This window comes from Podarcis vaucheri (genome assembly GCF_965113315.1).
Source record: "Podarcis vaucheri genome assembly, chromosome: 2".
NCBI classification, from domain to species: domain Eukaryota; kingdom Metazoa; phylum Chordata; class Lepidosauria; order Squamata; family Lacertidae; genus Podarcis; species Podarcis vaucheri.
This window is the reverse complement of record NC_138760.1, coordinates 67,891,127-68,033,733: the sequence shown is the minus strand read 5'-3', so window position 1 is coordinate 68,033,733 and position 142,607 is coordinate 67,891,127. Positions and strand designations below refer to the sequence as shown.

Genomic DNA, 142,607 nt, shown 5'->3' with positions numbered 1-142,607 from the left:
TTGAAAGTGGTGTATATTTATTTCTAATTGAAATTCTAAAAAAAGAGAGATGAGCTTTCCTGTGTCCCAGGACGAAAAATGAGGAATTGCAGAGCGTGGGGTAGGCAGCAATAGCCAAGGTGGTGCCCTCCAGATTTTGTGGACTCTTGGCTCCCATCGTCCCAGACCATTAGCCATGCTTCTGAGGGGCTACCCCAGAGGCAGGGAATAGGAAGAACATGAAAATGAGCAACACCAATTTTCTATTTGAGACAGCCCATAATAACCATACATAAGATGCAAGGATGCTCAGCCAGATTGCACTATGAGATTGGTGTCACTCACGAGTGCTCATATAGGAATGATCAGGAGTCATTGCAGAAATGAGACTAGTGTAGAAAGACCAAGAATAAAAGCAGGCAGTTAATTCAACAATGCCTGATATTGAGATGATAGTTGTGCACAAAACAACCTAAAAGACAGTCTAACCCCTTACTGTATATACTTGATCGAACACTGTGCTCTGCAGGAGAGGGTCTCTCCTGCATAATAGCAGGGGATTCATTCAACCAAAATAGGAACCAGACCTTCAGTGTGGGGGCAACTGAGTCAGATGGGCAGGGTACAAATAAAACTACTACAATTATTAATTTTATATTATTATTGTTATTGTTATTTCCTTCCCATTACACATCAGAGAGGTGCTATTTCCATTGTCTGTTGGGTCATACGAAAGACCTTATTTTAAAAAATATGGAATTGTTTTTAACTGTTGATGCTTCTACTGCGAAATCATTTTGAGATGTTTCATGATAAGCTGTTCACAAATGTGATAAAATAAAATAACAAACGTTTATTACATGGATTTGCCACAATATCACAGTTTCAGGAGGAGTTTACTGCTGATACAATGAATGGAAATGAATCCACTTTTATGTACAATACACAAACAAATTCTACTTAAACCTCTGAAACCATTTTTCACAGGGTGGAGTGTTTCTTTCCATAAAAACAGATTTATAAGTAGACTATCGCCAGCTCTGAACTACGAACGGACAACATCTCCTAACACCTGGCCTGGCAGGATGTTGCAGTGCCACTTGTGGCTAAGCGGAAGGGAGAGGTCTGGCCAATCTTGAGTCTTCCTTCAACACCACATAGCAGCAAGAATAGCTGCTGAACCTTTCCCCGGTGTGCAGACAGTGAAGGCCCAACAGCCCTCTTTGGACTAGGAGTTGCCAGTTCTGCCGTATGAGGGAACAGATGACTGTCAAGAAAAGACACAGAAGTAGAGGCCAGCAGTAGCAGAGAAGGGAAATGAATCATGCAGGAACTACAATAAATTGTTGCATGCTCATGCCAATTATATGTTCACTATTGTCAGGCAGAAATAAACATCTAGTAACCTCATTAGTAGATTAATGGACAGTTGCCTGAGGGTGCGTGTGAAACAGGGGGATGGATGGAACAGCCAAACTACTTGTATCGCATCACAACTGCAAAGATCCCCAGTCTTTACAAGTTTATTCCCTAGTTGCCATTCCTTCAGTACAACTAGGAAAGGCCCTCCCATCCCATTCACAGAACTGCAAGATGCACAGTTTCACAAACCCAGCAGCAAAAGAAAGCCTCTTTCGCTCCATTTTTTCATTGCCACATTCTAAACTAAGGTTACCAGAGGTCCCCGTTTCCCGGGGACAGTCCCCGGATATACAAATCAGTCCCCTGACAAAATCCTATCATTCCTATTGAAGTTGAAAAGTGTCCTCGGATTCATTGAAAAAAAATCTGGTAACCTTATTCTAAACTGTTCCCTGACAGCAAATTACTTTGTTCAAATCTCATTCTCCCCTCCTCTGTTTTTTTTTTTTTTTGTATTAGATTTTATTAGGTTCCTTAAAAATTGATGTTTAATGATGAATCATTTTGTAACTGTATACCACAAATACAATTACTTCACTTATCTAGCTACATCTCATTTCTCCCCTTTCCCCCCGCCGCCCCAATTCCTTTTCGGCTGCTGCTGTTTGGATTAGAGGGATCTTGGAGGAAAGAAAGAATGACCAACATTCCAGCTGCGAGCAATCAAAGCTTTCCCCCACATGGTTTTTACCGAATATGTCTATGCCTATGTCTCAATTTGAAGGAGATAGATAAAACAGGTTGTGTTTCCACATCTGGAATCTACATGGAAGGGGTTTTTTGGATTACATTTCATTATTCCTTTCTGACATCTGTTTTTGCCAATTCCTTAGTCCTTTGGAACAGCTTGCCCAGTAAACATGAAGAACCATTTTTCAAATAAAAGGACACACCAAAAATCCAAAACAAGAACCATCTGGAATCCTGAAGCAGCCAACTTGATTCCATAACTGGAGATAAAGTCCTGGATGTGGAGCATTAGGGACACAGTTTGTATTGTGCAGCCAGGCTTCTGGGGCACTTCTGGTGACATGTGACGTCCTCGTCACATGATCATAGTCTCTGTGCTGCTGTCATATTCTTGTTGGCATGCCTCCATTGTCTCCTCAGATCTTGGCCTGGTGTCAGAGAAAGCCTGATAAACTGACAGTTTCCCTATAATTCCCCCCCCCATGTTTCTCAAAAGCAAAGCCAAACACGGAAGCAAGTTTCACACGGCTCCATTATGTATCGGGTGTGTCCGGACTCTGTAAATGATCACTGCTGTCGCTGGGCACAAGAGCAGGGATGTCATGACAACGATGGTGACCAGGATGATCAGGACGATGACCCACACTTCCAAGATGTGCTTTGGAAGGGGAAACTGTGTGGGCTCTATGCTTCCCAAAACATCCATGCTCTTCCTGTTCCTCCCTAAAGCAAAGAAGAAGAAAAGTATCAATAAAACAGGACACAGAGCAAATGCAAGCCTCACTGGTGATAAGCACATAACCTTTCCCTAACTCCAGCCTTGAAATAACAGAGCTTGGATAGGCTGCTTGAAATTTATGTAAGTTAGAAGACTTATCTGCACTTCGGTCCAGAAGAAGACACGCAGGGCACTCCTATCTATACACATATTGTTATGAGTTTGTGGGTGCCAGACAACCCTAATCCCTAGATCTAGTAAGTGTTAGAATTTAATCAATGCTTGGGGTGTTAGGATGGGTGCCAGACCTCTCTAATCCCCAGGTCCAGCAAGGATTAAAATCTAATCAGAGCTAATTAAGCCTGGCTAGCTTCCTGTGTTGAAGTGATCACCTGGGTGATGGACCATTAAGACGACAAAGAATCAAAGGATTCCTCAACAAATAAAACCAAAGTTTACAGCATAGAGAGGTTAGGAAGAATAATGTGGCAGAGTAGCAGAGCAGCAAGCTGGAAAGCCAGAGAGGCACACCAATGGTTGATCTCTGCCATAGCTGCAGCTATGGGAGAAACAAGGCCCTTTTGAGGTGTTAATGCTGTGAACCCCTCCATCATAGGCTCAGGTTGTATATATGTGTAAATAAACCATATACTGTATCATAAAGGCACCGCAGTCTCTGCTGTGCCCCATTTCCAAAAGGAAACACAAACCCTGGGTAAGTACCTGGAACCCCTGGAATCTCATACTGCTCAGAGATTGGAGTAGCATGCAACAATATTTACTCAAGCCCCACTTCATGTAATGGGGCTTTCTGGCACAGAAATAGGCATATGATTGCAGCCTTAAGGATGTAAGGATTTGGTCTGTGCCAACACTGCTGCGTGGGATCAGATAGAATGGATCACTTCTATGGCTGCCTGCCTGCCATCCAGATACTACCTAGAAATAGATGTCATTTAATGTTATTTCATGTGTTGTGGCTTTCTCAGATAATTTGCTGTAGTGACTAGTATATTGTACATAGAGGAAGGAATTCAATGTTGTACAGTGGTACCTCAGGTTAAGATCTTAATTTGTTCCGGAGGTCTGTTCTTAACCTGAAACTGTTCTTAACCTGAAGCACTACTTTAGCTAATGGGCAGTGGCGTAGCGTGGGTTGTCAGCACCCGGGGCAAGGCAAGTAATTTGCGCCCCCTAACCCGTGGATTTGCGCCCCCTAACCCTAACCCCCAGATGTTGCGCCCGGTGCGGCCGGCCCCCCCTGCACCCCCCACGCTACGCCACTGCTAATGGGGCCTCCCGCTGCCGCCGCCCCGCCGCCGTGTGATTTCTGTTCTCATCCTGAAGCAAAGTTCTTAACCTGAGGTACTATTTCTGGGTTAGCGGAGTCTGTAACCTGAAGCATGTGTAACCTGAGGTACCACTGTACTATGCTGAATGTTCCGTCAGTGCAAGCATTTCAGCTTGCTAGATGGAACAGTTCCACCCACCCACCCACCTTCTTCCATGTGCTGTTCTGGGGATTCTCCTGACCGCTACCAGGAGAACTAGAGGAAACCCCATTGTGCAAATGAAAGCCCTTGCACAGGCTTCTGTCAAAGGGATTCATTAGCTGAATCCCACCCAAATATAGGACTTCTAAGTCCAAATTCCTACTCAATGGAAAGAGGGTCTGGAGCAGGTCACGAAGCCAGAGCATAATTTGGCGCATGTGCTAAATTAACAATTGATCCAGTTGCGCATCAAAGAATACAATGAATGTTATTTATTTCAGAGGACTGCATTTCCACAAAATGTCACAGAAACAAAAAGAGGGCTTTGTTGCAAAACACTGCTGCGCAACCCTGCCACATGGTCATAACATCAAAATGTGAAACTGTGCATGGTGGCACAGAAGGGAGGCAGTTACAGGGTGAGTGTGGGCTGCTGTTCATACTTCTTAAGCCACATGGTGAGGAAATGTTCTGTTTAATAAGGTATCTTGAGGAGGGAAGGGAGCTGTAAAAAGAAAACCATGTACTCTGATACCCTCCAATAAAAAGGCATCGTAAAATGCTGGCTCTTCATTAGTATTCATTACATGTCATTATTTTAACTGCGCCACTATTGTATAATCTGATGGAAAAAATGAACAACTCTGCTATTCTGCCCCTCAGTGAGATAGAAACATGTTGACTTAATGCAGGAGAGCCAAAGTTTAATTAGCCTGGAAGGCTTTTTCGTCCTACAGGGCGCACCGTATTTTTCGTCCTGTATTTTTCGTCCTATAGGGCGCATCGGCCCATAGGACGCACCTCGTTTTTTGGGGGGGAAATGAATAAAAAAATTTTATCCCCCCCCCCAGCCGCGGCTGCAGCCCCAAGCCTTGCATACACCTGCCCGAAGCACGGGGCACTCTCCAGAGGGCTCCCGTGCTTCGGGCTGCAGGCTGCCGCCCCAAGCCTCACACACCCGGCAGGACCTCCCGCCGGGCGTGCAAGGCTTGCAGACACCCGCCTGAAGCAGGGAGCGCCCTCCGGAGGGCGCCCCGTGCTTCAGGCTGCAGGCTGCTGCCCGCAAGCCTTGTGAGCCCGCGGGAACTCCTGCCGGGCTTGCAAGGCTTGCGGATAGCTTCCTGAAGCTTGGAGAGCTAGAGGCATCGGTGCGCACCGACCCCCTCACTCTCCAGGCTTCAGCGAAAGCCTGCATTCACCCCACAGGACGCACACACATTTCCCCTTCATTTTTGGAGGGGGAAAAAGTGCATCCTATGGGGCGAAAAATACGGTATTTCAAAACAAGGATGAGGAACATCAGATCCACACGCCAGATGTGGCCCTCTAGAGCTCTCTACCTGGCCTAAGAATTGTACCCATTAAAAACCCCGGAAGTGCTGCAGGATATCAGTGTATAAATCTTCTCAAGCAACATCACAGATTCTCTGCAAACTGGGAGGCCTTTTGTATGCTAAAAAAAATGAGATACAGTACATCATTTATGCCATCTGAATGTGAAAATGTGCCTTAAAAATGGAACAGTGGGGGCAGGGCAGGGAGAGGAATTGTTCAGTTGTGTGTGAGCTACCTAATTGCTATGTTGTCCTCCACTATGTGGGAGTGTCCCCTGATTCTTTGCCTCCTTTTACAAGTTCCTATCAACACCAATGGATGACTTAAAGATTAGATAGATTAGATAGATACGCACAGTGTGTGTGTGTGTGTGTGTGTGTGTGTGTGTGTGTAATAAGTTCCGTAATGAGTCAGCTCAAAAGCAAGCAATTTGGCTCCCATCCAATCAATTGTAAGTAGCCAGAGTCTCTTCTCTCTCAGCAGCATATTGCCACAGCAGAATATGCTTTGCTGGATTAGTCTGCAGTCATAGAGGCACTGAGTATCTGCAATGAACCATTCTGATCAGTTTGCTGTCCAGGCAAGCTGACACTTGTTTGCTTTTTTAATCTAGCAGGGATGATTCAAGAAGAAGCAATTGCCCTCCAAAAATATTCCCCACTACCTTTTTTGGTAACTGCACAGATGTGTATATGCACCTGCAAGAAAAGGAAGGTGGGAAAACATACCATAGGGCAAAGGTTGCCAGTGTGGCACCCATGGGGTGCATATGTGCCTGCAGAGGGTTTCCCTGATGCCCACAGGGTTCCCCATTTCTGGGTTCAAAGGATCAGAACAGGGCCTGTGCAAGGCCCTTTTCCTCTCCAAACGCAAGCATCTAAAGTTCTCAGCCCCTCAACCAAAAAGAGTTATAGCCCTGAATTTCATCACCTTAACCTCAACATACAGACCAGTATTTGCACAATACTATCTACCTTAATGAGAAACATTGGACATCCCAGGCTAATAAATTGCTGCAGTTCTCTCCCTCGCCCTCTCTTCTCCTGGACGAATCCAACTGGTGTCCCATGAACTGCCGGAGTGTGTCTATGTATGAAGCAAGGCTGGCCCAAGACATTTGGCTGCCTGAGGCAAAGGATAAAATGATGCACACCCATTCATAGTGCCTCCTACTTCGGTACTAGCAAAGGGGCACTGCCCTGCCCCTGAGGGAGGTCAGCAGGATAGATATAAATGTGGATGGCAAAGTGTGTGACGCACAGCTCTCTTCTCCAACAGAACAGTTTGGTCAGGGAGCTCGGGAGGATATATGCTGCCTGAGACCTTACTTTGCCCAATGGCAGAACTGGCTCTGGTAGGAAGCTTGCAGCTTCTATGCCCATGGGACCCTCCCTCTCATCTGTCCAGTCTCCAGGGAAGATTTTGCCGGGGCAAATAAAATTAGTGATGGAGTAAAAAATCCTTGCCAAATCTCCAGTCACACGGACTGCCTCTGTGTATATTTAAACTACAGTAGGCGTTGACGCAGATTTCGTGTCTGATTCAGCAGCCTCGAGGCATCTCACCTGTACATAATCATGGTTTCCTGAGTCACGAAATCCGTTTCTTTACACGAATGAAGCAACTGATGACACCAAACTGTGCGCAAACCCCTGCCAGCTGGATACGTTGCTGTTTCCCACCCTGATCTTTTGATCCTGTTAACATTTATTTACTTATTTATTTATTTATTTATTTATTTGCTTGCTTGCTTGCTCGCCTGCCTGCCTGCCTGCCTGCCTGCCTGCCTCTCCAGTCAACATCAGCCTACAAAGCAAACCAATCCATTCTTTCTCAACAAGAGGCTCAACACCTGATTCTGTCAATGGGTCGAATCCGGACTAGGGCTGTGTACACATTATCAGCTCAAAACAAAGCCACCTCATTCTGTTTCTCAATTCAGATCAAATGTGCTTTGGGCTCTTTATTCCAGTTGCTATCTGTGATGGATATGAATTGTTCTTACATGTGTGCTGTTGTTGTTTTAAAATAGTTTTTTTATTTTATTATGTGTGTGTGTGTGTACACAATTTTATTTTAGTACCCCAGGAAGACGAGGGAATGACTCTGCAAATTGTAGCTCTGTGAGGGAAACAGGGAAACTTCTAACAATGCTGACACTTTAAATCTCTACAGGATTCTGTAGAGGAAGCCATGACTGTTTTAACTATATAGTGCAGAAGGGACCTTGGTTTTAAGAAGTTACTCCTTATGTTTTAGCCAAAATCTGCTTCCCTGCAATTCCCATCCACTGGGTCTACTCTTGGTTCTGTAGATCTCTTAGTTGCAGCCTAAAAGGACACTCCATTGACTAAAGATGTCAATAAACTGAAAAATAAAATGTTAATCAAAAATCATGGTTCAAAATTTAGGAAAGATAACCACAGTGGCTCTGTCAGGAATATAATTCATGAGCAGGATTCCTGGGAGTGCAGGCTGGTTGGGAGTGCTAGTTTAATTTGGGATTCAAGTTTCACCGCAATGCTATTTTGTGGGTTTCCATGTCAGAGTCTTACGTGGAATAAGACTCTGCTATGTCATAGGCAGGCTGAGGCGTGCTTCAGTGGAGGAATTTGCTGGCAAGCTTCTGCTGAAATGGAAGGCCTTCCTTCTATGAGTGTGTGTGTGAGGCAGAGCCTACGCACAGCACAGGAAAATGTGTGCTCCATGCTCCATTTACAGAGAAGTGCATTAGTGCTGTCGTTATTTGGAATGAACTTCCTGGCAAGCAGTAATCTAAGCTGTTGATTTGCTCCGAGTGAAACTCAGTTATTTCCTACACTGGCAAACGTTTTGTGGCTCCAGGCTCTGATCCCTGGACGCTTCCTCATGCCGTGAGCAGCCTCAGTAATCTTATTAGTTTTGCTTGGATTTCATGTCCACATTCATGTCACACACAGAACTAAACTGGGATGCTGGAATACTTGAGATTTAAAGCCGGCGAGTCCCATTAATTCAATACAAAAGCAATCGACTTCAAACACAGCTTTCTGACAGCCATGATCGTACCATGAGTAGAACAGAGATGAGGAACATCTGGTCCTCCATATGTTGTTACACTAAAGCTCCCACCAACCTTTGGAGCAACGTGTTGGGCATGGATCCAGGAGACCTGGGTACCAAGCCCTGCTAAGCCATTAAGTTCACAGGAGCAGTCCCTGTTTCTCAGTTTAACTTCCTCTTATGCTTGTTGTCATGGAAATGAGACAGTACCACACATCATGTGTATGAGTATGAGAAGGTTTGAAGTGAAGGACTACACCTCTCTCTGCGTCTTCCTCTTCCTTTCCATTCCTATGAAGGGTTCCATGTGTGGCCCAGAGGCATTTCTAGGAAATGTGAGGGAAGAAGGTAGACTTGCTAGGTGCCTGCACATTGCTTTTCAGCCAGCACAGTACAAATTAAACAAAACAGAAAACTGGAAGAGACAGCTGGCGAAGGGGCTGTCTGCAGGCATCATGTAAGGGACCTTGATTTCAGTATAAGAAGCTTAAGTAATCCTTGCTTATTTACTTGCCCCTCTTGGGCAAGTCATTCCCTCTCACTTTAACCTACCTCAAAGGGTTGTTGTGAGGCCCCAGTGCTGTGCTGATCTGAGTGACAGGGTGTGATAAAAATGTCATATGAAGAAAAAGCTTACACAACTGTGCAACTTGTTATGCGATGACCATGGGATTGTGTACAATGAGCGAGCGGCCCCAGCCGAGCAGCCTGACATCATCTTGGCTATACCATTTTTGTAATTTCTCCCCAAAGTTGGGTGACGCTCGCTCGTTGCCACTTTGACATCAGCAAGAACAGGTTAAGCTGGAGTCACTGTGCCAATTCTCTTAAGTGCTCCAGATCAGAAAGATAACATGACGTCAAAACCTGTGGAAATTCAAAGGCCAGGCTACACCCATCTTAATGCCTTCAAGGGATTACTTGTTAAAACACAGGCTGTTTGTAAGAAACCCACAAACCTATTTATTACTATCACGCAGCACAGGGGGCTCTGCATTTAAACCAGCTTGCCGACAGACAAAGGGGGGGGGGGGAGAACCCAACAGGCACTGTGCTCTGAATCCTGGTGTTTAATGAAATGAGAGAGTTTGGTGGAGCTTGGAGAAGATTCAAGAGCAAGTTACTCCAATTTTAAGAGATTCTTCATTTAATGGTCATTCTTGCTGAGCTGAGGATTTATGGAAACCATTTCTCCCTCAAATTGTGAACGCATCCTGCTGGGTGTTCAAATGCAAAGACTATAAACATGGAACAGTCTTTCCTTGGGAGGTGGTGGACTCTCCTTCCTTGGAGGTTTCTAAGCAGAGGTTGGATGGCCATCTGTCATGGATGCTTTAGCTGAGATGACTGCATTGCAAGGGCTTGGACTAGATGACCCTTGGGGTCCCTTCCAACTCTATGATTCGATGGACCTGTTGCTCTTGTTACTACTTTCTGCAGGCCCTGCCCAGTTCACCTGGCCACCTTACTTCTGGGGTAAATTCATCTAAATCTATGTCTACCCTAACTTTACAGCCCTCCCAGCCAGAAGTGACCACCCCTTCTGGTTGTACAGTGGCTACTGCCTCCACATTCCTGCCCCTCCAAAGGAAATCCCTGCTAGTTCCTAAGTGACTCCAGCACATCAGGAGCTGGGGTTGTTCTTCGAGTTCACCTGAAAAGTTTTAATTCTTGTTGGGAGGGTGACCAGCAAGGTGCTCACCCACATATCAGGTGTTTACCATATTGTATCAAACAATACTTGATGCACTTAATTTAGCAGGGCACAGGGTTCAGTAACCCCAACCCAACTGTCTTAATAGGCTACAATGGAACAACCCTAAACTCATAACCAGAAATACAAAAGTCCAGGCAGCCATTAGGCAGTAGAGCCCCCCAAAGCTGGGCCTGCTAGTAATTGGTACCTGGGTAAAAGCATAAGAAGAGTCCTGCTGGATCAGGCCCATCTAGTTCAGGATCTTATGGCAAATGGATGGAACAGCACTCTCTTCTATGGTGAGTCCCAGCAGCATCCTGCCTTTGACAGGAGAGCCAGAACATAGCTATTGTTGCTAGTAGCCATTGATTGCTTTACGCTCTATGAATCTGCCTAATCCTCTTTTAAAGCCGTCCAAGTTGGTCATCTTGTGGGAGCAAATGCCACAGTGTACAACCATCACCTCATTCTGTTGCATGTGTCAGCCCTTTGCTACTTTCAAATAAACACGAAACTCATTATCCATAAGGTATGGCATTATACAGGAACGGAAACGAAAGGCAAAAGTCAACACTCGGCTCAAACTATGCGCAGTGGAACAGAGCAATGCAACCTTATTGCTCTTAAATGATAACAATGAATGGGTGTCAGTTCAGGGCCCAGGGGATAGGGCAGATAAAAGATTCAAAAGTTTGTTCCTGGGCAGATATTTAAATAAAACATTTAATAACTATAGCAATGCTATCAACACAGATTAAGCAGCTGCCCTTGGCACACAAAGACCTGTTGGATTGCTTATAAGGGTCACTCGGGGTATTTACTTGTGTGGAAACCAACACATTGGGGGTTTATTCTATGAGCTCTGCCCCAGCTTCCAATCTTTCCAGGTCTCCGTTTGCATAAACCCAAGGCACATACCCTGCAACAACATGCATAGGCTCCCATAAATGTGATCCATGTGCCGGTTATTGATGGTGCATATGGAGATCTTGGAACATATGGAAGTCAGCAATGGGATGCCCATTTCCCACTCCATGCCTTAATTTATACACAGCTGGGCACCTGGTGAGAGCTAAGGTGTAGAATGGGGAGGGGAGCCTGTGGCCCTCCAGATGTTGCAGGATCCCAATTCCCATCAGCTCCGGCCAGCATTATAAGAATCACAGAACTGTAGAGTTGGAAGGAACATCAAGGGCCATCTAGTCCAACTCCCTGCAATGCAGGAATCTTGCCCACGAACATCTCTGGGTGGGCTTGAACCACCAACTTTCTGATTAACAGCCAGTTGCAAAAGAAGATGGGTTTCATAATCTAGCAACATCGAGAGAGCCACAGGTTCACTACCAATGTTCAAAATTTGCCATGTGCATTTTGCACCTGGCTATCACCTACTTGCAACCACATGAAGATGCCCAGGCACCAAGATGGTGCCTGACATCTCCACCATCTGGAGGTGTGTGCCTGGGGATCCTGGGATCTTGACTGTTTTCACACACTAGAAACAGCTTCCTGTAGAATTCTATTCGTGATATTTTATCTGCACAATCAGGAGAAATTTCAGGAACCAAAACGTCATATTGGGAAATATGACTTTCAAGACATCTGGCCACAAAATGGCACCTAGACATTCCGTTTTGGTGACTGTCACCCTGGTTTAAAGAGTCATTTGGCTCCTAGCTTCTATATCTGAGTTTCTAACGCTGTTCCCTACCTCTAGTGTAGTACAGTGGTACCTCAGGTTACATACGCTTCAGGTTACACACGCTTCAGGTTACAGACTCCACTAACCCAGAAACAGCACCTCGGGTTAAGAACTTTGCTTCAGGATGGGAACAGAAATCGCATGGGGGCAGCGGAAGGCCCCATTACCTAAAGTGGTGCTTTAGGTTAAGAACAGTTTCAGGTTAAGAACGGACCTCCAGAACAAATTAAGTTCTTAACCCGAGGTACCACTGTATAGATGTTTCCAATTAATAACCTGACACTGCCAAAAACAATGGGGGAATGGCATCCCTGCCATGCAGTTAGAAACGCAACATAATTGACAAAAACTCTGTCCTATGTAAGCTACACAATACTTAAAGGTTAATTGTTTATTTATTTAACAAGTATCTTTCTTGGATAGAAACTGCCTGTCTGCAGAAACTACTACTATCTATTTCAAATTCAATAGGAGTGGAAGATGTATTATTAAAGCACATAGCTTGCTTGACTGGTTAAGGGTCAGTCCTAATTTGATTGAAAAATCTCTTGCTTCCAAAGAAAGTAGAAACAAATCAGAAGGGAGAAGTCTAATCAAAGCAGAGGCATGAAAATCAGGAAGCATCTTATCTGAGAGCAGAGGAAGCCAGTCTGAGATTATTTTGGTGGCCAGGTATAAAAATAAAATTAGTGCTCTTAGCACGCCACAAAATAATACTAAAAAACCAAAATGGACATACAGTAGTCTAATAATGCCACGCCAAATCTGCCGCCTGAAGCTGCCTCTTAATGGGAGGTCACTTTTCAGAAACATGATCAGTCCTTCCTTGAAGGTTCAGCTTTTATTTTTAAAAATACTCTGGCCCTTTTTAAGACTGGAGATATAAGGAGGGGGTGGAGAAGGCTTCAGGCAGCATCCTACCCAATTGCTCATTAAGAAGCAATGCAATTAAATCCCTTCCAACATAGACAGATACCTGTATTTATGATCTTGCAGTTCTGTAAGTGATTCCCCACCCCCACCCTTACCACAAGGTTTCTGGCTAGGTGCCTGAAGTAGAGAAAAGAGAGCGAGAGAGAGAAAGTAAAGGGGCCCCATCACTTTATATGATGAACAGATTGTTGTTGTTATTTACTGAATTTATAGAATAAAATCAAAATATACAACCACAACCATATACTGTAGTTTTGGCACCAGTTAGCATCCCCCACTGGGGACATGATGAACCTAGGAAAGCAGGCAGCCTTCAAATCATCAGTAAGGGAGGAGGGAGGAGGGAGGAGCAATTCCCATTTGGGAGGTAGAGACTGAAGGTTCCAGGCCAGAGAATCTGCATTTATGTCACTTTCACTTGTCTGCTTTCACCTGGAATTCCTTCAGCCCCAGAATTCCAAAGAAAGGGATGTTGCTTTGGGCTCACCTGCCTCGCCATCTCCACTGTCTCCTGCCATCCCTGCGAGCAAGACCCATCCAAATATGCATCTATTTTACATTTTGCACTTTAGCAGCGTGTGGTAGGATTGTTTTATAGTATTATTGCATGGGCACTTTAGGAAGTTTGTTTTTATTGTATTTCGCTTTCTCCTTGTTAACTGATTTTAGCTGTTGTTTGACAATTAAAAAAACAAAACAAAACCTAAATGCAATAAATAGTAATAGTATGACATGTAAAGGCTTAAAAGCGTGCAGTTGATTTCTGGGTTTTATTTGGGAACCAGACGTGTCAATTTCCCCTACGTGTGTGTAGGATTTGACATGTGCTCAATCACATCCGGACAGGCCATTTCAGTATGGATGGCTAGAGATGGAGGAGGAAGCATGCCTTGTGGTGGACAGCTTCTTCAAGTATTGTCTAAACCAGCCAAATGTCTCTCAAAAGCAGCACAAGAGAAACAGCGGAATATCCAATGCTAAGTCAGTGCCCAAACACTACTGATTAGGATACAAATGGTACAACAGTTAAGGGTGCAGACATCTAAATGATGGCAAACTGGCACACTGTATGTGATAGGCTGTGTGGCAGAAAGCTACCAAGTGATTTAGAACACAGTGGAATTTGTTAGTATTGCTGGTAATTTACAATGTCCTTTACCATCTTTATTTCATGCCTGCCCTTAATGTCACAACAATCCTGTGAGCTGAATTGCTGTTATTTCCATTTCACAGACAGGTAAGAGAAGCTGAAAAATAAAGAACTTGTCATACAGATAATCCAAGAACGAAAAAGGAGTTGAACAGTAGTTGAACATCTTGTGCTGTACCACACCCGATCTTTTCCAAACGCCTGAACTGATAGAGATTTTTTAAAAAAATTCTAAAGCATCCGTATCCAGTCTTTCCTTTAAAACTTCAAAGGGTTTCTTGGAAAGTGGAAAACATAGCAGATAGGAATCTCCCCCTAAGCTTTTGTTCATGCCAGAAGCTATAAAGGAAAGAGGGGAGGAAAAAAACAAAATAAAGACACAGCACATCTGTGGTTAGTATGGTTATGAAATTCATACAAGCAACATAAAACTTCCAACCTTATATTTGACTTTCTTTGCATTTAGGTACGTCTGTCACAATTAAACGGACAAGAGTAGGAATGTGTTTATTTCTTTGAATCAAAAGATGAACCTGGTGACACGCCTTGCAATTGTTCATTTCTGATCAGCTGCATAGAGAAGACTGCAAACGCACTAACCAGAAATGGGTTGAAAACCAAGAGAAAGTGAAAAATGAAAATAACAGAATATCATCTGAAACGATCAAACGCATACGCATATGGGAGATCATATACATTCTGTAGCCTGAGAGCCACTCCCAATTCTTTTTCAAGCACCGATAAAGGCAATTAGACATGCCAATGAATTCCAGCTCACTGCAATTCCTTTGGATAAGTACTAAATTAGCGTCATTTTGCTACTGGGAATAGAGACGGTTACACAACACTGTGTGGGCAACAAAATGTATAATGCACATAGGCCATCACAGGTGATTAATGTAAGCATCACTGTTATAGGTACTGGCTTCCCTCTGCATATGCATGTGGTGGATTAACTATGTCTAGTCATCGCATGTGCCCAACTCCATGGGTTTTCCCCATATTTTGCTATAGGGAAATGAAGGAAAACAATTGCCTTTCGGAAACAGTCTGGAGATAAGGATCCAACAACAGAGGAACTACTGCCAAAAACCAGGATACGAACAGCAAACCGCACAACATTTTTACATCTTGGTTTCATCTCATAGTTTTTGTTAGTGATAGCTTTACAATAGTTGCTATAAAAATGATAGGCAAGAATACATGCAATGCACATTTAAATATCTCATATTTATATCATAAACCACAGAAAAAAGCTAACTATAAAACAAACAGCACAGGCATATCTAAAAGAGCAGTATATACAGATATATAAATGTGTGCGCGTGTGTCAAAGGTTTAGCTTAAGTGATGCTCACCAGAATAAAATAGTCATAAGAGAAGGTTTGCTACCACCTCAAATGCCCCAGTATAGAAGGAAACTTACAAATGGGTCTTGCAGGGTAGTTACCTGATCTTGCAGGGCAAGATCACTCACTTTCCTGAAAAAAATAATCCAATGACTTTCTGAAATGAAGATCAAAGATGGTATGGATAGAGCCCTTTCTTATTGACGAGCTACTTGTGGAATTTCCCTTGAGACTTAAAACTATTACTGATCTCCAAGGCAAACAAGCAAGCAAACAAAAATCGGAGCAATGCTAAATGCAAACGGGAAAGGAAGTGAAGAGAAACTGACATGAAGAAGGTGTTGGAGGAATATGAAAGCGCACGAATAAAGCAAGCAAGCAAAAGAAATCGTGGCACTCGCCTCTCTCGAGAGTAAAAATTCACGGACAAGTCGCTGCTCATCGCTACAAAGAGGACTTACAGGAGTTTTTTATGCTGCTTTTGAGTCTCCGGGCTGCTTCCAAACCCCGCCTGGAGAGTCGCCTGCTCGGCTTGCGAGCGTCTGGTCCAAAGGAGCGCAAAATCCGCGGCCGCCGAATAACTGGACGAAGAAAAGTGGGGAGTAAGTTCACACACACCCGGCCGGTGGGATCCTCTTTCTCCGAGCCCGGCGGACAACTTCCACCCCGAAGACTCTGCTCTGGCCAACGGGATGCCGCCTCCCACGCCCGGAAAAGGGAATTCTAACAAAAGCGAAAGTTTCCCTCTCGCTTGCTCCGCGCGCTGGAACTCCGCGCTCGCCTCGTTTGCGCTGCTGGCATAGGCGCCGACTCCATGGGGCTTGAGGGGGCTTGAGCCCCCTCAAAAAATTTTTTGGGGGGGCTCAGCCCCCCCAATAATCTCGGGCGCCCTTGCCGCCGTCCCCCGCCTCCTCCCCACCTGCTCTCTCCCCAGCCAGCCAGCCAGCCAGCCGCGCGCCCTAGCTGGAGAGCCCCGGCCGTCCCCCGCAAGAACAGGGGAATCCCCGGGGGCGGGGGCTTCTGCCTCTAGCCCCAGGTTTCCCGCATATCAGCTGTTCCGGAGCTGATTAATAGGCAGCAGCACGCTCTCCCCTATTCGCTCGCGAGGGGGCGGCGCCACTTTATTTGCATATTCATGAGCTTATTTGCATATTCATGAGCTCATTTACATTTCACGAGCTTTCCCGGGCCCCCCCAATATTTTTTATAAGTCCGCGTCCCTGGCTGCTGGGAAGGTCAGGCTTCGGCTGGGTAGCCGTGCTACTTCGCCCCGCCCCCGCGACATCAAAGGCGAGCGGGCCACCTAGTGGCCACATGCGAAGTGCAAAACCTTAGTTTGATTTGATAGGTTTTGTTGATATACCAGTAGTATCCAGTTGTATACCTTCTCATCAGAAATAGCATGACGAGGAGATACTTAAGTATAAAGTAGCTTGTCAAAGAAATAAGAAAAACAAACCAACATGGCTGTATCACAATGAAGCATTTATTTATGATGGATATATGATGGGTGATTATCATGTACGATATCATGCATGAGATATTATATATGATATATGTTAATCAGTGCTTTTTTCTGGAGGGACGCAGGGGGACGCATACCCCTAAACATTTTGAGAATCTTTGTACTTTTGTCCATTTACTGTATTTATTTTTCCCGATTTGAACTATAAAATGGTGATTTTCTTGAGTCAAAATGAGAGTACCCCTAAACATTTTTTAAGGAAAAAAACCACTGATGTTAATTTTAAAAGATTTCTGGGTCTGGAGTAGCCCCTAGACCCAATGGAAACATGTGCACTCATGGCAACAGTGATATATTACCGTATTTTGCGCCCCATAGGACGCTCCGGCCCATAGGACGCACCTAGTTTTTTTGGGGGGGGGAAATAAAGGGGAAAAAAATTATTTTCCCCCCGGTGCGGGGCTGGAAGAACCAGGTCGGGGAACAGTGGGAAGGCATGCTCTGCCTCCCCGCTGTCCCCCGAGCTTGTGGGGCTGGCGATGGGGAGAAGTGCGCTGATCCCGGGACTGCAGGCAGCTCTGCACCACCATCCCGAGCGGGGCGGGACTTAGCGCCCCGCTCCCGATGGCCGTGCAGATCTGCCTGCATTCCTGGCACGGCAGGCAGCTCTGTGCCGCCATCTGGAGCGGGGCGGGACTTAGCGCCCTGCTCCCGATGGCCGCGCAGAGCTGTGCTGAGCCGGGGACTGCAGGCAGCTCTGCGCAACCCTCAGAGCCGGTCTCCCGAGGGTTGCGCAGAGCTTCTGGAAGCCTGGAGAGCGAGAGGGGTTGGTGCGCACCGACCCCTCTCGCTCTCCAGGCTTCAGCGAAAGCATTCGCCCCATAGGACGCACCCAGATTTCCCCTTCATTTTTGGAGGGGAAAAAGTGCGTCCTATAGGGCGAAAAATACGGTAGTTGCTTTACACAAAAGAAAAACTCTGACATACGCAGACAAACACATGTAGACCTGGTGAGAACCCACCATCATAGTAAAGAGTCTGGTGGCACCTTAAAGACCAGGAAACGTGCTGTAATGTGAGTTTTCTTAAGGAAGAGCTTACTTCATTGGATCCATTTCTCTCAACTTCCTGTTGCATGGAACATGCACATTTCCCACACTTTTACTTAGTATCACAGAGTACATGTGGTTTTCCTATGCGGAAGTACCGTAAAATGCATTCATGTAGATAAGCAACTGCATATAATGTGGCCCCAGAATGTGAACATATGCAAGACTTCACTTGAGGTTCAGCCCTGGAATCATTAATGTCAGGTCTTTGCCTTGCAGTGCATGAAAGAATAATAAGAAAGAGAATTGCAGCTTGCTCTTAGTTTTCTGAAATCAACAGCTGTTTTTTTATTTTTTGTTTATGTTCTCTCTTCACTGTCAGAGTTATGAAAATACACGTGCCGGATGAAGTAATGTGAGTCATGGAAGTCATATTTTCCTGGAAGCTCGCTATGGTGTCTGTTTCTGAGAGCTGAGTGGTGCACGCACAACACTATACTGAGACTCTTATATTGCCAATGATGACTAAAACTCTATTCAAAACAGACAATTGTGCAGTGGGGTTGACTAAATCAGGGGTAGTCAACCTTTTTATACCTACCGCCTACTAATGCATCTTTCTTGATGGTAAAATTTCCTTACTGCCCACCAGTGCTCAATGGGAGGAGGATTCAGCTTGTGCCCCTACCGCCCACCTAGAATCCTGAAACGCCCACTAGTGGGTGGTAGGGACCAGGCTGACAGACAACCCCTGGACTAAATAGTTAGCAAGCCCTGTACTTGGCAGCAGCATAGGAAAGGGAAATGAAATCTAATGAAATTCACAAACCTCACTCTCAGACACACACACACCTCCCATTTCAGCTAAATCACACACGCACACACTTTGCGGCCTTCTAACACATCCCTAGGGTTATCACTGTCAAAGTTGTTATGGACCCCACCCCACACAATGATCTGGGCACTGCTTGAGAGCCAATGTCTCTATCTGCCCTGCCAGAAGCTTGCCCACTCCTCCATGAGCAATTCGATTGTTAACTTGTTGCACCTCAAGGTCCCACCCTTCCTGCCTCCCTGAATGGGCAACCTGGGTGGACCTTGGTTCACCTCTGCTAACATCCTGAAGCATTTCATTTTTTTTATAAATTTTTTATTGATTTTACAACTTTTTTTAAAAAAACAATACACACAAATAAAAAGACAAAACAAACATGTATAAGTTCATCTCCTTTTTTTCATAAACTTCTTTTCTTTGACTCCCCCAAACCTCCCCTTTCTACATCCCAATTCCAAAAAATATTTCAGCAAGTCCTAAATTAAATTTTTAACAAATTTAGTTCCTTATTTGTTCTTTTCATTTAATTAGTCTTGTGTCGCTGTAATCTCCTTTTCCAGAACCTCAACATTTTAGCATTCATTAATTTTGTAATATTTCTTAAGATAAGTTTTAAATTTCTTCCAGTCTTCGTCCGCCGTCTCTTTCCCCTGTTCACGGATTCTGTCAGTCATTTCAGCCAATGTCATATAGTCTATTACCTTCATCTGCCATTCTTCCAAGGTGGGTAGATCTTGAGTCTTCCAATGTTTGGTGACGAGTATTCTTGCTGCTGTAGTGGCATACATGAAAAAGTTTCTATCTTTCTTTGACACCAATTGGTTACTAATGCCCAAGAGAAAGGCCTCTGGTTTCTTAGGGAAGGTACATCTTAGCACCTTTTTCATTTCATTATATATCATTTCCCAGAAAGCCTTAATCCTCGGGCACGTCCACCAAAGGTGGTAGAAAGTACCTTCAGTTTCTTTACACTTCCAACACTTATTATCTGGCACATGATAGATTTTTGCTAGCTTGACTGGAGTCATGTACCACCTGTAAATCATTTTCATAATATTTTCCTTTAAGGCATTACATGCCGTAAATTTTATACCGGTGTTCCATAACCATTCCCAGTCAGCAAACATAATATTATGACCAATATCCTGTGCCCACTTAATCATGGCCGATTTGACTGTTTCGTCTTGTGTATTCCACTTAAGCAACAAGTTATACATTCTTGACAAATTCTTAACATTGGGCATCCTGAAGCATTTCAGGCCACGGTGTCAATTCCACAGGCATCTATACATGCTCAGCTAAGTCCTGTGCTGGGGATCTTCAGCAAGTGAAGCTCCATGAAGTCCATGCTGTTAATCCACAAGGAAGGTAGCACATAAGAGAAGCTATTTGCCTAGAACAGCCAGGGCATGTTCAAAGGGTAAACAATCTTTTCTTCTGGATTTAAACTGACTTCAATGCTCTGTTTTTAAAATTTTGTTAATATACGTATATTTTGTTATATTTTGATACCATAGAATCCTGTTGCTCTGTATTCTGCATGTGCTGGCAGCTAACGATTCATTGGGCTACAGTGGTACCTCGGGTTACATACACTTCAGGTTACATACGCTTCAGGTTACACACTCCGCTAACCCAGAAATAGTGCTTCAGGTTAAGAACTTTGCTTCAGGATAAGAACAGAAATCGGGCTCCGGCAGCGCGGCGGCAGCAGGAGGCCCCATTAGCTAAAGTGGTGCTTCAGGTTAAGAACAGTTTCAGGTTAAGAATGGACCTCTGGAACGAATTAAGTACTTAACCCAAGGTACCACTGTATTCTGTTGTGGGTTTAATCCTAGTGGAAAAGGTGGAACATTTAGCTAAACTGGTCTTCCTGTTGACCCCAGAAGGTGCCATGGTAGGGATAAGAACTTCGTTAAATGCTCCAAGCTACATCACACCCTTTCAGAGGGAGTGTTCTTTGTCTTGATAATTGTCTTATTTCAACATGAGTACATTTAAAAAATCTTCTTCTATGCGTTCTAGTGGCCAAGGGAAGGACCTCACAATTTAGGTCTTGTCTGGTGTAGACATCATCCCTCTTTAGAACACAGCTTAAATATGATGACCATTGAAAATAGAAGAGAGCCATCACAGGTTCAAGTGCTCAAAACAATGAAGATCCACTTTGATTGGTGGTAACATTAACAACAACAACAACTTTATTTATGCCTTGCCCATCTGGGCAGCTTACAGCATATCTAAAAACATAATAAAAACATTAAACCTTAAAAACTTCCCTAAACAGGGCTACCTTCGATGTCTTCTAAAAGTCAGATAGTTGCTTATTTCCTTGAGGGCATTCCACAGGGAGGGCACTACTACCCGAACTCAGGAAAGCCATTTGGTCATTCTGCTTCCTTCTTCTTATGAAACCTGTCTTCGTCAGATGAAACCTTCTAGAAGCACATCAAGGGACCCACTAAAGCTACAAAAGCAACCAGGAAATAAACTGTTTAAATCAATTGCTTGTCCCTGAGAGGAAATGATGACTCTAATTGAGCTTGCAGGGTATGTGGAATTTCTATAGAGGTGAGCATGAGCATGTATTTGGTTGGGATTTGAAAGATGAGGAAACTCCACACCAAAGTTCCTCGAGAAGGAAAAGTAAAAGCCCTTTGTTAAGATCTCCCTTTGATATGAAATGTTTGTTTTACTGAAAATTCATATTAAGGCATTTCTCAGGATGCCAAAAGAATAGCCCAGCCGTGGGAAACTGGATTTCCTCCATGTGGAACATTACACAACAATAGAAAGTTTCTCTTGGAATATTCCACTGCTGCATGATGTTAAAAGGCCAAGGAAATATGTCTATTCTTGGCTGACTCTATTTATTTATGTTTTAAGCAAGTAATAGAAACAGTTTCAGTTTTCAGTGGCCACTTCATACTAATTAGCTAACCTTCCAATATAGGGGCATGAGAGCAGCTTGCAAGTGTATAGTTCAGAAATAATGCTAACCCACAGTCTGTTTTAGCCACTTTTTTTTTTTGGAAAAAAACAACAACTATCAGTTGTCCAACAGATGATCAAACAAACCATAACCTTTCCCCCTGAAATATACTCGGAGTAAAGAGTGGATTTCATGCTCTTTATTCAGCTCATAGAGGTGAGGAGGAATGGAAGTTCCCCCACAATATCCGCTTTATATACATTACAGTGGTACCTCGGGTTAAGTACTTAATTCGTTCTGGAGGTCCGTACTTAACCTGAAACTGTTCTTAACCTGAAGCACCACTTTAGCTAATGGGGCCTCCTGCTGCCGCCGCACCGCCAGAGCCCGATTTCTGTTCTTATCCTGAAGCAAAGTTCTTAACCTGAAGCACTATTTCTGGGTTAGCGGAGTGTGTAGCCTGAAGCGTATGTAACCTGAAGCGTATGTAACCCGAGGTACCACTGTATTTACACAATGGGCTGCACATGATTGGCTAATTCTGGGATTCTCCTGTAGGCCAATCAGGTTGTGGATTCACTTCCACCTGGAGCTGGATTGGGTGGCTCCTGCGGACCAATTATACTGCTGCATTGTTCTAGGACCAGTCAGACTGCTGCATTCTGAATCCTATTGTTCTAGGACCAATCAGACTGCTGCATTTTGGATCCTATTCAACTCAGTACATTACACCCCCCAAAATTTGGTTTTTCCTTCCCAGCTGTTCTTGGCTTAAGGTACATTTGTAGCTTTCTGAGCATCTGAGATGGGGTGGCCAAACAAGCCAGGGTTACGGACGGGTGCTGGATTAATATTATGCCAAACCACAGTTAAAACGAAGTTTTGTAAGCCAGAAACAAATGATGAAATAAACCGTAGAAGAATATAATGCTTTAGAATGGATGCTTTAGCTGAGATTCTTGCATGGCAGGGGGTTGACCGCTAAGGTCCTTTCTAATTCTATGTTTCTATGATTCCAAGGTGCTTCTTTTGACAGGAACCTATAGTTACATGGTTCTGATTACACTGTGTAAAATGTAGCATACCTCCCTGCTACACCTGGTACCTTAATCCTAAAACCAGTACCATAGTTCCATTAAGAGTTTTACTAACAAACATATGGCAAAGCTGCCTGCTACATTAGATAGACTTCACATATTGTATATGTATTTTTAGTTAATTAAAATGCTGCATTCTGATAGGTTCATGAAGGCTTACAGTGAATGTGTACACCACCGTCCCCACAGTACCCATGCCACACACAGCAAATAAAACATATCTGTGGAAAGTCAATTTTCAACTCCATTTGGAGCTTACAGCAGAAGAAAAAGGATTGGATAGGAGGAGGAGAGGCGTCACCGACAGGTGGGAAAACACTGTAAATATATCTAAGCTTCCATAAACATTGCTATAGAACTAAGGTACTGGCTAAATGACAAAGTAAACACGAGTCTTCAGTTGTGCTTTTGCATAGTATGAGGTTTTCAGGGTGGATTATGTGTCCTAAACAGTTTCCAGCTTGATCATCGGAAGGAATTCCGAAAATTTTATTTAAAGGGGGGGGGACTAATTAAGATTAGGACTGAGATGCGCTTCCTAATTTATTTCTACCTTTCACAGAAATGTCCCTAGGGTGGCTTACAACACAGCTCTTAACAATATATATATTATACACAGCTACAGACTTTATCCTGCAGTAAATTTTGTGGCTTCTGTACAGAAACGTTAAAACATGTTCTGTGGCACCCATGAAATAAAATTTAAAATCAGATAGACATAAATATAATATTTTGCAGGTTTTGGTGTCTTCGGGTGTCTTCCCGTGTAAGAGTCGGGGTGTCTGTGCGACGTTTCGACGAGGTCCCACTCGTCATCTTCAGGCTGGTGCTTTCGGCTTCTTGTTACTGGAACAGAGCAGAGTCTGGTGTTTGAGTTCCTATAAATACTGTTGAGGGGTGTGGTGTATAGCCTCCAACGTTCTGGGCAGAGAGGAAGTTCCTAGATTAGTGTGCCTTTTCTTCTTTTGTTCCTTAATTACTTGAGGGATATCTTGGGTGATTTCATGAGTGATATTCTGAATACCACTGGGTGGGTCATTAAGTGTAGATTAGTTGCTAAAGCTTTCGTGTCTTGACCTCTTGAGCTTGTGAAGAGTTTTTCTGAGAAGATGGCTGTGCTGCATTTAGTTGTGCTCTGGCTTGGCTTCGTGTATAGGGGCGAGCTGTGGTTTTGTGCCTTGTGCCAGCCAGATCTGTGTAGGGATTGCAGGGGGGTGCAGCATCCGGAGGTGCCACTATAGTTTGGCTACTGGATGGAGTCTGTAATATGTCTGTGGAGAGGGTCTGGGTTTGGGTCTGGTGTGGTTGATTGGTGACGGCGTTCTGTGTGCCTCTGGTTCTGGTGTCGGTTTTTGTGGGGAGGGCAAGAATGCCGTCAAAAAAGAAGAAAAAACTTCCTCTCTTTTCCAACACATGAAAGAAACAGGACACGAAATTAATTTTGCAGATTCCAAATTGCTCTTTAACATGGAACATCACCACAAGAGAATAATCATGGAAGCCATCGAGATAGAGAAACACCCTCACAACATGAACAAGCGTGACGACACGTCCCGCCTGCCAGACATCTGGAAATTAGCCCTCCCCACAAAAACCGACACCAGAACCAGAGGCACACAGAACGCCGTCACCAATCAACCACACCAGACCCAAACCCAGACCCTCTCCACAGACATATTACAGACTCCATCCAGTAGCCAAACTATAGTGGCACCTCCGGATGCTGCACCCCCCTGCAATCCCTACACAGATCTGGCTGGCACAAGGCACAAAACCACAGCTCGCCCCTATACACGAAGCCAAGCCAGAGCACAACTAAATGCAGCACAGCCATCTTCTCAGAAAAACTCTTCACAAGCTCAAGAGGTCAAGACACGAAAGCTTTAGCAACTAATCTACACTTAATGACCCACCCAGTGGTATTCAGAATATCACTCATGAAATCACCCAAGATATCCCTCAAGTAATTAAGGAACAAAAGAAGAAAAGGCACACTAATCTAGGAACTTCCTCTCTGCCCAGAACGTTGGAGGCTATACACCACACCCCTCAACAGTATTTATAGGAACTCAAACACCAGACTCTGCTCTGTTCCAGTAACAAGAAGCCGAAAGCACCAGCCTGAAGATGACGAGTGGGACCTCGTCGAAACGTCGCACAGACACCCTGACTCTTACACGGGAAGACACCCGAAGACACCAAAACCTGCATTCCTGTACCTGTGAAAATCTACGAAAGCAAATATAATATTTTATATATAGTTAATAAATATAAATTATCAGTCTATGTATCTTTCTGCTTTAACCATCCATTTACAGTACAGTATTTCATCTCCCCTCCCCATGACGTTACGCCAGGAGGAGATAAGAGAGCGTCACCCAGAAGTGACCAGCCCAAGCGGTTCTCTTCCGGGTCAAGTGGCGGAAGTCGGGGCGGCTGGGTGCGGCGAGCGGCTGGAGAGGTTGGGGCTGGTCCCCGTCTTTCCAAAATGGCTTCGCTGCTGCAGTCCGAGCGCGTTTCGTACCTGGTGCGGGGCGAGAAGGAGATCCGCATGCCGCTCTCGCAGCTCTATTTCTGCCGCTACTGCAGTGAGCTGCGCTCCCTCGAGTGCGTCTCTCATGAGGTAAACCGGGAGGGGGCTGGAGAACCGGGGGGGGGGGCGCCACATCCAACGTCTCGAGAGCCCGTTGATTGGCCCGTCCAGCTGCCACTCGCTGCTTCGCTTCATTCTGTTGGTTAGGGGAGATGGATGGGTTAGAGGGAGGAGGGTGCATATCATTCTTTGATTTATATATGATGTGTGGAGGTAGCGTCGCCCTCTCCCTCATCTCTGCCGCGGGATGCCAGTTCTTCATTTTATAGTCTGGCATCACTGGAGTTGTGTTGTTAATTATATTCCTTCTTAGCCTCTCAGTTGCTTCCTGGGGTGGTGTGAGCCTGCCGGTTGCTCTGTTCTGGCAGAGCTGAGTTATGCACAGGATAGTTAAGTCACAACAAGCCCTATAGCATTTTGTAAGCAGTAGGCTGGTGGGGCGCTGTTACTCTCCCTCTCTTTCTCCCTCTCTCTCTGTGTAAGGGGTGATAATTAGCTACATATTAATTCCCCTTTTGCTTCCTGTACTGTATAGTCATCACAGTAAAATAAATCTTTTCCAGTCTTCTTATTTGTTCTTTTAGCAGCCTGTGTGGTGCTTGAGTTTTGTGCCCCATCCCTCCATTTCTATAGCATATTGTGTCTTGTGCAAGTCACAAAAGTGATTACGGATAAAATGCAGCACTCTTACCAACTGATTTATTATTATTATGGTGCTCTGGTCCATGGGGTCACAAAGAGTCAGACACGACTAAACGACTTAACAACAACAAACCCTGTTCATCTGGCTGGGTTTCCCCAACCACTCTGGGCGGCTTTCAGCAGAACATCAAAAACAGAATAGAACTTCAAACATTAAAAATTTCCCTAAACAGGGCTGCCTTCAGATGTCTTCTAAAAGTCAGATAGTTGTTTATTTCCTTGACATCTGATTGGAGGGCGTTCCAAGGGTGGGTGCCACTGCCGAGAAGGCCCTCTGCCTACTTCCCTGTAACCTCACATCTTGCAGTGAGGGAACCGCCAGAAGGCCCTTGGGCCTGGACCTCAGTGTCTGGGCTGAACGATGGATGTGGAGAAACCAGTTTCTTTCTCTTCTGATTAGCCAAGTCATTTTCTGATTAGCCACTCCTATCACAACCTCTAATTGATTGTCTTAAAAATTCTGTCTTCTTTCCCCCAGTTTATTTGGATGTAGAGGGTGGTATTCAGCTAAGTTTTACTCATAGCAGACCGGTTGAAATTAATGAACATAACTGAGATGTGTCCATTAATTAACACTACCTGGTTGAGTACCACCCAGGGAGTTTGACACTGTGAATTTTCTTGTTACACAGAATGGTCATTTATATCTTAGCTGAATTCTTTTCACGCTTAAAACTTTTTCACCCTTTTAAGCTGTAGAGAATGGAGACAGCCAGTTCATAGTGTGCCTACCTTGAACATAAGATTACTAAATAGGCCTGGACACATGTTTTACTTTGTTAGAACATCAAAATAAGTAAAGTAGCTGTAAAACTTTTAAAAAGCCATGCTGCTTTGTGACTTTGGCTTAACAAATGTCTAAAGATTAGAGCCTGCTTCTGCACCTAATTTTGGCATAGTTGGGCGCTGAAGTTGCAACTCTGTTCACAAGTCACGCCTGCCTGCCCACACCTTGGTCCAGTGTTCTTTTCATGATAACTTTGACTTGTGTAAAGAACATCTGTATTATTTCACAGTCTTTCAGTATAACCCCCCCCCCACTGCAATAACATATTAGATGAGTGTTGGTAAGCCTTATCTCTTCTATTCAAGTTTATAAACTATAGATGCCAATGTGATAGGTTGGGAATTCATTTGTAAAGCCTAGGTCAGTGGTGGAGCACATGCTGTACCTATAGAAGGACCCAGGATTAAGTCCCTGGCATCTCCAGTTAAAAGGATTAGGTGGCAAGTGATGGGGAAGACTTCTGTTAGAGAAACACTGTTGGTCACAATAGAGCATACAGGCTTAGATATCCTTACCTTTCTGTGTTCCTGTGTTTATGTAAAAGATGGAGAAAGACAGTGGCAGGTAATTCGCATATCACTGTTTTTCACCATTTCTGTATAGCTAAGAAGAATTAGAACAGCATCAGCATTGTTGATATGCATCAAACGCTGTGACTAGAACAGCCAAAAACCTGCTTTGTCCTGTCATCAGACAAGGTTACAGAACAAATCTCTTCAAAGTCAGTATGTGCTCTCAGAAGAAAGTGAACACATTTCAGGCCAAATAATCCAAAGGGTTTATCTGCACGATCAATTTATGGGTTTTATTCCAGTTCTGATTCATGAAAGAATCCTTGGAATTGTTCTTTGACAATTGTTCTTTGCTGAATTTTCTCTGCTAGAAGTCCAAAGGTTCCTTTACTGAACTATAAATCTCAGAATAGTTTAGGAAGAGGTAATAACTATTAAATTAGTCTTTTAATTTGTATATGCAAATACATTGTATGCCCTGTATTGATACCCAGTTGATTCAGAGCTGAGTTGGTTTCTTTGTCCTCATTTCTTCATTTTCATCTATTCTTTAGCTAAAAAATTAATTCATTGCTAAATTACAATAAATTATTTCATTTGGGATAATGGAAGCATTCCTCTTTATTATAGGTCTGTGGATGTTGCAAGATACAGGATTCTATACTGAGAATTTTTTGTTTGAATAAAACATTGGATACATGGCTTGAATTTGATGACCTTTTAAAAATATATATAAATGGAACTGATGCTCCGAAAAACTAACATAATTTTATTAACAGTTCCTGATCTGAATATTTGCTCCTGTGTAGAAATCCTAATTAATAATAATAATAATAATAATAATAATAATAATAATAATAATTTATTATTTGTACCCCGCCCATCTGGCTGGGTTTCCCCAGCCACTCTGGGCGGCTTCCATAGAAACCAAAAATACACTAAAAACTTCCCTAAACAGGGCTGCCTTAAGATGTCTTCTGAATGTCAGGTAGTTGTTTATCGCTTTGACATCGGATGGGAGGGCGTTCCACAGGGCGGGCGCCACTACCGAGAAGGCCCTCTGCCTGGTTCCCTGTAGCTTTGCTTCTCGCAATGAGGGAACCGCCAGAAGGCCCTCGGCGCTGGACCTCAGCGTCCAGGCGGAACGATGGGGGTGGAGACGCTCCTTCAGGTATACTGGGCTGAGGCCGTTTAGGGCTTTAAAGGTTAACACCAGCACTTTGAATTGTGCTCGGAAACGTACTGGGAACCAATGTAGGTCTTTCAAGACCGGTGTTATGTGGTCTCGGCGGCCGCCCCCAGTCACCAGTCTAGCTGCCGCATTCTGGATTAGTTGTAGTTTCCGAGTCAGCTTCAAAGGTAGCCCCACGTAGAGCGCATTGCAGTAGTCCAAGTGGGAGATAACTAGAGCATGCACCATTCTGGCGAGACAGCCTGCGTATCAGGTGGAGTTGGTAGACAGCTGCCCTGGATACAGAATTGACCTGCGCCTCCATAGACAGCTGTGAGTCCAAAATGACTCCTAGGCTGCGCACCTGGTCCTTCAGGGGCACAGTTACCCTTTTCAGGACCAGGGAGTCCGCCAAACCAGCCCGCCCCCTGTTCCCCAAAAACAGTACTTCTGTCTTGTCAGGATTCAACTTTTAATTTACGCTGGATTTAACTAAAATTATTAAAACTGAAATGTTTATTTTTGAATGCCTTGCAATGCAATTCTATACATGTCTACTCATATGTAAGACCTATTTAATAAGCGGGTATTGAATTCTGATATGCCTTGTTCTGGTGTATGAACCCTGAGTAAGCAAGGGTCAAGCTGCATGCAAATGCATAAACAAAGCAGAAAGGCTGAAAAACAGACTCAGGAGGGTGAAGTGGTCTGTGTATTTGACTGTCCCCAATGCTTGTCCACTCAAAATCCGTCTAGTAAAGCTGTTTTATTCTTAAGGGTTATGGAAGAAATTAGGCACTCCCCTTCTTTGCTAGTTCTTTTAAAGGTGGGGTTTTATTACATGCATTTGTTTGTAATGTGCCCCTTTGCTTATAAATGATCTTTAAAATATACAATGTCTCAAGAAGTAGCATTATGTTATTCTGGAAGGACTGAAGGTTCAGATAAGTTGGAAATAAAGTACTTTAGTGTGAACAAGAAATTATTTGCTCAGTTATTTCCACCAGTGTTCAGAATAATATAGATGATGATATCTGTGAGAGTGGCAGTGTGGAAGGTTGTTAGCACATAGTTCAGCAACATACTGTTAAATTCCATCTGAATAGTAAGACAGTAATCATATTTGGCTTAGTTCCTGGGCATTAGAAAACTGAATAACTTTGCCAGAACTGTTTGTCTGTTGTTTGAAAATAATTTTTTGTGTTTAGGTCAAGAAATTCCCCAGACATCTCAGTTTTAAGATGATGATACTTTTCAGTGTTTTGGGGGGTTGACAACATTTCACATTCCTTATAAAGGAATCTTTGTATTCATTATAACTACTCTGTAAGTAAAGAGGTATAAGGCTGTGTACTTATGCATTACTTCCTCCAAAGAATCCTGGAAACTGTAGCTTTCCCCACTCACAGAGCTACAATGCCCAGCATCCTTAACAGACTCCACTTTAAAATTGAGGGGGAGTGGCTTGCCTAAGCCATCTGATGAATTCATGACAAAGGTAAGAACCAGACTGGGGACTTAATGTCTCATAACTTGAACTACCTACTATGCTGTGTAGCCCTAAAAAAAATCAAAGTTGAGGGGTTTTTTTTTGTATTGGAAAAGGATCTGGTGAAGGATAATGGTGCAAAATGAAAAATGCCTTTTTGTATTTTTTTAGGTGGATTCTCACTATTGTCCCAGTTGCCTGGAAAATATGCCATCAGCTGAAGCCAAGCTAAAGAAGAATAGGTAAGACTACATGCTACTTCTGTGATTCTCACCTTACTCAATACTTTTGTCATGCTATAGGATAGTCTCCCTTCTATCAGTGTATATTTGTCCACAGCACCTTAGTAAGAATCGGAAACAATTTTGAAAATCCTCTAAGTAAGGATTTTATTTACAATGTGATCTCATTGTGATGAGGAAAGTGCTTTTGTGTGTTTGACTTAGCACTCTGTTTATAGTCTGCACTTCCAACTACTGACAGTACTGGAGAAATATTGCTGCATTAATTTACACTTGAGCACGAGCCTGTTTCCTTTTCACACTCTCAATGTGGTTTTTTGTGAAATCACAAGAAAAGCACACTGTGGAATTGCTGGTGATCTCCCATGCTGTAAGAAGGCTTTCAGAATGAATTTACATCTGTCGTACATTGACACCTATGCTTTTGTGAATTTCTGTGAAATACATGCAGAGTGGATCAGAGCACTTGTGGAATCTTGAATGTTTACTGTGACCAGATTTGAAACTTTGCCTGCAGCATGTTTTGTGCCCTTTCACAAAGGGTGATGGAAGTGGAATGAAATGGCTTACTTTGTTTTTTGTTGACTGGTTCTATTAAGTCCTTTCTTTCATAGTAACACCTTTGGAAAGAATTTGGTTTTATAACTTGTCAGAGGCAATTTCTGAGTTATAAAACAGAAAACCAGGAGCCTTGAACAGCAGGTATAATCCCTGGTGTTCAAGTACAAACTTGAGTCAAACTTCCATGCTGGTCTCTCTCTGTTCAGGTGTGCTAACTGTTTTGACTGTCCTTGCTGTATGCACACTCTCTCTACCCGAGCAACAAGCATCCCTGCTCCGCTGCCTGATGACCCAGCCAAGACCACAATGAAGAAGGCTTATTACCTGGCCTGTGGCTTTTGCCGCTGGACTTCCAGAGATGTTGGCATGGCAGATAAATCAGTTGGTGAGTGGCATTGGTTTTCAGATGAATATTGCAAGTGTCGTTAGAAAACTTTTTCATGACATGTTTTTGTAATTCAATACTAAGAGCTGGGAAGATAAGTAGGGCTGTGTGAAGAGCTTATACAGGTTAGCTTTCATTGGTGAATGGTGTCATTATTATGCTACCAAAATAGTCAGAATTGAGCTCTGAGGATGCGTGCCTATGTCCTTGGAGTACTGTTTGCTCACAGGCTGCATAAACTAAGCAAAAAAAAGCGGGTTGTATCCCACAAAGTTGTCCCGTTAACACAAGAACTTCTGCCTATGCCAGTGGTGGCCAAACTTTGCCTTCCAGCTGTTTTGGGACTACAATTCCCATCATCCCTGGCCACTGGTCCTGTTAGCTAGGGATGATGGGAGTTGTAGTCCAAAAACAGCTGGAGGGCCAAGTTTGACCACCACTGGCCTATGCAATGGGACTTCTTCATGGGCTTTCAGTATAAATATAAGTGGAAATTTCATGTGTTGTAACATTTTTCATGCTGTAGTATTATTTACCATGTATATATGGTGGAAGGAAGTGTGCATTATTCTCCCCCACCCTGGAAATATATTCTGCACCCCTAGCTATGTTTCTGCTGTGTTTTGCCTAGCTGAATACTAAAACCCAGAATAGTCTGGGTAGGGGAATAATCCTCAAGGAAAGGGGGCATTTGTAGGTGAAAATATGTGGGTGTCAGATGGGTTCAACATCACTCTCGCCTGTCAGTAATTTCCTACAAATATTTCTCTGTGCCCCAGCATTCATGTTGACCTTCAGACACAAGTATAGAAAACACATCTTTGCTGCTATATTAAGCAGTTCTGCCATTTTCAGCTTGTGATGCAGAAGAACTTTAAGCTTTTGGTATCTGACACATTGATACTAATAATACCAGATTTAATGAACCGTGGTCTGGGTTAGATGAGAGGAGGAGAGAAGCAGGCAATAATTTTGGATGTTTCATTTTCTCTGTCCAGTGCATGTATGATCGCTCTCTCCCTCCCCCCACACCCACCAGCCTTTAAAAAAATGCTTTGTTGTGTTGCAGCCAGTGGAGGTTGGCAGGAGCCAGAAAATCCTCATACTCAGAAGGTACGTAAAAGGAACTGCTTTTTCTTTCATAGAGTAGCCTGAAAAAGAAGAGTCTTTGTGTTGGGTCTGCTCTTGTCTATCTCTTAACTCACAGAAGAGAATCAACATTTAATTAAACTTGAAAGAATGAGTCCTGCATGGTTGAGGCTAGACTGCATCTTTCCTCAATTGATTTAGCACTGTAGCATCAAACGGGCTGGGGATGACATTATGTTGGGCAAAACATACCAAGTAGTCCAAGCCGTTTTCCACAACATGCATTCTTTGAGAAGTGGCCCACCTACATTGACCTCATTAGCTGCTGGAATGCAGTTTAAACTAGCAGTCATCAGGAATTGGCACAGACCTTGTGTCATGCAGAGGTCAGCATCTTTCCCCAGCTCCAATATACTACACTGATTTGAGCCTTCTCATACAGATGCACTGCCACTAACATGAATTACTCTGTTCAGAGTAGTTATTTGAGAATGAGAGCTCTATTTCCTGCTGGCCTTCTTGTCTGTCTGGCCCTGGCTTTGAGATGTAGGGCATAGCTCATCTCCACCTAAGAGTAGGATATGATGTAATGCAAGCTTCTTTTTTCAGTTTCTCTGAGGAAAGAGCAGTGGGTAAAATTGTTAGGATGTGCATGACACTGCTAGCTAACTGGGTCAGTTAACTGATGTCAGGAGTTGGGCAAGAAGCTGCTGCTGCAGCTCAACTAAGGAAAAAACAAAAAGGGACACCCCCCCAAGTATATCCACCATTTTGTTTAACCTTTACTTTACCAGGAACAGCTTTTCTTCCAGCTCACATCTTAATCTGGCATTCCTTTCTAATCAGATTAACAAACTGGTCGAGTATTATCAACAGCTGGCTCAGAAGGAGAAGATGGAGAGGGATCGTAAAAAGTTGGTTCGACGCAGACCCTACATGCCCCTTGCTTTTTCGGTGAGCTAGGACAACAATACAGAATTCTGGAGCTCTTGGGCATAATCAGAAGACAGTTTTTTAAACTTCAAGGGCATAAATGTTGTTTTTAGTTGAGACTTGTAAAAAAGAAGCAAGCAAACAAAACAAACAAAAATCTTCAGAGTTTGTTGGAACCATGTCAGATCAATAATCTTCCAAGAACAAGTTCCAAGCATCTGTGTATAGAAAGATTTCAGAGTGTTTTGCAGTTTATTAAGGGATATTGTCCACTACCAAAATGTAGACACCTGAAATCCCTCAAGTAACCCAGGATTGTATTAAGAAGAGCAAGAATTAGTCAGGGCTGGAAATCAGCTAGGCCAAGATGCTCCTGCTTTCAGTTTTATTATACTGACTAAATATTTGTCACTAAGTATTTGCTTGCCTAGCTCATAGTCAGCACAAACTTGCTATGTGCTAGAAATCATAAGATGTGACAATATTTCATTTCAGTTTTCAGCCGTGCAGCCTGTGTCATTTGAAAGGCTCACTTTTTGCTTAGCTGAATATTTTTGCATATGCTTCCTACCTCTTGGATACCCGTATAACCTGCTTGCTCTGTGCATCTGCTTTTGTCTTTATTGCTGCTTTTTCCTTGTCTCCGTTGCTATCTGCTGCTAATTGGGGGGCTCTCCGCAGCAACACACTATACATGTAGTGGTAAGTCCCTTCAGTTTCTGATAGCCTTAAAACCTTTGAAACCACTTGTGTTCTACCGGTATGTCAGTATTTAGTGTGCTCAGCCTTCTGGTCTTGGATGTGCTTGTAGTACTACAGTTGAAGTCCAGTTTGCATACAGTTAATGAGTGGGCAAGGTTGGTAGACCTATTGCTATGGACTTTGAGTACATTTTCATTGTCCATATAAAGAATGATGTTTGCCGGTTCAAGTCCCTGCTAACAGAGTGAGCTGGTTCATACATGCTAAGCCTCAGTTTATCTTAAACCATGGTTTAATTGTGAACATGTCTTCCCTTATACTGCACAAGTCCCTTTGCGGCTTCACCTCCAATGCAAACCAATTTTTTTTCTCTGTGATGTCTCAACTAGGAACATGCACAAGCAGCAAGCTAGAAATCAACTAAGATTTGTTCTTGGTTTATTTCTAGCTCACTGCCTGTAAGTAACTTTGGGTTTAGGCAACATGACAAGCCATACTATAGCTTGTGGAAGGAAGAAGCCACATGGGGACTTGAGCTGCAGTCAGGTGGGATTTGTATGATTAATCCATAAACCAGCTTGATGTGATGTGCGAACCAGCTGGGTGTGTGGGCAGAGTACTTTTTTGATGGTCTGGACTCTGTTTAATGCCCCAGCAGGATTTTCTGGTGTAGGGGCGCTACTTATATTCAGGTCCTTTCTTTGGGGGTGTTTGATCCCTGCTCATGTAATCCCCCACCCCCAAAGCTATTCACTCCTAAAATATGTGCATCTGTATTGCTGTCTACAACAATGCTGGTTTACAGTTTAAAACGTCAAAGCTTTTTTTTGTATTATGTCTGTCTCTTAAGCAACAGTCATTATTAGAAGTATTCTCTGACTTAGATGTAATATCATAGGTCATACAGGTAGAAAGAAGTACAGTCGAACCTCTGTTTATGTAACCCTCTGGTTACGTAAATTTCGGGATGTGCATGTGGCAAACCTGGAAGTATTTTACCAGGTTTCGCCACGCACGCATGCACAGATTGTGCTCAGGTTGTGGAAACCTCAGGATCCGACTGGACCTCCGGAACGGATCCCGTCTGCAACCGGAGGTACCACCATACACCATTTTTTCTCCAAGCGCATGTTCCTTCTTCCTAAAATGACATGCACCACCACCATACAAAATGACACAGGATGTAACAGGACTGCTTCCTGGGAAATTTTCAGTTGAAATCCACATCCCACGACCCCTACAGCCAATGATTTCCAGAGTAGCATTGGCTAAATCTTTGTTTCTCTGTTTTCCTGAATGTTGATTGGAAATCTAGTGACCTGAATTGCAGGGTGGTTATAGGATAACACTGAATCCAGAGAACCATGAGTGGATGGAAACAGGTGTGCAAATAAATATTTGTGCAAGTCTTCTCTGTTGGGTAGGCTCTTGGTGCAGTGCTCTAGTACAAGAGTAGCCAACTTGGTGCCTCCAGATGAGGTTGGACTTACAGCCCCAGCCAGCATGACTAGGAAAGTTCAGCTGTACAGTGGTGCCCCGCAAGACGAATGCCTCGCAAGACGAAAAACTCGCTAGACGAAAGGGTTTTTCGGTTTTGTGTTGCTTCGCTAGACGAATTTCCCTATGGGCTTGCTTTGCAAGACGAAAACGTCTTGGGCTTTTTTCTTAAAGCCGCTTGAAGAGGCGCAGTTGCGACGGACCGTGCTTCGCAAGACGAAAAACATCGCAAGACGAAAAGACTCGCGGAACGAATTATTTTCGTCTTGCGAGGCACCACTGTATATCCAACCATGCTGTTTCTTTACGGTTGATACTGTTCTATATATTTGTTACTAGTTGAATTGTAGCAACTTGTCAGTGAATACCTTGGTAGTTAATCTGAGCTGTAGAGTGTCATACCATTATCACAACTATTTCTTTCTGTCCAATGGTGTCTTAACTGTAGTCAAATATATTTTTGTCACAAAATTATACCCAGTATGAGAACAGTTACGCTCTGAGTAAGCTACATTAGCTGTCAAGTGAGTATCCATTGGAGCATCACATGAAAATAGGTCAGGGTAGGAGGTTTTTAAAAATAGGGTTGTTTCAGTAGCATGCTGCGTCCCTCTTCCAGCATTTGATCAGTTATTTTATTTTATTAACCAAGCTACTAAAAATTCATTTGAACAGAGAGAGAAAACCATATGCATTGCCTTTGTGTGTGCGTGTGTGCGCATGCTAGATCCCTTATGCCCCTCAAGCTGTCAGAAACCACCTGAACTTGTTACAATCAACAGACCTAACTTTCCTTGCATACTTCTTTCCTAGGACAAGTATGGCCTTGGAACCAGGCTCCAGCGTCAGAGGCCCGGGGCCCCTATCAGTGCCCTCACAGGACTTTCGTGAGTGCTAGGCCTTTTTATATGTATGACGAGAGGTGAAATTATGTAATTTCACAAGCTTGCCAATTGCTGCTCATCTAAGGTGCAAATAAATTGCCTGCAGACTGCCAGGAGTGATCCAGAGTCTCCCCCCGCAGCTTATATTCAGGAGGAGTTTGTTTCCCCCCCTTTTTAAAAAAAGAAGAAGAGGTCCATTGCTCAGTTTGGAGTGTGCTTTGGCACTGATGTGTACTTCACAGTTGTGCCTAAACCTTCTGCTTTGTTTTGCACAACAGTGTGACTGCTACCAGTCTCTTCCCTTAAGTTTTGCACCTGAGATTGATTATCTGTGCTAGTGCAGTACACAGCTAGTGTACTGTGGGCATCATCTTTTCTTGCAAACCCAGAAGCATTTGCTCATTCTGTCTCTTTGCTGTTGACCTTGTCTTCAGAGGAAACAACCTCAGGTGCTTTTTGCATATCCACACCATGTATTTGGTGCATATTTAAAACACATGGCTTCCCCCAAAGAATCCTGGGAGCTACAGTTCATTAAGGGTGCTGGGAATTATATCTATGTCAAGATTCTTTGGGGTACAGTAATGTGCATTGGATGTGCCTTAAATGTATGGTGTGGCTCTCTTTCAAGTTCCCTGTGCATGTGTTGTTGGAAGTAAGCCCCTGTGTGCTTAGCGAGTCTGAACTCTGGACGGTTTGCCTTGGGATTTCAGCAGTGCAGTTCTGTGTAGCTTGATAAAAGCCATTTTGTGAGGGAAAGGTTGAAAGCAGGGAGTGAGGGGAACTATGTTTAATCCTTTTCTATGTCAACCATTTTCCATTCTAAATTGTTCACTGAACAGCTCACCCCACCCCTGCTGTGGGTTGGTTTTCTTTCTTTCTTTTCCTATGTATGTAGCGTTTTTTGTTTTTTTCTGACTCCACCTTCCCTCTTCAGCTCTTTGTTAAAAGAGGTGGCATGGAGGACTGTATATTTTTATAAACTGCTTAGAAGTTTTATTACAAGCAAGCACTATATAAATGTTATTAACTAAACAAAAAATAAGAGAGAGGAGGAATTTGTGGAAATTGCCTCCCTTCCCCTTCTGTCAGCAGAAGCCTTCTCTGGATCAAGGAGCCTCCATAAATGGGACAACATTAAATAGAATCTGCTTTTTTGTCCCTTTCTGTTTTTTTTCCTTGTTGTTAATCCTCTAATCCCTAGAACAGCTGTTCTTAAGAAGTTTTTTTTTAAGGGTGTGGCATTTAAGGATTGCAGAACTAGTGAAAATTAAGGCTAGTGAATGTTGACAACTTTTTCTTTATAATATTTACATGCCGATCTCATTTATGGTATTATCTTAAAGATGGGGAAATTTCAAGAAATGGTTTTGAAAAGCACATCAATTTTCACCTTCGCCTGGCTGAGCAAGTTCTCTCTCCCACTCATTCTCTGTAGCCTTGTGTCATTGTTCTAGGTGTTGTAAGGAAGTCTGAATGTCAACCAGCAACTTGCTTACAGTTGCTCTGCAAAAGTTTTAATTTAGCCAGTAATTGTAATATTATTGAGGTTTTACTGTGCTCAGTTACTTCAAAGCAACTTTCTGATTATCCTAAGCAGCTGCTTTCTTTTTTGCCTCAGGCTGAAAGATGGAGAGGACCAGAAGGAGATAAAAATTGAACCTGCTCAAGCTGTGGAGGAAGTGGAGCCTTTGCCTGAGGACTATTACACACGACCAATCAATCTGACAGAAGGTAGTAGCTCTTAGCATATCTCTTTTGCTCTCCTGCCCCAGCTTATTGTGTTCAGGTGGTGATCCCTCTTTCATATTGCTCAAAACTGATTTTGTTGTTGTTGTTAACTTTCTGTACTATGAACAGTGACAACCCTACGACAGCGCCTCCTCCAGCCAGACTTCCAGCCAATCTGTGCTTCTCAACTTTACCCACGTCATAAGCATCTGCTGATCAAACGCTCCCTTCGGTGCCGGGTATGTAGATTTTCCTGAAAAATATGTTAGTCTCTACTTCTACTGCTTTTGGTGTTTCTTTGTATAAAAAATTGGCTCAGTGGTAGCATTTGTAGTTGTAGGCTGTTGTTTGCTGTTTGGCCACACATTTTGTTAATGTTTGTTTCCCCTAGAAATGTGAACACAATTTGAGTAAACCAGAGTTCAACCCTACATCCATCAAATTCAAAATTCAGCTGGTAGCTGTGTAAGTATTTTGGATATGGGTGGGAGCAACAATCTATGACACTTATGGTTGGGTCTCTATTCTCTCCTGAGTTGTTCCACTTCAGACTGTAGGTGAGAGCTCCTAAAACAGAAATCACAGCACATAGCAAACTGGGATATCAGAGAACAGGGATCTAGTCTAGCCTTCCCTCTGACACACTAGTGACTTATCTTCTACATGCAGGTACATAATAGTCTATGTACAGAGGGCTACTTGGTTTACAAACTCCAGTTCTGAAATGTCATTTAAACCACCTGGCCCCATGTTCTCATTTAACCTCAGTTAAAACTTTGGAAGTTGTAGCTAATCTACAGTACAGTTCCCTTTTTAAAAAATTATACCATGTTGTGCTCATAGTCATCTACCTTTCCCGCTTTTTAAAACATCACCATCTTAAGAACCCATTCTGGATTGAAAGGCAAGCCAGATATCTAAAAAGTGAAACTGCAGTCAGAAGTCTAGAGACGTTGGGTTTATACTTGAATTTGCTATTTACTTTCTTTTATTTGTATTGTAGCAACTATATCCCAGAAGTGAGAATCATGTCTATTCCTAATCTGCGCTATATGAAGGTTTGTTCTCGTGTATTTTGATCAGTCTTTCTAGAGGTGGGATTTTAAACTAGGGATGGGGACCAGTGGCCCTCCAGAGTTGTTGGGCCACAACTCCCATCATTTATGACAATTGGCTATGATGTTTGGGCCTTCTGGGAGCTGGGAGTTTTAAAGGTTACATGTAAGTGAGTGTTAAACCAACTTTTTTATTTATTTTATATAGTTTTTCATATTGAGTGCATTATTTTTTTATAACCTTGGTTCAATTTAAGACACCACACCAAATCATGGTTTGAGCAAGCCGTAGTTTCAGAAGAGCCGCAATTGATGTTTATTTGATTGGATGGATGAACTGGGAAGATCTTTAATCCAGTGTTTCCCAACCTTGGGCCTCCAGCTGTTTTTGAACTACAATTCCCATCATCCCTGACCACTGGTCTTGCTAGCTAGGGATGATGGGAGTTGTAGTCCAAAAACAGCTGGAGGCCCAAGGTTGAGAAACACTGCAATCAACTAAAAGTCTCCCCCCTCCTGAATAATTGGATGACATTTTAAAAAGCACCATCTTAAAGCACAACTCCGTTTCATGTATATAGGAGGAAATGCCTTTTGCAATATAATGCTTGCTATGACAAATATAAACACTACCTAAATCACTAACTGAATGATTGGAAGACTAGCTGTTTTTTAAATGTGATAAATTTGTGAATTTTAGAGGCATCAGTGGAAGGCAGAAACGTGGTTTTTGCAACAGGATAAAAACAGGGTGAAAGATTCTTATTGAGAGTGATCTTTTCCTTTGTGTGTGTGTCATTTGCACAGGAGAGTCAAGTTCTTCTAACTCTCACCAATCCAGTGGAAAATCTCACTCATGTGACACTGAAAGAGTGTGAGGAAGGTGATCCTGATGACACCAGTAGTACTGCTAAGGTATTGCAGCTTCTTCCTAGCATAGATTCTGGGCCATACTTTGATGCTGTGCTGGAAGCTACACTGACTGTATGCTCCTATAAATAGCCATCTGTCATTGAAGACTTAGGGTGGATTTATATGTAGCTATGCAAAAAAGAGACTTCCACATGGTATTGGTACCCATGTGGATGCCATAAACACTAAGGAGTTTGCCATATTAGGTGGGGTTTGTTTGTTTTTTTATAAAAATTGTGTATGTTTGTGTCAGGACTGGTCGTTGTCCTCTTCAGATCACCACACAAACGCTTCTTGTTCTTTTATAACTTTTTATTGCGTATTAACAAAACAATCTTATAAACGGTTCTTAAATATTATTCCTCAGAGTCACTTCTTCCAGATACCTTCTGAGCTCTGCTTCTCCTTGACCAGCCACTCTCAAAATGGCGAAGGCGCCCTTCCCTTCGCTTTCCCGCTCTTTTTTCTAACCTCCTGGCTAGAGCTGGCTTGTATCTCCCCTCCTCCGAAACTGAGCTAGAACTTAACCCTTGCCTTTCCTGGGAACAGCCGGTCCCTCCCTGTTGTTCCTGTGGCTCTCTTCTCTTCAATTCACTGCTCTCCTCCCCTGCTTGGGGAATGCTTTCTTCCTCTGGGAAACTGGAATCTTCTAACTCTAACTCTTCCCTGACAGTTTGCTCCTCTGGCTCCTTTTGAGAGGAAGGACGGAATATAAATATATAATAAATGATGATAGAACATGCACTGAAGATGTATTGGGTATTTTCATTCCAGTGTTGTATCTTGCAGTTGGCCACAGGCAATCTCTCCCGCTCCATTACTTACCGTATATATACTACATGGAAAGCAGGGTGAATGTTGGTTGGCTACTTGTCGCAAAACATATTTTCTGCTTAACTCTTTTTCAGGTGGTGGTTCCTTCCAAAGAGCTACTCCTGGCTGGCAAAGATGCAGCAGCAGAATATGACGAGCTGGCAGAGCCTCAAGATTTTCAAGATGATCCTGAGTAAGCTTTTCCATTTCTTACAGACCTGTGTATCAATTTGTCATCCATGATTCATTGGCGGTTGATGGTGTTGGCTTCTGACCAGGTTGGCAACTGATAGCACAGTATTTATTTTCCTCTGCTTGTGTAGTTTGGAATTTAGAAAGTAGTTGATTGAAGAACATCCCACCCCCAATATAATACTAGAACTTGGGGTGGTCTGTGGAATTGATTGGCAGGGAATTCAGGGCAGTCAAAAGGAAGTGCTTCATGTAAAACAATTAGAGCCTTCCTTTAGATCCCTTTAAAAGGGAATCTGACAGGTTCATGGAGGGATATATCAATGCTGGCATGCCTCTGAATGCTAGTTGCTAGGAAGGCAATATGTGTCAGTTCTAGTTTCTAGGCTTGAAAGAGGGCTGTTGACTTCATATCTTGCTTGTGGGATTCTTGGAGGTATTTGGCTGGCTGTTTGAAGCAAGATACTGGATTTTGTGGACATTTGGCCTGATTCAGAGGGGTTTCTCTTACTTTTTGAAAATTCAAATTCAGGCATACCCATGAACTCATCTTTTAGCACTGGGCGAGTCCATTTATTTGGTTAGTTCTGTCTAGCTATTCTAGTTGGCTTAAGCAACTAATAAACTTTATTAGCGACATAGCTCACAGGGAAGTGTTGTGGAATTATATTAAAACCTCTCTTCTTCCTTTGCAGCATCATAGCCTTCCGAAAGGCTAACAAAGTTGGGATATTCATCAAGGTCACTCCACAGAAAGAAGAGGGAGAAGTTACTGTGAGCTTTAAGATGAAACATGAATTCAAAAACCTTGCTGCTCCTATCCGGCCCACGGAGGAAAGTGATCAGAGTTGTGAGGTCATCTGGCTCAATCACCACGTTGAGCTCAGCCTGGGCCCTGTACTTCCGTGAAACGCATCTGTAACTGGAACGTAAACGATGGCCACACACTACATTGTGTCACTGTTCTATAGAAGAATGCATCCTGACAAAATGCTGAAGGCACTGCTTCACAGAGGCTCCCATCAGATACGAGCTCGCACGACACAAATTTCAGCCAAAAGATGCAGAGGTCAGATTAGAAGAGAAGAGCCACACTCTTGGATGACTCTCCTCTCTGTAACACCTATGAATTGATGGTCCCGTCCCCCGTCCCCCCCACGCTTGGTCAGCTTTGTAGCAGAAAGCTTTGTGTGCACATTCTGTGGTCATCTTGTATTGCTCCTTGATAAAACGGCATGGGATTTCCCAGCAAACGACCTTACTTGGCGCTCTCTGCATCGGTTTTGCAAAGCTAGTATTACATAATGCCAACATCTCTCTCCCATGTGGTAGGTTCTGTTCACAGTAAAAATTATTCCAAGGCCGCAGTAGCACCATCTATAGTGAAACAGCAAGCAGCGGCAGCAGTATAACGTTCTCTCGCTTCCACCTTCAATTGGATGTGCCATCTGTTTCAAATAGCACTTGTTGGCCTTTTACTCATGTACCAGAAGTTGATATTTCATAAGATGTTATCTTGTCCTGCATACTTTGTTAAGGAAAGGCTCTTAAGAAAAAAAGGCATTTGAATGCTCCTCCCAATATTCTGCAGGTTTTTGTGGGGAGGAGGGCGGGTCTTCTGCCACTCTTACATTGGAAGATGCAGGCGTAAAAATGGAACAGGATCTAGGGTAGTTCATAAATGAAAATGCTGCTGTAGTGTACTTATTGTAGCAGGGGTGCCATTGTGGGAATCATTTGTGTGTGTTTTGTTAAACTATTTATTTAGGAATAGGTTTATGACCAAAGATAGCTGAGAATTTTGATACGTGAGATCACTTTCGGTATCCTTTGAAGTCTAAAATCTCTTGAGAAAGTAGCTACAAGCGCCCACTGTGCATCCTTGCACTCAATGTACTTAATACTTGATTTCCATACCATTATAAGAAAAAGTGAATGGCTTTCACAAGGCTTTGTTAGTAGCAAATGGAAGAAATAAATGGTTGTAAACTCTAATTCCCAGAGCTTGGCTCTAATCTTCCACCCATACTCATAAATTCAGCATTGCAGTGTTGCATACACACACAGACACAAAATGCAGAGATAAGTTCCAACACGAACTTCTTGGCTAATATTTTTTGTTAGATTACTGAGAAGAAAAATGCATATGGTGGAACTTGGCTGCTTTTTCTGCTTATAATTCTCAGACTATGTAACAGATGTAGGTGTGCTTTGAATGGGGCTCTGCTGTTGTAGCCTGGGAGTAACGGGGGCATGTGCAAATCACGTGATTGAATACTGTTGTCAACAGGTGTGCGTTACAATATGAGAGCTTATTTTGTAGCCTCAGACAGAAAGAGGAATGCTTATTTCCATCTTGCATTAAAGTAAATGGACTCAAGGCTGTGGGAAAACTGTTTTCTTGTAGACTGCAAGTTTTTCAGAGGTGTGTCTTTTAAAAGTCTTCATTTGTTTGGCAGCATTTGGATGAAGGTGGCACCTTATCCAGTTTGTGCAATGGATGTAAAGAAAAAGAGAAGCTTGATGTTCACAAGACCTGCGTAGACTATACACAATATAAAGCATGAGTTTAAGAAGTCTAACCAGTGTTTATTCTTAAATGTGTAGTGTTTAGTGTCTGCTGATCTCAGTTTTTAAAATAACTCAAACTAACCCCTGATTTAATTCTGTCAAGATAATTCTTGGCTGAGTAATATTTGGGAACTTCATTTTTGAGCGCTGTTGCTGTGCTGAAGTGATACACACCTGAAGCTTCTTTGCAAAACATATAGGAAAGTTGGGGCATACATTGGAAGCTTTTTCCTTTTAATCTTTTAGGACTCTGTTCTGTATTACACACTTCTGCAGAAACATCTCACTGAATCCTCACTAGAGGGCACTGGAGACACTCTGCCTTTATCAATAATAATAAAATGACTGTGTTGCCTTATTGTTTTACTTAATGTAGTGAACTTGAAATAAAGAAGCAGACAAAGCCATTTCTTTATTGTGTACTTTTTCTGATAGCACCAATGCTTAGGGTGTAATGTAGAGGACAGCATCTGCCACTGTCTTTTTCTCGCTATGCAAACATCGTGGTGTTGGACTGGATTTAGGAGTGCAGTGATTTTAAGTGTACCTACTATGCCCTTATATATGCGCAAAACACAAGCTGCGGAAGCTTGGCATAAGGAATGCTGTGGAGCACTTGATACAGTAGCACTGATGGACCTAAACAGGTGTCGGCCTCATCAGTGCCTGCTTGAGAGACCATTGAGAGCCACACATAAGCTGCTATTGGCTCCTAACGAAGACAGGTGTGTGTGTGAGAACAGCTGATACAGCCAACTGCCGCCATAGGGTGAGGTAGATCATATTAAGCTCCTGGAATTGCACTTGAGCTACAGCCAATTTTGGCTCAAGAGAAATGAAAGGAATATTGGAAGGAGACATGGGATTAAAATGGTTTAATGTTTTAATTGCTGACTACAGGGAATCCAGTCAGTCTGTGTCCCACTTCATACAAGGTAAAGGCTCATTTACACATTCCATACTACTGTGAATTATCACTCTGGTTCATCTGCGCAAGTTCTTCCCCATGAGAATGAGTAGGTCTTAAATGCTTTTATCACGCTTGTCTGACCAATTTTGTAGTACATTAGCATCTTGGGCATACAAGCACTCAAATGTGCTTAGACATTAATAATTAACATTTATATTGTGCATTTCCAAGTGCTCAAATTGCTTATTTCAGTTATCCTTACATGATTGCTGTAAGGCACTTGGGTTAAGGATAAGAGATTACGTAATGCTTCCTAGTGGATTTGTGACTGAAGTAATATTTGAACTAGGAATGCCACAGCTCCTAGCTGCTGGCAGTGAGTTATCACTTGCTACTGACATTACTTGTTGATGGTTAAATTGCTATAAGACTGACCCTTTTTACAGCCAATGGTTGCTGCCATGTAATGTTTAAATTGGCCCCATACTGCAAGTACCTGTGCTTAAATTGCCACCTATTATATTTTTTTTTAATTGCTATACAAAGAGCCAATTGGAATCTTTGTTATTATCAGACTAATTTATTGGGCATCACTCCTAGAAATTATAACCTATAGTTCCCATTTTAGGAAAAGCATCTTTCCTTGTAGACTCATGGAATGTCTTATGTTATGAGATGATCCCTGGTGTGAGATACAAATTCCTCCATCTGAAAACAATGCAAGAGCCACCTGGATTAGGCCAGTGGCCCTCTAGTCCAGCACCATGCTCTCAAAATGCCTGGGGAAAGCCTGCAAGCAGAATATGAGAACAACACTGCCCATCTGCAGGTATGATTTCATAGTGGCTCCAGTACAGAGCAGTTGGGATGCCTCTAGGTTCCATCTTGTTCCCCTGTGCTGCTTTAACACCTACATAAAACTGTTGGGAGGACGCATCCGGAGGTTTGAGCTAAACTCTCATCAGTGTTGTTATAGATTCCTGGGAGCTAGGGTTAAAGCACTGATTATGCAGACTAACCTTGTTTTTCAGACCAGGGCACCACCTAGGTAGGAGATAAGCTGTTAAGAGCTGGCTGATGATGGCCAATCATCAATCTATCAATAGGGTGAAGCCTAAGTGAGAAAGGAGGGGGGACTCTCATCCAACTGTGTGTGCCAGTGGGCAGAGAAAGAAAACATTGAGGGTTTCAGCCTGGATGATGTAGACCAGGCATGTCCAACAGGTAGATCATGATCTATCTGTAGATCACTGGACGTCTGTGGTAGATCACTTTATAGATCACTGGCTCCCCCCAAAGGGGGTAGAATCACTGTCAGTAAATCAGTCTCTTGGGAGTTGGCCACCCCTGATGTAGACAGAAGGAAAGGTTTGAAAAGAAGGGGAGAAGGGAGGGCAGATCTCTTGGTGGGCTGGCTGGGACAAGCTGGAAAAGAGAGAGGGCTGGTTGTTTGGCTGCCTTTGAATCCAATGCTGCAAGCTCCTCTTGAGATGTGAATGCTGGAGATCCCTCCACTGTATATATGTGTAAATGGAACACTTAATCATAAAGACACCACAGTCCCCACTGTACCTCATGCCAAAGGAAAAAAATCCCTGGGCAAGTGCCAAGACCTCTGGAATCTTGCACTGCTCTGGAGGGTAGGATTCGAACCTATGGCTACAAGAAAGGAGATTCCAACTAAATAGGAAAAGCTTTCCTACAGTAAGACAGTGGAACGGTCTCCCTTGGGTGGACTCTCCTTCCTTGGAGGTTTTGAAGCAGAGGTTGGATGGCTATGTGCCATGGATGCTTTAGCTGAGATTCCTGCATTGCAGGGGGTTGGACTAGATGAGTCTTGGGGTCCCTTCCAACTCTATGATTCTATGACACAGCTCTACCTCTCACGTCTCGCTTCTACCCACTGGTCTGTGGGGGGCTGTGAACTGAGCACTTTCCCAGTAGGCATTTCCTACTAAACACCACGGAGGGGGTTAGGACTAGATGACCCTCATGGTCCCTTCCAACTCCACGATTTTATCATTCTATGGCTTCCAGACAGGCTGCAATTCTGTGCGAACAGGAGCAGGACACCTGTGACCTCTCAGTACAGCTGAGCTCTCTGGACACCGACCATGCTGCCTTGGGTTGATGGGAGTAAGAGGTCTCCCCCCCCCAAAAAAAAACAACAAAAAACAAGCCCCCTCCCCCGGTCTGGAGGGCCGCCGGTTCCCCATTGCAGAGGTGGGGCTGGGGGCTGGCGCGCTGCCACACTACCCGTCTCTATCTCTATGGCGAGGTTATGTGATGATCGCTTCCGGCGTGGCGACAGTCTACTTCCGGGCGTCCCTGTTCGGCGTGCCAAGATGGCGACGTCTCTGGGATCCAACACGTATAATCGGCAGAACTGGGAGGATGCGGTAAATACCCCCCGGGGCCGGGTGGTTCCCTCGGGTGCCGGGGCGGGAAGGAGAGGGGTGCGGGGGGAGCTACTCGGGGCTCTTCAGTCTCCGGCGGGCGAGGGATCCGCTGCCGCCCGCCCGCCCGCCCTCCCAGTGAGGCGGCTAGGTTCCTGCTTTCTCCGGGTCAAGGGAGTCCTGGGAGCCGGCAGCGAGAAGCCTCGTGCTAACCACCGAAGTCGATCCGATTTCCCACCTTGTAAAATAGATGTTTTTGGGAAGAATCTAGCTTAGCGAAGCTAGTGAGGTGTTAACTGTTGCTGCGCAACAGTGCAGCAGTGGGCGTGTGGGCTGTTCGCCTAATATGCCGAAGTGCAGTTCGGAGGATGTATATAACTGCATGCTTTAAACGTCAGAACTCATTGCTGTGCTTTCTCTCACGGGCTGAAGAAACCAGGAGATTTGAGTTGCACTCACTTGTTCTCCTCTTGCTGTTTTTTGCTTTTGTGACACAGCACTTAAAAATAAAGCTGATACATACTGTACACATAAGTAGCATTCAGCCCCAGAAGTGCCCTTGACACTGAATGCTTTCCATCAGATCCATTTACTGATATTAGGAATGTCTGAGGTGTTTGTTCTCACGTTCAGTTTGAAACAGGATGTTTATAGACATGTTTATAGACATCCTGTTTATAGATTCAGGGTTGGTGAAATGTGCTTGCAGTGAAATTATTTTCTTTTCTTCTGTGTAGGATTTCCCCATTTTGTGCCAGACATGTCTTGGAGAAAACCCCTATATTCGAATGGTATGTGTTTATTGTGGGCTATTACTAAATATCAGCAGAATGAAACAAAGATAAGAGGATATTAACTTGCAGGGAATTTCCAATTCCGACTTCATTGTTATAAAGTATGTACTCTTTATATGATGGATTTTGCTTCTAAGAAAATATGTTTTAAATTGAGGTATTGATCTTGTGAATAGGGACGCGGGTAGCGCTGTGGTCTAAACCACTGAGCCTAGGGCTTGCCGATCGGGAGGTCAGCGGTTCGAATCACCGCAACAGGGTGAGCTCCCGTTGCTCGGTCCCAGCTCCTGCCAACCTAGCAGTTCGAAAGCACATCAAAGTGCAAGTAGATAAACAGGTACCACTCCAGCAGGAAGGTAAATGGTGTTTTCGTGCGCTGCTCTGGTTCACCAGAAGCGGCTTAATCAGCTCTTCCGGCTCCCTCGGCCAGTAAAGTGAGATGAGCACCGCAAACCCAGAGTTGTCAGCGACTGGACCTAATGGTCAGGGGTCCCTATTGTTCTTGTGTATTCACTTGCAAGAATAAGCAATGTATTGTATTATAGTTTCCTTGGTAGAAGGTTATGCTAAATATATTGAGATGAATATCTTAGTAGGTATTTAGATCACTTGTTTGTGATTGGAAATTAAGCATTTATAAATCATTTTAAAATCAGTTTGCCTGAACATAGTGATATGCCTCCATTTGTGTTTGCAGGCTCTCCATAAGAATTGTTTTTCTCTGAAGTTATTCTTCACTAATGCTCAAATTTACACTCTGGTGTACATGCACAGCTGTTATGTAACCAGCCATTCCCACAAAGATTTAATGGAAGAAACATTTCCCTTTTGGGTATAAAAAAACAACTTCTTCCATTGAATCCCTGGCAGGCAGTATCCTTTATGCTTGGAAGGGAGATCAAAGTAACATTTCTTATAGAAATATGATTTTCAGTCTCTTTAGAAAGAGATGTAAGGTTAGAGGTTTTTGCATATTCTTATCGAAGAAAGTGTGAATTCTCTTCTGTTCCCTAGGACAGTCTGAGCAGATAAAGTAATATTCAGTACAGTTAACATATATTGTGGAGATAATTTGTAGGAGTTGACAAGGTAAACTGGATTTCAAAAGGCATATTATCTTGGGATGCAGTTATTTTTTCTAACATGTATTTTCCTTTATTTTAGACCAAAGAGAAATATGGAAAAGAATGCAAGGTATGTGTGTCATTCAAAACAGAGTATGTTACGGTGACACAATTTTAAAGGGTGGTTGTATTACTGGTAGAAATATTTCCTGACAATTTAGTGTCATAGCAATAAAGGATAAGCATTAAATCTTACTCATGCAGCTTAGTTTAGTTCAATTCACTTCAGTGGTGTCAATAGAACATGTATACAACAGTGTTGCTAGAGCTACACAGCAAAACATATCATTCATTTCCACAATGGAATAATGGAGAACAGCAAAGATAGCATTGCCTAAAAAGGACTAAACACACTGCAATCAGTTCCCATCCTCATTGAGTCTTCCAGTAATTACTTCCCTTGTTTTGAGTTTATGTAGTGTTGATAACTGAAAGTACACCAGTCATGTGTTCTTCTATAGTTAGATAGGCTGGTAAACGTTAATGCAATCTTGTCTCAGATCTGTGCTAGGCCATTCACAGTATTTCGTTGGTGCCCGGGTGTACGGATGCGCTTTAAGAAGACAGAAGTGTGCCAAACATGCAGCAAGCTGAAAAATGTTTGTCAGACCTGCCTTCTTGACCTGGAATATGGTGTGTAGCTATCATTTTACTATACTGTGCAAATACAAAATTAACACTTTGTTGCCGAGTATAGAATGTTGTTGTTGTTGTTAAAATTTTATATCCCATCCTTCATCTCAAAGGATCTTAGAATGCTGAGTGAAACAAAATTTAAATGTCTAAAATCAATTTCAGTACAGAAACAGATTGTATATGGACTCCCCTTCCACATTTGGGCCTGCATGCATTAGGTGCTGAATGGCACATACTAGTGCTATTCCCTCTGCTTGGAGAGTCTGAATTTAGCATCATCTTTCCAAAGCTAGGCAGTCATTGCTGACATTTTTTCATAGTGGAGATGAAGTTGAAATTGTCTCTTGCAGTATGTGCTCAGCTTGCTTCTCTTAAGGAAAAAAACTGGACAGAGGTCCATGGTTTTAGTCCATGATCTACTTTCAAATGCTCTCAACTTATTTGCTTAAATACTTTGCTTATAACGTTTGTGGTCATTATTGTTTAGCTTTTATATTAATTTTCTGTTTCCCCATTAAATATTAGGTCTGCCTATTCAGGTTCGAGATGCTGGACTCTCGCTTAAAGATGATATGCCCAAGTCGGATGTTAACAAAGAGTATTACACCCAAAATATGGAAAGAGAGGTGAAGTAATGTTTCTTGTGTTGTTAGTAGCGTTAAAGTAAATGAACCAGATCACTAAGACATGTGTTTTTCACCTGGTTTTATTGTGCACATCCCTGTTTCTCTGCTTTTGTAGATCATGAACTCTGATGGCACCCGACCTGTTGGTGCTTTAGGAAAGGCAACATCCACCAGTGACATGTTGCTGAAACTGGCTCGGACCACACCTTACTATAAACGCAACCGTCCACATATCTGTTCATTCTGGGTGAAAGGAGAGTGTAAAAGAGGAGAAGAATGTCCCTACAGGTATAATTATGGTGAAAAAGTAAACTTTATCAAGAAAGCAGATGTCTGAGTAATTAAAAGGTTAGACGAGACAGGTGAAATTGGCACTTAAGAACAAATGTCATGAAATTTTGCTCTTGAATCCTTAGACATGAGAAACCTACAGATCCAGATGATCCGCTTGCTGATCAGAATATCAAAGATCGTTACTATGGAATTAATGATCCTGTGGCTGACAAGCTTCTCAAACGAGCTTCCACAATGCCTCGTTTGGACCCACCTGATGACAAGACAATTACAACGCTGTATGTAGGTGGCCTAGGTGACACCATCACTGAGACTGACCTTAGGTAAGTGCATTTTTGGATCTACTTCAGATGGTGTGGCTTGGCAGTGTTGGTTGCATGTCTTTTGGTATGTCTGCACAATAAGCTTTGAGGCTGTGGAGTGTATTAGGCTTGAAGCATCTTAGACTTCAGGAATGTGAAAAGGGGCATTTCTTTATTGGAATATGTTTCCTCCTCAGGAATCACTTCTATCAGTTTGGCGAGATCCGGACGATAACTGTTGTGCAGAGGCAACAGTGTGCATTTATCCAGTTTGCTACCCGACAAGCTGCAGAAGTGGCAGCAGAGAAGTCCTTCAACAAGCTCATTGTCAACGGTCGCAGGCTTAATGTGAAATGGGGCAGGTGAGTGATAAGGAAATCAAGTGATGGCAACGTGTGTTTTTCTTTCAGAGATTCTGCCTTGACAGTTTCTGCAGTTAGCTGAGAGCACCATCTTGCTTATTCGCTAAGCTGAACTCATGCAGCTTCTCATAGAGCTATGACCATTCTAAGAAAGCCACCCAGTTCTCTTCCTATCTATACAGTATTAGGGAGCATTACCAAGTATATTTTGCAAATCAGTTGAAATACACAGCTATTAAAGTATGGCACCGGCTGTGCTTTTTCTAAAAAAATATATAAAAAATAAAATTTGTTTTTGTTAATATATGCTTACAGTTTTTTAAATCTGGAAGTCCAGCATCCACCCAGCTTAATACTTGACCACAGTTCAAATGCTTTGATTTGGTTTCAGGTCTCAAGCAGCCAGAGGAAAAGAAAAGGAAAGAGAAGGAATCACAGAATCCGGTATAAAACTGGAGCCAGTGCCGGGATTACCTGGAGGTAAGGAAAGTGCTCCTTGTTCAGAAACATGGGTTTTTTGACATTCTAGACAAGGTGAATTGCAGAAAAATTGCTTTTCTTGTTCTGTTTATTTGGAAAACAGGCGCGCAATAAACATTTTTATTTTGAGAGGTTAAGGAGGTCTCCTTTTGAAGTTGGCATAGCTAGAGACTGACTGAATTAGGACTAGAGAAGGAAACAGTGCTTACGAGAGAGTCTGAATAAGTTTATCAGAAGGGAGGGAGGTAAAAACTAAAGGTGAAGGACCCCTGGACGGAAGGGAGTTAAATTATACTTTAAGGCAGAAATGAGGAACCTGTGGTCTTCCAAATGTTGTTGGGCTCTAGCACCCATCAGCCCCAGCCAGCACAGCTAATGGGACAAGGATGATGGGAGTTGTAGTCCAAGAACATCTAGTGCCTTGCAGATTTCTCCTTCCTGCTTTAAAGGTTGGGTGGTTAAACTCTTTTGAAACCTAATAATATAGGCCTTGGCAAGATGAGGCATTTGATTTAGAGTCAGGTGGCTTTGATAGGGAAGGAAATTCCTTTACTGAACCTATACGAACGATAATAGACATTGAGAAAATGGGCAGCAGTAGTGCTCCATGGACTTTGGTTGCTCTCGTCTTCTGAAAAAGGTTGACATCAAGGCTTTTGTGTCCCCACAGCTCTTCCTCCTCCTCCTGCAGCAGAAGAGGAGGCAGTCTCTGCAAACTACTTCAACCTACCTCCCAGTGGCCCTCCAGCTGTGGTGAACATTGCCCTGCCACCCCCGCCTGGCATTGCTCCACCCCCACCCCCAGGTTATTTTCCTTTGTTTTCTGGGGAAATATGTGGCAGAATGTCTTGTCTTTGCATCTATGGATCTACTTTCTATTGCTTAGTTAATCTCTAGGACAGGTAAAGGCAAACTTGGCCCTCCAGAACATCTTTTATTGGTATTCACTTAAAGAGAAGGCTAGTTGAGCGTGTTTGCTTCTTTATTCATCCCGCTCAACTTTATCATGGCATGTAGCAACAGAGAAGCGATTGCTTGTGAAGCAACATTGTGGGAAATGTAATTGTGGGGTCAGACTATTTTTCTATGGAAGATTTGCAGCCCAGTCTTGTGCTTGATTGCTAGGAAACAGCCCACAGAGTGCCATGTGGCTTACCCAAGCAAGATGGATTAAAACAACAAATAAAATAAAAAAGAAAGAAATGGTGTTAAAGACAACAAAATCAAGGTATCTGACATTAATTAAAGGAGTATGTCAGGTGCCAGTCACAAATTCAGAGAATTTTCTGGAGGGCCAAGTTACCTATAAAAGCTTTGATCAAGTGTCAAAGATTGTCTGTCCTCTTTTCCACAGGTTTTGGGCCACACATGTTTCATGCGATGGGCCCTCCACCTCCTTTCATGAGAGCTCCGGGTCCTATCCATTATCCTTCTCAAGATCCACAGAGAATGGGTGCCCATGCCGGGAAGCACAACAGCCCCTAACATCGCAAGATCATTCTCATTGTTTATTTTCTTCTTCTTCTTTGTTTTTTTATGGAACTTTACGTTGGTAGCATACCACATTCAGTTACAATGTGCAGGAAACAAAATATCTCTCCTTCATAGTCACACGGCCCTGGTTCAGTCCAGCTGTGTTACACAAACAAAAAACCAGATCACTTGTATAACCAAAGAACTTGATACAAGTATTTTGAGGCAACAGTGGCTTTTTTTAAAATGACCTAGAGGAATTTTAATTATAGTAGAACTACAAATCCCATCAGCGTTTTCAATTTGGATACTTTCAAATAAACTAGTCTTTGGCAACAAAACGAGACACCCTCCTTTAAGACAGTTTGGAAATCCCCAATGGAAACTACCCAACATTGTTCAGAATGGCCTGGAAAGCCCTTCAGTAGTAATCTGTTTGAATGTCAAATTACTGTGTTGCCATTAAAACTAGATTCAAGTTTCTCTTGGCGCTGGGCTGGAATGGAAAGATACAGGGAGGTCGTAGACTATAATGAGGGGCATATGGATGCTGTGCCACTTTCTATTCAATGCTGTTTCCCATCATTCATGATTCTGTCTGTGATGCATGCTACCAAAATGTTGAGGCGGCAGCATTGCATGCTTGTTAAACCTCTGTTAAAGGGGTTGGTGACTCTTTGAGTTGTGACTTACGTGGCCTTCATGTCCATTTGCTACTGAAACTAGTCTGGTTTATTTCCTAACGCAACACTTGATTACTGATGGCTCTTTTAGATATGTGTTTTCGGTATTTACTCTGTACCATCTGTTTTTCTGCATCAAGTCTGTCATGTGTCCTAGTAAAGAGAATCATATTTTTACCTATGTCCAAGTCTTATTACCTTGTGTGCATTTTTTTCCCCTAAAAAAAGAAAACACAGCACTTTGCAGGTTCACTCAGTGATATCTGGAATTTGCTTCCAGAGGCAGTTGTGTAAAAGAAATGGATTTGGCATTGCTTAGTGTTTGCCCCATTTACTAAAAGAATGGAATATAAAAGTGACTGATGAACATGCATTTTGATTTTTTAGACCCCCCACACTGGTGTGAAACTGCAGGTGGTATGCTATTTATCAAAAGTGCCCAAGTCCTTATTGAAGCAATTTGAAGGCTTTAACAAATTCTAAAATGACATCAGAGATGAATCTCAAATATTGAAGTGTTTTACCAAATAACCAAGCAACAAGCATTTTAAAATATAGTTCATTTTATTTTCCCACATATTTCCAAATGTAAACATCACTTCCAGTTCATAAATTTAGAACTATTCCTTCACTGACTAGGATTTTGTAACAAATAATAGTCTGATATTTCTACCTATTAAATTGCCTATATGCTGTGTTATGGGAGCTGGAATGGAAAGTCTACTGTCGATGTTCGGAATAGCTGTTGAAGTGCCCCCTTTGGTAGGAATTAGCTTTTAAGTTCCGTTTTAAAGAGTCCTTCTGACAGCTAATGTTCTTAATATTACATTTATTTTACATGTTGTAGCCCCTCAGTCACTAACAACAATCTAAGAAAAACTGCCTAGTTTAATGGCCACATAAATACCAATAATTTAAAATAGCCGTAAAAATTACACAGGAGTTCCACAAAGCTGAATAAACATCATAATAATAATAATAGCAGCAGCAGCAGCTATAAATTAATGAAAGTAGGTATTTAAATGAAAACTCCTGTTACTGCTGGTATGTTCTCATCTATTCCAAGATCTGGAATATGTAGGTCTGCTTTATAAAATGCCTGTAACAATACAGGCAGAGTAGAAAACCCAGGACAGTGTGATCAGACCAGTGGCGCCCACTCACGGTCCATTTTGGGAACTGTATTAGTAACAAACAGGTCAGTTAAGTGGCAATCCTTTTTCCTGTTTTAATTTCAGTCCCTTTTTCCTGTTTTATTTCCAGTTTGTGGGTAAGGAGATCTTAAGTTGCAATCCTAGAATGCTGTTTACATGCGATTTCCATTGAAATGGCAAGCATGAATTTACTGCCCTGCTTTCCCCCTCCTCGAGTCCATTTCCCACTAATTTCTCTAATCCTTAAGTTCAAATTTAAATATTTTATATTAATGGGCTTCTTAGACTTCACATATCCTGCTACATATTTAACGAGGCTAAATAGCGAGAATGAAACTTTGTGTTGCTTTCCGCAAGACAAAATGGGAAGAGCTCCTCTCATCAGATGGCAGAGTTGGCTCTCTCAGCACTAGTTCATTAGCACCATGGTGATGTTGTATTTAGGTTCCATAGCAAACTGCTACTGTGTCCCTGCAACCTAATTTGTCTTGAGCCTTAAAGATATGACTCATCCCTCCCTGTTCTCAAGTTAGATGTTGGGTCTATCTGCAAATAGCTTCTACGACAAGCGAAAAATGAAGTTAGAAGACAGCTTTCAAATCTTTATTGCTATTACCTAGATATTAATGTGATTTTTATTGTTACAGCATCTTACTTTGGCACCCCGTAGAAAATTTTGGGGTGGTATTTGACACAAACCTGGCATCCAGACTTGTTTTTCTCTTTAGACCAAAGGAAATATAACTCATCTGAACTTGAATGTAGCTTCATGCTTCTCAGAAGGAAATAGGTTCACTTTCCTGAACAAACTAGGTTCCTTTTGAGAGTTAAGCAGCCACCTGACATCTTGGCTTTTGCAGTTCTGGGCTTGGTAGAAGGCCTCACTTCACTGTAGGATCTTTTCAAAAACATAAGAAATCCCAATATGAAGTGGGCTGCAGGCCGTGCTTGTACAGTTAAATTGTACAGTAAAAGCCCTAGGTGGGAGCTTATGAAAGACGCATGTAATAGTAACAAACATAACTTTGCCTTGTGTGTGAGTAGGGTATCTATGCTAGAGAGATTTCCTTTTAGCAGGTATATACAGTCACGGGGAAAATGAAGTGCACCCCCTTTGAATTATGGGGTTTTACATATCAGGACAAAATAGCAATTATTTGTCCCTTAACTGGTCTTAAAATGGGGTAAATGCAACCTCAGATGCACAACAACACATGACGTATCGTGCCATGATTTATTTAACAGAAATGAAGTCAAGATGGAGAAATCGTGTGTGAAAAGCTAAGTCCACCCTTACTTCTTCCATAAGAATTAAGCAGCTAAGTAGCAGACAGGGGCTGCTAATCAAATGTCATTGCTTAATTGATCATCAGCATGTGTGCCCACCTCTATAAAAGGTGAATTTTTAGCAGTTTGCTGGTCTGGTGCATTCAGGTGTGTTTTAACACAATGTCAAGGAGGAAAGAGCGATCCTCAATGAACTGAAGCAATGTTGTAAAGAAGAATGGGCCAAAATTCCTCCACATTGATGTGAGAGAGATAAAGTCCTACAGAAAACAATTGCTTCGTGTTACTGCTGCTAAAGGTGCTTTATGACCTCCTGAATCACAAGGTGTGCTTCATTTTTTACACATGGCTTTTCCATTTTGGCTTTATTTCTGTTAAATAAATCATGACTTGGTGTAATACATCATGTGTTGTTGTTCATCTGAGATTGTATTTACCAAATTTTAAGACCTGCCAAGGAACAGATGATTGTTACATCTTCGTGTGTAAAACCACAGAATTCAAAAAGGGTGCTTTCTTTCTTTTCCCCATGATTAGGAGGCTAGTGTGTGCATTGGCATTGGAAAAAGTCAGGCAGCAGCATTGTAGCAAGTTACAGATCTTCAGATTCTGGCATCGCCTGTATCCAGCCCCGAGGTGCTCTGTTGAAACTGGGCCTGTTTAACATGAGATCCAAGCTGCTCATGTCTGTCTGGGCTTCATTCATCTCATACCCAAGGATCACATCATTCAGTAATGGTCCGCCAAATGGGGTTGGGGTCCTGCGGGTACAAAAAGAGAAGGCTGTAGTGTGTAGCACACATTCAGTCTTAAGTGGGGAAGAGATTACGGTATGTGTTGGTCCTCTGTGGTCATTTATTATTAAATTTATTCTCCACCCTTCGCCAGCAGGTCCCAGGGTGGGTTAACGGCAATTTAAACTTCAGAAATTAAAAACAAGTTAAAGCAAATTACATTCAGAAGAATAGTGTGGGTCCTGACAATCGGTAGTGGTCATTGCGATAGTCTATTATTAATAGTGGGTTGAAAATGAATGTTTCCCATTATCTGCTGCACTAGTCCTCTCTCAGCAATTTCAGCTACACTGTTGTTGTTGTTAATTGAATTTATATACTGCTCTATACCTGGAGGTCTCAGGGCGGTTCACAGAACAAAATCAAGATATAAAACTACAAAATATATCATCAAAATAAAAACAACAATTCAATAACCCCCACAAAAAAACCCTCCACAAATTAAAAGGGCATAGGATATCAATCAAATCAACCAAAGGCCTGGTTAAAAAGGGACATTTTTGCCCAGCACATAACGGGACGCGGGTGGCGCTGTGGGTAAAACCTCAGTGCCTAGGGCTTGCCGATCGCATGGTCGGCGGTTCGAATCCCCGCGGCGGGGTGAGCTCCCGTCTTTCGGTCCCAGCTCCTGCCCACCTAGCAGTTCGAAAGCACCCCTAAATGCAAGTAGATAAATAGGTACCGCTTTATAGCGGGAAGGTAAACGGCGTTTCCGTGTGCTGCGCTGGTGCTGGCTCGCCAGAGCAGCTTCGTCACGCTGGCCACATGACCTGGAAGTGTCTCCAGACAGCGCTGGCTCTTAAGTGAGATGGGCGCACAACCCTGGAGTCGGACACGACTGGCCCGTATGGGCAGGGGTACCTTTACCTAAAGGTGTATAGTGAAGGCGCCAGGCAAACTTCCCTAGGGAGAACATTCCACAGATGGGGAGCCACTGCAGGGAAGGCCTGTTCTCATGTTGCCACCTTCCAGACCTCTTGAGCAGGAAGTACACAAAAGAAGGGCCTCAGAAAATGATTTTTAATTATTTTTTATGATGTTTTTACTTGCACCTACAGAATTCACCGCTGGCACGTTTCAGTCAAGTTTTCCCTTGATGTTCTTCTAGTGCACACACAATTCCTATAAATATTTGAGTTGCCTCACATTTGTGAAATGTATGCATGTATTTATTTTACAATGTGTATTTTTTTTGGGGGGGGGGCTGCAGATGGCTTCAGTTCTCTGCTGCTTTGCACAGCTGGTCAGTGTCTGTTTCCAAAATAGTAATAGTGTTGTTACTCTGCAGAACTTTGGTCCTATGGTGAAAATCTAATTGCGCTTGAAAGTAGCTATGTGTGTTCTTGGTGTAGCAAGAAGCATGTTACATGGAATTATATCTTGAAAGCAGCACCTTGAAGGCAGATGTGCGGGGGGGGGGGGTTATCTAGAATTTTAAGATGTTAAAGACTAGCATTTATTCAAGTGTATTATGCAAACAAAAAAGCTGTGTAAAACTCGGAGCCAGTTTATTTATTTTCACTTGCAACAGGGCAGTAAAAACTGAAAATCTGGGTGTATCTGAGAAAATAAATCAGTGTTGTTGGCACTGAAATGAAAGTAATTTTCCAAAGGTTCTAAGTTGGAATGCTAAAGAGAAGAAAATATTTTCCCCAGTATACCGTATATATTTTTTCAAAGATCCATCATGGCACCTAGGCTGCCTTTGAAGACAGCCTTGACATAGTACCCCATGGTGCACTGCCCACTATGCTGATCCCAATTGCAGCCTTCACTTCATTTACCTATCAATAGGCAGCCATTTTTATTTCCCATAATACTTCCTGATGTAGCACTCCTCCAGGGCAATGTGGGAAATTAAAATGAGCGTAGGCTGCTCTTGCCAATAGAGAAGCCTGCATACCAAATGCTGATGCTATGTCTTCTTGGTCACCTAATGGCAATAGTGGGTTTTGTTTTAAACATACAATAAATAATTATTTTCTTTAAAAAAAGTTCCTTGCCTTTCAGTCAGGTTGTTATTTGCCTTGAAACATTTGTTTTCTTGAATTGTTTTGTGGCAAGTCATAATCACTGAAACATTCACATGAAGGCGTGGTAAGCACTGAATTCAATTGGTAATAAGTGCTACTAAGGGTTCATTTAAAACAACAGAGAGAGGGAAGAAACCAGGCAGCTATGTCTGTTTAGCGTATATGAATGTATTTCTGCTACAGGGCCTGAAATAAACGGAAACATGAGCAGTAACCAGAACTAAAAGCGTAAGTCTTTGGAACAGTTCCCCGGTCCAACATATGTTAAAGATATTGAGACGCAGGAAGATTCTGTTTTTAAAAAAGACGTTGCAAGACAGTAATGGGAGCAGGGCTGGCCCAAGACATTTTGGCACCTGAGGCAAAGCACAGAATGGTGCCTCCCTCCCTGCCAGGGTAGAAGGGGTAAGTGAAGATCTACATCAGCAACCAGAGTAGGAATAAATATCTACATCCGAATCTGCTGCCCCTGAGGATCCTGCCACCCAAAGCAGTCGCCTCACCTTGCCTCCGGGGTGGGCCAGCCCTCATTGGGAGGGACGAAGACTAGTTGGGCATGGTTTCAGCGAGAATTTTTTTATTTAGATGTGAAGAGGCTATGAATTTATGCTTTAGCAACATACACTGCAGATGATGAAGTTTTGAAAGTTGCCAATGAAGGCAAAAATACGAGTGGTACCTTGACTGCATCGTGTGGATCTCTAAGATTAAAGTTGGTGACTGTTTTCATTTGCTAAGCTGTGCTACTGGAGATGGGGGTGGAATTGGATGTGGCAGAGGTTTCCTGGTTTATGCCAGGGGCAAGGTCATCGGGGGAGCTGTTGGCAAGGTAACAGCAGCAGTATTTCTGGTGCTGGTAGCCAGGGAAAGGGTCCGAATGGGACAGATTGTGGTCAGGGAAGAAGTGAAGTAGGTCAGCCAAAGATCCGCTGGGTCATAACCTGGGCTAGCAGCTGAGGAGGAGCCCAGTGTCGACTACTCTGTTGTACCAGCTTGGAGCTAGCACAAGAAAAATAAAGACAAATACCCCCTCTTTTCTGTCCTGGCTTGCAGGTGGGGAGCCTACATCAATCCATTCCTGTCCAACGAATCCTTGGTTAGGAGTTAGGATTGCTTTATAGAATCAAGTTGGCTGCGCTGTTAAAAACTGGGAAGTCTAACTTGCAAATTATTGCCTTATGTAGTGTGGAAAATTTTCTGCCATGAACGTGATAGGTTTCATTTAATTTCTGTTGCCAGTGTGGCTACCATATTAAGGTGAATGGATTAAAACTGCTATCAAATCAGAGTATTTCCCCTTGACCTAACTGCATTGCCCTCTTGAATCTTTTCTTATAATATATATCCCCGTAAGTGAAAGACAGCAGTCAGCTAGTGCAGTTTAATAAGGAAAAGTGCCACTGTTCAAGTACGCGTGGAAGCTACACTTTCAGTGCCAGGAGTTAGGGGTGGTTGAAGCATTAAGTTTTAATTAATTCATACATGAAATAGCCTTTTAGATAATGATGTACGGATTGAAATTGAGCTCCACAACAGATTTCACACTTCTCCAAATGTCAGAACACAGTTCTCGGCAATTTAAGCATATCAAAATATAGATTTACATATGACTTTGAGAAAAAATATATATTTAGATACGTAATTAAAATAACCTTTTCAGTGTTGTCATTTTTTAATTTGCGGACTGGTGCAGAAAGGAAACAGAACAGAACTCTTGGTTAAAAGCATGTGAGAGTGGCATGGGGTATAAACAGAATCCTCACTTGATTCCTCTGCCTCCAGTTCCAGTGACACAATGATGTAGGAGACTTACAATTTCAAGGTTCAGTTACTAGCAGTTGGGAACAAATTCATAAGCCCAATCATCAGTAAGCCCCAAGTCCTAAAGCATTTTTTATACAGTGGACACTGGGGTTGCGAATGTGATCCGTGCAGGAGGCACGTTTGCAATCCGCAGTGTTCGCAACCCGCAGCACTGTGTCTGCGCACGCGCGGATTGCAGCTCGGCATTTCTGCGCATGTGAAAGTACGATTTAGTGCTTCTGTGCATGCGCAAGCGCCAAATCCCGGAAGTAACCTGTTCCGGTACTTCCGGGTTTTGGCGCGTCCTTAACCCGAAAACACGCAACCTGAAGTGTCTGTACCCCGAGGTATGATTGTACTTACTTTGTATCCCTGCAGAATGGGACTTCTGGAAAAACACTTGCAAGAAGAAGGATGCAAATGTGTTAATAGCTCCACCCTCATGCCCTCCAGCTAAGTCCTAGAAGTGATACCAGACTCCAGAGCAAAGCCCTACCTCAAACCAAGCACTGCCCAGGGCAGGCATGTCCAAAGTCCATTTCGGGGGGCCTAATTCGGCCCGCCACTTGCTGTAATCCAGAATCCAGCCACTGCGGCAGTTTATTTCCTGGGGTAAAATCCTAAAAAAACCTCAACAACTTCAATATCCTAAAACCTAAAAAAAGGTCAACAACTTTGGTCGGCCCTCACAGCCCTACATTTCATCAAATCTAGCCCTCTTTGAAAAAGTTTGGACACCACTGGCCTAGGGCAAGGTGAGGGAATCTAGCCTTCCAGAGGTTCCTGGACTACAACTCCTATCATTCCTGACCGTTGGCCATGTTGGCTGGGGCTGACAGGATGTGAGGTTCATCAACATCTGGAGGGCCACAGGTTCCCCATCCCTAGTTGATGGGCATGGGGGGGGGGTGTCATGCACTTTTCTGAAAAGCTGGTTTATGATTATATGCTAGATTTTCTGGGGCCATCTTCCAACATTTTCATACCATAAGCCATGATGAACTGAAAGTATTAACTTGTGAGAATTTTCCACAAGGTAATGAATGGCAAAGCAGTGGCACATGCAAGCATGTCTTCTACACAATTGCTGTTACTTTAACAGTCCTATATGAACTACTGCTAGCGAGCCATGGTGCTGGAATGGTTGCCTGCCTAACAGAAGAACATCTTGAGACGCCAGCAGCGCTGCAGCTAGGGATGCAATTTGAGGCCAAAGCCCGTGGTCCTGCAGCACTCCCAAATGACCACCCAGAGAGTGGCAGCAACAAACAGATCCTATATCAGGCCCTTGGCTGGAACAGACATGCCTCCAGTCACCACAGCACCCTTTCTTTATTTTGTTTTTAATTCTAGTCAGCGGGAGGCAGGAATGTTCATGGCTGCAGGTGCTCATTTTATTATTTTAAACTTACAAAATATATGATCCCATAAACAGTGCTTATTCCCAAATAAATGGGAGGAATTCAATCTTGTGCTAAGGGAATTGTTCCACCAGGGCGAGCATTTTGGCTTGACAGACAGAACAATCACTCCTCTATTCCCCCTGCGTACAGTTCTACAGGTTCTTCTGACACACACTCTAATTTCAGGGGTTGTTTGTTGTGGGGCAGGGGATGCCCTGTTGTATAATCAGCTGTGAATGCTGATTAAAGTATAAACTGAACATCCCAGCTCAAAATTCCACACGGAAATTGAATGAGGGCTTACCTATTGAAGCTCCTGACGTCAAAACTATTCACTTTTCTGGGAGGTTCAGGCAAACGGGTCTCATGGTCTATCTGGTAGTCCTCGCTGCTAAGGAACTCCCGCCAGGGGGACTGGTAGCCTTTGGGGATGGCTGTCCTGTTGAACTTCTCTGGTGGTACACCACTTAGAGGTCCAGAATAGCCTGTGGTTCAGAATGTCACATTCAATGAAAACATCTTAAGTATGATGGCAGAGAAACCTGAAGTATCTGATTTCAGAGGTCTTGTTCCTAGCAGAAACTAGAACAGATGTGAAAGAGCAGGGCTGTTTCCAGATTTTGGAGGTATTCAACAATATGGCCCTCCTGTACTTAGTAGAGGATCTCCATGGCAGCTAGAAGGCTCCAAGTAGAACTAGGAGAAATCTCTGCCTGAAACCTTGAAGTGGCTCAGTAGAAGGCCACTTCTCTTTGCGTTGGCAAGTCCTGTCCTGCTTTTTGTAGATGTGCAGTTCACACACACACAAGAAAGCAGCACTGGCTCCCTCCCCAATCATTTTGACAAGCAGGGTCGCTTCATCAAAGGCCAGTTGCCATCCTTAGAAGCTCCCTCTCCCTTCCCCTGCCTTTCTGTATTTAATGAAGGACACCAGCTTGTCTCTGATTCAGCTGTCCTCTGCATCAGTCTGCTTAGAGGGAACGGGTATTCAGATGTCTCGTCAGACATCTCAAGGAAGTTCCCGAAACTACAACTAACCTGGAAGTTGTGAACTAAATCTTGACTCCACCTGCGGTCAGGTACAAATGGCACCTGCTGATGCTGAGGGAGATTAAAAACAAAACAAAACTATAGCAGTGTCAAGGGCTCCAGGGAATGTTTGAGAGAGCACTGGAGTGGGGCTTAACCTGGCAGCAGCTAGGATCCTTCCAACGACTGCTGTTACCATTATTTGGACATTTATTGGCATTAATGAAATTTAGGAAGCTGCTGTGGTCCACCTAGCTCAGTATTGTCCCCACAGGCTCTCCAGGGGTTCATACAGGGATTTTTTTCCAGCCTGTTTCCAAATTCTGGGATTGAACCTGGGACCTCAAAGCAGGTGCTCTACCAGACTTTTAGAAGACATCTGAAGGCAGCCCTGTTTAGGGAATCTTTTAATGTTTGATGCACTAGTGTATTTTAATATTTTGTTGGAAGCTGCCCAGAGTGGCTGGGGAAACCCAGCCAGATGGGCGGGGCATAAATAATAAATTGTTGTTGTTGTTGTTGTTGTTGTTGTTGTTGTTGTCGTCATTAAACTGCCCACTTGCACTCTTGCTTTTGTGCTGAATAAGAGTTCTGGTCCCAGTGGTGCTGTGCCTGGATCATACCTGGAGCGATGGCATTGGGATTCAGGGCTTTGCTCATCCGCAAGACTTTGTTTGTTTTCTTTGGCACTTTGGGAGGTGTTGCCTTTCCTGAGGCTGCTTCATGAAGTCCAGCCTGGTAGTTCTCCTTCCCTTCAGCATTATGGATAGACTAGCAGACAAAGGGAAACAGGCATAGGCTGCAAGATGTTTTCTGTCATCAGAAAGGTCTCCTCAGCATGCTTTCAAGACTGAGGTAGGCATGGAAATTCAGACAGAAGCAGAATGATAAAAGGGGAATGGAAGAAGGCCAGCCAGGCCCCTGGTTGGATGAGCTTTTTTTATTCACCATTGAGGAAAATAATTTTGCTTGAAGCAAACAGAACATATCTCCCAGCTGCTTCTGTGAATGGACCACAGTCCAAAACTGCCTGAATGCTTTCCAGTGCTTCCAGCTCCTGCTACTCAAGTGCCATGTATTCTACAATGGGATTGTTAGAAACTAGCATATCCACACTAAAGCCTTATATTGGTTTCAGAGTACAGAGCTTCCCACAAAGACTCTTGGTGGGCTGAGGCTTCCTGTTAGAAAGCCCTATCCTACCCCTCACAGAACTACAATTCTCAGAATTCCTTGGGAAGAGGCAATGATAATTATACCAGTTGGTCTGTAGCGTAGGTTCCCTCAAATCCAACGAATTTCACTTTTCAAGCTGCGCAAGGCGTTGAAACCTGATCAGCAAGCACTGAGAGCTAAGCTTCCATCACATGCTACATAAATGACAGGACATGCAGATCAGGTACATATTTGGGTGCATGCATGAAGACAGTTACACTGCTCCCACTGAAATATTAACTTGGAATAGTCAGCGAGTCTGCTCCCTATCGAGGAAATGGGTGACTATGGGAAAGAAGTCCAAATGACATAGCTTCAGGGTGAATCTGCCTCAGTGTGTCACTTTTTGGCTTCTCCAGGTCTCACGATGGACCCTAAACTCTAGCCTAAGCAGGTGAGATCTTCCCCATGCAGCAGTCATGCAGACTACCTGTCCTTCTGACAAGCCAACTCCATCGTAATCAGCGTGTGAGCCTCCTCCTCTTCCTCCAGAAACATTTGAGATCTTGCAAAGAGAGCAAGGAAAAGAATATTAATACATGACCTGGGCAAGGGCCATGGATAAGCCCTAAGACTGAGAGAATGCAGACACTAGTAGATTAAAGCTAAATATGGCCTCCTGTTAGAATTGGCAGTCCTGTAGCTTATTCTGCAGTGGTTCATAATTTTGCCCTTGCATTGTATGCCCATTCCCATAGCAAAGATGGTGGCCTCAGTTGTGAACCTATTTTTAGAAGATGGGGGGTGGGGGGTGGAGGAGAGAAGTGGTTTGTCAAATGCATACTATATGAAAGAGTAATTAATAATCAAGAGCCAGGTGATTTAACTTAAAAAGACGACTAGAGAATATATGTGTAGACTCCGGTTAAATGCTGGGATGACTAGATTTGCTCCAGCTACTTACAGACAGAGGTGTTAACAGTTAAATTGCTTTAGGAATGAGTTAAAGAAAAGCCGTCAAAGACATTTACTGTCAAAGGTATTTATTTGGCCTTAATGTAGCAGCTATATAAATAAAGAAGATCACAGGCTCACCACCCAACTGACGGTGCCTGCATAATTAGAAAATGGGGGCTTTTTCCCAATGTGAATGCATTCAGCTCTCTCTGATACTGACTTTTGCTGAGCAAAAGAGACTGCAAAGCATGGCACCGACTCCTCGAGCAGGGGTAGATAAGTCCCTGTTCAGGGGCCTGATCTCTTAAACACTTACTTTGGGCAGTGGCAGCAGCAGCAAAATGAGGGGGGTGAAAGGGAGAGAGGGAAATACACAATGCTGTTGTGGGCACAGCCCTATGATCTAGCAGGGGTGTAAATTGTCCCCTCCCTGGAGATCAGATCCATCATTTGGTGAGCAGGCAGGGAGCAATAAAGCCCCTCTCCTCAGTTGACCCACAACTGAGAAAGTGAGGAGGGAACTGTGTACCTGCCTGCCTCTATTATATGTATGTGCTGTGTGCGTGCGTATGTGCCTGTGAGAGAACAACGCGCCAGGACATGTGATCCTTGGAGGATTGACCAAGGGTGACTGTGGCCCTCTGGCCCAAATAAGTCAGGCACCCTTTTTCTGGAAGATTCATGTCACAGCACAACAGCTGGTGCAAGAAGCTTACAACTGGGTTGCATACAGTGCTGGTCCTACTCAGAGTAAACCCACTGACGTCAATAGACATGACTATCTTAGGTTCATTAATTCCAATGGAACTGCTGTGAGCAGCATGAAGTTGCATACAGCCCACTAATTCATTTTATTAGGCCATCGAATAGCATCTGAACAGAGATAAGTCAGTAATTGTTTAGACCAGGAGTGGTATTGCTGGCCAAGGAGAGGGTCAGAGGTGCCTGCCTGCCTGCCTGCAAGATGATCTTGTCCATGCACTGAGTGCATGACCACCATGCCAAATCTTGCATGCCTTGTGAAGCTCAAAGGACAGAGGATGATCTGAGAGCAGAAGTGGCTTGACATCTTGTTCTGTCTGTCATCAGTAGGAGCAGACATGCCTTGGCATCTGTTCTCAAGGCACCCTCTAATAGCTCCTAGGTGTTTAGTTGTTAAAGCCTTTCCCCCTAAACGGTTTAGGATAAGGCTTTTTGGAAGATTGCCTTCTCCCACCCTGCACGTCCACTGAGACTTTGCTTCATGTCGTGTTGCCACAACCCAGTTTGCCCCCATCTTACTGACATTTTTGGCACATGTTTTGCTTCCTCTTATCTTTGGTTTGGTTTCTCTCCCCTCCTTTCATGGCTTTATGATCTGGCTGCCAATGCTTAGTCCTTGCTTGTTTTTACACTATTATTGGCTGTTGCTTTTAATCAGCAGTAGACAACCTCTGGTCCATGGGCCTCATTAAGCCTGGCAGGGGTTCCAGTTTGGCCCATGAGACCAAGCTAGGCCCAATGTCAAATATAATCTCAGGGTGAGGCAGATGAAGGCTCTGATTGGCAGCTCCTAAAAGCCCCTTGCAAGCACTGACAATCAGCTGATGAGTGGTGCCTGCAAAACGTTGTGCCTGGGCCAGAGCAAACCATCAGCTGGCTGGCAGTGCTTGCACAGGCACAGGCCCACCTGATATCGCCACAACATCACGTGAAGTGCTTTTCCTGTGTACGGGTGCTTGCAAAGCCCTGTTCCTCTGCCGATGCTGTTTGATTTCAAACTGTGTGGGCAAATGAAAATGCTTCTCACAGCTGATGGCTGGATCCAGCTCCCTGACCTTGCTTTTAATTGATGTTCCATGGACTATCTTGGGAAATGCTAGTGGGGCAGAAAAGTAGTGTGCAGATATTTCAATGAATAAAAATAAACAGGTGGAAAATAGAGGGGAGAATGGCATGGAGGCCGTGGATGAAGATGGAACATAGCTTACCCACTACACTTGATGCTAAGCAACAGGATTTAAGAGGCCTGCCATTCCCCCTACCCATCTCAGCAAGCTAACTGGGAAGGATTTGCTTTCTCATTCTTAGGCAGTCCATGGTTGAGAAACAAGAGTCCATTTGGTCAGCACTGCTGCCTCCCTTGCTGCACCTGTTGCTGTGGACCGACAGGTTGTTCTCACAGAGCTTCCTGCCTCTTCCCTCAGGATGGAAACACTACTCACAATTCTGTAGCCCGAAGGATGCTCCAGCACAAAGTTCTGCACTCTCCTCTGCCTCTTCTGGTACAGCCTGGAGCCCTTGTTGATTGGCAGGGAGAGCTCCTCCATCATCAGATCCTGAGGGATGCTCACCTTCTTTCCTAAATCGAGCTCCACCAGAGCTGAGAAAAACAGGCGTATGTCACATGGAGGCAGCGGAAATGAAAGGCTTTAATTTACAAAACACTGGTTGTAAATTAATTAAAGTGCCCTAATGTGAGGCAGGGAAGTGAGGCAGCTCATGCTGGAGGGGAGGGGGGGAAGGAGGTGTTGGAGGGCAAATCTGCATCTGCCCCATGTCCTGCCCTGCCCACTCCCCTCACCTGCCCCCAACAGCTTGCTCCCCTCAGGCGTGATGGAGAGCACTGTCCTATCGCCAGTATTGAAGTCTGGTCAGCTTCAGCCTATGGAATGGGGGCACCATTTTGTCCTTCACCTCAGAAAGGTTGTTGACTGAGCTATGAGAAGAGCCATCTAAGCCCCACTTAGGCGAGGCTATAGGGGAGCAGGAGTTGGACGGAGTGGAGGCATCTCCAGATGAGCTAGCCTCCCACTGCCAGTGGAAGGACACAAGCACTAAAATCCCCCTCCTGGCAACTGGACATGCTGACAGGAAGGAAGCCTCTTGGTGGTATCCTTACTGACAAAAAAGCACTTAAACTGTTTGTTCTTTGGGTGGGTGAGAAGTATAAACCGGCCTGGGATCTGCTGGCGCCTTAGCCAGTCTCATTGCCCTTTGCATGACATTGGGCCTAACCTGGAGACAATCACGGAGCCAGCCTGGAGCTGATGGAGGGATCCAGCCCTATTGTCCTGTTCCCTCTGCTACAGCCACCATGAGCCGCTGGCTATGAACGCAGTGGTGGATCCACCTCCCCTGGCAGGGGGCAGAGAGAAGTCTGCTTGGGACCGCAGCCTTTGCCTTTGTGAGTTAGAGGCTGTAAACGAAAAGCCCAGTGAAAACAAGCTAATGCACGAATCCTGTGAAGGTCAGCAACCTCTGAAGATGATGGCAGTGGAGGATGGCTTACCTTCTCCATCTGTGAGCTCCCCCATAATGGTCTGGACCCGTGTCCTCGGCTCTCTGCTGTGGTCTGAATGCATGAGGGGGAACATTTTCTCGACTGCAAAGGAAAGCAAGAGTTTATCAGTCTCCACACAAGCTTCATTAACATTTAGAGGGGGATCTGAAATTTTGGGGACACACATTAATGAAGCTCTTCACACATATCTCTTGTGTGTGTTGTTTCTACGTAGTATTGCCTAACAACTGGCCCTACTCGGGGTGTTTGTCTTTGCATCTTTCCTCTGAATGTGAAAATGCTGGAAAAGTTGCCACTGTCCTGGGCATGAGGCCAAATATATTTGTGCGATAATAACAAATGTGCAAATGGATGAGACTAAAACTGGCTTTCTAGGTTACAGAATTGAGCAGCGAGTCATTTGGACGACGAAACGTTTTAAGACCTTTCTGCCATTCAAAGCTGTTGTGACAGTGGAATGGGCTGCCTTGGAATGTGATGGAAGTTTTAAAATAGAGTTTGGATGGCCATCTGTCAAGGATGCTTTAGCTGTGATTGCTGCATTGGAGGGGGTTAGACTTGATGACCCTTGGGGGTCCCTTCCAATTCTACGATTTTATGATTCTATTATATTTCACCCATTTTTAGAAACAGCCCATTCATTCAGCTTGCTCTCTCCATACTTTGAATTTTAATCCAGTTATGAAGCCCTAGAAACAACTGAACTTTGCTCTTGGAGGTGGGGACCTAGTTGTCTGCAGGGGACTTGTCCCCATTCCTTTCTCTGGTATCCAATGAAGAAGGGCCATGGCTCAGTTTTAGAGCATTTGCTTTGCATGCAGAAGGTCCCAGGTTCAATCCCTGGCATTTCCAGGTAGGGCTGGCAATGTCCTCTGTCTGAAATCCTGGGGAGCCGGGGCCAGTCAGTGTGGACATACGGAGCTAGATGCATCAATGACCTGAGTCAGGAGCATAGGAACCTGCCTTCTGCTATCTCTTTTGTGACCCAAACAGATCTTAATAAAATATTATTATTTTTTTCAAAAAGGGCCAGTAGCACCTTATAGACCAAGTTTGTTCTGGGTATAAGCATGCACACAAAAGCTTATACCAGAACAAACTTAGTCGGTCTATAAGGTGCTACTGGACAATTTTTTATTTATTTTTATTCCCCCCCCCCCGACCGTGTCAGACCAACATGGCTACCTACTTAAATCTCCAAACAGATCTTGTCACTCTCACAGTTTGGGTACAGGTTGGGGTACATTTGTAACAATGTGACTGATAAAATAAGCTCGGTATACAAGGTCCTCTTCTGAAACCTCTCGGTTCCAGAACCAAGCTGCAATTAATGGTTATATTCATTTGGTCTGTATCGTTATGCAGAATTATTCTCACTTAGACAAGAAAAGGAGTCTTGTTTTTAATGCCCTTGGGTTGTAAACAAATGACCTTGGGGATATTTTTTTTAAAAAAGGAAAAGCTTGAGCTCAAGTTGTTTGAACGGAGCACATTACAGTGAGCAAAGTTCAGCTTCTCTGAACTACATAGTTCATGTAGGGCTGTGTGTTCCTCCTCCGTGCCGCTAGAGAGACTTCCCTATATCAGCAGCAACTATTTTAAGTTACTGACCTGGGAGGATTGGGAGATGTAACCCTGATCCTTGGTTCGTGAAGAATGGAAGCAGGCAGGCAGGCATGGATTTCTGACATGATGATCTCATGGGAGTTGGAGGTGGACAAAAGTACTTAGCCCTGAGATTTCAAAGGGCCTAATATTGCTAGGGGTTAAGCCGCGCATGTACACAACCATCAGGTCTCCAACATCATGAGCAACCTTGGTTTTATGGGCAATGGGGTGGCAACCCTAAGCCCATTTAGCTGGGCATAAGCCCCATAAAATTCAATACAACTTACTATTGGCAAGGTTAGGACTGTGTTGTTTAAGGCATCATCCATTATACACCCACTTCAGTTGGCATCATTTTGCAAGCATGCCACTGGCATAAACGGATATGCTCTGGAGGGTGGGGAGTGGCATTCCTGTCATTGCGGCATGGCTGAAAAAAATTGCTTGTAGATTATCTCCAAACCTGGCCTCTCGGATACTGAGTTTGTGCCATGTGTATTCACTAGGCAATGAGTCAGAATTCAGGATGGAAATGCAATTGCCATCATTGCGGGTTGCAGAATCATGCTCTCACTTCCTTATTACTGCTTCCTGAAATCCTTTCACCATTAGCTCTCTTATCCTTCAATCCATTTAGCAGGTCTGAAATGTTAACATGCCTCACACATCTACTATGTATTTTTAAAAATTTCTCCATCTGTCTATTTTCTATGCACTTGGTCACCTCTTACAATACAGTGGTACCTCAGGTTACAGGCGCTTCAGGTTACGGACTCCACTAACCCAGAAATAGTACCTCGGGTTAAGAACTTTGCTCCAGGATGAGAACAAAAATTGCGTGGTGCGGCGGCAGTGGGAGGCCCCATTAGTGGTGCTTCAGGTTAATAACAGTTTCAGGTTAGGAACGAACCTCCAGAACGAATTAAGTTCTTAACCCAGGGTACCACTGTATTATAACCATACTTCACCTGATGGAGGCTGAGATCAAGGAGCAGGTTTTTGGACATAATTGGATGCCATTTTGATCAAGATGGTGGAATTAGCCTTTCAAAACTGCACAGGTTTTTTTTGATTTCTTAGAATTCTCAAGCAGCACCAGGTATGAGGCGACTAGTTTGATATAAGCAACCTGGACTTTGGGAGGTTGGCAGGATATAAATGTAAGAAAACACACACATATTCCTTCCTTTTCCACTGTCCTTCTCCATTTATCTCCTCCTACTCTTTACCTTTCATGAGCCTTGGAGTCAACCCAAATAGAAGAGTTGCTTAATTAATCAAGCAACAATTGCAATCCTGAACATGTCTGTTCACATAACAAAGTCCTACTGAACGCTACAGGGCCAGCTCCCTGGTAAGCAACCATAGGATTGCAGCCCACAGTCCCAGCAAGGTGTTCAGACTAATTTTGCATTGACCTGCCATCCAGCTATCACTTAGACACATTGGCCAGTTCTTCAATCTTGAACGTGACTTGCATCTAAAAACGTGATGTGGAATCCATAAACAATGATAGTTGGAAATTGAACTTTGTGGTCACATCCTCCCTTATCTGAGAAATGCGTAGACAATGTTGGCTGGGTGAGAGAATTTACTTCCCCCTTGCTAGTTCCAAGCTTTGGCATATATAACATCCCTCTTTCTTGTCCTGTTTCAGGCCAAGCCTCTGGCTGCAGGCTGGAGCAAATCACATTATGCCCCGTAATTCAAGAACCAGAATTGTTTGGCAAATTTAAATGGCCTTACCTCACAATAGGAAGCCTTTTAACCATCCTATGTTACTTATTGCCACAGGACAGTCCAAAGAGAGAGACACTGTGACATCTGCAGAGCACATTAGAAACTGGAAAGCTAATTATCACTTAGCCGACGGAGCTAATGTTACAGAGCCAAGGGCTATGTATTGCATGGCCTGACGAGATTGCCAGCTTGGACTGAGAGCACATTTCCTTGCTTTTGCTCTGTGGGGGCATTCAGCATTCTTCCATTGCAATTTTGTGTTGGACAAGGTCTCCTAGAGCAAGTCCCGATCATAGTCTTATGATTTCCTGTGCCAGAAGCCATTTTCCTTTATGGACTGAGCAAACACCCATATTCTGGGGCTAAGTGCTAATATTTGCCCTATGGACATTCAGCTGGGCTGCCTAGCCATTGCAAAGAGTCTTTCCTATATGGATACACTGAACAGCCACCAAGTCTCCCTTTCCCCTTCTTCTGCCCTCCTGTCTAAGTGACCTTGCAGTAATGATGTCTCATCTAGCATGCTCCCTGGCATGGGTTATCTGCTACCCACTTTGTGTCCTTGGGGAACCAGCTTTCGCACTGATGGCGCCCCAGTTGTATCAGAGAAACATCACATGGCACTAGAAAACAGGTATAACGCCCTTTCATGCAGTAGGGATGGATTTGCCATCATGTACATGCTCTCTGCTGCTTTCCCACATCAACAGCTGCTGGAACATCTCTTGCTTATTAAAGCCCCAAATCTGTATTTTAGAAGGGGGAAGGGGAATGTCCCAAGTTTCAACTCTACAAGGATCTTTCTGTGCAAGATACACCTGCTGCATAGTCCGATCCTCAGTAATATACATATTATGCAAGCCACTAGAAGAGATTGTCCAGATTACCAACATTTTTCCTCTGACGTTTCCTCACAGCAGCCTCTCCCTTCTATCCAACTACCCCTTGAGTCCAGAGAAGAGATTCCCCCATACCTGCTTGAGCCCTTCCTCAGACCGTAAAGCCCTGTGGTGAAGTCCTGAGATGGCAGACACTTCCCAGGTGAGGATTAGAGGCCAGTTTGGGTTTCCTCGACCCCTTTTCTCGCCCAAGAGCGTTCCAGCTGTCCCAGGTCTTGCCCCCTTGTGTCTTTTTCGATCTCCTGCTGCCGAGATGCCAAGATCCTAATCCTCGTTACATCAGACATTTATTTCTGGCTGAGAAAAGGGGCGTGGTCTGAGGAGAGTCTTGGCGAGCTGAGCTGGTGGCAAGTGTTGAAAGCTAGGAGTTGTTTCTTTCTGTTTTCCAATGTATTTCTTATCAATTAAAAAAAAATTGGTGTGGCGTGAGCAAGTTTTTATTCTGAAAGTGTGGCACAGAGATAAAAGTTTGAGAACTGCTGATTAAAATATTCCCCCTGCCCTTGCTATTTAGGATGACTTGTAACATAATGAGCTGTAAGTTGAAAAATACAATAGTAGAACAACTTAGGGCCTAGCTCATAACCAGGCATCCTATATTCGTTTAGTGGTTCTCAACCTCTCTCCCCACTCTCAGGTGAACCAAATGAAAATTGCTGGTATTCTTGTAAATAAATCGAGTGCAGGGTCAGTACAGATGATCTCAACTGTAAAGGTAAAGGACCCCTGGACAGTTAAATCCAGTCAAAGGCGACTATGGGGTTGCGGTGCCTATCTCACTTCAGGCCGAGGGAGCAGGTGTTTGTCCACAGATAGCTTTCCAGGTCATGTGGCCAGCATGACTAACCTGCTTCTAGTGCAACAGAACACTGCGTCGGAAACCAGAGTGCACGGAAACGCTGTTTACCTTCCCGCCGCAGCGGTGCCTATTTATCTACTTGCACTGGTGTGCTTACGAACTGCTAGGTTGGCAGGAGCTGGGACAGAGCAATAGGAACTCATCCCATCACACGGATTTGAACCACTGACCTTCCGATTGGCAAGCCCAAGAGGCTCAGTGGTTTAGACTACAGTGCCACCTGTGACCCTCTCAAGTGTACAACACCTTGTCCACCTGAGTGGAGCTAGCAGACCACCAGTGCTCTACAGAAATTCTGCACGCATATAACAGTGCTCCAGAACACTTAAAAAGAAAAACGCAAAGGATTCCTGAAGGAGGAATTTAGACCAGATTGTATCCCCAAGCTGTTTCCATCCTGTAGGGCTCTGGGTGTGTTTTTACTTATTTAAAAAATGACTTTGGGGCACAGTTACATGCATTAGCATGTGGTATTAGGCCCATAATCATAATCAAGGTGGGATTTATTTGTAAAATTATTGATAGGCTGCCTTTTTCAGCAAAGCCCATCTGTGGGTTGCTTACCTCATGTAAAAAAACCCACAAGAATCCAAAAACTATTTCAATAGCAGTGGTGCAAGAAATTTAACACAGGCCATTTAGAATAAATAAAGCAGCAAAAGAGGAAAGGAGAGAGTGTCTCTCTCTCTGCTCTGCGTCCCAAGATAATCGGCCAGGTTTTTCAGACAACCACTTGGCACACCCTTTGTAAATGATTTGAGTTTGTTGAGTGCACAATAGACCCATTGAACATTCTACTATCAAGCACAATTTAATACGTGTTCCAGAAAGGAGTCTACTTCTCTCCTGAACATGTGTATTAAATTGTATTTAATACCAGAGCACTCAGTGGGGCTATTGTGTTATAAATGAGATGGCAAACAAATATTACATAGGGTGTGCCAAATGCTTGACCAGCTTGACACCCCACCCCATGGGGTGAGAAAAATGCAAAATACAGGGCATCTCCCTGGATATCAAGAGGGGAAAGTTGGTGTGAACTTTCAGGACAACAGCCTATATTCAAATGTGAAAGTCCTGCTGGAGTCCCTTGTTTCCAAGAGGCCCAGCAAATATGTAAAAAATAAAAATGCAGTACAATATTTCCCTTGAGCACTGTGATATTGGAGTGGGGGCTGGTGGACAGCATTTTATATCTCATGTTCAAACCCAACTTTACCCACTGAACCCATTTTGAAGAGGGAAGGATATAAGCAAAACCCGCGTTCTGCTTTACTGTGGTTGCCATCTTGTGGTCATTCTTCACCACTGCATTCTCAGAGGCAGGAAAGACGCTTCCAATTGCATCTTTTAATTGGTATACAGTACTTAAACGTTAAATGGTTTTCCCACACAGCTTAGTTTGAAATGAAAAGGCACCCGCTCCTTAAATGTCGCCCCCTGCCCCTCCATTACTGAATTACTAGGGGAGGAAGCAGAAGATGCAATATCACAGCCCCCCCCCCAGTCATTGTTTTAAATGGCTCAGATTATGGGATTGGGGTTTTCACCGTTCCATCGCCACCACACACACACAATAATTTTCACACTGTAATCATGACTCAGGACTGTGATGGGGTGTGCAAGGTGGAAATTGTTTCATTTATCTGTTCATTTTCATCTTAAAGCCGCAATTTCTTTCATTATCACTTAGTTGAAATCCATCCACTTTGGTTTTCAGTCTTTTTCCTTTTAAATCTTTCATTCATTTCATTTTTCTTTGCATTGCACTTGCCTCATTTTTCATTCATTATTGGCTCATTCATTTTCAGCTTTCATACATATACACCAAATCACATAGCTATATTCTGAAAGCTACTTTAATGTTTTCTATCCAATGATATGGAGCTTTCAGGTGTTCTGCTATTCACTCAAGGCATCATACCCTTCAAACTTGTGTCTATCTTGTATTTTATTCTGTGAGCCACCCTGAGATCTTATGATGAGGGGCAGGATATATAATTTTAATTAATAATAAGAACAACTTCATACAGATTGATAAAAAGGGTTCCCCATTGAAGAGTCCATTGATCTTTCCATTGTTTTGGGAGGTAAACCCAGCCGTATTTCTCCTGCTTTTAATGTCTGTGCTTTACAGCATATTTGCATGACATTTTCAAGTATTCTACTACAGTGGTACCTCGGGTTAAGAACTTAATTCGTTCTGGAGGTCTCTGCTTAACTTGAAACTGTTCTTAACCTGAAGCACCACTTTAGCTAATGGGGCCTCCCGCTGTCGGTGTGCTGCCGGAGCACGATTTCTGTACTCATCCTGAAGCAAAGTTCTTAACCCGAGGTAATATTTCTGGGTTAGTGGAGTCTGTAACCTGAAGCGTATGTAACCTGAGGTACCACTGTACTCCTCTAAAGCATCAGACCTCTCAAGTTCCAGATAGATAGGTCAGCGAATCCCCATTCCATAGACAGGAAGCCAGAGTGTCATTGGCTAAGGAGCCAGACCAGGTTGTTGGCTTGGAACCTGATGTTGAACCTGAGGCTGGCAGGCAGGTAGAAGTCCACCCAACCAGGTTTCACAGTATCAGGGCTGCAGAGCTGGAGCCAAGACCTTCATAGGCACCTTCCCCTGGGCCTGAAGAAGTGTGCCTCCTTTAGTACCTCACCAGTCATGAAGCACAGGGAGCATGCCAGGCAGGAGGTCATGGAATGCAGGAAAGGAGCCTGTCAGAGGGCTGACCCTTTAAGAGATTTTGCTGCAAAGGGGGCGGGGCCTATGAGAGGCAAACAGAGGGGGCTGAGGCACAAAGGGCTTCAGTTCACGTCCAGCTCTCCTCAGAACAAGTTGCTGAGCAAGCCACCCTCATTCGAAGAGGTGCCCTGAGGCATGCAGTGCATGCAGCAGCAATACCGCCTCATATTCCTACTCCACAATTTCAGCAAACCCTTTGACCATCGATCTCTCTCTCTCCTTTGCAGGATGAAATTAGGCGTTGCTTGTTAGAGGGCAAAACAACAACAACAGGCAGAGCCGTTTGTGTTCAATGCAGTGATAAGCCGAATGTTATGTCAACACACAGATTTCTCCTTGTGCAGCAGAAGGCTCTCTCCCTATGTGAGCTCACATTCTGTTCTTGGGGTTCCCCCATCACCCTGGAACGGATTTTGGGGTGAAATGTGCGTGAGGCAGGGAGGAGGGTGCAAATCATGTCCTGTTAGTGCTAATCCTCACACCAGTGCAAGAATTTAAACCGTAAGTAAGGGCACAAAGAGAAGTGGTTTTTTGGTGACTGCTTCTTTCCTCTCAGGTGACTTGCCAGTTTGAGCCTGAAGGCCTTTCGGAAAGGTTACTGCAAAGGTTACTGTGTGCACCAGGGCTTTAAATCAGAAAAGGGTGTGGCAGTTTCAATGATATTTTAACACAAGGCTTATTTTGCCTTGCTAGGGGAAGCCAGAGGGATTGCTTTTGTTACCTTTGGGATGCAAAGGACCATGAAGCTAAATAAACACATTGGATTAAGACGAAACACAAACACTCTTACTTCAACAGTGTCTCTCCCCCACCCCTGCCCCAGTGACTGACCTCAGCAAGCTATGTTCCTACAGTTTCGCAGCACTATTATTTTTATTTCCAGCAGCCATTTTTGTTGCCAGCTGATTGCCACCAGAGGCATTAAGATCATTCCCCTAGGGCAGCATACAGCTAAACGGATACAGTGTGCTTTGAGCAATGACTTTTAGCTGTGCAGTGTAACTGCTCTGCCCTCTCCTTTCCCTGCGCACCACCTAAATCTGCTCTGGAGGGTTGCAGAGAAACCTGGAGCATATTTTGGGAGGGCATGGGGGAGGAGAAGGGGACTTCAGTGGAACTTCATTTGGATACTGCCCCTTCCCAGTAAAAGATTATTTCTGAGATTCCGAGGCCCTCCTTCATGTGCCTCCTCCTCGAGAGGTCCAGAGGGTGGCAACACGAGAACAGGTCTTCTCTGCAGTGGCTTCCTGTCTGTGGAATGCTCTCCCCAGGGAAGTTCGCCTGGTGCCTTCATTATACACCTTTAGGTGTCAGGCAAAAATGTTCCTTTTTAACCAGGCCTTTGGTTGATCTGATTTACATCCTATGCCCTTTTAAAATGGGGGAGGGGTTTGGGGGGGTACAGTGGTACCTCGGGTTAAGAACTTAATTCGTTCTGGAGGTCTGTTCTTAACCTGAAACTGTTCTTAACCTGAAGCACCACTTTAGCTAATGGGGCCTCCTGCTGCTGCCGCGTCGCCAGAGCCCAATTTCTGTTCTCATCCTGAAGCAAAGTTCTTAACCTGAAGCACTATTTCTGGGTTAGCGGAGTCTGTAACCTGAAGCGTATGTAACTTGAAGTGTATTGGGTTGTTATTTTTATTATGTATTTTGTGGTTTTGTATCTTGATTTTATTCTGTGAACCACCCTGAGACCCTCAGGTATAGGGCAGTATATAAATTTTAACAACAACAACAATTATTATTTTCATTTATCACTACATTTATCACTACAACTGTATCCCACCTTTTCTTGGAGTTTGAGATGGAGCTCAAAGGGAGCACACACAATTCTCTCCCCCCCCTTTCCATTTTATCCTCACAACCCAGAAAAGTAGGTTAGGATGAGAGACAGTAACTCGCCTGAGGTCACTCCATGAGCTTCATGGCCAAGTAGATATTTGAACCCTGATCTTCTGGGTCCTAGCTGAATGACCCCTACAGCACGTTATGTGTCTATGGAAGTGAACCCATGGAGACTGCATGTAAGCAGGACAGAGAGAGAGGCCTCTTTTCTTGTGGCTAATAATTTGGTTCCCAAATAACACGAGATGACCAGGCCGTGTGGGCTAATGTATTTATTTTGGAGTTTTGTTATACAGAGGCATGGTGCAGTGCTAATGCAAAGAGCATCTGGTGAAGAGACAGCAAGCCCAGTGTGTTCTTGGTTATAGAATTTCAGAACAAAGACGTCCCACAAGCCAAAAAGTCATGAGTCGCCCAAGAGGCCCCCTAAGTGAGACACTTGCAATATTTAATTAACAACATCTTTTCTCCTCCAGCAATTCCTCTTGAATCGAGCTGCCAGCTCCAACCATGGCAGTGTGTTACAGATGGGATAGTAATACATCCTTCCTCTTGCTCTTTGTTTTCTGGGAGAGATGCCCAGGGAAACAGCAATACTAACAGAAACTACACATCTGCTTTGCATGCAAAAGCTCTTGTGAACTGGGAATCAATTTTGCTCATAAGATCTTTGGCATATATCCCTATCTGGGACCTTTCAAGAACGGGGAGGTCAAGGCTTCTGCTGTGAATCTGAGTCCAGGTGTTTGCAAGGAGACCTGACCGCTGATTTATAAGCAAGGGATTTAAATTTAGGCTCGATGCTTAACTGCCCCATTGAGTTCAATGGGGCTTACTTCTGAGTAGCTGTGCAAAGGTTAGCGCTGCTCAATGTTGTGCATATTGTCCCTGATTCATCTTGCTTTGTAACTTACACGAGGGGCAGGTTTATGTGAAACAACACATGCTTGATAACTGATTCCCTAATGGAAAATAAACATAGAGAAATTGTTTTTTTGTAACAGATTATCAAAACCGTTTCTTTGCACTGTAGGAAATGGTTAGCTGTGCACATTCTCTTGCAGAGTGGATATCATACATTGTTTCAAAGTCATTGCTACTATTTACATGCAGTATCAGTATACATTGTTTGTGGGGGGGGATTCATTGTCACTATTTTGAAGAGGAAAAAAACATACAAGGCTTTCAAAAAGCCCATTAGGAAAAATGGTATCCCTTCATCGACTAATTGTTGTGGTTTGGTTTGTAAAAGCAGAGTAAAAATTCTCATTTCTCTTCAAAGGAAATCAATCTTCAGATTGATTTAGAAGGATTATCTTAACTGTAAGAAGAAGAATTATGCTACTGAATTTGAGTCCCTGGAGCTTGATAATACAACTTAGACTTCATGGTTTATTCTCACACTCAAAGGAGGTTGGATCAATGCAGTCACACTAGATCAGACATCTCCAAATTTGCACCCATGAGGGCTAGCTGCAGACATCCAGCCCGCAAACATAACAACACAGGGCCTCCTCAGCAATGAGAAGCATCTCACACACATGGTAAAAGTGGAGAAGGCAGAGCCTGTGAAATCAGGGACAAGCAGATGCTTTTAAACCTCCTCCTCTACCCTAGCAGAGCTTTAGCTTTTCTTAAACTCACTCAGTTTTTCTTTAAATGCAACATCACTAAGCAGTTCTTCAAAAATTGCTTGGAAGAGGGCTGAGACCTGGAGAGGGAGTTTTAAAATTCTGTACCGGGAACCAAGGATATAATCAGTTTATTCTTTCAAATATAACTTTGCTTTCTTTTCCTTTCCTTTCCTTTTTAATCCCTTTCTCGGGGAAAGCAAGAGGTTTCTTGTCTCTCAGAAAGTTCAGGGATATGCTATTACTGATACGTTTTGTATCTCATGTTTTCAATTTCCTTATCTTAGCTTCCCTCGGCTGCAAGCAACAGTGTGTTCTAGAGGCTGCCCGCATGGCTCAGGGAACAACAAGGAGCCCTTTAGAGATTCATGGCATCTTTCAGCACCTTCTCCCAGATCAGTGCCTCCCTCCCACACACTCAACGACATGCAACGCTTCCAACTGCTAACTAACCGAGACCTTCTTCCTGGAAGATCCAAAGCTGAGCTTTTTCTCTGCCACAGTGTTCTCTTTGTCAAAAGCTCAATCAACCGCTGTTGCTTTTACACTCAACTTTCCCTTTTTTTCTCTTGTCTCTACCATGCTCTCGGGAGGAGTGAAAAATCTCATAGTTGATCCCACAAGCCTCTAGAGGGCATCAGCAACCTTTCCTTGTCCCCATCAGTCCCTGCCCTCACTTTGCTGCTGCTTCTGCAAAGGACAAGTTAACTGGCCAGAGAGAGAGAGAGAGCTAGCTAGCTATCTGAGAACGGTACCTGATGTACCCATGAGTTCCCTGCCTGTGGGACTGAAATTTATCGCTTAGGCCTGTCAGTCACAACAGAGGGCCTCAGCGTGGGATCCAATGTGTGATATGCTCTTCTCCCTTGCCATTCCTCCGGTGAAATTGGAGCAGCAGCAAAGTATCTGCTTGACCTCCAAGCCCGAGGGGCCAAGCAGCTGCAGGGAAGAAGCAAACATTTTGTAGCACTGGGTGTTCTTACACCTCTCCATGCTGAGTCAAGGAGGCAGAACTCAGGTCCTCATGGCAGCAGCAGCAGAATCTCTGTTTTGGCTTCCCTGAGCCCCTGCCGTTGCTGACTACAGCAAGCGGAGGCATAAGGGCTTCAAAGTTGGGTTGACAGGTTGCTTGAAATAAGTGTCGGGGGCAATGGAGAGCAATGGGTTAAGACAGATATGTGCAGGTCCTCTTCCCTGAAACAACCAGATTCCATTGGTGGATCCCCTTTATAATAAGTCTGGGAACACTATGTAAGAGCATTAGAAGAGCTCTGCTGAGTCTACTCCATCTACTCCAGCTTCCAACAGTGGAGATAGAACAAAACTATTGTGGCCAGTAGCTACTGATAGCCTTGGTGGATGGAAGCGGTCCAATTGTTATTTGTGGTCCTATATACACAGGGCTTGTGATCTCCATATGCCTCCAATGGTGCCTGCTTGAATCACCTGATGGTCTGCCCTACCCTGCTTCTCCTTGTCCCCACAAATGGGAGCCTTTGACTAGGGGGGTCTGCCGTGAGTCTGCACTACCAGAGCAGCAGAATGGCGGCAGTACGTCCATGCCACGTGACAAAGCTGGGCTGGCTTGCTTGGCCACGTTTCCAAGGAGCCCACCGCTTGAAGTGTCCCCTGCCTGCTCTCCCCCATCGCGAGCCATGCATGATCAGAAAGAAGGAAACAAAGACGGGGGCCTAGCTTACGCGTTTCTGGCTCCCCTTGAATTAACACCTAAGGCATGCTCCTGTCTTTAAAGGTTAGCAGGATAAAAATAGAGGATGCCTGCAGAATCAAGGGCAAGTGGGGCAAACATCTGATACAGCCCTGCCCATGCCAGTCAGAGTATCGCCTACATGGCAGCGCGTTACACAGCATCGCACAGGGAAATGGGCTGGACGTGGGTGGCCAGATTGGAAAGGGAGCTTCTCTGGGTAGCACAAAATAGAAAAGTCTGTTTATCAGGTCCTTGATGGTGGTGGCAAGTGGAAAGGACGCAGCAAAGAAGCAAAGTCCAGTCAGCCAATTCCAGTCCCAAGCAGCTTCCTTTTGACCTTTCCATTACACAGGAGGCATTCCTGACTTTGGTCAAACAAGGCACACTTGCCATTTATTTATGGTTATTCAGGTAATACGCCATGCCACCTTATGGCAAGTGGGTTGGGAACATGAGCCCATTGGCAAGGCCCACTTTTGCTGTCTCCAGCCTCTTTTCTAGGGGAGCCTAACTGAAGGAGTCTCTTTCTCTTGGAGTCGTCGTCCTTGCACAGTCTTATACAGTCTTTAAAACGGGCCTCAACCTGCTGATATTGCTGTCATGAGAAATATAACTGATTTGGGAGTCAGTTAGCTGTCCGTCTTTCAAGTCCTAGGTCAGCCCTGCCTCTCTTCCCAACCCCTTCAGGAGATCTGCAGTCTTAACGGAGTCATACTGCACTACTCAGAGTGTCTCAGGCCTCCCATAGGACTACCTCCAGGCACACAGATTCTCATCAGAACAGGCTTTATAGCAAATGCTTGGGTCCTTGCCCCCCAACAAAGAGGGTGTTTGCCAGGGTCCAACTTAGGGCACATTAGTCTTGATAGAGTATTGCTGAGGAAAGGTGGTCTTCATCATGCTCTCTTGTAACGCTTGGCTAATAATTATTGTTCCGTAGGAAATGTTCCAGGCATTTATCAATTTTGGGACCCAGATAACATTCTGGACATTGGCTGCAGGGATGTCATTTTTATGTTGAGTGTTTCGCCTTTGCCTTCTGGACTGAGCAGCCACTCCACCTGTGTTGTGGTAGAATATTCCACACCTCCGCCCCAGGATACAGGATTGCTTGGGTCATATCCCAGTGTGGATTTCCAGCAATTTAGAGCCCATGAGGCTAGCTTCTTTGGATACACAGGCTTGTGTAAAGCCAGGCCTTCTCTTTGGAGCTAAAGCTACATTGCACAGATCAGCCACCAGGGGTAACTGCTGAGTGGGGTTCTTGGCCATGCCTCACCTTCATGTCCAGCCCCCCTGGTGTGAGGGCAGACTAGCGGCCACCGTCAGAATAGAGGGGGAAAGCCAATAACAGCTATCATATGGAAGGCAAACAAAGCTGTTGGCAGGCCTCTCCTCCTGTTCTCTCGTGTTGACAGTCTGCCGGGGATTATGCTGCAGGCTGTGTGTGTACAATTGTCCTCATCCCACAGGATGTTACTGCATGACAACAAAAGCAGCCAAAGCCTCATTAGACTCCCTTGAGCGAGGAAGTCACTGGTGGCTCCAGTCTAGCAGAGACAGATGAACGCCAAAAAAGCAGGCAAATGCTGTGAGGATGGAGCCCATGGCGATCTGGTGTGTTGGAGGGTAGAATCTCAGCCATGTTTCTCTTGGTTTGAGAGTACCTCTGATCTGAAAGGTCTTCCCCACAAACAAATGGGCTCTGATCCATTCTTCTAAACCCCAGAAAGGAGCAGGCTTTTTGGGAAGGGATTACATCTGTGCCGGCCCAGCTCCTTCCTCCTGATGCTTAACGAGATGGGTGGGATTAAGTGGCTGTAGTAGGACTGCATAATATTTTGGCAACAGGCAACTTTGCAGGTTGTTTCTCCTTCTCTTCTGCTGTCCTAGGTTTAGGAGGTACAGGGGGCTTCTGCAGGGAGGCTTCCCCGCTTCAGCCTCAGGCTTCCATTCCAGCCCCGGGGACAAATGTTGAAGCTGCGGATGCTGGGTGACTTGATCCCTGAGTCTTCTGAGTCAAGGGATATGTCTGAGTTGGTGGGTGACAGGGAGGTGAAGCGCTTCAGCGGAGAACGGACTCCTACCATGGGAGACTGCAAAGGGCTTTTGATGGTGGGGGAGCAGGTGTCCACATTCTTAGGGCTGGGACACGATGATTTCCTGGTTGTGCTTCCTGGGGGTGTGAAGATCCTGTGACTCTCCATGATGGAGGGCTTTGGAGACTGGGCCACAGAATGGGTGCCTGCTGTTCTCAGGCCATTGTTGGATGCCGCTGCGTGGCAGAGGGATGCCCCAGTGCTGGCAGGCATGGTGAAATACTTGTTCCCATTCATCCGCACTGCTTTGGGAGACTGCAGTGGACTCTTGTAGGTCGGAGACTGGCTGCCTAGCAACCTGGGACTGTTGTTTGAAGACGCACTGGCATGTGGCGGTGCGGCGGAGAGAGGGAGAGAGACACGCCTGTACCCCTCAGCCCTCATTGGCCTGGGAGATTGCAGTGGACTTGGGGAATGGTTGCCCACACTCTTAGGACTTCCGCCTGAGGGAGTAGCAGGAGGAGTGAAGGGCCTGAAGCTCTCTATGGCCACAGCTTTGGGAGAAGAGCTCTTCCTCTTGGCAGCGTTGATGATGTTTCTGGCCAGCAGTGCCTGCATCTGCCGGCTGGACTTGGGGTCGGCCTCTTGCCGAAATGGGGACACAGATCTTTCGCTCCAGGATGGAGACATGGGCGGAGGAGGCGGGGTCATGACACTGGCTACTCGAAAGGCCTCTATAAGCCCTTCCTCGGGCTCTGGAGTTTGGGCTGGGCTCACCCAACCGTCTAAACTGCTAGGTGGTCGGCGCAGCAGTCGGGGAGTCCATGTCGGGGAAGCAGGGAGGGACATCTTCCTTTCCTGTAAGGGGAACAAGAGATGAGGTCAGTGTCCTGCCCCTTTGACATCCTTCAAGCTAAGTTTATCAGTGGAAGGCTGGTATATTTGGCAGTCTGAAATGGTCACTGAAAGAGGAAGTATGGGTCAGAGAGCAGGACCTCTGAAATTCCTTTCCCAGCTGTATCAGTTTCTCTATGGGTGACCTTGGGCAAGGCACATGATCTCACAGAATTACCATTTCTCAACGAGGTCAGGGAATAGAATATCCTGCTGACATCACTGTAAGAGGGAAAGGTTCATATGTGAGAACTAATCAGAAAAACCTTGAAAACAGAAGGTGGATAGATAGATAGAGAGATTCCAGAAAATGACATACAGCTTTCAGCCAGACACAGGTAAGTTCCTAATACAAACACTGCGCTTCTAGAACCAATGACAGTGATACACCTGTATGGCTTCCACTTGATACTATCTCCCACCCAAGAATTTTATACCTGCTAGCATAGGGTTTGGGGAAGGGAATGGCAGGGTCTGCAGGGGATACAACTAAAACCTTTCTTTGCTATCTGATGGCTTAACTAGCTGTGGAATATGTTGCTTGTTTTTAAACCATCGTTTCCCTTTAAGCTGAAGGTCTTAGGTGGCTCACACACAAAGACATAGGCACGCACAATTTTCTCCATCACATGGGCAACAATAGGAGTATTCATGCCCTATCCCTGCATATACAAACAAGTATGGTAGTTTAAATCTCCTCTGTCCTTATAAACTAACCCAAGGAATTCTGAAATACTTACTTGTATTAAGCAATGGTTTTGCCAGAACCATTTTTAAAAAAGGTTGTATATTTGTACTTTGAGCCAACCATTTCTGCTACAGGCATTTGCACAAGGGGAAAAAAAACCCTAATCAATGAATCTGGATGTTATGTTTCCCAAAACAAGCATAGGCAGGGATATCTCAGATCCCTTCTCTCCCAGCTGTGCCAGTAAAGAGGTAGGAAACTGCAAGAAGGGTTTGGTGAATGAGTAAATGTGACTGGAACCTACCTGGAACAAAAGTCCCACACTCTAGGGAAGAAGCAATGCAGAAGCATCCATGTTCTGACATGCAGGCCTGTGTTGCAGCCCTCAGTCACAAGGAGTAGCAATTACCATATTTTTCGCTCTATAGGACGCACCCGACCTTAGGACACACCTTGCTTTAGAGGGGGAGAACAAGAAAAAAAATTCTCCCCCTCTCTGCTCAGTGCCCCTTCAGTGAAGCAGCAGGAGAAACGGAGCCCCTTCCAATTCTCCTGCCGCTTGGCTGAAGGGGCGCTGCGCAGCTCTCCCCCTCTGCTGAAGCCAGGAGAATCTTGGTCTCCCAGCTTCAGCGAAAGGAACCTGAAGCCTCCGGAGCACAGCGGGAACTCGCGCTGTGCTCCGAAGGCTTTAGGTGGCTATCCCTGAAGCCTGGAGAGCAAGAGGGGTTGGTGTGCACCGACCCCTCTCGCTCTCCAGGCTTCAGCGAAAGCAATGCGAAGCCTCCGGAGCATGAAGGGAACGCTCCCTCTGCACTTCGCGTTGCTATCGCTGAAGCCAAGGAGCCTGCATTCGCTCCATAGGATGCACACACATTTCCCCTTAATTTTTGGAGGGGGAAAAGTGTGTCCTATAGAGCGAAAAATACGGTACTTTTTGATAAAGGACCCAGGTATCCTCTGTTTCTGATATCTCAGCAGAATTAAGCTGTGCATTTTTGGACACTTGAAGAATGCATCTCTCTCTCTCCCCCCATCCCAGAATGCAAGCTCTAAGAGCTGGTTATGCATGCTATTTCTGTTGGATCAGGCCCATAGATGGTTTAAATGAAGTAGTTCCTCTACACAGAGGGCATAACATGTTGCATGGCCCCTCACCACTTAGATCACTGCATGTGGCAAATCTCCATTCAATTGCTGGTGCACATCAGGCAGATAAGCCACCCAGCAAGTTTTACTACATGCTGCGTTCAAAGCATGAAGTTCAGTTCTCCAAATAAACATGAAAATCTGTCAGAATTTTGTGTGAATTTCTCCTAATAAACACGCTTGTTTGCAGATAAGACCCACCTATTTTTTGCAAGCAATCTTCCTCAATATTATGCATGCTGTTTTGACTGATATATGCATCTCTACGCACACTTTCCCCCCAATATATGCAATTTGGCAAACACTGGCTGGAGTAGTGTGAATTTTGAAGGGTAGCTGTGCTACGGTTCTCATACTGTTTTGGAAAATGAGAAGTAGGTAGGTTCATCTTTAAAGGTGAACTGAATCAAATTTCTCTCTCATCCCAACTCTCTTGTCCCATTAGAACCATGTGCGAAACCTGTGGCTTCCCACATGGTTCTAATACATCAGGCTGAGCAAGAGTGGACATATTTCACATTTATAGAATGTACTTTGCTTTTCCCTAGAATACTGAGGTCCTCAAACCAGAGCCAGGGGCAAAATAATGACTTGAGGGAGGAGATGAAAATGCCAGCTTGTGGGGTGGAACCAATGAGCAATGAGCCATACACCGAGGCAACCTTCAGACACTAGTATAGCCTGCCCAAATCTGCCGCCTTCCAGGAGTTTTTGGACTACAAGTCCCATCAAACCCCTGTCAGCATGGCTGTGCTTGCTGGGGCTGATGAGAGTTGTAGTCCCAAAGAGAGACTGTGGCAGAGACTGTGTTAGGATAAATCTACATCTGAGTTACTATGGTTTAGGAATTCTAGCAGAACAACTTTGCAGCTAGCCAACAGAGCTACATAAAGATCTGATCAAAGACAGTAAGTGAATGCTCATATTTTATAAGTGAGGAACACTGAGAGATAAGCGACTGCCAGGAGGCCAACCAAGGCAGAATTGCTGTTGTTCCTTTTGCCTAGGTTCAATGCATTGTGCTACATGTTATAAAGGAAGGCTGGGATGTTAAGCACAGGTTTTGAGGATCCTCTGTTCACTACTGTACAATTTGACCTGCTGTTCCTCTCATTTATGTAGAAGAATGGCAAGTGGTTCTTTGGTTTTTTTAAGAAAAGAAACAAACACACAAAAAAACCAAGGTGCTGGTAGTACTCGTATCTTGATAAAAGTGCTGTGGGTACCAGCACAAAATGGTTGCCATGGGCAGCAAAAGGCAGGCAGGAAGGTGAGAGTACTTTGTACCAGTGAGTACTGTCACAAAACAAGCACTACAAATAGCACTTGCTGTTTTGGGACAACCAGCTATGGAATAAGCAGTATAAGGCCAAGATGGATCAGAGGTGGAGTGGTGCTGAGTCTGACAACAGTTGTGTGATCCCTTCAATGACTGATGTCATGGTTATTGAGACATTATACTGGGTCAGATCACTGATCCAAATGGCTCATATTGTCTACAGGACTGCCAGAGGCTTTCTAGGGTTCCAGATAGAGGTCCTTCCTAGCCCTGCCTAGAGTGGCAAGGAATTCAACCTGTGACCTTCTGCATTCAAAGCATGTGTCCTAGCTACTGATCTATGACCCTGCCAGCCTACAGAAACACTCCAAACTGCAGTAGTACCTCGGGTTACAGACACTTCAGGTTACAGACTCCGCTAACCCAGAAATAGTACCTCAGGTTAAGAACTTTGCTTCAGGATGAAGCTTCAGGTGGCAGCAGGAGGCCCCATTAGCTAAAGTGGTGCGTCAGGTTAAGAACAGTTTCAGGTTAAAAACAGACCTCCAGAATAAATTACCGTAAGTTATTAACTCGAGGTACCACTGTATAAGAAAGGTGCTTCAGATGCTTTCTGTGATTTTCCAAGTCATATCAGCATTTGGGCAACAAACATTACAAAGAGAAGTAGAATCTCCCTCTCCCTCTCTCTCTTTCTTTGTTATTCCTATCCACTGCATGAACCTCTTTCATTTCCTCAGTGTGTTCCCCCTGCTACCAACCATTTCACTGTCTGCCGCTAGCGGAAATGCTGACACATGAAAATAAGTGGTTTGCTTACATTTCTGTGCCAAGGATTACAGAGGTTTAGTTCATGCTCTGTATCCCACCCATAACTACATCACAGCAGAAACTATTGGAAAGAGTGCTTAAATTTCCTTTGCTTCCAGTACCCTATTGTCTATGGAGGCTCTGTTCCCTCTCCACTGTTGCAATGATGTTTCAGTAAAGGGAAGGGGATATAGACGTGGCCAAACAGACGAAGTTTAGACATGAAGCATCTGCCAAACCAGATGCATTTTGCAGTCACCTCCCATAGGCACTGTCTAAGAAGACCCATAACAGTGGCCCAAGGGGTCACAAAGATGGCAACCATGAACACCCATGTGCTTAAAAGGTATAGTATGTATACAGCTTCATTTTCACATATTTCCAATCTTACAATTCACTTCTCCAGGTTTCCACGTCAGTTTTGCGATTTTTAAAAAAATCCTCATGTAAATTCATAAGAGTATCTCAGCCAGTATAAAAAAAATGGTTTGAACGCAATTTTGCCAGTGTACAGATTTTGGCAAAACAATTTCCCCTAATATAATACTTTTAAATGTTATTATTACTAATAATATAAAAGGCAAAAGTAAAGGACCCCTGGATGGTTAAGTCCATGCATTTTTATGTACACTTTAATCTAGCAGTCACATTTTGGGGGGGTATACATTACTTAGGGACGCAGGTGGCGCTGTGGGTAAAACCTCAGCGCCTAGGACTTGCCGATCGTCAGGTTGGCGGTTCGAATCCCCGCGGCGGGGTGCGCTCCCGTTGTTCGGTCCCAGCGCCTGCCAACCTAGCAGTTCGAAAGCACCACCGGGTGCAAGTAGATAAATAGGGACTGCTTACTAGCAGGAAGGTAAACGGCGTTTCCGTGTGCTGCGTTGGCTCACCAGATGCAGCTTGTCACGCTGGCCACATGACCCGGAAGTGTCTGCGGAAAGCGCTGGCCCCCGGCCTCTTAAGTGAGATGGGCGCACAACCCTAGAGTCAGACACGACTGGCCTGTACGGGCAGGGGTACCTTTACCTTTATACATTACTTGGCTGAAAAACACCATTACAAAATTTGGAGGAACTGCAGATTTTGAAGATTGGTTGTATTTCAGTACTGTTTTGAAAAGTTGTGCAAAGAAGGTAGTTTCTTTCAATATAAACTGAATCAAAATCCCCCCTCCCATATCCCTAATCTAGGCAACAAGAGCCCTTGTCAATACCATTCAAGGGCACACTCCAGCTGGGCAAAAACCCTGGAGGAGAGTGTGGAGCAGGACTGTGACTTGGGAGGAGGAGTGTAGGAAGTGCTTAGGAAGCTATATTTGCTCCCTGGATCTCAGGTTCCCCACCTCTGACCTAGTTAAGATAAAGGGACGCCTGACCATTAGGTCCAGTCGTGGCCGACTCTGGGGTTGCGGCACTCTTTACTGGCCAAGGGAGCCGGCATTTGTCCGCAGACAGCTTCTGGGTCATGTGGCCAGCATGACTAAGCCGCTTCTGGCGAACCAGAGCAGCACACGGAAACATTGTTTACCTTCCCGCCAGAGCGGTACCTATTTATCTACTTGCACTTTGACGTGCTTTCAAACTGCTAGGTTGGCAGGAGCAGGGACCGAGCAACGGCAGCTCACCCCGTCGCGGGGATTCGAACCGCCGACCTTCTGATCGGCAAGCCCTAGGCTCTGTGGTTTAACCCACAGTGCCACCTACGTCCCACCTTTGACCTAGTTAGTTCTCCCTAATACTACCATTGCCATCACTGCCACTGCTTTGGGGGAAAGCGGGTGAAGGAGAGGAAAAGCCTTCAGTCATTCACTTTGTGTGGTGATGGCAAAGGTGGTAGCAGTGCTGAACAGGACGCTCTGTTGTGTTTGTTTACTTTGGAGGCTGAGCACTGTACGGTTTCAGTACAGAAACTTCATCCAGCCACATTTATTTTTAATGGGAGTACTGAATCTCAGCAGGGCTACTCCCATTTCTCTGCAGCGACACCCTGTCATTTTGCAAACCCTCTGTTTTGTTTCGGTTTTTTAATCCATTCTTTTTGAGGTTGTGCATTCCCTCTTACCTGTGCTGGAACGCACAGGCAAACTTTCTTTTTTTAAAGGGGACCAACAGAGGCAAGTCTATCCCGCCCCATCTGCTCTATTATGTGCAGCTGGGATGCCAGGCCTTTGTGGCTGTGGGTGTACACCGGGCAAAGGCTAAAATGTGGTTGGAACACAATACTTAGGCTGATTCAGAAGAAAAGCCTCGGTGCAATGCAAGCTTATGGGTTTTGTTTTAATGCTATGTAAAAATGTAGAGTGGTTTTAAAATAAAAATAAAACCCACTTCCCTAAGCAGATGTGTTAGCCTAGTGAAACAGAAACCTGCTCCTAGTTTTTGCTCTAGCCTAACTCAGGCATCTTGCAATCTTATCCTAAAAGTTTCCATTACACTTTAAAAACCCAACTGCTCAGCAGCAAAGGGAAGGCAGTGAGCTGAGGAATGTTTCCTTGCTGCTTTGTTTCACAGGGTGTTGCCTTCGATGGCCTTTTGTTACAAGGCAGACTTTGGTCACTCTCCCATCCCTTCCTCAGGAAGAGACTGTGAACCCCTCCAGATTTATGTTCCTGGAATCTCACCCAGGTGCCCCAGTAGCAAAAAGCTCAGGTTCTGAGCTTCCTGCCATTGCTGTACTGGCCAGCAACTTTGGAGGTTATATAAGGTCCGTATTTCCCCAGGGCTATGTGACAGAAGAAGAAGATCCTATATGCATGACCTATTTATATGGCCACCTCTAGCACTGTCATAAAGAACTGTTAACCACTGGCATCATGAATGAAGGCAGCACTGTGGTGGGTAGGAATGAATGAATCTATTTTGATTCCGCTCAGTTTCCAATTGTAAGTTCACTTCTCCACAATCTTTAAGCTCAGTTCTGCATTAATAATTTTTTTTTTAAAGTTCTCATGAAAATCTACCAGCATCTTAAGCACCCATTTCTCCTAATATAGGAATTTATGAATGCAGGTTTGTCTAATATAATGCATTTTTGTATGTTACCCTCACTAACATGCATTTTTATTCACACTTTCCCATAATGCTTGCACATGTTGTAGTAGAACTGCATTGCAAAATTCAAGAAGTGCAAACTTGGAAGCATACTTGATTCCCGTATTGTTCTGGGATGTGCAAATTTAGGCAGGTTTGCATAAAATGGTGAACCAGACCAAAATTCCCCCTCACCTTCTCTAAAGATGGGTAACATCCCGTGGTGAATTTAGCATTGCTCCTGCAAATGTCTGACTTTCTCCAGACTTGACCAGAAAGTTTAAAAAAACAAAAACAAACTCCTGTGCTGTGTGGAACCATTTAAAATGCCTTTACAGGGAATATTGTTTGTGTCACACACAGCAGTCTTTAATTCCTTCATCACTAGACTATGAGAAATCTAAAATGTGCACACCCGAACACCTGCAAATGGACAGTGCCAAGTTTTGTTTTTCTCTTCTGAAGAGGCTGCAACATTTAAAAGATAGAAGAGCTTAGCAATGGTTTGGTCTCCTCTGATAGGGCATGTGTTTCCATTTTATTGAAATGCAATTGGGATGGAGGTGAAGAGGGCCTTACTGGCTCCTCATCAGATCAATACGACTTCCATGCAATTTGGTTTAATGGTGTTTTATGGTTTATCATTGAGCACCTCCCTGGAATTTTATGACGTGGCAGTGCAGAAATACTTTTATAAATAAACTTAATTGTCAACATTGGTGGAAACGCCTATCAAACTGGCTAGAGATTTGCATAAGTATGCATAAAGGCTTCCATCTTAACTAATTCCCCAAGGATTCTGTCAGACAGTTCTGAAGGAAATGGTAAAAAAGACTGCTATATCTCAACTACAATGCAGATATCTGTGGCCATAAACAGCAGTACCCTATGTGGACATGTAACTTCAGAGCTGATGGCAAAAGCCTTTGCTCTATAAATACCCAGCTATCCCATAGCACTTATCCTGTAATTTTCCTGCCATCCCTGTAACTATCCCATCTTCTCCAACCTATGTATACTGCTCCTCCACAGGCATTTGCCCTATAAATTCCCTAGAATTACAGAGCTTCTCCACATGTTCTCCTACTGGGGACACGGCCTACAATTGCCAGCTAGTTAGCTCTGCTGGAATGCAGCCTACAGCAATTGGCACACTCGACTCTAGGGCTGAATCCAGATTTTAGTCCTGCTTCGAGGAGACCCCTTGAAATCAATGGACTTAATAATTAGCTACTGATTTCAATGGGCCCACTCTTAGCATGACTGAGTCTGGAGCCAAACCCAGGGGTCAAGCTTGTAACGTTCTGTTGTTGGGAATTTTCACTTGTATGAAGCTTTGATGCACGGTACTAATTTTGGCCAGGGGTAAAGATGTGGAACTGAACAAACACTGTCATGTGGGATTTGCATTTAGTGCTACCAGCCAATAGAGGTTGTTGGCTCACATGTCTGATTGGTAATTCTACCTGGAAATGCTTGATTTTTTAACTCCCTTCAGTTATGTCCTCACAGAAGGATTTGTCTGGCAGCCTTGTGGGATCACAAAGAAAAGACAGAGATGTATAGAGAGACAGAGAGAGATTCAGAGACAGAGACAGAACTAGATTGTGTCCTTTCGTGGCAATGGGTTGAGTAAATACACTGCATCTACTTTTTTAATTTATTTGAGCTGGTTGATCCAAACTGTCATGGGATTGGGGAGAGACTGACTATAAAGTGCTACACGTTAGATTTAATGGAGATTTGGTTGCTCAACATGAGCACCTGGTTTTATGGAGCTTGTCTATTCCCAAAGTACAGTCTGTAGTTAGCTTCCTTCAAGAGACACTTCTTAATGCCCAAAATTAATGAACGAATGAAATCCACTTGTGCGTTTTGTATGCAGGACTTTATTGGCCTCCCAGTTTTGCAACTAATGCACGGCTCCTCGTGGTCTTAATGATACCCCAGGTTGTCAGCTGTATTATGTAATGCCTGGTGTGTCTCTTTTGAAAGAAAACGACAGGTGCTTGATTACTCTGCATAACACCAGACCATAGACCCCCATAGACGATGCTATGCTGAAAGACCTGCATAGCTGACTTCAAAGTCTGTGTGGAAGTAAAACACTGCAGGCCACTAGCCTTTGAGTGGGGAGGGTGTTCCTTACTATCCAAATCCCAGGAGAAAGAAACCACCTGGAGAACTTCAGTTATTGGGAAATACAGAAATGCAGTAAGTACCTAAACTTCTTTTTGACCAGTGTGCTGGTGGTGCTGTCAGCCCCAAATACTCAGTACTCTTAATCAAATCCATGGGAGGTAATGAAAGAGCAGTAAAATTAAAAGAGATACTTTGAGGTTTGCTTTATTTGCCTTCTGGTCTTTTCAGAGCACATTCTGTGCTTCCTCTGCCCTCGTTCAACAGCCATGAGGGCCAGAAACATATTTGTTAAAACTAAACAATTAAACAATCGCAATTTTATGCAGAAGACACTGCACCATGGGATCATATCCCGTACACCCCTGATTTCTGTTAGTATTTGCTAGGGTGGACAATCTTGCCTCTACTGTGGGGCAACTGCAGAGTCACTTTGAGAAATGCTACTGGTATTCAATCTTCACAATCATCCTATCGTCTGCTGTATAAAACTTCACTATGATATTCACCCAGGGCTAAACAGTGGCACTGAGCTATATGTATGCCTGTGCAACAGTTGTTTAGAAGCCTGCTTTTGCCAACTTTAATAAGAACATTATCTTAAATATGTCTGGGTACAGATTTTTTTTGTGTAAGATAACAACAGCACACCTGCAGAAACCTCTTTGGCCACCAAAGGAACAATTTCAAGTGTGTCTTTAGCCTAGACCCTTCATGACGGGTGGGGTGGGCTGGCTATTTGTAAGTACACCAGCATTGCTGTGCAGTAAAATGGGGTGCTTAGAGGCTATTTGCATCTTCTCTTCACCCTGAAGTAATTCTCAGTGTTGTTGTCTAAAGGATACAATGAAAGAAAAGTAGAGAGTGGGGAAATATACAAAGCAGAAACATATGGGAAGCAGAAACAGGTATCAGTGGAAGTGACATTGTCCGAAATCAGAGATGTTCGAGTGAGGAAAGGAGCGCATGCCTTTTGGCGTCAGCAGAGAGCAGAGGTCGCAAGCAGGTCATGCTAAAGTCTCCGGATGCATAGAGAACAGAGAAACAAAAGTCTTGCAGAGCAAGGAAGAAATTCAGAAGGCAAGGCGGAGAGATGAAGCCAGAGATTTGATGCTCCATAAAGTTTCTGGGCAGCAGAAGAAAGAAGGCACCAGACGCTCTTCCTGTTTCAGTCAAGCTTCTGCTAACAATCTTCTAGGACTCCTATGCTTGGACTACTTTTATGCTCCTACTGTGCACTGCATTCACACACTCTTTAGCTCCCTTTGGAACTTAAATCTGCACAAATTTATGGATCCGATTGCACAAGTTCTGCTAGGCCGAGGCATCCCAGGATTATGTTAAACTGGGCTTCCACCGCAGACCTTGGCTGCAGAAATGCCTGAGGGGAGCACCTGTCTGCTCACTTGAGCTCAGTTTCCTTAGTGTAAACGTTGTCTGGCCCATTGGAGTTTGAGATACGGCTATATTGTATGCAAATCCTATTGGATTTGTAACCTGCAAGCTGTCTTCATTTTGCTTTTTTGGCCTTTTTTTTGCACACCACCAATCAGCAGCTAACGATGACACTGGCCATTTGCCCAAACCCCTGTACAGATACCATTACTTGTAGTAAAAAGGTCTCCACACCTGAGGCTCAATTCCAGCATTCTTGGTGGAATAAGAAGGCCTTGGAGCTTGGAAGACTCCTTTTGCTCTCGGCGACAAAATTCTTGAAGGGTATTCAAAAGGCGGCTCCTGCGATGCTTCCATGCCTGTCTGGACATTCTGAGGGGCAAGCGAAGTCCCGGGTGACGGGGCAAAAGGAGCAGGATATGGTCTGCCCTGGCTGAACTGGGCAAGTGGATGAAAAACAGGAGAAGGAGGCAAGGGAGATGTTGGGCAAGAGGCCTGTCTCATATACATGGGCTCAGCAACCACAGGCTTGGGCGGCGGTGCCCCTTTTGGTAAGGACCTCACGGGGTCTTTGGCTGGGGAAAGGATGAACAAGGAGGACTGAAGCTGGTAAGGCTGCTGCTTGGAGATCTCCAGCTCCTTTTTGGAAATCTCGCTCTCCGACATGTTGCTGTTGTACAAAGGCATAGGAGCAGCTTTCGGAGATCTGGCTGGACTTTTGGGAGGGGCCTGGAATGTGACTGGGGAGAGATGAGTTTCTGAAGCGTATTTCCAGGAGGGAGGGAGGGACATGGTAGGAGAAGGTGACCTGCCTATGTCTGGGTGCGATGGAGACTCAATGACATACTTCTGCATCCTTGACTGCCTTCTGGCAAATAGTTCTGCCCCCTTTCCTCTCGCCTCTGATAGGCTTTGGTTGGATTTGATCATCGGCTTGGGTTGTATTCTTGGTGACCTTAAACACGAAGACCACTCTGGGGCATTATCTGCAGGAGCCTGGGCTGGTCCTTCTATTGATCTGTTTTCAGGCAGGAAGTTAGAGGCCTCTGCGCCCAGAGCAAATGGCTCCTCTTCCAGACTGGATGCTCCTCCTTGTCCTCTCCCCTTTTTCCTGTTATCTGCTCTCTGGACTAAATTCAAGAGATCTGGATTAGGAGCCACTTTGGGCTTCTCGACAAAGGTGAACATGGACTTCTTTGTTGCTCTGCGGGCTACGGACTCCTCCAGAAGGCCTGTTTTGGTTGCTGGTGACTCCCTGTCCTCTCCTCCAGGAAGAGGTCCTGGTCTGCTGTCCACATACGTAGCCTCATGGGGAACAGGAGCTTTCTGTTCTTCAGTAGGATACAGCACTGAGTAGGCCGGAGGTGACCTGACCCTAGTTACTGGCGGAGGGCTGGAAAACGTCTCTGCATAAGTGGGTGGAGGAGGAAACTCAGCCACAGGACTCTTCTGTACTGGCGCCTGAGCTGCAGCCAGCAGTCGAGTCCCAAATGGTCTTGCGGTTCGGTTCTTCACAGGCAACGGTTTAGACAAAGTCAGGCGTACTTCACAGTACTGCTTATTAGTGTGTGTCACAGTCTCACTGGGCTGCGTGTCGGTAGCTAGCATGGGTTTCTCTTCCTCAGCAGCAGGCAAAACGTCCTTGTCCTCAATGATTGGTACATCCGGCTCCTTGTTGAGAATCTCTCCGTTCTCCTTCCTGCCAATCACTGGTTCACTCATTGGCTTGTCGAGAAAAATATTGTTTTCCTGATCGAGAACAGGTGCATACAGCACCTTGTCAGGGATGTTGTTGTTGTTATTCTTGCTGTCAATATTTGGCAAATATGGTTCTTTATCGAGAACATTGTTTTCCCTGTCTGTATGCAGTACGCACGGCACCTGTTCAAGAATGGTGCTGTCAGCAACAGGGACAGCATCAAAAATAGGCAGTATTTTTTCCGTATTGTCAACAACTGGCACTTGCTCAGTAACTAGTGCCTTTTCAAACTCGTTGGTGATAAGTTCATGCATTCCATTGGTGGAGGCTGTCCCCGTAGTTTCCTTCAGGTACACGCTGAGAGGGATTTGCTCAAAGTCTTCAGCCGGGATTTCCTCAGAGGTCAACGTGGTGTGGATTGTGGAAAAGGCCTCCTCACTTCTTATTTTATGCCTTTGAGAGCCCTGTGTGTTATCTAGAGTCTGCTCCAGAGCCAGGCTTTTCTCGTTTTTTTCCATGCTGCCTTTTTGCCCCCGCAACTCAGAGTTCTTGGCACAGGATAATCCTTCCGATGCTCCGATGTCTATTGAGGCCTGCTTCAAACGGGGCTCTTTCCCATGTCTTGGGCTGCTTTGGTGCTTATGAGTAGCTCTGGGGATGCGTTCGGCCCCTGCTTGCTTCGCGCTTGTTGTCTTGGGGGCTTCTAAGGTAAAAGCATTCACCCGCTGCTTGCGCCGGTGAAACAGAAGGACCCCTTTGGAGTTGGAGCTGGGTGGGGTTGTCAGCTGAGCTGCAATTCTCTGGCTCCTGGCTTTTGCTTCCTTCAGCTCTTTCTCAGAAAGGCTGGCACTTCTCGAAACATCTGAGGAAGAGAAAGGATACAGAGGACAGTGTTAACTCAAGAATCAAAGAGTCCCAGAAAACACACATACATACTACACATCTACCCAACTGGAATACGATTAATTTAAACTAAAACCTGTTGGTCATAACCCAGAAAAAAGCACCTGTAAAGCATATACCGAAAGCAGTAACTCAAAGCCAACAAAATCACAAGCCACAGAAGTATATAGTTGTCAAGGCTTTTTTTAATATGCTAATGTATTTCGGCAGATAACTACCATTGATACTAAGTTGTAATCATAACATAAAATTAAAAAGTGACATACTAGACACAGCTGGCCAAAATGAATATGGTTGTCATTGTTTTAAATGCCAGTAATAGCTGCATAATTATTGCTATTAATAATAAAAAGTGGACAGCAGTGCCCTGTTGTACACTCTGAATACCAGTTGCTAGGGGACAACAGCAAGATTCGTTGCACTAGGGCAAGAGAGGGCTTTTAACTCACTTTAATTGCTCTAGCCTAAATTTCTGGTATGCAGTTGAATCCCATAAAATACTGGCAGCCTGGAGGCAGCCTTTTTCATTCCTGCAGAACGATTGCTAGTTATGCTGCAGGTGGAAAAAATAGTTGTTTAGAATACAGAAGCCCTGTCCCCTATCCTATGGTTACCAGATTTTTTTTCAATGAATCCGGGGACATTTTTAATTTTTTTAATTTTATTTTTTTGAAGCCGAGTAGCAACAGGGAGTCAGTAGTGGGGATGGTGAGGCAAAAGATCCTGGGTCCAAGCACACATGCATATTGTATAAAGGTGCAAAGCCCTTATTTCACACCCTGAGGAACAAATGCGCAGAGTTTTTTAAAAAACTGGGCAACTCCCAAGCCTCTCCCAATCAGTCAAAACAAAGGGGGAAGGGGGCAGGAGATCTGTACCGCCGGACGCCCCCGGTTCCCCTTTGGCAGTGGTGGTGGCAGCGGCAGTCAGCAGCCCAGAGCACAAGACACATCATATGGGGACTTCTGGCGAGGAAAAATGGCGGGCGCCACAGCAGTGAGCAGCTCCTGAAGCCAGCAAGAGCCAACTGCACTACCAGACTGGCTCTGGGCTGCTGAGGCTGCCGCTGCCACGTTTCCCAGGGACAGATTTGCAAATCTAGGGACATTCCAGGGACGGAATTTGTCCGGGGACAGATTTGCAAATCCAGGGACCATCCCCGGGAACTGGGGACATCTGGTAACCCTACCCTATCCATGCATGCAGAAATACTGGGCTTTGATGATGGTCTTTAGAATACTGTAGACTGCACTGTGACCCACTGTGTCAGAGGGCAGAAAATGCTGGGGTGTTTTTCAAGTGCATTTCAGATCACTCTGTATCACTGTTTAGAACTTTTGGGGACTGGGTTTCTAAATGGGTTTGAGAAGGAATAATGAAAGAAACAAATAAGAGCAGCAACAACGAGAGGAACAATAACAGTCCACATTGTTTTTCTTCCACTTTTCAGAAAATTCAACTTAAGCACTATGTGGATGGTTTATGTATTCCTACTATATATCATGTACCCAGCCTTAAAATCTGTCTTACAAATATATCAGATATAGAGCAAGGGTCCACAGGACAGCATACATATGATTTTCAGGTAAATGCCAACCAAAGTAAATTGAAGCTATTCTGGCCTTTCCTATCAATAAAGTTTAATGTAATTAAAGCAGACATATAACAGAGTGGGCAGTCATCACACTATTTGGGAGGGCTTGGAAGTTAATCATTGATTGCAAGAATTGGGAACTATTTCCTCATCCCAACCTTGCATACAATTTTTTCACTCTCCTTAGTGAATTATGTGGACCTTCCCTCACACCCCAAGTCCCTGCTCCCAGGAACATTGCATATGTGTATAACTGCCTGCCAGCAAAGACATTTAATGCTCCCCCCCTTTTTTTACAATGGAAAAATCCCAGGCATTCTACTCTCTTTATTTTCAAGATCAATTTTTGCAAGAAAACGCAAGGAAAAAAGTCACTGGGAGATTGTGTCCCTGTTTTGTACGCAGCTTTGCTTTGTGATTGTAAATGACTGCATGCAAAAGGAATTTATTGAAAGACTTCAAATGGTTTCAGGTTGCAGTTCACTTGGTTTCAAACACCCTGTACAAACATGCTCCAAGCAGGAAGTTGGCCAGCTCAAAACTGTCTCACAGATCTCCCCTTTTCTACAGAGGCTTGGCTAAGCACAATGAGCCGGGTTATCACAAAAATTAGAAAAATAAACTATTGTCTCTGAACCCTGCTGGGAGGCTCACCTCTTGCACAGCAGATGCAGAGTGCCGGCCTAATAATTTTGTTTGAACCTAAACACAAGATGGCAGCGTCCGATAATAAATTGGCATCATTTGGGGCCTTTCGTATGATTCCTAACCAATCAGGGGTTCAAGCTAATTAGCCAAAGGCTTCCTAGAACAGAGTCCACTTAGCATCTCATAAAAGCATGAAATATAGGCCACTTGGGTTCCTCCTAACTCACCTTAACTGTCTAGGGGAGGTGGGGAGCTGCCAGCTTTTAAAAACTGTCTGGGCCATGGGTCATGGCATAAGTGGCTATTAGCAACGTTCCAGAAAGGATGTGGAAGGACACAGAATGCATTTTCTCTGGGTGAGCCATTTCCTATGAGCAACTTTTCTGAAACTCCCATGATTTCATACATCTGGCAAGAGGAAACATCAGAAACAAAGGGCAGTTATAAAAAGTTTACAGGCCAACCGCTAACATTCCTACTGAGGACGGTGGCACGAGGGAGAAGGAGGATGGGTTGCCCAGGCAAAGGATTCTCCCAGTTCCCCTTTAGGCTTTTGGGCTCACAGCTGGGGTCAGAATCATGCTACTTGTTGGCGATTTTGCCGTTTCTAGTGAAGGTCCTTAATTCACAATTTTGAATTATGGTGTTGGAGGAGACTCTTGAGAGTCCCATGGACTGCAAGAAGAACAAACCTCTTAAGGAAATCAGCCCTAAGTGCTCACTGGAAGGACAGATCCTGAAGCTGAGGCTCCAATACTTTGGCCACCTCATGAGAAGAGAAGACTCCCTGGAAAAGACCCTGATGTTGGGAAAGATGGAGGGCACAAGGAGAAGGGGGCAACAGAGGACGAGATGGTTGGACAGTGCTCTCGAAGCAACTAACATGAGTTTGACCAAACTGCGGGAGGCAGTGGAAAACAGGAGTGCCTGGCGTGCTCTGGTCCATGGGGTCACGAAGAGTCGGACCTGACTAAACAACAACAAGAAGTGAGGGTCCTGTGAGGTTTCTTTGAGCAGAAGATGACATATTCAATTATTTCTGATTAGGTCAACCACTATATAAGGGAATTGATGTTAAAACCTGCCTTCCACAAATAGGCTGCATAAACACCTTTCAAGCACATTTAAAGGACACAGGTCATAGATTTGGAAGGGACCACAAGGATCATCTAGTTGGGAATCTTCTGCCCAACATGGGGCTTGAACCCACAACGCTGAGATTAAGAGTCTCATGCTCTACCGATGACTTCCCCCAAAGAATCCTGGGGACTGCAGTTGGTTAAGGGTGCTGAAAACTGTTGGTCTGTGAGGGGGAAACTACAGTTTCCAGGATTCTTTGCGGGAAGTCATATCCTTTAACTGTATGGTGTGTATGTACCCTATATTAGATTATTCTGACTGCAGCAGGTGTTGCTCATGGAGTATTAACACTTTTGTTAATAGGGGCACCAGCTCCTTCCTTCATAAGGAATATGATGAGAATGTAGGACCCTAGCACAGACAGAGGACAGAGAGTGATTTACACACATAAACATATACCCTAAAAATGAAAGGAGGGGGAAGAGGGGAAAAGGTGAATGTAGAGGATAGGAGGATAGGAAGCAGAGGATAGGAAAGAAGACTCAAAGGACCACTGAAGGAAAGAAGAAAGAAGGAAGCCAGGGCATTGTGTCTCTCTTTCAGGTGCCCCAAGGATCATATCATCTCAAAGTCTTGGGTTCTGTGACTGAAGTCTACCCTCAAAGTTCATAGCTGGAGGTGAGCAAAGTCAGTGCCTGGCAGTGGTTGCTGCCCTCTTTTACTACATCCTGAATCATTGATTGCAGGGTGATAATGATGATTAACTTCACTTATGAATTGCTTTCTATGAAGCATCTCAGAGTGATTTCACAATACAATAAAAACACATTTAAACAACTGTATCTATTTAAAAAGCTACTAAAAAGCTATACACCACCCCCCTCAAATCAAGCAGAACGTTGGCAAATAGAAATGTGGAACTGTGATAGAAGGGTGGAATTTTTGTGCTCTCATAAAAGGCTGACATTTTCTCTCATTATTTAGCATTCTCATAATACAAATAAGGCTTAAATGCCTTTTTTGGGAAACCAAGCCAGATGGGCGGGGTATAAATAATCTATTATTATTATTATTATTATTATTATTATTATTATTATTATTATTATTTGTCAGGGGTTCAGAGACAGAGGCACAGGTGAGGGGGGAGACGGAGAGCGATGGGGAAGAATCCCAGGACAGTGAGGAAGAGGATGACAATGACTTGAGGTCTTCCATGAGTCTCTCAAGTGAATCGGAGGATTCTCAGGAGGGGGCGCCCCTAGTCAGGCCAAGGGGGGTCACAGGGGGGACCTGCCAGGAGCAGGGAAGCAGCAGGGAAACCCCGAGTAGGAGTGGGAGATCGGGGCCGGCTTCCCAGCAGGAACGAAGGGAAGAGAGTGGAGTTCCCAGTGTGGCACACGGAGCGGAGCAGGATGGAGACAGGGGAAGGAGATCGGGGCAGGACGTCCTGCCGGAAGAGGCGGAGAGTAGTACAGGGAGTAGTGTAAGTGTCAAGAGGAAGGTCAGGGGTAGCGAACGCGCGCCAAGTTCAAATGTGGAGGCGCGCGGAAATGGAGAGAGCCCGGAGGAGGAGCCTGGCCCCAAAGCACGAAGGAGGGGGGAACAGGCATCTGAGGAATCCGCTTCAGGAGAGAGCAGGAGGGAAGGAACCCAGGGGGGCAGAAAGACCCTGCGGAAAAGGAAAGACAGGAAGAGGTGGACTAGCACAAGCCTCTTAAGCTGGTGTAGGGGCGGGACTGATTCAGAGGGGACTTCAAACGTCTAGCCTAAGAGACGCGGGGCTGCGCGCCTCGGTTGTGGAACCGATAATGAACTGCAATAAACATCCTTGTATATAAGAAGAGCCTGGCGTTGGTCTTTTGTGAGCTGAGACCTGAGGCAGCCCTGACATTATTATTATTATTATTATTATTATTATTATTATTATTATTATTAATCTTTCCAAAGAGAGGAAAAAACTTCCACGAAACATTTCATGCAGACATCACAGATCCCCAAAGATTCATTCAACTGTTGTAAGTTCAGGGGTTTAAGCAGGAGAGGGTTAATAATGGGGTAACAAGAGCCACTTCAGTTGGACAAAATGTCTGGGCAGGTCTGCCTATACCTTCCTTTTGTTGGGGAGATTTCTAACTAAGTGGCCAGGAGATGATCTCTCTCTCAGTTCCTAAGGAAATAAAGCTGGAACTTCCTGGATGTTTTGTGACATGCCTTGCATGCTTCCCATTTAAGGATGATGCCAGGAAGATATGAGCGAAAAGAAACAAACAAGCTGCAGTTTTAGCACCATGCTAGATGTGACACTAAAGGTGTAAGTAGGAAGCCTGTCACTGTCATGTTTTTAAAAAGTTAATACTATATGTAAGGAGAGGGTGGGGGATTTTCATATGGACTGAGGGGGTTAAATCATTTCATTCGCTGCCTCTTCCCTGGAGCAGTAAGCTGTAAACCAGTGTGGTGTAGCAGTTAGAGGGTTAGACTAACACCTGGGAGACCAGGGTTCAAAACCTCACTTAACCACGAAGCTCACTGGCTCACCATGGGCCAATCCCCACAGAATTATTATGGCCATTTCCATTGAGGGAAAGTGGAATATAAATATAAATAAATAAATCACAAGAGTGGGTTTGACCACCCCCACTCTCACTTGCAAACACTTGTGTGCGTGCACACACACTGAAGGTATCACAGCATGATGTGTCTGTTTTCTTTATTTTCTCTTTTTGATACCACCGCCAAAATTGTTGGGATTACGGAGGGGGAAAGTTTACTTGGAAGCTGGATCAGGCCCTTGGACTGAGGGAAACCAAACTCAGATAAGCATTGCCCCTGGAATTTCTGTAACCATAGGCCTTTAACACAAACCTTCAAGCAGTCTTCATGCTCTATAAGGGCAGATCTACACCATATATTTAAAACACAGCTGCTTCCCCCAGAGAATCATGGGAACTATAATTTCCCCCCTCACAGAGCTACAGTTCCCAGCATCCTTAACAAACTACTGCTCCCAGGATTCTTTGGGGTAAGCCAGGTGCATTGGGTGTGCTTTAAATGTGTGGTGTGGATCTGCCCTAATGACCACTTTAAGCATGGCAAGTTTACTGCATAGATAGCATTTGTGTACAGGAAAAGTGAGTGCACGGCAGACATGGTGTGGTCATGTGTTTAGGTTTCCAAAAGAATATGGAAAACATATTCCTTCCTGACCCCTCTCCTTATTGCTCCCATAGGAGATGCTCACATTAAACACTGGCTGGTTTAGAACCAACCAACAGGAAATCCCACTTCATGCAGCAGAAAGAGACACAATCACAGGAAACAATTGACTCCTGACAGCAAGGCAGAGCTAATACAAAACGTATTGATTGGTTTATATGTTTGTAGTCCACCCTTCCATCTAACAGATCCCCATGGTGGCTAACATCAACTGCAAATCAAATAGAACCTCTTAGAAAACAGAATTAACAAATGACAAAAAGACGTATCGGGCAACCGACACCAATAGTGGAATATTGATCCTGCATCTTGCAAACTAAATAGAAATGTTAGCAAGTGCGGTGGTCCTCATCTCTCCCGTTCTCTTCTAGCCAATCTAGTAATATTAAGCAGGTGCTCTGAAACTCTTCAGGTCTGACTGCTTCAAGATCTGTCCAAGGAGAGTGCTTGGGAAGGAAGCTTGCTATGCCACACATCTCAAGAGAAAAGCACGAGAAGAAATCTGAGTAAGTCAATGGTGGGCATGGCAAAACCAGGCAGCTCAACTACCCCAGATACTGGTCAGAGCCCATCCTTGGCCAGGTCATAAAACAGGGGTAGTCAACATGGCACCTTTCAGATGTTGTTGGACTACAAATCTCATCAGCCCCTGCCATCATGGCTGATGGTCAGGGATGATGGGAGTTGTAGTCCAGCAATGTTGACTACCCCAGACACACCCTGAACTTCTCACTGCAGTAATTTTCTGATAGGATGAAAGGTGCCAGGACTAAAGAGAATTCTTCTATCCCATTATCCCTACCCAGTAGGTTTTCCCACCACAGAAGGCTCGAGCCAAGTTGGGGTTCCAAGAGAACTCTGTTCAGTTCTATGAGCATGCACTCCCTCCATTGTGAATGTTACATGCTAATTTCACCGGCATCTATCTGTGATCTCATAGCCTTTTATTATTTCAGCCTCTGGTATAAGGGAACCACTGGGGATTTGATAATATTACACCGCCAAGATCGTTCAGGAAATTTGTTACAGAAAACTATGATCAGAACTGGGTCTTCTAACCTATGGAACCATTCCCCTATCGCCTTACCATTGGCATAGCTGGGCTGTGTCAGCAGGCACCAGCTCCATTTTCATTTGCCCAGGCATGAAGTTATAAATTGCTCTACACAATACAAAACAGGGAGCTGGCGGGGAGAAGCCAGGCTAAGCTATGTTGAGGTGCAAGTTAACAAGCTGTTAGTTACTACTAGGGAGAAAATAATACACAGATTAGATAATGCTGTAGGCTGGATGTGGCCTTTTCTTTTCTCCTCTTGACCAGATAAAGCTATAGATTCACAGATACTTTGGGATTTGCAGCGATAAAAGAACTGCAGGTGTGTCTACAAAGGATGACTAAAGCAGATATACCTTTTGCTTGCACCATGCACATGCTGTTTCTTAGCCATTCCCTGAAGCCAGAGGTCTGACAACTCTTAATTTTACACAAGTCATTTGAGAACAAAGCCTGGCTTCTCCATTGTCCATCTAGCTGTCACCATTGCTACATGTACTCATAGATTATGCACTGGGAAAGATAATAACCCACAGCCTTTGATGCTTGCGTGATGAGAGATATTCTTGGGAATTTAAAGTATTTCCATCTCCTTTCCTTTTCTTTTGACCTGCAGTTTGCCAAATCCATTCATGACAGGTTTTAACAGTGTTTGCCTCCAACAAGTGAGTATATTCAAAGGTAAAACCTCAAAGGAGGAGGAGAAAATTGCCAAAAGGTGGCCAGGGGGCTCTGGGGGACCATTAGTAAATAACCAAGAGTTCCACAAAATTATACACTGTAAGGGCATTTACTAAATTTAGAGGGGGAGAAAGGGGTGCCATAAAAATACATTCTTTTCGGAAGGAAGATTCACAGGTATGAATAAATAGAACAGAAGAAGAAGAAGAAGAAGAAGAAGAAGAAGAGTAGTTGTAGTAGTTTGGATTTGATATCCCGCTTTATCACTACCTGAAGGAGTCTCAAAGCAGCTAACATTCTCCTTTCCCTTCCTCCCCCACAACAAACACTCTGTGAGGTGAGTGGGGCTGAGAGACTTCAGAGAAGTGTGACTGGCCCAAGGTCACCCAGCAGCTGCATGTGGAGGAGCGGAGACGTGAACCCGGATCCCCAGATTATGAATCTACCGCTCTTAACCACTACACCACACTGGCATAAATTGGACATGCCTCCTATTAGGTAGCTTGATACCCAAAGACATGAAGGAGGTCATTCAAAAGACTAAATCATATGCAGGTTTCACCAACAGGAGATTGCAAAGAACTTGTGGTAGTAGTGGGCCTTGGCAGCTGCCCAGTGATTCCTTCTCCTGACACACCCTTGAAAAGTAATGTGAAAGTTTACCTTTCCTACCTTGCCAGAGCACCACGGCTGAATCAAGGAGAGAACAGCATGGTTGTGGATTAAGAGAAACAAAGGCTCAAAATGAGCAAGTCAGGAAAGAATGATAGCGAGATCTGAGGAAGCCCAGTACTCACTTGGTTGTACAGCCCTGGCGGGAAGCCACAAATCTGAGGGGTAGGGGGGATTGTGGCCCTTCAGGTTTCTCTATACAGCCCTTGGGACTCTGACCTAGGCCGGCTGCCCACCTAAGCCCCACCTTTCACAAGATTGCTCCATGTCTTCCTCAAGCGCTTTTGCCGGGCTAGAATGTGTCCTTGAACTATGGTAATGCCTCTTGCTTGCCAGGATGGAAAGATGCATTTCTGCCTGGATAGCTCAGTTGGTAGAGCACGAGACTCTTAATCCCAGGGTCATGGGTTCAAGCCACACATTGAGCAAAAGCTTCTTGCATGGCAACGGGTGGACTAGATGCGACCCATGTGGTCCCTTCCAACTCTACCATTCTGATTCTATGTGTGTGAGTGTGTGTGTGGCAATGTGTCTCTCAGACTGAGAAATATTTCCTACCCCAATCCATGTTGTGATCATCAGTGCTATTTAAATTAGCTTTTGTGATAGGTAGGTAGCTGGAGATGAAAAGTGGAGACCAGGAGAGCAGATTGTTTTTGTTTTGTCCTGGGAAGGGGAGGTTAGTTGCTGGAGGAATTTGTACACATCCTCTGCAACTCCACTTCCTTGCATCAGTGTTTGAGGACTCAGGACAATCTCAATTAAGTTAGCATTGTTTAAATTATGTGTTGTTGCTTAAAAATGTCATGGTGGTGGGGATGGGGAGGTGGGGAAAGAAAGAAAGAAAGAGAGAGAGAGAGAGAGAGAGAGAGAGAGAGAGAGAGAGAAAGAAAGAAAGAAAGAAAGGGTAGGACGTTCTACAGAGCTGCCAGGTATGCTGTGGGTTGCTACTGCCACCGATTCCACCCACTCAGAGCTTGTCTAACTTTTATGCATTTAATATGTTTTTCATTTTCTTGCCTTCTGTGCTGCTTGGAATCTTTCCAGGGTATTTTTATCAGCGGTTCAACCCCTTCAATGTACCAGCAGCAGAGAAATGGAATTACTAATTCAAAGCTCTTCAGTGAGATGGAGGCGAAGAAAGAAAGATTTCTTTAAGGGAAAGCCTATATTGAGCTGTAAATTTCCTCCCAGACATTCTTTCTCTTCCAAGACACCCTCCAGCAGAATATAAAAATCACCAACACATCAACAAAAAGTTTTGCAGGGAGATTCCAGTGAGAAGCCACCGAATTTGACAGTGTAAAACTTGGGCTCAGCACAAGCTGGAGAAGACTAGCTGTCTAACTGAGAGAGGCATAGAGTCCTCTGGTCCAAATCCCTGACAGTGCTGGCAACTTGCCACTACAGCATCCCTGACAGGCTCCTCGGAGGAGTGGAATGAGCATGATGTGGCACTTGTAAAAAGTGATCAGAGATCCATAACAGCTTCCTAGGGCCCGGTATTTCTCAAAATCATCTTTAAAAAATAATCTCACCTATTGTTTTCAAAAAGTCATTGCTGTGGTGATGTCTTGGTGGTTTGAGGGAGGGAAAGAGGGAAGAAGAGGTGGTGGCATAGAAATTGGTGGCACCTGTCCCAATGGCTTGCAGTTGCTGAAGAATATTGAGAATGAAAGCAAAGATGAAATGGTCAACAATGCCATTTCAGGCTACATCAGAGAGATGGATCATAGCAGTCTGGGGACCTCTGCTCTGAGTCTGACCCCAACCTTTATTAAATAAGCTATGAGATTCATGGCGTATCCACCAGCAATCCTGTGTGACACAACCAGGTTCTGAATCAACTCAGATAGCCATATAACTAACAAACTGGAAATGGCAGGTAGAATGCTAGTGAGTACATGTGCTCACTCCTGGGAGTACAAAGGCTTTCATGTTCTTTCAATACAATTCAATTCTTTGTACCCAGCATCTCAGTAAAGGCACATAAGGCAACTGACCTTCACTGCCATGCCTCCTGCTTTCTAGTACCACGCTCTGAGCTTCAGGGGGAGGACATGAGACCAGCTGTGAAGCTTCCTCCCTTGGGATTTCTATGTACATCTCATCTGTGGCTCCTTTCCAAAGTCCCTTTCCTGTTTGATCAGCCATTCCACCGTCATAGACTTCCTCTTGTCCTCACTTAACACGCAGTGTAGATAAGGGGATGACGACAATGTGGCTGGGAGACCCAGTTCCATTTTAAGAACAGCAAATGTGCTATCCACCTGCACTGAGAACAGTGAAGGTGCTTCTAGGTATTGAAGAAGAAGAAGAAGAAGAAGAAGAAGAAGAAGAAGAAGAAGAAGAACAACAACAACAACAACCAGAAGTCAGTTTGATGAACCATCATGATACCAGCCTGCAGTTCAGCAATCCCACATTGCATTGACGATGGTAATAGCATTGATGTTACTGTTTCAGAGTGCTAAATCTGGCTGGTTCCAGAATGTTGCAATTTTGTGAGGGCAATTCAGTCACACACTGGCAAATTTGGGTAGTGCAATTAAAGTGGATTTGGTGTTCTTTTGCAGCAAACCTACTTTTAAATAAACAAACAAATCGGACCTTCTGTGGTAGGGAAAGTAATGGGAAGATATGCTGGACAGTGTGGGATCAACATAGCTTGGCACAACGTCAAACAAATCAGAGCAAAAGCTCAGAGAATAGCAGGCATCATACCAGTTTCCCACAAAATTTGTGCAAGCAAACAAGGAAGAGACATACTGTATAAGCAGGTAACCTGGAAGCCATCACTCAACCCCGACTGGGAGACAGTACCAAGATTCAAACATGATCTTCCATTATTTGGTATCACTGAGAGCAGTAATATCTCAGCCATCCCTGCCATTGTAAGTGTTTACTTTATACGTCTGTTAATCCATGGTCACACCTTTGTCCCTTTTTTCCCTTAACTCTGCAGTGAAGTGGAGCCTGACACTTCCTGGCAAGAAGCCACTCCATCAGAAGAAGTTGTCCTCATTGGACAGCAACTGTAGTGGGTGTCTCATTTGCCATACTTCTTATGGGAACATGGCTCTATACCCACCATACATTTTAAGCACCTGGCTTCCCCCACCAAAGAATCATGGAAGCTGTAGTTTGTCCCTCACAGAACTTTGTGAAGGGTGCTGGTAACTGTAGCTCCACAAGGGGCAAACTACAGTTCCCAGGGTTCTTTGAAGGAAGCCAGATGCTTTAAATTCATGGTAGGTACGCAGCCCAGGCTCATTCATCCAGCCGCAAGTCTTGGCCTTGGATGTTTTCCCACCTGAAGCAAAATCTCAAAATGGCTCCCTCCCATGCTCTTTTCTTTTTAAGTGACACACAGAAAGGAAGGCCAGAGACAAGAAAATAGCATCCTCTGTGGAATACGCTGCCTTAAGCAACAGCTTCTTGGGACTGTCATTTTGTGGTAGAGCTCTCTGAGCCGGAGTTACATATTTCATGCCTTGTGAAGTTATTCAAATAAAGTACCTTAAGTGAATCAGGACACCCAAGAGGCTTTACATCATCTGTATCATTTAAGATGATCCAGTTCAGAATTTTCAAGCTACTTGTCAGCATTCCAGGAGATTGTGAGTGTTACAGTGTTCCTCACTTTGCCATTGTAATGTTTTAGTATAGCATTTCATAGCTCTGTTGCGTTACTTAAAAAAAACAAAAAACCATCCTGGATTCTTTTTATATTATCTTCTAAATTCACAGATGTATTATGACATATAATGCAACTTTAATACTATGACCACAGTGTCCGTTATGTCACTTTATGACCTTTATACAACTCAGCAGTTTTAAGTGGCAATCTTTGGAAGGTTGGAGTGGAGCTACTGCCATCTATTGCCCCCTCACCACAACATGTTCGGTCCTGAAGGTCACATTGGAAATTAAATGTGAGCTGGAGGACCCCAGCAAATTTGAATATCTCTTTCTCATGGCAGTGATACAACATGCATATTGTCTTGATGAACTGAAGGGTGACAGACTGTATGCTCTTAGACCCAGGATGTCCCAGTGACCACAGGAAGCATCAGGGCAAAGTAAGATGACTAACTTCAGAGAGAGAGATCAGTGAATGTCAGAAGCCAGACCTATGTCAGCAAGGCCCAGAAATGGCTGTGCCTGGGCAAATTGGGGGCATGCTGGGGGAGGACCAGGGAACAGCTTGCATCTCCTATATTTCCCTCTCATGTAAGGATGGGTGAATCTACGCAATTTCAGTTCCTCTCACTTTCTCATTCTTTCTGGTCTTAAATTTGGACTTCCACATCAGTTTGCATTTTTTTAAAGGGGGAAAAAAAGAAGTCCTCATGAAAATTCATCAGGGAATGTCTCCGAATATATTACGTTTGTAAGTGAGTTTGCCTAATGCATTCATTTTTGCAAAGGCTATTCCTCCTAATATAACACCTTTTGGTATGTTATTGTCACAAATACATACATTTTATGCACTTTCCCGTAGCTTATGGATTTTTATACATATCCCTTGGCTGTAGACGTGCATTGCCAAATCTGGAAAAGTGCAAATTTTGAAGGATGGCTGTATTTCGGTGTGTGCATTGTTTTGGAAGGTGCAAATCAGGTCGGCTCACCTTTAAATGTGAACAGAATTGAATTTATCCCATATCCCTACTCTCATTGTTGCCAAACGGGAGAGAACATTATATATGAGCATTCGGCAAGCCTTTGTTTCTCCCTCTCCCTCCACCTCCAACCCAGTTTTAGGATTGCAGCCTCAGTCTGCAGTGTTCTAACGCATTTACCTTCAGCTTGATAATAATTTTGTACTTGCAATTGTGGGTGTTAAAACACAGCTATATTTAGCTTCTATGTGCTTATAAACTTGCTTGTAGTACATTATTATTTTGCCATCACATTTTCAAATTAAGAATTTCAGCATTCACAAAGACCAAAAATATATAAGAGATAGAGCGCTGGCAGGGGTGGCTGGCAGCAGACTGCAGGGAATTCCAGGTTTTGAATTAGATTGAAAACAAACAAAAAAAGCCCAAAATAAATAATGACCCGTATTTCCTTTATGTCCCTCCCGCCCCCATAGGGTTTCTTCTTAGATAAAGTAATTGTGGGTCAGCAGGAGAGAGAACTGTTATACCCTTTCATTTAAGGAATTTATCCACTCAACAGCACCCCCTCCCTTAAGCTGCTTTTCTCTCTAATAGGTTATTATTATTTTTGCAGAGAGCTCTTGGGATAACTTGGGGTAGAGTGATTAGGGGACAAACAGCTGAGAATGAAAAGGTTAAACAACCCCTTCATGCCCCCTCTTGCTGTCTCTTTGCTTAACCTGAAGCCACACAGATACAGTTTATAGTCCTTGGGAACAACTATCACCCAACACAGACCAGGTTGTACCTTAAAATCAAAGGCTGTGGATTCAGCCCATTCCTATTGAAAGATATAAACATGTTGGGCAATGTATCACAAATGCGGGGGGAAGAATACATCAAGTCAACAGTGGAGTATTTCAGGTACTACTACATATTGGTGACCATTCATACTGCATGTTTATACCAAGCCAGTGCATGATAACTGCATGAATAACAATGGGAGAAGGGAAGTGCTTCAACGCACCATATCTTCTTGAAGGAGGAGCGAAAAGATGGAGAGGAGTGAAGGAAAGGAAGCCAAAGTAAGAGAATGGCACTCATGGGACAGGAATGTGTTAAGTGTGCTTCCTGAGAACCATTCGTATCCCATGTGCTTTTGTCACATTCCATTTTTATGCAAGGAGGAAACACACACACACACACACACACACACACACACACACACACACACCTGAACTCTAGCATAAAAGGGCAGCTTCTTTTGGAGACAGACATCAGTTTTTCCATGCAAATGGGAAATCGGTGGAAACAAATAATGGAAATATACATGTTGTGATGAACATGACTTAGACTGTGCTGTCTTCCCCACAGCCACATCACCACAATTGTGTCATAGGAAGCCACAGCACCAGGAACTGGACTTTTGCACTGGTGTCAACAGACTGGCTCTTTATATGTTCACCTACACAGACATTATGCTGCCACAGGATACATTAACATTATTTTTATAACCCACCTTTTAAAAAAAGAAAACAAGAAAACACCCCGCAAGGCAGCTAAGAAATATTGTTTGAATAGCAGAGCAATCTAAATCCACCTCCCTTACTTGAAGGGGAGTGGATTAGGCAGAGTCAGCCTGCAGTTCAGCTCTCTTGGCTCAGCTGATCTCCCACTCTCTGCCAAAGGTGGAGCAACATGAGCCACACTCTGTTTGTGACAACCTGTCTTCCCAGCACTGAATGGGCAGACAGACAGGAGACCCACTGGTGGGATCCCTGTTGTGGAAAGCCAGAGGGTAGCCCTGACATAGGGTATTCTAAGGGCAGAGCTGAGTTAGCTTGGGATCTGCTGGATCTTGAGTTGATCCCACTGCCTTTGTGGGAGCTGTCTCTGTGACTGGTCCTAGACAGTGTGGATCTTGCTGACCTGTACTTTCTGTTAGCATTTCACTCCTCCATTGTTGGATGTGTGATTGTTACATCACATCTCTGTGTTTACTTTCCAGGCTTGGAAAGTGTGAAAACGGAAGCTAGTCTTATCTCTTCCACTCTGTTGTACTTTTGTATTACTTTTCTTTCTCTCTCTCTCTCTCGAAGAAGAAGAAGTAGAAGAAGTGAGAGGACGCCATGATTGCTTTGTCCTGTGTATGTTGCTTAATAAATACTTAAAATGCACACACCAAAACTCCACTTTGTTTCTGCTATACTCTGCTGAGTGAGCGTGCACATAGTCTTCTGATATGTGGGACTGAAGATTTATGGACGTCCCCGGCTGCGCTGCATCAGTAAGATACCTGGAGAGGTTTGTCTCATTCCGGGGGCTGCGTGTGTCCCCAGGCGTATTCCAACACTTTCTACAATGGCTACAGGGCAGGAGGGAGTTTCGATTGCACCCTAAAACATTTACTATATAAATTTCAAAATATAGAATAAAAATGCCTGTACAGAAGAATTGTGCAAAAACAGCAGGGCTTTCATACAGAGTTCTGTGCCACATGAAACACTCAATGGAAGAAGTCGTTCATTTGCAGTGTAGGAGAAAGTCAGCAGTGATAGGGTCAGATGGATCCAGGTCATTTCTGATATCCTGCCATGACTGAAAAAAACCTATCTTGTGTATTCGCCCGCCATACATCACATGGACCTTTGAAGATTATTTAAGTATTCAGGTAGGTACATATAGATGGTCTCAGATCATTTAAAGTTTTAAAGATCAAGACCAGCAGATTGAATTGGGCCAGAAAGCAAACTGGTAACCAGTGAGCCAAATAATGGCTGTAGCTTCCATCTAGTCCTGCTGTTACATAAATAAAAAGAAATAGGTTGCATTTGTTGGATACTAGAGGATAACCAGTGTAGTTGCTGCCTATGACTTCTGAAATACAGAGTTTCCCCATCTATGAATAAGAACAGACTAGGACTAGCTTTTTTGCTTAAGCCTGCATGTAACACACATGCACACGTTGCTGCACATCCTATGGATAATTAAACCAAATATGAATGTGCCCACACAATACAGTCAACACTACAATTTATAGCATTTTGCTGTAAATGCTTTCTCGTCTTTCCATCATGTCCCATCTTAGAGACAGTTGCCTCCGCAGAAAGCAATATTTTTGACCTCCTAAATTACTGAAGTCTAAGAGCTTGCTTACTTAAGTTCACCAGCGCTTACTTCCCAGTAAGTATGTTTAGGGTTAACAATTTAGGAGAACAGCATCGTATATCAAAGAAAATCCCTCCAAGGAAGCCCTGTGTCTGAGCATAAGCCACCGCTATATTGTAGATGCAGGTGCATTGCACACCCTATACCATATACTGCCTCCAGAAGCACTCACACAGCATTCCACATTTTCTGTTGATTTTACATGTTTATTTGAACTTTTGTGGCTTTTCAAAAATGTCAAGCTGGCTATGTAGCAACTCAAAGTTCTTTTCCTTTTACTACTAAGTGAATATGTATCGTTTTGGGGGGATTAAAATGTTCTTTATCACAGGAAGGTCTATTTATTTCAATTTACTATTTCCTGCAACACAGACAAATGAACAAAATTGTATTCCAATAATAATAATTGCTTTTTTAAAAAAATTAAGTGGCTATCTCTGAAATTTTGCAGAAGTGATGGCAAAGAGCCACCCCATTGGTTTACTGGACAGAGGCTCCAGGAATGCTCCTCGCTTGGGAGCATTCCTTCGCCCTACTGATTGCAATGGTAAATTATGACTTAGCTGTAGCCTCGTGATCTGGTCCCTTTTAGAAGGAGTCAGCAGAGACTCAGCAGTGCCTGCCTGTGCATTCTCAAGACAGTGGTGTCATGCAGTCACATGGACAGGCACTGCTTTTATTTGGCTTCTTTGGAATTTGCATTCCACTTTCATTTTCTGATAAAATGTCTGATGTGGCTTTCAGAAAAATTGTCATCGTCATCCTCATTAATGATTTATAGATTTATACAGTGCTCCCCCCCCCAGAAAAATAGGTGCCGGTACTCACCATGAAGTTGCTACAGTAAGGGCCACACTTTTTAACAACAACAACAAAAGAGGTGCCAGTATTGTGTACCCTTGAGTACCCCCTGGGAAAAAAGGCACTGGATTTATATAGCCAAATAAATTTTATATAGAGACTTACATAGAGACAAAATAGACTTTAATATTATTCAAAGCAAACAAAATGAACACAATATCAGAACAAGGAAGACAAGATAGATAAACATCAGAGAGCCATGGATAATAAAATCAAAGTGAAAAGCCTGGCAAAACAGCCTTTTTTGTCTCTGGGCAGTGGCATATATAATCAAGATGAGTGCTGAACAGATTGTGTGTGTGTGTGTGTGTGTGGTCTAGATACAACAACAGAGAGGACTCACAGCATTTCTAACAAGAACAGTACTTCAAATAGTGGCCAAGAAGTCAAAAAGGTATCTGAGTGGATGGAGAGGTTCATCTGGGAAGATGGGAAGCCCTAAGCCGCTGAAGATGGTATAAAAGGTGATTAACATGCTCCAAACCCTCATCTCTGGTCAAAACTTTAGCCAAAACTTTTGTACCAGCTTTTCAAAGGCAGTCCTATGTAGAGCATCTTGCAGCAATCCAGCCATTATGTAACCAACAGCGGGCATGTTTGTAAAACCATCAAGCTTGCCTTGCCTACTTATAATGCTTTAGGGGGAGGGGGAGGTGGAGATGGTTAGGACCTGGCATAGTCTGCTATGATTTAGGGAGCATATGCAAAACATGGTCACGCTCTGCTCATGTTCCTGTCCCCCCCAATGTCTGTCCACCAAGTTCCATTTGCATGGTGCGTTGTCCACCACAAACATTTCATTTCGCCCACAGCGCAATGGGAACTTTTGAGCAGCATGCAACAACACACCACTCATTCACATTAAACCATCATTTGTTTTAAACAATGGTTTAATGTGATGTGCAAACCAAGCCTACGAGTCCCAAAAATGTTGTATTACCAACAAATGTTAGAAATCATGGCATATGTTCAAAATTTTAAACTGTTTCATCAAGAATGTGGGGGATATTTGTAACATGAGCAAACATCTTCTTGTCCCCCTCTGAAGGAGCTTTTCATGAGGAAAAATCAGCCACCAATGCTTCTTTGCATTTAAAATGACTTATTTGTTGCCACATTGGGGAAGAATCTGTTAAAGAAGCTAAGATCAGGTGTCTAAAGTGTGGGTTGCTGGCTACGGAGGGATATAAGAGTGTGAATGGCCATATGTAAAACAACAGGTCTAGACCTAACACAGCAAAGAGAATCCAGTACAAAATATTCTGTTCTTTTCAATTTTAAGTAACATTGCAGTTCTCTTTTCCTTGGCAACAGCACAGAGAGAAAAGTTTCCTCAGTTGACCAGAGAGACTGACCCCACCTGGAGACGGGCCAGAGCAGGCCTGAGTTTCATCCTCCAGTGGGTCACCCTTTCAAGTGTTTATCTTCCTAGAATGTGGAAGAAATATGGCTGCAGGATGCTGGTGGGACTATTAAAAAACAAACCGCAGGGGCCAGATGATTATGAATTTCAGGCTTAGAAGCTGAAACACTCTGAACACACATCCAGCATTTTCCCCCTGTAGTGCTGAAGGCTGCTTGGGGAAGAAAAATGAAGCTCTTGCAGGAACTGTTTCTGAATACTATTATTTATGCTTCTATAATACCTTTCCTGTGTTCAGAGTGCCTCATAAGTCTTCTTATAACCATCCGTGAGGCAGGTTAGGCTGTGACCTATCCAAGGCCACCCAGTGAGCTTCATGGATGAGCTAGGAATTGAACCCAGCACTCTCAGGCCACTGCACCACGGTGTCCCAAGAGGGGCCTTCAGAGCGGGTTTGAAGGACACCACTCTTAAATACAGAATTATAGCTTGGTCAGGTCATTTGCCAGCCTCAGAAACCTACCTGGCTCCACTTCGGCTGATTCTACATTGAACACACGCCTGTTGAAACACATCCGGGACACAAGCATTGTCATTTTTGTCACCGTTATATAGAAACATTCCCAAAACTATGTGCCTAATGGAACACCCTGCCACTAGAGAACCAGTGGGCGTCCTTTGTGCCAACTTTTAAATGCCCGCTGAAAACTCTTCTGTTCCATCAAGCCTATGCCGGCAGTTAAGAGTACATACCCACCACAATGGTCTATTTATGTTTTTTTTCTAATTTCTTTTTGCTTTTAACTTGTTGTAATATTACTGTTTGGTTTTGTGGTTTTATATAATAGCATATCTCTTTACTACCCTTATCAGGCTCTTATTTTTCAAGAAGTTGTGTCCTGTCAACAGCCAAGCTCAACAAAGTGCTCTTCACTTGCTCATCCACTTTGCCCTCAGAGCCTGAAATGGAATGTGGCATTCTAACTTGTCTTAACATTCCTATCCCATATAGAAGAGGAGAGGGGTTCCCTGCCTCACAGACCCCACTTCCCCTCAGGAGTCGCTAACTGGTCTTCTGCCTGCTACAGGCAGAGCATTCCAAATGACCCCAATGTAATTTTATTCTTCATTGTTACGCTTCATTAAGGTCTCTTTTGCCCCAGTGACCTGTCTTGCAGGATTCTCCCATCTGCTTTTCACATCCTACTCCATTTGCCTGACTTACTGCCCCAGCGAATGAGCTCTTAATCCCTCGCTTGCTATCTCGGACAGGCTGGGAGCATCTTGGAGGCTTTAGGTTTCTCTCACCTTCTCTCACCTCTTCAGGCTTAGCCCAGAATCAAGGAAGTGTAAAATAAATAAATAAATAAATAAATCCAGGTGTTCAGAAACAGAGAGGGAAAAGGAATGGTGTGTGAGCCCCATTCACTTCTGGATTTTTTGTTTTAATGCAGATATTTCTGATTAAAAAAGAAAAGGGGCTCACACGCATCACAGCCACAATGCAACATATAATCAGTTGACAGGCTTCTAAGAAGTAGCTTGGATCCTCAGTTTGACTTATTCAGTATTACAGTCTGCGCCACAAATAAAGAAACCCAAATTATTTCCAAAGAATACCTGCATTGTACAAATATAAGTACAACCTTCCTTAAAAGCATTAGTAAATGCTAAAACATACATAAAAAAAACCCACACACCAGACTTTTTCAAATTCCTACAGGTGAAATATAACTTCTAATTCCAGTGGGAAAGAGCAGGAAGTGTCTGTTTTACAGGAAAATTACTTCTGATTCCCAAGTGTGCTTCAGTATGCAAGACAAAGCTGACTGCGACAGTATTATGAGTCCCTTTCTGGTGAGGAGGCATTGCGGGACGGCAGAGACTTCTCTGTGGCCCTGACGAGGGAATCATTTCATTGGAGTCCCATTTGGATAGGGGGCGTGAGCATAAGCCTGCGCCACCTATCAGAAGCAGGATCCTGGCCTGCATCCCAGAATGGCAAATAGGTATGCAGGCTAGGACATGGGTTGGGCTGGGGGGCGGAGTCGACGGAGCAGGAAGGCTTCCCTCAGGTCTGCTCCCTGGCCATTTAGTAAGCAGCCTTCACCTGGGGCCCTACCTGCTTTTCCCTTGTCAGGTTCCCTATTTGATGTAAGTCTTAGGACTGACCTATGTGTCACTTCCAGTGGCAGGCCAGAAGTATTTTGATTGCCCAAGCCAAACCTCTTTCATCTGTATTCAATAAGGTTGTGGCCTGTTTCGATTCAAACCAGCCTATGTGGTCCTTTATTTGTCTGTGGGTTGTAGACTGCGGAGCATAATGCCCGGACCCGCAACTCCACTGGCCCAGGGAAAGAATTATTATAACGTTATCTGGGTCTTTTTCTTTGCAGCAGTGGTGTGGCTAGAGGAACAGTGCTGCCTTCCTGGCATTCACTGAGACAAAGACGAAGCAGAGTAGGTGGTGGCAAGGCCACCCCTGCCAACTCTGACCTCACCACTGCCTCATTCCACTCCATCTAGGAATAGCAGAGAAAATGGATTCAGTTCCCATTTAAAGGTGAACCTACCAAATCCACCCTTTCTGAAACATTACACAAACCAAAACACAGCCATCTTTTGAAATTTGCCCTCTCCAAATTTTACAGTGTGGTTCTCCAGCCAAGTAATGTACCCAAAAGTGCATGTAGTAGGAGAAAGTTGCATAAAAATGCATATACATGTGTGTGTTTTGTACACACACACATACCTGTATATGCATTTTTATGCACACTTTCTCCTACTGTATATATTATCCCACTGTGCATACACACACACTGCATTACATATGTGGAAATTGTTTTGCCAGAATGTGTAATTAGGAAAAAAAATCCATACAAAAATGTATATATTAGGAGAAATTTGCACTAAACTGCTAAGGAACTTTCAGGAGGTTGGTTGTTGTTGTTTTTTAAATGCAGACTGATGTGGAAATGTAGAGAGATGAAGTGAAGAATGGGAAAATGAAAAACTGGAAGAAACAGTCAGGAGAGCACCACTGCTGCGCAGACACCCTCTCCGATCACACACTGCTGCTGTTACTTGTGCTGTAGGACTCTCTGGTACAAGACTCTCACAGGGTGTATTTTTTATCTTCAACTCTGCATTCTGTCATTAATCTTAAAGCCAGATAAGCTAAGAAAATACAGCTGACGGGCCTCCTACCCGGCCTCAAGCCCAGTCCGTCCCTTTTATGCCCTCAGGTCGTTTGGGAGACGCTTGCTAGCAAGCGAACCTCGAACCTTCTCCCTCGTGTCAACAGCATCATGGCCTTTGGCAGAGCGCTCATCTTATTGTGGACCTCAGGTATTCACTGAAAGAGCTGGAGCACAGGTTATGCTTGCCTGTGGGCAGAGTGTGGAAATTCATAATATGGTGGTGCCCAGCCCATGCAGCAGACATTTCCAAATGCAGAGAGGGATGGGGGAGTTTCCACAGCTCCAGGAAACAGGTGAAGGGCTCAGCAACAGTGTGAACCGATGCCTTGCTAGAATTCTCCTGTTAGCAGATAATTCCCAAGCATGAGTCCATCAAGCGCGAATGAGCAGCCTAGGTGCAGGGGAGGTGCTTGCTACAGTGTTTGTAGCAAGGAAGAGTTCTTTGGCTGAAAGGTGCATAGTAAAATGAGAGATCTGCCTGTGTTCACGTACCTCTCTCTCCCTCTCTTGGTTAAAAAGTGTGGCACTTACTATAACAACTTCATGGTGAGTACCAGCACCTATTTTTCTAGGAAAAACGCACTAGGTCTCAGGATGTGGCACTCAGGTCCCATAGCCGTTTGGTGGGTTGCTGTGAGAACAGGATGCTGGGATGGAAAGGCAACAGGCTCTCTTTATGTTTTCTGTTTCAGCTTATATGGATGTAAATCAGGGGGTGGAGCTGCTGCTATTGGCCCTTCATCCCCTTTCCATTTCCAAATAAGTCTCTCATAAAAAAAATATAGTTGTCAACAGAGGCCTAAGATGTCATTTAATCCACTCTCACGCTGAGCTGGACTTGCCAGCAGGGTTGCCAGCTGTCCCGATTGTCACTCCATTACTCTGAATTTTTAAAAATATCATCCCTCTTCAGGGTAGGAGAGTCTCTTGTGCAGATTATTATATATACTCGATTTATATATTATATATACTCGATTAAAATATACTCGATTTTGTGAGAGAATGCTGCTTGCTATACAATACGCTTGTGCTACTAACACAGACCAGTTGGCACATTCTTTCCTCTGGGAGACATATGGATGCTGCTTACATCACATTTTAAATGGTGCTGATATCATCAGGTATGGAAGCAGCTACAAATTCTCCAGTCTGCTGAGTTCGTAACCACAGTCCCCATCTCTTGAACTGCCCCTCACTCTGCTTCCGTTGGGGCTGGAAGTGGGTTTTTTTGTTTTTAAAAAGTGGGTCTCATTTGACCACCTCCTGTTGGCCTTATGAAGCAGTTCAATGGGTCAGTCTATTGCACAGTGGGGAATACACCTATAAAAGACTAAATGAAAATAGGGGAAGAAGCCATAAGAGTCTCCGTCCATTTAACGTTCATTTCAGACTGAGGCAAGCAAAATAAAGGCTCATTTTGCATCAACTATTCAAAATACTTGTGTCCCCTTAAAAATAAGCCTATATTGTATGAAGGCTAAACCTCCGCACATGATTTAAAATACAATGCAGAAATGACAGGCATTTACGGCCAAATTGCTATAGTGATTTGGACTGCTGATATTACGTTTATGTGTGCCATCTATTATGTGAAACCTCTTAATGGAGAAGCAAGTTGTGTTTTCCCACAGTGCATAATGCCACACACACACACTACTGTTAAGTTTCTTATTGAGGGTGAAGAGTAGTGACACAGATTTTCAATAAGGCTACTTTGAAGGTCACCATGCAGAAAGGTGGGAAATGGCTCTGCTCTGTTGCCACTGAAGGTAGAAAATGAGGCGAAGGATTTCAGACCTAGATGGAATATTTGTAAGCTTCACAAGACATTGTATAAATGTTGACTTCCTTTGTTGGAGGCATCACAAACATTGCCAGTCTGTAGAATATGGCTGCAGTAAACCCAAAAGTGCTTGTGACCTTCCACCTTGGCTTTCTCAGAGCTGTGGGCACTTGTGAAAGAAAAGTGTCAGGGGCAATGAACATCCCAGAGATTACCCTTCGCCAGTAGCAAGCCTGACTGAGGGTAGAGGTACAGCCATGACATAGACTAAAGCAGAGGGAGCCAAATGGGTGTGGCCAGAGTGGAAAAATTAATACCGTCTAAATTCATTTTCAATTAAATGCTGAATACACAGAATATGTTAACTCTCTCCCCTTCATCCCCTTCCCGACATTCATCGCATTAACGATCCCTTCTCTTTATTAATCCCAAACTCATGTTAAATTCTTTCCACCCAAAGCCAGTCCATTCCCTTCCTTAATCCTCCCAAACTCATTCTATTTGCATTTTCTTTTACTTTTTAAAACTTCTTTTATTTAATGCATTTATGCTGCTGATATCTATCCAAAGTGAGGCCATTCCTTTCCTTATTTCCGACTGGTTATTTTATTTTACTTTTTTTAAAAGGTATTTAGTTTAACTGATTTTCCTAATTAATATTATTTTTTTCAAAGTTCCTCTTCCCTCATCCTAAATTCCCCTAAATGGAAAGGTGGTGATTGGTTTGGTTTTTATGAATGCATGCATGTATGCATCAATCAATCAGTCAATCAATCAATCAATATTTAACTTGTCACTGAAATGGGGGGCACCCAAAACCTCTTGGAGGGCTATATATAACCCATGGGCTAAGGGTTTGCAACTCCTGCTCTGAAAGAATCCTTGGAATCATAGTTTATCAGTAGTGTTGAGAGTTTTCTCTATCTTCTTAAACAGATTTTCCCTATCCTCTTTTGCACCTACAGTTCCCAGGTTGCCTGTGGGAGGGGATAACTGCTAGATCCGTTTAAGGCTGCAATCCTGTCCATATTTACTCACTGGAGCACCACAACTGAGCACAACAGAAATAACTTCAGAGAAGAAAATGCATAGAATCAAGGTAGACACGGGAATGTTTTAGTCACTAAAATTTAGTGCACTCTAGAGTTTTATGGCAAGAGTAGAGTCAACCTGTTTCTAAACGGAGAGCCTTACAGCCCTAACCATGTTAACTCAGATATATATTCTACTGAACTGAAGGAGGCTTACTCCCAGGTTATTGGAGTTAGGATTGGAGCCTTAGTTATCAAGTTAAAGTCAGTGATATGGCATGGAAAGGGGGAGCACCCTGAGAGTTCGCTATAGGATTGTTTAGCAGCCAGGGTTACGCAGAGTCAGGAAAGTACTGCCTCTCAGTACCCTGAAAAAAGAGTGGCTAAGCATAAAATCAACAAAAGAAAGTAAAAGAGAGAATGAAAGAGATAAGGGGAATAATGGAACAGACTGGCTGGACAATTGCCAGGATTGGGAGGGGAAGGGGTTGACATCGCAGCGTATTTGTCCACACTAACCGCAGAAAGGTTAGTACCTTCTGAATAATGTACCAAGAGACCTGAAAGCGGAACAATAATCAGCGTCAGTAAACAGACTGTGGCAGAACTCTCAAGGTCTTCTTGCTATTTCTGTTGGTAAATCATGCCAAAATAAGCTGCTGAAGACTTACCCAAAGTGCTTTGCTGCTGTTTACTTTTCTACAGTGGTGGCCAAATCCACACAAACAACCCAATCTCATTCCCCCCACCTCCAAACTTTAATTCTCCCTGCCCTGCTCCAGCCTTGTTCTCGGAGACTACTATTTTATCCACGCTTAAGCTGGGCAGGCACTATGCTTGATCAGAGAATTGGAACATAATGGCAGAGGGATGGTACATTGCCTCCAATGCCTGTGTGCTTTCTGACACCTGTGCCCCTTCAATGGATCGAAAATTGTAATGGCTGAAGATGGTGGGCTTCACTTCTAAGTAAATATGCTTAGGGTTGCACTGTCTGTGATTTAACATGCATCCATACTGAGTGAGTCTGAAACCGCCTGCTCCGCTCAACAAACTGGTCACAAGTGTCTGGAGCCACCCTGTCAAATCCACCTGATACTTTTAAATATATAAGCCAATGCAACCCATTGTGGATTAAAAAGTGTAAGTTGAAAAACAAGGGGGAAATTCGTTGCCTGCACAGCCTCTCCGGCGGTACATTGAGAGAGCATTCAGTAAAAATGCTGACAGGCCCAGAGCTGTTTGAGAGCCACTGGAATTTCTTCCTGCGCATTTGTCACTTGACAAGCTCCCTGGATTTCTAAATGTCATGGTCATGACTTCCAGTAACATCCCTGAAACTCAAAGCTTCACATTTTCTTTCCATGATGTCAAAGTCAATCCGTTATGTGGCAAGGACTTCCACTCCTTTCTTCAGAAGCTGAGTGCCAAAGATAAGAGAGAGTGTTGGTGAAAATAAAAAAAATTCTAGGATGGGAAGGAATGTAAAAAAAATCATTACACTTGACCTCCTGAATTAAGAATGTAAGAAGTGACTTGCTTGACCAGACTGAAGGCCCGTCTAGTCCAGCATCCTCTTCTCAAAGTGCCAATGCGAAGCATGCGAGCAGGACCTGACTGCAACAACACTTGGGTTGGACTAGTGTCAAGGGCTGGACTGAGGAGGAATGGTGGGGGTCACCCCCCTTCTGCTGAACCTTCCTGAGAACAGGAGGATAGTATAGATTTAGAACAGTGGTTTGCAGAAGGGCATAGTTCAGAGGCTGCAGAGGGCAGAAGCTGGGAAATATTGGGAGAGGAACAGCAGGAAGAAGAAGAAGCACCAGGGGAGGGACAGCTGACAGACTTAGTGTCCTTGGAAAGCATTCTTGACCCCCATCCCCTCCCAGAACCAGGCGGGCATTGAGGGTATTAGAACAGAGAGTTCAGAAGCAGAAAGCTCAGATTAGTGGGCGCAGGAGTGACATCTAATAGGGGAGACGTACGGGGTGGGACTTTACTTGGAGCAACACCATGATAGAGAGAGAGACCGCATTCCTTTGTCTCTCACTGTAATTATTGAATAAACTAATTGGCAAGAACTCTTCTTTTTTCTCTGCTTCTTTGCTGCCACCGCAGGGGGATCCTCAGGGTCAGTTCCAAAATTATATGATACTATGATTCCAGTTCTCAGTAACTCATATATAAAGGAACACTGCCTCTGACAGTGCAGACAGAACAGCAAAGTTATAGCACTTCTGAACTCAGAGCTGCTTATTCTATATGATCTACTGTGCCCACCAAAAACAACCCGTGGACTTGGCCAGCTGTAGCAATGCTCTAGTGCCAGCCTGAAATATTTTTGTACTCAAAAGGGGGAAGTCCACCTCTCTTTATCCCTTTAATGCCACTGGGAGGGGTTGCTCAAAGTATTTGCATAAGGCCCTTGATCAGAAATTGAGTCCAGGGTGATTCATAGTAATACAATCATTACACATACAGAGTTAGGAGTGGTAAAATGCCCCATCTGGAATTTGCTGCCTTTGGAAGGTCTACTTCATATTACTTCATGCATAACTCAAGTTTTGTTTTTGGAGTTCTCTGATTTGTACAGCCAATAACTTTTTCAGGGAACAACTGATTCCGTTAGCACTACGTTATTCATATAATACTACTATAACAGCAATGTGATTGCTGCAAGAATGTTAGAAGAATTGCAGTGAGTGTGTGTATAGTGAAGGTTTTTCAAAAAAAGGAAACCAACCATGGGTTAGATCCAATGTGGGAGCCTGCTTGCACAATGGAAATCTGCTTCTGCAAAGGACTTCAAGATTACCTTCTCCCCCCGACTCCCCAGAACCAGCTGCAGAATGCCTCTCAACCATCCATAGCAGATTTGGGGCATGTGCAGGGGTCATGGAATCATAGACTCATAGAGCTAGAAGGGACCCTAAGAGCCATCTAGTCCAACCCCCTTGCAATGCAGGTTGGGGGTAGGGCAGGAAGGAGAAGCACTGTTGCATGAGCAGACACCCATTCACACTACATTGGATCTCACCCTCTAGAGTAAAATGAGCAGACACCCATTCACACTACATTGGATCTCACCCTCTAGAGTAAAATGAGCAGACACCCATTCACACTACATTGGATCTCACCCTCTAGAGTAAAATGAGCAGACACCCATTCACACTACATTGGATCTCACCCTCTAGAGTAAAATGAGCAGACACCCATTCACACTACATTGGATCTCACCCTCTAGAGTAAAATGAGCATACACCCATTCACACTACATTGGATCTCACCCTCTAGAGTAAAATGATTTAGGGGGGCTGAACAGCTGCATATTGGGCTAACACTTGCACAGCCTGATCCTAAAGATGCTAACTTGGAAATGGGGATTTGCATCCATGGAAGCATAGGACTGCAGCCTTGAATGACCAACAGGAACATGAAAATGGTTGGTAATTAGATCTCTCTCAGTCCATTATTTCCTCACCTGGTAAAATATCTAAAACTGACCCAGCTCCTAAAAAACTAAAGGCAATTAGAATTTCACCCAGTTATTAGATGCATTACTGCACCATCATCAATCCCAAAGACAACTGTTAAACAGTCACAAGATTTATTTTTAAAAGAAGTCCTCCAGTTTTAACATTTATCAACTAACTCAAAAACAAAATATTGGCTGCAGTTTTTATCTGCTTTGTTGCTGTGTTTTATTTGTTCTTTTTTATTCTTTGAGGGATTTCAATAGCTAGCTAGAAACAGACAATGAGAGGTACCAGATAGTTCATAGCGGTTGGCTATATATTTCTCATCAAAGCTTTTTACCCTCTTTCACATAGCAAGAGAAAGAACTGCTCAGATACCCAGAGGATCAACAAACCTAAAAATAACTCATGAGCTACTTGGAATCAAAATAAAGTATATCATTTCAAAAAATGCTTTTTGAAAACCCTGTTTTAAGCTCCCCAGCTACTCCCAGAAATCTGAGATTAAAGAATGAAGAGGCACTGTCTGATGGACTCAAGGAAATTTAGCACCATCCAGATGGATCCGCATGTTCAGAAGGAGGAGAAAGACACATTCTCGCTTAATATACTGGGCCCATCATCAAGCAAAGAGCTGAAGTCCACAGGTCAAAGCACACTTCTTCTTCCTGCTGGATTCTGGCCTCCTTGTTTTCATTCCAGGCTATTGTGAGGGTTAAAAGAAAATGAGGTGGAGCTGGCAGGGTTATTGTCTCCCCCTCGTTCTAACAATATTTTCTACTGAGCCTTTGGTAAAAGGTACTCACCACCAGACAATGCCAGGCAATATTATTGTCTGGATTCCATTCCGGTAGCAACATGACTGTATCTGGTGTGAGTTACGGCTTTGTTCAGGCTAGGTCTATTATGTTAGGAATGTTATCCAGTGTGGCTGAATGAGCTTATGGTAGGGTTTGTCAACTTCAGTGGTGAGGAAAAATGAGCCAGGCAGGGGTGGATTGAGTCAGCTGAGCAATCCCTTTGCAGGTGAGACTTTCTTCCTTTCTTTGTTTCATAGGCAGTGGCAGGCCTACAAGAAATGACCCCAAGACCTAGTGTGTATGTCTGTGTATATATGTATATGCACGTGTGTGTGTGCATGTGCACAAACAAACACACATATATTCATCCCATGTAGTGATATAAGATAAATAATTTAAATACATAATGTAGCATCCTATATATAACCAGAGAAGGAAAACATTGCATTTTCCTTCAAATGCTTCAAGTTTTTGACAATAAAGAAATAAAGACAGGTTTCTTGGCAAGACAACTGACTGGCTCTTTGCCTTGGCAACAGCTGTGTGGGATATCCCCCCCCCATCCCCCATGTAAGGCAACATACGCATTTGCTTGTCCGCCTATGAAATTTCAGACTTTTGCTCCCACACATCAAAGCTCTGCATAACACAGGGCTTGCAGATCCATCTGGTCCAAGTGAAACAGGAACCCTGATTCCTCTGAGGATGTTGCACACTCATTGACCCTGGTGGGAAGACGTTTCCCTTGATGTGCATTGACTTGTGATGGAGCAGGTATTCAGAGAACTTGTATCATTGTGTGAAGCTCTCAAAAGTAGTCCTTGCATTGCCATGCTCTTCCTGTGGGAGTGTGGGAGATAGAACGGTGGGGGCAAAGAACTGCTTCTTTTAAGGTGAGCCTTAGCAGGTGTAAGTACTGCCACACCTGCCAGCAGCTCAGCAATGACCCAAGGCCTACACACACGAACATAAATGGCCAAAGGTAGAAATAAACAGTGCCCTGTATGACCAGGAAAGGAAAATGTTGCCCTTCCTTCCTCCCTTCTTCTTCTTCTTCTTCTTCTTTCTCTCTCTCTCTCTCTCTCTCTCTCTCTCTCTCTCTCTGCAGTATCTGCATGTAGCTGATATATGAGAGCTACTAAGCAATGTTAATAGAGTGGAAGTAATTGCTACCCCTGCCCTTTCCGCTTTGCTACTTCTTGGTGGCATCCCTTGCCATACTGTCCCATCTGCTCAAATGAGTAGCGCTCATCTTTATCCTAGAGCAGTTAGCAGCATAGCAGCTGCAATGTCTACCATTGCATCTGCTGGAAAACATACCTTTATCAACAGCGAAAGGTAGGTTCACCAGCTTGCAGCCTGGCAACCCTGGCTGGTGTACAGTTGAAATATAATGCCTCACTCTTATAACTAGTACAGAAGAACCTCAAAAAACAAATGGTCTCTAAATATTGCTGGTAGGTATCACATTCCAAGTAAAGGATGGCGGCTGCCCAAAATTGGGCAGATCCGTTTGGAGATTATTTGAAATATATATTGTAAGCATATTAAAAAGTTAACAGTAACAGAGCAACACAATGGATGTGAACTTCTGCAGATTACACTAAAACACAAGCGATGTCCTAAGGTTATTCAACCTCCCAGCACTAGGCAATACCACTACAGCCTGTGATTTTGAACCTATTTTTAATGGCATGCCGTGAACAGTAAACAACGAGAGTCAGAGCCGAAGAAGGGTGACTTGCTCTCATCTGTTCATTCTTAAAGGAGCAGAACGGACGACTCCACTAGACCATGAGATCAGAAGATGGTATCGTTTGTTGGAAACAGCCTGGTGATACAGATACCTATCTGGCAAAGGTTGAACTTAAGTTTGTCATTTCCTAAGAATCTGCAAAACCACAAAAAACTTCCTCCCAGAGCATTCTGTTCCAAATAAAGAGTTCCAAGGAAGTCATAAACTTCCATAGCTTCTCTCATCAAAAAGCTACTGTTATTCAGATAAATGTTCTTATGGAATGTTGCTCTACTTGAAAGCTCTCTAAAGGACAGTTGCCTAATCCCTTGTGGAATATCCAAGAAGCCATGGAAGCTGTGGAGCTATTATCTCTGAAAGCAAATTTTCCCCAACACAGCATATTGGAAGCTGGGGCAGGACTCAACTAAACAGTTGTGCTAGTGGGAGCCAGCCCAATGAATCCTGCTAGCACAGCAGGGCTTCTCCCTCTCTCCTTATCCAAATCAGCTCAGGGTGGGGGGTGTCAGGAGAACCCCCAGAACAGTGCATGGGGGGGGATGAGGAGAAGGGAGATTGTTCCAGCTGGCAATCAGGAATGTTTGCTTTGATGTAAGGATCATAATAGTGCAACACTGAATTCCTCCCGGGGATTGGTTCGTACCATCTCCGCCATTGAAGAAACAGCACATGGATAAAAACCATTCACAGACCCTGTCAGCCGGGACTCTTTACTTGTGATGAAAATACACACTTTAGTGAACCCATAACTGCAATCTGAGATAAAAGAAAATTTTCCAGTGGATTGTGCCTGGCCTGACGCCAAGTGAGAGGATCAACAAAAAGCGTCCGTTTGACATACAGCAACACAAACCATAGATGATGAGCAAGGAATCTGAAAGGGTATAGAACATCACTGACAACTATGCTCAGATCTCCTGGGCACCATGTGGGAGATGGCATTTGTTTCCCAAGGAAGATCCAGTCCAGTCTATGCATGGCACTGAAGCTCACACGTGGCACCACCACAAAACCAGCCGAAGACAACTATCATTTGTGCAATACAAATATTCTAGGCTGACTTCATGATGACTCCTTTGCAATCACAGGGTGACCCTTTTGCCCTGAATAGTCACTCAGCATTTTTCCAGTGCCATAGCAGATCTGTAGTTACTGAGAGTGTAGCCCTGGGCTAATTTTGTCATGTCTGAATATGAGTTTAAAGGAATGCCAGATCCCAATGACTTGAGAATTCTAGAAAACTGAACTCATCAGCATTTGAAACTGCTCAAAAAGCTGAAACCTGTACCCACCAAGAATCATCCTAGTTTTGCAAAAAAAAAATCCTCCATCAATTTCTGTCTAGTTCTCATTTTTGTAAATCATGCATTACACCTGCCAATTCTTTGCTCTACTAGGGGACTTGTTGGATGTAATTCAAATCAGCAACAGACTCACCACTGCTTCCACTGTGGTCTTGCCTGTGTGGCATACTCTACTTTGGTTGAATTGCTGAAGTCAAGCTGAGCTGCCCCCACCATTGAGCAAAGTGAGACAGTCAGCTTAGGCAGTTGATTTGGGGGATCATTCGTGAAAGGGCAGCAAATTGCTAGCTATTCAGTTATTGACACATTACTGACATGGAAAGGATATGTTTTCTGATTTTTCTGCCTTGGGTGGCAAAATAACTTGGGTACCATGTATCTTGACTTGTGGGTGCAGCATTTACTACTTCGCTCAAGGAAGAAAGCTGCTGGGCTCACACTTCGGGAGATACTGTAGCAAAATATCCGCTCCAGAACCATAGAATCCAGTGGCACCTTAAAGACTAATGACTAGCACATTTATTGTGTCATAAACATCCACAGGTACTCTTTGTAGCTGTAAGTATGAGTGTTCAACCTGCTCATTGCTCAGGGATGAGACTGAGCACTCACAAAATCCTTTGCACAAACATCCTCCCAGCTTCCAAATTCTAGAAAGCTATCTTCTAAATTCCTATCATTCAAGACCTGACCGGACAGTGCAGGTTGAAGCTTGGGTGAGACATTTGATTGTTCAGGCAATTTTGAGAATTATAAAAATTCCTCAGAAAAAGGACATTGAATGTTTTTTACTATAGAACAAAGTAGTGGCTTCTAAACTGTGTTCAGGAGAGTCCTTGGTTGCTTATGAGAGGTTCCTCAATGAGAAGGCCCACAGCGCAGTGGCAGAGCATCTGCCTTGAATGCAGATGTTCCCGGGTTCAGTTCCTGGCACTGCCAGTTAGGGCTGAGATTGACCCAGGGCCCGAAATCCAGGACACCCATTGCCAGTCAATGTAGACAATTCTGAGTTAGATGGAGCCGTTTGTCTGACTTAGTTTAAGGCATTTTCTCATGTCCCTACATTCCTAAGGAGGCCAAGTTGACCAATGGCAATCTTTACTGTATTTCACAATCGCAGAAACACTACAGGGTACATTCTAAAATATGTTCTGAGTGCATGCAGGGCTTCATGCAGATTGGCCTAAGTGATGTGGAGGATACAATTTTGAATCAAGGCCAAAAAAAAAAATAACATTGATGACACCCAGTGGCATGTTCAGTGCTCCTTCCAGCATGCGCCAGACTCTTCTCTAACACAGAGGGGTCCCCTGTGCAGACATTTGGGGTTTTCTCATCTCAGAAAGAAAGTCCATTCTTAAACGGTTCTTTTTAAATGTAGAAAGCTTGAAAATTACTGGCAAATAGAAAAGCAAGGTGACTTGCCCAGCGTTGTGTGGCAGCCTAGTGGGAGGGACAGCTACAGCAACTAAACTTTCTGTGGCTTCTGGCCCACATCTCTCAAGAAGTTTCATCTGATTTAGCATTAGCAGAAGAATTGTTGGCTAGACACAGGGAAAGAGACACCATAGAGGTGGCTCAGAAGTATTCTTCTCCTTGGGTATTTTTAGTGCGGTGACTAGAGGGATAAACTAGGACCAACCATGATGCCCACCTTGGGCGAGTCACCAACCCTCCCCAACTGTTGTGAAGATATAATGGAGAAGGGGAAAGCCATCTATATCACCTTGAACTCCTTGGAGGAAAGATGGGGGATATACGTATGCAATAAATAAATGAGTAAAGTGACAAGTAGCTTAAGTAGTCTAAAAATATGCATGGTGGATCTGATGCATAGAAAGCTTTGGCTGCAATGCCCAAAGACCCAGGCTCTGAGGAAAGGACGACATGGCTGTGAATGGACTCATCCCCCAGAAGTGCTCTCCGGTTGGCAGATTATTTTTACTGACTTATAATTTCTATTTATACTCCCTTCTTTCTGCCTGTTGGGTTTCAAGGTGATAATAGATGGAAGGGCAAAACTAACCCTGAATGAGAGGCTGAGCTGAGAGTGGAGAGTGAATAACATGATGCAAGACCTGATGACCAAAATATGGGAGATGTTCAGCTCCATCACATCCCACAGGATTCCCTTCATTGTTCTCCTCCCGCCTCTGCTTCCAGGCACCACAAATTTGAAAGTCAACCCATTCCTTTTAGACCACCACATGAAGAAGGTCTGCAGAGGCTAGAGGCCAAATATATAATTAAAGGCTGTGTCTACACTCCCATCCAGTGCTCTCCCACCACACAACATTAGCCACAGTCCATGTCTCTCCTGCCATTTCTTATGAAATAGTGCATTTTGATGCATTTCCTCCCAAAACCAGCCTCGATCCAAATTGAGAAAAAGAAGGACCTCACTGCATTTTCAGCCCAAGCAGCCAAAGAGAACCACGTGCCTTTGGAATGAGGTCATCCCTACATCATGGGAGCTCCCAGTGCCCTCTCTGTTAGTGCAAATCCCCAAGGCACTACCTGGAATAGAGGTACTGGGAAAGGGCCTTTTCCCTCCATCCCTCCCAAATGGCATTCCCAACACCTGCTGCGGCTGACCATTGCAATTCCTCTATTCTGCCATGCCAGCTACTGGTGACACCAGCAAGGCTTTGGGCATCATCGTTGCCCTGCACGGGGGAATCGGATTCTCCAAATCAATGCATTGAGGGGGGGGATGTGGACATGCAATAAACCTCCTCAACCCACAGAAAGTGCAAATGTTGGGAAAGAAGCAGAGGGAATAGCAGCAGCAACCTCAGTCACCCAGCAGATCCTTCATCCTGCGGGTGTTTATATACTGATCGCTGCCTTATACCAGAGGTTAAGTCTTACGGATGGGGAAGACCCTTAAGGGACGCTTCCCCTCCAAGAGCGGCTGTCCTTAAGACTTATCCAAAAGCACCCTCACCACCCAATATACGCCCGACGCGCGTGGCAGCTCTTCGCGAGGGAAAACAACCCCCAAGGGGTCGCAGCAGGAGGCGATCGGATCCCTCTCTGGCAACAGCTGGAAAGTTGGGCGGCAATCGCTGGACTTCTTGCAAGCGAGCTGGGAGACGCCAACACCACAAGCCGGCCAAAGAAGTGACATCAGCTGCCCCTCGACTCGCCCTCCGCGAGCAACAAGTAGCGCAACCAAACAAGCGCACCGGGTAGGGATCCCAGGAGGTTTCGCTTGTGGGCGTGGGGGGGTGAGGTTTTACCTGGGGCCTCGTGGGGCAGGTCGCCTTGGCACGCCCCTCAACTCTCAGCCCAGCGGCTACTAGCCACCCATCCGGCCCTCCTTTCAGCTCGCCCGCTGCTCCGCATGAGAGCCCATCCGGCTGGAGGCGAGGAGAGCAGGCGCAGCTTTCACTTTCCTTTCTGCCCGCCGCTCCCCCGCAGCCCCTCCACCTTCCACGCCCCCGCCTCTTACCTCCGCTCCGGACCCCGCGACTCCCCGCTTTGCCGCTCGCCCGGCTCCTCGCTCTCCTCCAGGTGCCTCCTCCGCCAGCCTCTCTCTCCCGCTGCCGGGGGTTTTTTTTTGCACAGCAGCTCTGTGTTTGTTTGTCTGCTGGCGGCGGCGGCGGCTCCCTGGGCTCCTCCGAAAGGGAGATCGGGTGACCCGGCTTTTCGCAGCAACTGGCCGTGTCTGTCAAAAGGGGAAAGGGGTGGAGAGCCGCCGCCACCCCAAACACCCTTCTCGGACTCCCCACGGCGAGCAAGGATGGGCCAGCCGGGGACTTGACTTTGCCCCACACGCTCTGGCAGCGTGTGCAGCGGCGGCAGCCAGAGAGCCGGAGGGAGTGCGCTGGCCTCAGCCCGGCTGACTCACTGGGACTCGCAAGCTTAGTGCCTGCCGAGGTGCTCTCGGTTTTTATTTATTTATTTCAACGCTCGCCCGCTCGCTCCTTCCCACCCCCGATCGCCACGCGCACTTCTTTTTTTCTTTTTAACTCATCACACAAATTTCTCCCCATCAGATATATAGATAGCCCTTTTAGCTTCCTGCAGCATTATCCGCCCCCTTGCCTTTTTTAAAAAAAACAACAACTTGTCAGTTCCCTAAAAGGTGAATAGGAGTCGTACCTAATAGTAGCAAACGCAGCTTAGGCGTTGTGCAAGCGCAGAGATCAAAACAGTCACTCCTCCGCTCGGTCCTCCGGGCGGCTACTGGAAATCCAGACACGCCCCTCCTCTATCCGAAGCTGATCCCAGGAGGAGTGGACCGGAGGGCAGCTGAAAATGGCCCTCGGCCTCAGTTGCATGCAGGTGACAAGGTGGGAGGAAAATGTGGGGGAGGGGTGCTCTGCCCACTATAGGCATGCAGCCCCCAATTAGGGATGCCAACTTGAATAAAATACTGGGAGGAGGGCCAGTAACCCACCCCACCCCCGCATAATCGACCGCAAGATGTGGAGCATGCACAATGCCCATCAACTTCGGGGGGCAGCCCCCTCAAATATTTTATGGGGGGCAAAGGGATCTCAGCCCCTAGGAGTTGGCTCCAATGTCCCCAACAGGTTACCAAGGCAATGTGACCCTCTATATTTCTATTTATATGTTCTCCATCCTCTCTGAATGAATGAACAGAAGTCCCAGGGATGAGGAATCCCAGGTGAGGAATGATTTGCACTGTGCTGGCCTCTCCTGAGAGGTAACGTTCGTGCCCCATGTTTTTGGAGGATAAGGGGCAAAGGGTCATATCTGATACTGCAAGCTCTGCTGACGCAAGGGGGGCTTCCATGCAGACAGCGAAACACCCTGTTCCTCTCCTGGGCCCACCAGCTCCCCACACACCCTCAACATCAGCTTGGGGATGGGGGAATGCTTTGGAACAGATTTCGGGGGATGCAGAGGAAGGAGATGATACATCGGAGACAACTAAAAAAATGGCTGCTTTCCAGGTTTTTCAAGAAACTATGCTGTTTAGGTCCACCTGTCTGTGTACCAAATTGCAGAGTTCACACTATTGTGGCAGCAACTCAATCTTTGGGAGCCCACATGCGCCTTATTCTGAGGCAGAAATGTAGAAATGTCCCATCTGCAAACATCTCTGGTACTGGGATATTTTAATGTGCATGAAATTGTAGCTTTCCCCAGCTGTTTTGAGGATATTTTTCAAGAATTTTGTTTGAGTGAATTGTGAAACCAAATTCGTTTAAATGCACCTGTCGTTGCCTTTCTATACCAGCCTTCCCCAAGTCAAATATCAACTGTGAACTCCCTAACATCTTTCTAATATAATGCAGACAGCACCTTCAGTTCATGTTCAGTTTGTCTACTATCCCCCTCCTTTTTTTACTAGAACCTTAAGATCCATCACCATGACTCCCATCAGCTCCAGCCAGCTGTGGTGTCTGGGGCTGATGGAAGTTGTAGTCCAAAACCTCTGCAGTACACCAGGTGGGGGAAGGTTACCTTGATGTCTCCACCCCCATCATTCTACCCGGACACTGAGGTCCACCGCCGAGGGCCTTCTGGCGGTTCCCCCACTGCAAGAAGCCAAGTTACAGGGAACCAGACAGAGGGCCTTATTGGTAGTGGCACCCTTCCTGAACGCCCTCCCACCAGATGTCAAAGAGAACAACAACTACCAGACTTTTAGAAGACATCTGAAGGCAGCCCTGTTTAGGGAAGCTTTTAATGTTTGATGTATTACAGTATTTTAATATTTTGTTGGAAGCCAGCCAGAGTGGCTGGGGAAGCCCAGCCAGATGGGCGGGGTATAAATAGTAAAATTATTATTATTATTATTATTAACTATTTCCCTGTTGGTCTTTGCATTGTTATCTCTTCCCTTTACAGAGTCTCTGTTCTGTGGTACATCTGTGGCAAATGCACAGTAAATCAGTGCAACCTGGAGAGCCCAGCCGCAGTAATTCATGCGCCAGTAAGCTCAAGACTAGATCATTGCAAATGCTTTATCCTTGCGCCTAGTCCAGAAAGCTCCAGCTGGTGCAAAATGTTGTGGCAAGACTTGATGGGAACAGACTACTGCCGCACATAACTTTGGTGCTTAAAAGCTTGCACTGGCTGCCCATGTGCTACCAGGTGAAGTGCAAGGCTCTTGTATTAATTTACTTTAGTAACTTGGTTCCATGGTATCTTAAGGAATGCTTGATGCCTTAGACCCTGCCCAATCACTGAGGTCTTTATGGTCTCCCCATAGCTTGGATGCATGACTTGTGTCAACCCAGAGCCAGTATTGTGGGTCCAATTCTGTGCAACTCCCTTCAGATAGACTCCCTCCCTATCAGATGTCAAGGAAATAAACAACTATCTGACTTTTAGAAGACATCTGAAAGCAGTCCTGTTTAGGGAAGTGTTTAATGTTTGATGGTTTATTGTGCTTTTAATTCTGTTGGGAGCTGCCCAGAGTGGCTGGGGAAACCCAGCCAGATGGGTGGGGTATAAATAAAAAATAAATTATTATTACTACTACTACTACTACTACTACTATTTTCAAACTTCAGGCAACTGGTGAAGAGTTCTCAGCAGCCCTTTTAAGCGAGGCTTTCTGACTTTTTAATTTTAACTGATTTTATCCTTTGTAACATTTTTTTGTAACTTCATTGTACACCACTTAGAAACTATGGCATTAGGTGGTATAGAAATTGTTGAAACAAGTAAATAAATAAAACCATATTCAAGTAGTGCAGACATTGCCTCTGAGGCAAGAAGACCCTTGTCACCAATATCACCAACTGCGCAACAGCAAGGGCCCATTCATAGATTAGCTTGGTGCACAGAGGCTTCCTGAAACCTGCCAAGCAAAAGCAGATTACAAAAGTGGCAGCTGTACACGAGGAAGGGCTGTAGCTCAGTGGTAGCAGAGAATCTAGTTTACATGCAGGAGGTCCCTGGTTCAATCCCTGAAATCACCAGGTAAGGCTGGGAGAAACCCTAGTCTAAAATCCCAGACAGCCATGCCAATCATTGTAGACAATCCTGTGTAAGATAGGCCTCTCAATTATAATACTGGTTAGCTTTATGACTGCCGAATGTCAAATCAGCAAAGGCGCCAGATAAGCTGTTGCTAATAAGCTATATCTTTCAAGTTGTCCCTATAAAACATTACAAAACTAATCAGTCAAGTTTTAAAGTCCAAGCATCTCCAATCACTGGCCAGTTTTGAGAACTCTAGGTGAAACAGTTTAAAGTTTATCATTAACAATGTTGGCAGGGCAAACCTTATACTTCAGGGCAAAGCACCACATACATCTAATTTCTATATACTATAATTTCTATATACGTCATAGCTTTGGTTTATGTAGCAGCCCTGCTATTTAATTGTCATTTTAAAAAATGACCCAGGAACAATTGTTTTTCACTTTAGAAAATAGACTGCAGTTCCATCATGTCTGCCAACCTGGACTCTTAAAGTAACCCAACAATTTCTGGAAATGGTTTGTTGGTAGGCATCATAGCATATGAATGGCCATGCTGGATTAGCTAAAAAGCTCCACCCATCTCTGCATTCTGAGCTAAGGGCAGCTTTTCAAGATGCCACAGTTTCGTCAGTTTCTAATCCTAATTGGTTCCCGTGAGACTCAGCAAGTCTAATCATGGGAATCCCAAAGCAAGGTTTTTAGACAAACATCCACAGATATATACCGGTATATGCAGCTTTATAGAGATGAAAGATTATTATGTGAGATTCTAAGACAGACAACCATATTGTCCCCTAGACCGTGACATTATGCTGCTGTTTTACCCTGCACAGAGCATGCTAGCATCAAAACCTGGGGCAAGAGATCCTACAAACTATGGAAGAGAATAACTGAAGGACAGAGTTTTCACGGGCACCCTTGGCTAGGCCCACCTGGATTGAGGCAGCTGCCTCAGGTGGCAGAATCCCATGGGCCAGTGCCCTTGCAGGCACCCTGCCTTCCCCTACTGCCACCCTGGAGAAGCAAGGCTCACATTAAGCCCCCCAGGTATTAAATGTACAGTAACCACATTTAGAAAAATTATATACACGCACCTGAGAGAGAACACGCTCTCTGCATAATAAATGGCACCTAACATGTTACAGTGGTACCTCAGGTTACATATGCATCAGGTTACAGACTCCGCAAACCCTGAAATAGTGCTTCAGGTTAAGAACTTTGCTTCAGGATGAGTACAGAAATCGTGCTCCGGCGGCGCACCGGCAGCGGGAGGCCCCATTAGCTAAAGTGGTGCTTCAGGTTAAGTACAGTTTCAGGTTAAGAACGGACCTCTGGAACAGATTAAGTACTTAACCCGAGGTACCACTGTATAAGCCTTTTTCGGTTGCTTTGCTGGGGCAAAATTTGCTGTTATGGTGGACCTGGTGTAATGCCTGGTCGGGCCCTTCAGTATATTCTCCTAGCACAAAAGGTGGCGGAATGTAATAAAAATTAATCATTAAAGTAATCGAGAAATAAAAAGTCAAAGGAAACTCAGATCCAGCTGAGCTGATCTCTGTCACTCACTAATCAGGTGAGTGCAGTACTGGCGAAATAATTCCCATCTCCACGCAAACATTAAAAGCTGCTCTGATCTGCACCTTTTATGTGTGTCATACTGGAAGCTACTTCCAGCTAATCTTGCATCCTAGGAAAGTTATGATCACCATCTCAGCCTCATAATGGCCAAACAAGCAGCTACTTGCCTTACCCACAAGAAAGAGTGAGGTTGTCCCGTCCCCCTCCCACAAGTGATTAGCTGGCTGCTCTAGGCAGTGTGGCAAGAACACCCACATGAGAAGGAGAGCAGGGGTGAAGAGCCTCACCATGATGGAAAAATACTGAATGATACTCACAGGAGTGGGCGAGTACTGCCTGCTAAACCATACATGAGGTGTGATTCAGGAGAAGCAGCACTGAATCTTATGGGATTCATAAGCAAGAAACTGAGCACACGGCTGCACCATCAGTGACCACGTGGAATGTATAGTGTTTTTCTTTCTTCCCCGTGACAAGAATCAGGGTTGGGAGAAAAAAGTAGGGCCGCACTTACTTGCTTTCCTAGGTTCAGCCACAGGAGAAATAAGGACTTGCTTCACTTTCACCACTTTCCATTCTTGACTCGGGTCACCGTTTTTGCTAAACCCAGGCTGGAGCAAGTCCAAAGCTGGCCTTGGAGAGTCTCTCGTCGTGGGGCACCCGCCCCCTGATATCAGCCCGCTGCCATCTCCCTTGAACGGTAGCATATCTCCACTGGCTTTCCAAGATTCCTGCAAGAAACTCTTTCTTGCTGACTCTTTTATCTCTTGCTCTTCTGGCTCTGCTGGGCGATTCTTCCCAGCTGGGAGACATCTTTGACTGATTTCTCTCTCCTTTCCTTGCAGGCCTTCCAAGCAGCCATATCCATCAACCAAGTCAGGCTTGGGCTTCTTAAAACCGTATGGATTTTGCTTTGCTTTGCTGGTCCCAGCGCAGCTGGATTGAGGTTGGAGGCAAGGTTGCCGTAAGGTTGCCTCTAGCATTTTGTCCCTTTCTGCACTCTTACTGGGAAGGGTTCAGACAGTGCTTCATTGATTGGGTGTAGCAAGGACTAGCCTTTGATTCCTTCTAAGGGGAAAAAAAGATAAACCTCTACAATTTTGAACACTTGTCCAGGAAAGAAGGTTGAGTAAATAATTGCCAGGATGCTTTAATGCACTAATCTTTGCCCCAGCCTGAACAAGAAGATATTGAATGCAGGAACAGAGAACAGGATACCAAGTGTGGGTGTCGCACTTCTTCTTTTCAGAGAGGAATTGCAGACCTTTTGCTGTGAATTATCCTCTGGGAATCAAGCTGATCTTTCTGATGCTTCTTTACGGCCTTTAGCTGCTCAAGATGATCAAAGTGGGGCATCTTATGGAATTCTCCTTGTCTACCGCAGGCATTCAGAGCAAACAAATCTGAAAGGAAAGAAATGCACAACATTTAATTTTTGAACTTTGTCTCTTGCAGGATAACATGGATCTCCAGCTTTTCCATAGGCTACTTAGATGTGTGGCTATACTCTTATATTTTAAATAACAAAGGGTGGCTTTGCACTAGTGAAAGCATTTCCACGCGTGCAAGGCAGGGCCCCTGATTTTCACCAATTGTCCCCTTCTCACTGCAAGACTCCCCACACCAGGCAGGCCTTAAAATACTAGTCCTGGGGGTTGGTAGAGTCTCTAGAACAGGGTAAGGTACCATACACAGGACTGCAGCAGGTAGAGAGGATGCATGAAAGGGTGCCACCAAGCAGAAGTGATGCCCACCAGTGCAGATGTGGCCAACCTGCGCTCCTCCAGATGTTGTTGCACTAAAAGTCCCATCATCCATGACTTTAGCCATGCTGGCTGAGGATGATGGGATCCGGAGTCCAACGATATCTGGAGGGTCACAGGTTAACCACCCTTATGAAACTCTTTAAGTTTAAATTGAAAATATGAATCTACATTGGCTTTAGAACCACAGAGTACTTAGCTTAAAGGGGACCTGAAAAGTATCTAGCCCAGAGTTGCCCATAGGAGTTTGGGAACCCAGGAAAAGCATTGTAGTGTTTCCGTGGCCAGCCATGCCACCATGAATTAGGTGAATCCCACCCTGTGTTTTTTTGCTGGTACTTGGACATGGTACTTTTTTTAATAAAATCATTTTTATTTGATTTTACAAAAATGAGTTTATAACAATACCAAATGCATATCCATATACAGAGATTTCTCTGAGTCTCACAACTTCCGCCCATCCCTTCCATGAGTCCTATTGTGAACATTTTCAACTGCAGATTATTTCATAATCTATATTTTGTATTCATCCATATTAACCATAATACCTGTTACATTACAAGTGATATTAAAATTCTGCCAATGTTTTTATCTGCTTACAGAGGTCTCCTAAGTAAATTATAAATGTGGACATAGTACTTTTAGGTCACACACATACATTTCTGGGTTAGAAGTGAGCTATAATGTTACAGAAATGCTTCTTTCTTCTCATACGGCCTCGGCCCAGTATACCTGAAGGAGAGTCTCCACCCCCATCGTTCTGCCCGGACACTGAGGTCCAGCGCCGAGGGCCTTCTGGCGGTTCCCTCACTGCAAGAAGCCAAGCTACAGGGAACCAGGCAGAGGGCCTTCTCAGTAGTGGCACCTGCCCTGTGGAACGCCCTCCCAGCAGATGTCAAAGAGAACAACAACTACCAGACTTTTAGAAGACAACTGAAGGCAGCCCTGTTTAGGGAAGCTTTTAATGTTTGATGCATTACTGTATTTTAATATTTTGTTGGAAGCTGCCCAGTGTGGCTGGGCAAGCCCAGCCAGATGGGTGGGATATAAATATTTATTGTTGTTGTTGTTGTTGTTGTTGTTGTTAATAATAATAATAATAATAATAATAATAATAATAATAATAATATATACTTGAAATACGATGTATTGTGCATAAGAGTGTCAAATTACAAATACTACACTATGAATGGACAGTCAATGATGTTTGGCTCTAAATTTTAGTCTCAAATTTAAGTTAGATTCTATTACATGGAGAATAAAAATGTGATCTACACTTAAAACTGTGGTTACATATATTGAAGCATCAGGTGAAAGCATACCTCTTCTCCCAGGCCTATGTATTTTTGTGTTTTTATATTGTAAACCACCCTGTGATCTTTGGATGAAGGGCAGTATAGAAAATTAAACAACAACAACAACATTGTCCTGTCAATATCTATTCAACTCATTTAATTTTGTATTATTGTTTTACACATGTATACCTGCTTTACTGACTTTGTGGCCATAATGCAGTGTAAATAATATGTTGTTCTAGTTAAAGCTTCCCCGTTCCTTTGTTGTGTTTGGGTGCACATTGCAATCACTTTGTGGTCTTTCATCCACATGCTAGAATTTATGTGGGGTGGATTAGAGCAGGCACCATATGGGAAAGGAAGGAAAAGAACTCTATAAAGTGACGGCAGTGAAGTTGCTCTAAGCCAGGTGTCAGGAACCTTTGTCCCTCCAGATATTGCTGAACTACAACTCCCATCAAACTTGGCCAACGGCCAGGGATGATGGGAGTTATAGTCCAGTAACATCTAGGGGGTCAAAGATTCCCCACACCTATTTTCGGTCAATGAATAAATAGAATTTAAGGCAGAAACAGAATGGACTTCTCTTACTGAGTCATCCCTGTAGTACTGAGATGACTACATCCCTTAACTGTCGTCCAAGAAATGGTTAATTTTGCTTCTTCTCAAAGATATGTGCTTCATTCGTTTTTGGCTTTGTGTTGTTGTTTTTTAAAGAAGAAGTGATGATAAAACACCCAAAGGGGCTTCTTTGATGACTCAAATTCGCTGAAAAATTCCATACATTCTGGGATGGCAGTCTTAATCTCCCTGACCTGGGAGTTCACTCTGCTTCTTCATCAAGAGTCGCATCACCAGGCTAATATTCAAAGAGGGCCTAGACAGAAAAGAACCTGTCAGGTACAAGAGAAGAGATGTGGTAGGCACAGGCAGGTGTAAAAACTCTTCCTAGCTGGGGCTCTTGCAGCATATCTCTTCCTTTTCTTCCGTCTCTGATTTTCAGTTATAAACAAAGATAAA

At 44.2% G+C, this 142,607-nt stretch overlaps 5 protein-coding genes across 9 annotated transcripts; 2 read left to right on the top strand and 3 right to left on the bottom strand.

Moving 5' to 3' along the window:
- Window positions 1-817: 817 nt before the first annotated feature.
- On the bottom strand, window positions 818-16,304 carry SMIM3 (small integral membrane protein 3). The gene is made up of 2 exons (XM_082213153.1): window positions 15,971-16,304; window positions 818-2,814 (listed from the first exon to the last, which is right to left on the bottom strand). The coding sequence occupies exon 2, from the start codon at window positions 2,795-2,797 to the stop codon at window positions 2,612-2,614; it is 186 nt and encodes a 61-aa protein (XP_082069279.1). The 5' UTR covers window positions 2,798-2,814; window positions 15,971-16,304; the 3' UTR covers window positions 818-2,611.
- An 8,994-nt stretch (window positions 16,305-25,298) lies between these two features.
- Window positions 25,299-44,115, top strand: DCTN4 (dynactin subunit 4). 2 transcript variants are annotated; one of them, XM_082211802.1, is made up of 14 exons: window positions 25,299-25,510; window positions 30,313-30,383; window positions 31,151-31,329; window positions 32,399-32,442; window positions 33,265-33,372; window positions 34,033-34,053; window positions 36,364-36,437; window positions 38,056-38,168; window positions 38,295-38,404; window positions 38,557-38,630; window positions 39,169-39,223; window positions 40,028-40,135; window positions 41,041-41,138; window positions 41,833-44,115. In XM_082211802.1, the coding sequence occupies exons 1-14, from the start codon at window positions 25,376-25,378 to the stop codon at window positions 42,044-42,046; spliced, it is 1,404 nt and encodes a 467-aa protein (XP_082067928.1). In that variant the 5' UTR covers window positions 25,299-25,375; the 3' UTR covers window positions 42,047-44,115. The 2 variants fall into 2 exon arrangements, with proteins under 2 accessions (XP_082067928.1, XP_082067929.1); XM_082211803.1 differs by lacking the exon at window positions 34,033-34,053 and having other exon boundaries at window positions 25,300-25,510.
- Window positions 44,116-46,907: 2,792 nt separating this feature from the next.
- On the top strand, window positions 46,908-53,965 carry RBM22 (RNA binding motif protein 22). Its single transcript, XM_082211810.1, has 11 exons — window positions 46,908-47,017; window positions 47,752-47,805; window positions 48,973-49,002; window positions 49,433-49,565; window positions 50,094-50,194; window positions 50,310-50,482; window positions 50,611-50,811; window positions 50,988-51,152; window positions 51,544-51,632; window positions 52,303-52,437; window positions 52,987-53,965. The coding sequence occupies exons 1-11, from the start codon at window positions 46,964-46,966 to the stop codon at window positions 53,115-53,117; spliced, it is 1,266 nt and encodes a 421-aa protein (XP_082067936.1). The 5' UTR covers window positions 46,908-46,963; the 3' UTR covers window positions 53,118-53,965.
- A 1,524-nt stretch (window positions 53,966-55,489) lies between these two features.
- MYOZ3 (myozenin 3) lies at window positions 55,490-73,200 on the bottom strand. Its single transcript, XM_082211840.1, has 7 exons — window positions 73,009-73,200; window positions 68,675-68,767; window positions 67,608-67,765; window positions 64,937-65,011; window positions 63,915-64,062; window positions 62,567-62,747; window positions 55,490-56,990 (listed from the first exon to the last, which is right to left on the bottom strand). Exons 2-7 carry the CDS (start codon window positions 68,757-68,759, stop codon window positions 56,822-56,824), a joined length of 816 nt encoding a protein of 271 aa, XP_082067966.1. The 5' UTR covers window positions 68,760-68,767; window positions 73,009-73,200; the 3' UTR covers window positions 55,490-56,821.
- Window positions 73,201-78,640: 5,440 nt separating this feature from the next.
- SYNPO (synaptopodin) lies at window positions 78,641-139,945 on the bottom strand. Of its 4 annotated transcripts, none has more exons than XM_082211739.1 (4): window positions 139,748-139,945; window positions 139,044-139,597; window positions 95,379-97,705; window positions 78,641-84,622 (listed from the first exon to the last, which is right to left on the bottom strand). In XM_082211739.1, exons 2-4 carry the CDS (start codon window positions 139,510-139,512, stop codon window positions 83,621-83,623), a joined length of 3,798 nt encoding a protein of 1,265 aa, XP_082067865.1. In that variant the 5' UTR covers window positions 139,513-139,597; window positions 139,748-139,945; the 3' UTR covers window positions 78,641-83,620. The 4 variants fall into 4 exon arrangements, 3 of the variants coding, with proteins under 3 accessions (XP_082067865.1, XP_082067864.1, XP_082067866.1); XM_082211738.1 differs by having other exon boundaries at window positions 139,794-139,945; XM_082211740.1 differs by having other exon boundaries at window positions 139,044-139,594; window positions 139,794-139,945.
- Window positions 139,946-142,607: the final 2,662 nt, after the last annotated feature.

Excerpts from the sequence above, each read along its gene's own strand:
- SYNPO (XM_082211739.1), bottom strand. The coding sequence starts at position 139,512 with ATGCTAGAGGCAACCTTACGGCAACCTTGCCTCCAACCTCAATCCAGC. Across the intron at positions 97,706-139,043 it reads GGCTGAACCTAGGAAAGCAA|ATGTTTCGAGAAGTGCCAGC; the intron begins GTAAGTGCGGCC and ends TCTCTTCCTCAG. Across the intron at positions 84,623-95,378 it reads ATGCTGGAATTGAGCCTCAG|GAAAGGAAGATGTCCCTCCC; the intron begins GTGTGGAGACCT and ends TTCCCCTTACAG.
- SMIM3 (XM_082213153.1), bottom strand. The coding sequence starts at position 2,797 with ATGGATGTTTTGGGAAGCATAGAGCCCACACAGTTTCCCCTTCCAAAG.
- DCTN4 (XM_082211802.1), top strand. The coding sequence starts at position 25,376 with ATGGCTTCGCTGCTGCAGTCCGAGCGCGTTTCGTACCTGGTGCGGGGC. Across the intron at positions 25,511-30,312 it reads TCGAGTGCGTCTCTCATGAG|GTGGATTCTCACTATTGTCC; the intron begins GTAAACCGGGAG and ends GTATTTTTTTAG. Across the intron at positions 30,384-31,150 it reads GCCAAGCTAAAGAAGAATAG|GTGTGCTAACTGTTTTGACT; the intron begins GTAAGACTACAT and ends CTCTCTGTTCAG.
- MYOZ3 (XM_082211840.1), bottom strand. The coding sequence starts at position 68,759 with ATGTTCCCCCTCATGCATTCAGACCACAGCAGAGAGCCGAGGACACGG. Across the intron at positions 67,766-68,674 it reads GGAGCTCACAGATGGAGAAG|CTCTGGTGGAGCTCGATTTA; the intron begins GTAAGCCATCCT and ends TGTTTTTCTCAG. Across the intron at positions 56,991-62,566 it reads GACGTCAGGAGCTTCAATAG|GACCCCAACCCCATTTGGCG; the intron begins GTAAGCCCTCAT and ends TTGTACCCGCAG.
- RBM22 (XM_082211810.1), top strand. The coding sequence starts at position 46,964 with ATGGCGACGTCTCTGGGATCCAACACGTATAATCGGCAGAACTGGGAG. Across the intron at positions 50,483-50,610 it reads GGAGAAGAATGTCCCTACAG|ACATGAGAAACCTACAGATC; the intron begins GTATAATTATGG and ends TTGAATCCTTAG. Across the intron at positions 51,633-52,302 it reads AGTGCCGGGATTACCTGGAG|CTCTTCCTCCTCCTCCTGCA; the intron begins GTAAGGAAAGTG and ends GTGTCCCCACAG.